At 42.6% G+C, this 135,278-nt stretch overlaps 13 protein-coding genes across 20 annotated transcripts; 5 read left to right on the forward strand and 8 right to left on the reverse strand.

Moving 5' to 3' along the window:
* Positions 1-8,408: 8,408 nt before the first annotated feature.
* Positions 8,409-32,727, reverse strand: rnf152 (ring finger protein 152). Its single transcript, XM_083675685.1, has 2 exons — positions 32,600-32,727; positions 8,409-12,107 (listed from the first exon to the last, which is right to left on the reverse strand). Exon 2 carries the CDS (start codon positions 11,861-11,863, stop codon positions 11,222-11,224), a length of 642 nt encoding a protein of 213 aa, XP_083531811.1. The 5' UTR covers positions 11,864-12,107; positions 32,600-32,727; the 3' UTR covers positions 8,409-11,221.
* A 16,319-nt stretch (positions 32,728-49,046) lies between these two features.
* On the reverse strand, positions 49,047-51,852 carry buc (bucky ball; the record flags this gene model as incomplete). The annotated part of the gene is made up of 6 exons (XM_083683798.1): positions 51,826-51,852; positions 51,441-51,602; positions 49,688-51,268; positions 49,453-49,554; positions 49,213-49,320; positions 49,047-49,078 (listed from the first exon to the last, which is right to left on the reverse strand). The coding sequence occupies exons 1-6, from the start codon at positions 51,830-51,832 to the stop codon at positions 49,047-49,049; spliced, it is 1,992 nt and encodes a 663-aa protein (XP_083539924.1). The 5' UTR covers positions 51,833-51,852.
* Positions 51,853-52,470: 618 nt separating this feature from the next.
* On the forward strand, positions 52,471-59,130 carry kbtbd2 (kelch repeat and BTB (POZ) domain containing 2). Its single transcript, XM_083677168.1, has 4 exons — positions 52,471-53,202; positions 54,651-55,284; positions 56,359-56,524; positions 56,704-59,130. The coding sequence occupies exons 2-4, from the start codon at positions 55,112-55,114 to the stop codon at positions 58,261-58,263; spliced, it is 1,899 nt and encodes a 632-aa protein (XP_083533294.1). The 5' UTR covers positions 52,471-53,202; positions 54,651-55,111; the 3' UTR covers positions 58,264-59,130.
* A 1,248-nt stretch (positions 59,131-60,378) lies between these two features.
* avl9 (AVL9 homolog (S. cerevisiase)) lies at positions 60,379-76,766 on the reverse strand. 2 transcript variants are annotated; one of them, XM_083681204.1, is made up of 16 exons: positions 76,605-76,766; positions 74,206-74,326; positions 72,923-73,005; positions 72,643-72,714; positions 72,215-72,304; positions 72,037-72,103; positions 71,659-71,699; positions 71,190-71,228; positions 71,020-71,089; positions 70,325-70,842; positions 69,267-69,401; positions 68,700-68,919; positions 68,391-68,508; positions 68,132-68,185; positions 62,570-62,658; positions 60,379-62,349 (listed from the first exon to the last, which is right to left on the reverse strand). In XM_083681204.1, the coding sequence occupies exons 1-16, from the start codon at positions 76,686-76,688 to the stop codon at positions 62,225-62,227; spliced, it is 1,926 nt and encodes a 641-aa protein (XP_083537330.1). In that variant the 5' UTR covers positions 76,689-76,766; the 3' UTR covers positions 60,379-62,224. The 2 variants fall into 2 exon arrangements, with proteins under 2 accessions (XP_083537330.1, XP_083537331.1); XM_083681205.1 differs by lacking the exon at positions 76,605-76,766 and adding an exon at positions 75,605-75,732.
* A 503-nt stretch (positions 76,767-77,269) lies between these two features.
* lsm5 (LSM5 homolog, U6 small nuclear RNA and mRNA degradation associated) lies at positions 77,270-79,483 on the forward strand (the record flags this gene model as incomplete). The annotated part of the gene is made up of 5 exons (XM_083672094.1): positions 77,270-77,315; positions 78,106-78,201; positions 78,383-78,410; positions 78,528-78,600; positions 78,912-79,483. The coding sequence occupies 5 exons, from the start codon at positions 77,270-77,272 to the stop codon at positions 78,942-78,944; spliced, it is 276 nt and encodes a 91-aa protein (XP_083528220.1). The 3' UTR covers positions 78,945-79,483.
* A 91-nt stretch (positions 79,484-79,574) lies between these two features.
* LOC310806095 (proteasome activator complex subunit 2-like) lies at positions 79,575-82,952 on the reverse strand. Its single transcript, XM_083672049.1, has 11 exons — positions 82,583-82,952; positions 82,186-82,218; positions 81,950-82,012; positions 81,732-81,818; positions 81,529-81,571; positions 81,339-81,436; positions 81,015-81,083; positions 80,378-80,445; positions 80,186-80,240; positions 80,001-80,087; positions 79,575-79,849 (listed from the first exon to the last, which is right to left on the reverse strand). The coding sequence occupies exons 1-11, from the start codon at positions 82,628-82,630 to the stop codon at positions 79,769-79,771; spliced, it is 732 nt and encodes a 243-aa protein (XP_083528175.1). The 5' UTR covers positions 82,631-82,952; the 3' UTR covers positions 79,575-79,768.
* Positions 82,953-83,124: 172 nt separating this feature from the next.
* LOC310806102 (E3 ubiquitin-protein ligase RNF31-like) lies at positions 83,125-86,324 on the forward strand. 3 transcript variants are annotated; one of them, XM_083672062.1, is made up of 6 exons: positions 83,125-83,329; positions 83,610-83,820; positions 84,083-84,234; positions 84,946-85,237; positions 85,345-85,417; positions 85,753-86,324. In XM_083672062.1, exons 2-4 carry the CDS (start codon positions 83,617-83,619, stop codon positions 84,995-84,997), a joined length of 408 nt encoding a protein of 135 aa, XP_083528188.1. In that variant the 5' UTR covers positions 83,125-83,329; positions 83,610-83,616; the 3' UTR covers positions 84,998-85,237; positions 85,345-85,417; positions 85,753-86,324. The 3 variants fall into 3 exon arrangements, with proteins under 3 accessions (XP_083528188.1, XP_083528190.1, XP_083528189.1); XM_083672063.1 differs by lacking the exon at positions 83,125-83,329 and adding an exon at positions 83,341-83,519; XM_083672064.1 differs by having other exon boundaries at positions 83,127-83,329; positions 84,083-85,237.
* A 76-nt stretch (positions 86,325-86,400) lies between these two features.
* LOC310806084 (proteasome activator complex subunit 2-like) lies at positions 86,401-89,685 on the reverse strand. Its single transcript, XM_083672040.1, has 11 exons — positions 89,403-89,685; positions 88,978-89,010; positions 88,753-88,815; positions 88,535-88,621; positions 88,332-88,374; positions 88,142-88,239; positions 87,846-87,914; positions 87,201-87,268; positions 87,009-87,063; positions 86,824-86,910; positions 86,401-86,675 (listed from the first exon to the last, which is right to left on the reverse strand). The coding sequence occupies exons 1-11, from the start codon at positions 89,448-89,450 to the stop codon at positions 86,595-86,597; spliced, it is 732 nt and encodes a 243-aa protein (XP_083528166.1). The 5' UTR covers positions 89,451-89,685; the 3' UTR covers positions 86,401-86,594.
* Positions 89,686-89,974: 289 nt separating this feature from the next.
* On the forward strand, positions 89,975-98,092 carry LOC310809030 (E3 ubiquitin-protein ligase RNF31-like). Its single transcript, XM_083676151.1, has 24 exons — positions 89,975-90,149; positions 90,393-90,603; positions 91,051-91,197; positions 91,490-91,645; positions 91,797-91,853; positions 91,992-92,139; positions 92,298-92,435; positions 92,593-92,749; positions 92,851-92,996; positions 93,163-93,314; positions 93,467-93,700; positions 93,977-94,306; positions 94,449-94,634; positions 94,970-95,176; positions 95,351-95,524; positions 95,701-95,799; positions 95,874-95,963; positions 96,076-96,190; positions 96,318-96,430; positions 96,579-96,692; positions 96,907-96,955; positions 97,145-97,241; positions 97,389-97,548; positions 97,698-98,092. Exons 2-24 carry the CDS (start codon positions 90,400-90,402, stop codon positions 97,743-97,745), a joined length of 3,321 nt encoding a protein of 1,106 aa, XP_083532277.1. The 5' UTR covers positions 89,975-90,149; positions 90,393-90,399; the 3' UTR covers positions 97,746-98,092.
* A 506-nt stretch (positions 98,093-98,598) lies between these two features.
* Positions 98,599-103,689, forward strand: irf9 (interferon regulatory factor 9). Of its 5 annotated transcripts, none has more exons than XM_083677744.1 (10): positions 98,599-98,647; positions 99,226-99,284; positions 99,495-99,617; positions 99,779-99,987; positions 100,601-100,737; positions 100,833-100,917; positions 101,190-101,240; positions 101,386-101,790; positions 101,956-102,071; positions 102,698-103,689. In XM_083677744.1, exons 3-10 carry the CDS (start codon positions 99,532-99,534, stop codon positions 102,851-102,853), a joined length of 1,245 nt encoding a protein of 414 aa, XP_083533870.1. In that variant the 5' UTR covers positions 98,599-98,647; positions 99,226-99,284; positions 99,495-99,531; the 3' UTR covers positions 102,854-103,689. The 5 variants fall into 5 exon arrangements, with proteins under 5 accessions (XP_083533870.1, XP_083533867.1, XP_083533869.1 ...); XM_083677741.1 differs by having other exon boundaries at positions 99,807-99,987; XM_083677743.1 differs by having other exon boundaries at positions 99,807-99,987; positions 100,842-100,917.
* emc9 (ER membrane protein complex subunit 9) lies at positions 103,401-106,078 on the reverse strand. The gene is made up of 6 exons (XM_083677791.1): positions 105,905-106,078; positions 105,398-105,594; positions 105,208-105,284; positions 104,930-104,999; positions 104,650-104,744; positions 103,401-103,947 (listed from the first exon to the last, which is right to left on the reverse strand). Exons 2-6 carry the CDS (start codon positions 105,590-105,592, stop codon positions 103,767-103,769), a joined length of 618 nt encoding a protein of 205 aa, XP_083533917.1. The 5' UTR covers positions 105,593-105,594; positions 105,905-106,078; the 3' UTR covers positions 103,401-103,766.
* Positions 106,079-106,911: 833 nt separating this feature from the next.
* Positions 106,912-118,471, reverse strand: LOC310822193 (alanine aminotransferase 2-like). The gene is made up of 11 exons (XM_083694544.1): positions 118,307-118,471; positions 110,094-110,183; positions 109,886-109,994; positions 109,662-109,795; positions 109,286-109,529; positions 108,842-108,921; positions 108,615-108,751; positions 108,284-108,458; positions 107,992-108,147; positions 107,597-107,709; positions 106,912-107,496 (listed from the first exon to the last, which is right to left on the reverse strand). Exons 1-11 carry the CDS (start codon positions 118,442-118,444, stop codon positions 107,406-107,408), a joined length of 1,467 nt encoding a protein of 488 aa, XP_083550670.1. The 5' UTR covers positions 118,445-118,471; the 3' UTR covers positions 106,912-107,405.
* A 3,680-nt stretch (positions 118,472-122,151) lies between these two features.
* Positions 122,152-129,287, reverse strand: ppp1r16a (protein phosphatase 1, regulatory subunit 16A). The gene is made up of 10 exons (XM_083675603.1): positions 128,393-129,287; positions 127,882-127,952; positions 127,174-127,319; positions 126,668-126,771; positions 126,267-126,391; positions 125,954-126,079; positions 125,790-125,865; positions 125,528-125,657; positions 125,249-125,411; positions 122,152-124,970 (listed from the first exon to the last, which is right to left on the reverse strand). Exons 1-10 carry the CDS (start codon positions 128,637-128,639, stop codon positions 124,461-124,463), a joined length of 1,698 nt encoding a protein of 565 aa, XP_083531729.1. The 5' UTR covers positions 128,640-129,287; the 3' UTR covers positions 122,152-124,460.
* Between the last annotated feature and the right edge of the window lie 5,991 nt (positions 129,288-135,278).

Raw genomic sequence — 135,278 nt, forward strand, 5'->3', positions numbered from 1 at the left:
AATCGAAGAGCTGGAAACCGGAATCTCTGGGTGAAAATGAGCTGAGTGTCAACCAGTGTGATTAAGTCTTTCAAGTGTAATTGCACAGGGGAAACAGGGTATTGTAAGAACCTGAGAAGGATATACAGACACAATGTAACCTCATGAATGTAACCTGCAAATAGCACATAAAGCAGACCCTAACCCTAACCCCCATACATCTGTATTCTGCAGGTTTGCTTTAACTGCACGTCCAAAGGTTTCAAAAAGCTGCTTTAAATCAGGTTTAATTAACCCCCTACCCCTGCTTGTTTGCTTAACCTGTACGACAGGTTTCAAAAATCTGCTTTAAAGCAGGTTTAATTTACCTGTACCTCTTGCAGGTTTAACTTACCTGCACCTTTGCAAGTTCATTTTCTTGTTTGTCACTGATCATGATGTCAGCAGTTTCTCCCAATTAACGCAAGTGTACACTTAACCATGACAAATTAACCCTTCACAGTGAAAATAGGGCCATAGCCCCATAGAGAACCATTGCCTGCATGTGGGTTGGATTGAGCTAGCAAACCGTCCTTTTACTCAGTCTATCGTGAATTTATAGGGATGCACTGTGTTGAATCTCAGCTTCCTATGTCCGCAGGAAGTGGCTTAGTGTGATGTAGGTAGGGGGAAGATAGAATAGGGTAGGACCCTAGTAGACACTACACTATTTAAGTCACACCTCAGCATTCACAGTGATGGCCAGTGGCCGGTTCTCCAGCATGGGCTGGCCAATGCAAGAGTATCGGGACTTACCTCCCCTGTGCCCCGGTAAGTGACCACATCTCCTCCGCAAGTACATCCACCTACAGAACACTATAAAGTTACACTCTCACAGGAAGAGTTGACAATCCCCTTTGTGTTGTTGAGATTGTGATTGTTGTCGTGTAGGGTTTGTGTGGTAGCTGAGTACGACATCAGTATATCAATATGGCATCTTTTAATGTGGGGCCTCAACGAATCGATGCGAGAAGGTATGTGGCAGCGTACGAAATCAGAAATACAGTACGGCAGGTAGAGGTAGACTTGCCGGCAACCGACTTAAGGAAATGATTGAGATATTGATGGGATAACTAAAAGAGAGGGTGACAGATCCTACCTTACAATGTCGGATGATGGAGATGGAACTGAGAAAAACCAGGTTGAACCGACAACGCAAACAGATGAGACAGCAGGAACAAGATTGATAAAGGACACAAGAGGTACTTTTTTATGTGGCAAATTGTTCACGATTAATGCCAAAATGTAACACACAGGAGAGGATATTTCCTTTTCCTCATTTGATAGGATAGCTAAAGGGATGAATTGGCCAGCACAGGATTGGACTTTGTTACTGCAGAGTGTGTTAGTGGGAAAAGCCACAGAAGCTTATGCAGCCTTGGATTCGACGGGCTCAGAGGATTATGAGATAGCCTTGTACGGTGGTAGCTATGTACGAACTGGTACTGGAGGTATACCGACAGAAATGTCATACCCTACGGATAGAACCAGGGGAGAACGCATAAACAGATGGTGTCGATCCAGTGGGGCATCCACTTTCGAGGAATTGTGGCAGTTGATTTTGGTGGAACAATTTAAAGATAGCTTACACACACAGCTGTAGGTACACATCCAGGAAACAGGTTGTAAGTCCAATGTGGTGAGTGGGTACGTTACAGTAGGAATGGTACCATCATTACCGATGGAGTAGGTAAAAAAACTGTTGATCTGGCAGGAGATCAGGTTTGTGTTACCCCAATGGTGAGTCATGTACCCTGTTAGGATCCTGAGACAGGATTTTGAGAGGCTTTGGAGAAAACACATCCGGGGTGTTTTCAGCTTGTGTGGTTACTAGCTCACAAACAGGGGCCAAGAAACAGACCCCCCCTAGTGAGTCAGTGGGTGAGCCTGAGTGCTACAGAGACGAGGTGCTGCATTTGACTCATGACACGCTGTTGGCTGGGCATCTAGGGGTTAAGAAAACACGAAAAAAAGTTCTACAGCATTTCTTTTGGCCTAGGCTGGGTGCTGATGTAGCTGATTTTTGCCAGACATGTCATGTGTGTCAGATGGTGGGGAAACCAAATCAGTCCATTCCGGTGGCCCCGCTGCTTCCCATTCCGGTGGTTTTCTCTGGTCCTGGTAGTGTGTGTGGGGCCGTTGGCCAAATCGAAGAAAGGGAATGAGTAAGTACTGACTATATTAGACGTGACTACTCGTTTTCTGGAAACAGTCCCTTTAAGGAATATTCAGGCTAGAACAGTGTTTTAGGTATATTACAGTTCTTTATGAGATTTTGCTTGCCCAGGGAAGTCCAATTTGATTGTGGTTCCAATTTCTTATCTGGGATGTTTCAAGAAGTTATGTATGAGCTGGGAATAAAACAGGTGATGTCTACACCCTATCACCCGCAGTCGTAGGGTGCATTGAAGCATCAGACATTAAAAACTATGATGAAAACCTATTGTATTGAGCAGCAGGGGGAGTGGAATGCAGCGAAACCTCAAACAAAGTTTAGGAGCAGCTACATACAGTGCCCCACGTAAGTAATGGGACAATGAAGCATTCCAAAAGATTGGGTTTTAAATAAAATAAATAAATAAAATTTAAAAATGTATATGAGGTTAAAGTAGAGATTCTCAGCTTTTATTTGATGCTATTTGTGTACATATTGGTTTCGCCATTGAGAAATTACAACACTTTTTATGCATAGTCCCCCTATTTTAGGGTACCCAAAAGTAATGTGACAATTGGCTTGACAGGTGTTTCCGGTAAGTCAGATCAGTTCCGTCAGATAATTTGTGCAGGCATAAGAGAGCCATCAATGTGTCGTATTGATTCTAGGCTTTGGATTTGCTTTTCAAGTTTGCTATTGGTCCTGTGATGAGGGCCAAAGAGGTGTCAATGAAAGTCAAGGAAGCCATTATTAGGCTCAAAATAAAATTTTAAAAAAAGATCAGAAATGTAGCCAAAACCTTAGACTTGACTAAATCAATCAGTTTGGAACATCATTTAAAAGAAACAAAAGCACTCGTGAGCTCAACTATCGCAAACGGGGTGGTAGTCCAAGGAGGACTTCCATGGTGGATGACTACACTCTCCAGGAGGTAGGCATGAAAATTGTCAGGTTACAGTTTGCTAAAAAGTACATGAAAATGGTCTGGAAAAGGGTATTGTGGACAGATATGATGAATGTTATCATGGATCAGAGTGATTGCAAGAGGAATGTTTACAGCATACCACCTCATCATTGAAACATGGTGCAGGGGGTGTTATGTGTGGGCATGTACTAGAACTTGCTAACTTGTCTTAATTGATTATTGTAACTGTGTAAGTGTACAGAAACATCTTGTTTGCTTGAGTGCAAGCAAATGCCTCCAAATTCATTGGATGGAGCTGCACCATACAGCAAAGCAATGACTCAAAACATACTGCCATAGCAACTAGGGAGCTTTTCGGGGCCAAAAAGTGGAAAGGTCTTGTCAATCTTCAGATTTAAATCCAATTGAACATGCATTTCATTTCCTGATGATTTTAGGCAAAAAAACCTCAAAACAAACAACTGGAGATAGATGCAGTACAGGCCTGGCAGAGCATCACTAGAGAAGATACCCGGTGTCTGGTAGGGTCAATGGGTTGCAGACTTCAGGCAGTTAGATTGTCCACCAAATACAAAACGTGAGTGCTTAATTTGGATATTTCATAAATCTGTCCCAGTACTCTTGGGTACCCTGAAATAGGGGGACTATGCATAAAAAGTTGTGTAATTTCTGAATGGTGAAACCAATATGTACACAAATACGATCAAATAAAATAATCTCTACTTTAACCTCATATTAATTGTTTGATTTAAAATCCAAACATTTGGTGTGTAGAGTCGAAAGAACAAAACATGTTTCACTGTCCCATTACTTACGCATGGCACTGTATTAGACAAACCTGTACATGCTTTTATTGTAATAGCAAATTACGTAGTTATGCAATAATATACAATGATTGGTTGTCACATATACTTTCTGGATTCCATTAGGATACCAGCAACCTTTTGTTCACAGCTAATATCACTCCACGGTCCATTGCCCGTCCAACCAAGATGCTGTGTGTCTATAAAGAGGAAATAGTTCCAGTTCTGAGCAAATCAATTCTGCAATTGTTTTACTTTCAATAGAAGCAATGTTATACATTCAATTCAAGTGTAACTTGCAACTAAACTTTGTTTGAATTTTCTCAAAGGAGATTTTGGCATGTAATTTCAATAATGCTAAACTAGTTACCATCGAACTGGAGTAGCTTTCACTAATGGCCTATGAGGACAACTCAAGGGAAGATGGTATTTCAACTAAACATGAAAATAGGCTGAACCATCCCTTTAATAAACCTGCTGTCTGCAGGTCTTATCAAAACCCTGCTGCTACCAGGTTTTATGTGTAAACCTGCTTGGGAACAGGTTGCAAAACAACCCATTAATAGCAGGTATAATTGCAACCTGCTGTATGCAGGTTCAAGGAGAACTGGCTGCTGGCAGGTATCATTTGAATTGTGGGGGCTTGTATGAACGTGCTACAGTATATGCAGGTATTTCCAAAGATAGCAGGTTGGCAGACAGAAGCAAATGGAATAGAGTAGTGGACGGACACACACAGTTCTGGTACACAGGGGGATTTGAGAGGAAGGAACCTGATATGGTCCAAGCCTCAAATGAACAATGCCCAGGAATGAGTAGAAGAGCTGCTTGGCATTAGACTAAAACAACGCCAGCTGTTGTTTATACATTGTGCATACTTTACAGTCACAATCAAAATAGCTGCAGATGGAGTAAACACATACTGTATTATTTATCTATCTGAAAAAGAAGGATTTACAATTTTACAACTCTCTTATATGTATTGGAATACTACTGTCATTTCTTTTTCAGTGAGGAATCACAAATGATGTTTCACATTTTTTGCATTTGTTGCAATAATATCCAACTTCCAGAAACGTGTTTTTCTAAAAGTAAACAACAAAAAATTGCAGGGTATGGGCATATGTCAGAACTTTCTAAGAAACTCTCCAAAGAGATAAAACCAGAATCCAATTCACCGTCTGCTCTCTCCATGGCAAAGGTCATATAGAGAATATGTCTGAGCATGAGAGATGCTGCTTCTGGAGACGTGCCATGCTTGAAATCAGACAGTGTGTTTATGTGGTGAGCTGTAGAGACAGATAAACTGGTAAAGGACAGAAGGAGGACTGCTGCAGGGGTACTGTGAGACCTTATGTGAGTCATTATGATCAAAACAGGTAAATATCACCGGATGTTATTGCTGATGTCTGCTCTCTGCTCTCTCTCTCTCGCTCTCTCTCTCACTCTCCTACACACACACACACACACACACACACACACACACACACACACACACACACACACACACACACACACACATACACCCACACACACGTGTTGGCAAGGCTGTAGCTATCATTGAGGACACCAAGGACACCCTGTGCTTTCACCACGAAGAGCGCAACATTGTTTGTATCAACTAGGTTGTGCTACAGTTGCCTACCATCACCAGCAAATGAGGTCACTATCACATATCTCCACTTCAAAACGTCTTTCTTATCTATAGGTGGTTTGAGAAAATAATTGTTATTGAGTTGTTGGGTGTCAGTGCTCCGTGTGGTGATCGGACAACATATTTAAATACACTCTTCAGTGGGCCTCCAGAAAATTAGTGGGTTCTGAATTTCATGAGAGAGAGAGGCATGATAAAAAAAAACTTCAATGCAGGATTGATTGGCAATCTTCTTTTGCAAGGCTGAGGCTGTCAAAATGTAAATGAAGTTTCCCCCTTGTACCCTAGCAACCAGACATCAGCCCGTTCTGTTCCTGGAAAAAGAAGGTTACCCTGCCCCAAGCTTTTTACCACATGCAGGCAAAACACACATGCACAAATTAAGCTGTAATCTGCCACTGCACTCTGAAAAGGGGTGATCAAAAGAATGTCAGACATTCATTTTTCCTTGATTAGGGTCAATTTGCTCAGAAGAAAAAGGGTCATTTTCAAAGATAGACATGTAATTCACTTTTGTCATATTTCACATCCTAGTGTGTAAGCCAAATTATGGTCTGTCTCTAAAGAAAGAACACGTTTGAATATTGTTATTCAAACAAAGGGACTTCGCATTTCATGGACAAGGACCAGAGCCATGTACAGTTTTAATGAGTTAAGCCCAATCTACAGTTTATCTTTAGAGGAAATAGAATACTGAACTTTAAACATCTTAAAAAGATGTGCCTAATCTGTTTCTACTCATTGAAATGTACAATGTCCCTGCCACAGGCAACCTGTTCTCCCAAACCTTGATGAATTGAGAATAAAACATAACTTTTTTCATAATCTCTTCAAATATTTAAATTTTTCAGCAACCTGACATACCATAAGAATAGTTCTTTGAAATATTGATATTGCTTTTATTCACCTCGATGCACAATGTCACCCAACAGTGCCTTCAACAAATGGATATCAAAACCTTTCCTTCTACATAGAAAATATGCATTCTGCCAACATATGCCAGGAAACATATTACATTTTATATAATTTTGTATTCATGGAACACGCATATAAAAGCTTCTTATAACACCAGGAATATAAGACCTTAAATATCTCTCTCTTTGATTGTTTGGCCACTGACCCCCGAACCACGGACATAAACCATTGTACAGACACAAAGACATAAAGGACCCCATGTCCCTCAGTGTTGTGACTGCTTTATGACTCCCTTATCAACTGTGTGAGTGCTGACACAGTGTACGCTGCTCTCCATGCATCCACTGCCATTGAGACAGCACAGGCCTGTGACAAGGCCTGACAAACTACCTCCATATATACACCCTCGGCCCCCCTCAGCCCTGATAAAGCCATAAATTATACCTGCCATGCACAAGGACCAGCTCGGCTAACAAACAAGTCAACGGAGCCCATTTTCCCTCCCTGTCACCATTCCTTTCGAGCCTTTCATTCCTTCCATTATTTTACCCTTACAAGCTTATAGCTTAATGTCGCTCCTTTATTGTTTTCACCGCACTCCAGTCTTTCACTCTTTCAAGCCTGTGGTTTAATGTCTGTGGAAAAAAAAAGCTAAACAGATGTAAACTAAGCGGGGTTGTTCTTGTGCGGTCGATGGGCTTCATATTGAAAGGCCCTCCAAGTAGAGCGTGTGGTCATCATTAGTGGCTCACTCTCGCTCTGAGGAGAGTCGGTGTTTTGCTGAAACAAAGGTAGCTGGAATTGGTCCTTGGAGAGAGTTAATTACTGCTCTGACAGAATATCAATAAACATTTGAGGAAAAAAGAACAAGAGGTACTGGAGGGGAAACAAACATAACTGCTTGCTTTCTGAACATTTAACCCACCACTAAATAGCATTTTTGGGTTTCTCAAACAAGTAAATATGGAATAGATGACCCTCTCATACTGTCGACATAGTAGGCTCTGTTAGACTACTGTTCTGTGTTAGAGAACCCCACCATCAAATCAGTTCACAAACAAATCGTCTTCAGAAAACATCATACAGTAGATATCTTACCTTTGTTTCTTCTACGTATATATTAGCTATACCATAACATTTCAGAAAACTGTGTCCAGAGCGTTCTTTAGTATAAAACAAAGACTGAAGGAGGCCATGTAGGTTAATTTCAGAGGGTTTCTTTAATAGTTCACTGAAACACCTGCTTGTGTAGACCCCTGACACAAACAGTCACTACTACAGGAACTGTACAGCACTGACAAACACAGGCACATATATGATGACCCTTGGTCTCCCTCTCTCATACAGTACACACACATACGGTATGGGTGTTCCAAGTAAAGAAGATCCAAGTGAAAAATGTATCTGTTTCTAAAGACTGGATGAATATCGAAGCATATTGTCATTCTCCCTACCAAGCCACATTTCAGGCACATACAGTATGATGTGTCTCTGAAGATATATAAGAGAGAAATTAAAAATTATCACAGAACCATAATTATTGCAAAAAAGGGGGTAGAGGGGGGTAAGTATTCATAAAATAACCACTAGAATGGAACAAGTAGTGTATCCAAACCAATGTATTCCTTGGCTTTATATACAGTGAGATAAACAAAAAATGTAACAGCAATGGAATTATAACTCATTTTAGATTCTTCAACTGACCAGGCTTATTAAGGAAACAAACAAATGTTAGATCTACTTAGGGATGCAGTCCAAAAAAATCCCCATTCTAACAATATTTCATGTTCCTCTTCATTTGCATGTACAACTGTGTCCCCTACTCCTTGCGTCTAACCACTTAATACGCTCTATTCTAAGAACAGATCCAAGCAACATCACATGCATCGCATCTTTAATAAGAGCACAACAAGGGTTGAAACAACTGTGGTTCAAAAACAATATCAGTAACAGGAACACATCAAATAACACTGACCTAAGGGAACCTTGGCCACCAGACCTGCAGGTAAGAGGTCAGCTACAGTGGTGCCAGTCACCAAGGCCTGGATGGGTGTGTGTTATTGCTGTTTGTTAACCTTGCTATCTAAGGATGTTATCACTAGTCTGTTTCTTTTGGCACTATATAGTGAGGGCATTTAACTCATCAGTGTATCATGTAACAATATAAAACAACATATTGTATGTCATTGGATCAATCTACCACTGACATAAAATCTACTGGTGTCTTTCCTGACTCATACAGACCACTCAGAATATTATTGTTACAGTTGGTGAAACGGGTAGCTTGTACTAGGAGCAGGTCACATCGGGGGCTGGGCGAACCATGACGCACACCTAGAATGATCCAATAATTTGGCTAGCCATTTTACCCACCACCCACCCCACCCATTCTTTAACCTATCCATGACAACTGAAAAGCATCTCTATAGCTCGAGGCATCATTGAGACAGTTCAGGGCCTTCTGGTGCTGTCTGACTACTGTGTTTGCACAGCAATTAGGTCATGTGTACCTCAGCGAGCTGAGCAGTCAGGCCGTTTCACACCGCATCTGCAAAAGAAACAGCCTGCAGTTCCTTTGTAGCATGGGAACACCGATGGCCATGATGGAATCTCTGACTGAACTCTCTTTTTCTAAACGTCAACAACAAACAGACTAGTGACGAGGGGTTAGGATTCCTCTTCAGATGCTAATGTAATTAGTCTTTAAGTCTTTAATTTCTACAGCCTCCTCTCTCTGTTTTGTGAATCATAACAGCCCACAGTTCCCCAAACAGAACTGGATGAGCTGCTACTGTACACCCACCAAACACTTTATTAGGAACACTATACTAATACTGGGTAGGGCCTCCCTTTGCTCTCAAAACAACCTCAATTCTTCGTGGCATTGATTCCACAAGATGTTGGAAACATTCCTTTGAGATTCTGGTCCATGATGACATGATTGTATCACGCAATTCCTGAAGATTTTTCAGGTGCACTTTCAACCTGTGAATCTCCCGTTCTACCACATCCCAAAGTGTGTTCTATTGGATTCAGATCTGGTGACTGAGAAGGCCACTGAAGAACACTGAACTCGTTGTCATGTTCATGAAACCAGTTTGGGACGACTTTTGCTTTGTGATATGGTGCATTATCATGCTGGACGTAGCCATTAGAAGATGGGTAAATTGTGGCCATGAAGGGATGCACATGGTCAGCAACAATAATCAAACAGGCTGTGGCATTCAAGCGGTGACTGATTGGTATTAACAGGCCCAAAGTGTGCCAAGAAAACATTCCCCACACCATTACACCACCTCCACCATGAGACAGTGTACAGGTGTTCCTAATAAAGTTCTCAGTGAGTGTATCTTGAACAAACACCCTCAATGATAAGCAGATTCCTATTACAAGGAGACTAAAACATGTAAACAGAAAAAAATTACAAGAAATACAATCATTCTGTACATGGCATTACAAAATATTTCACCCTGTTTGTGTGTACTGTACACTCAATTGCTTTAATACAGTAGAAATATTGATCATTTTCCACAACAAAGAAACTAAACAAAGAGCATCTCTGCAGATCAATATTCAAAAGCTCACAAATCATTGAGGTCCTGATTAACACTGGCGCCCTACACCGACACCAACCCACACCCAACCTTCATCGCACCCCTACACACCATCTCACAGTTGATCCTATAGCCCCCATATCAAGATCAAAGACAGCATGAAGATGAAGGGAATCAATGGAGTAGTGTGGGCGGCAGTGATAACCAAGTCAAAGTTGAAGTCTGTTATTAAAAGTAATGACCACCTGTGCTCAATGTAAGGGCAGACAGAATAACACATTATTTCAAGATGACTACTATACAGTCATTTCACCATTATTACTTTTATGTGGCTACTGAAGACCTGTGCTTTCTGTCAAAACATATGCTGGGATACATAACATAGAGAACATGATGTTCCCTGTTTTGTGTTACAAACATTACTAAATCCCAACCTACCTACCTGCATGATTGAAGCGAAAGTCAAGTTACAGTATTTCAGAGAGAGAGGTTATGAGAAAATTCAAATACAGTGAAACCAGTATTGATTCATCAGTCCCCCTGTGAACAACATTTGGCTAGAGGAGGACACTACATAGTTATGCACTGCAGCACCAAAGAACAGAAAGCAGCCAAAATCCAAACACTCCATATTGCAACTCCAGCTGGAGAAACTGTATATGTACTCAGTGCTGACACTTAGCTAAACAAGATGATTACTGATGTAACTCTACTGACCACAGGAAACAAGCAAACCAGCAATGGTGTTCTGTTGTGTTGTGTGTGTCACCAGTCCCCAGGCCACAGGCTGCCCCAAATCTCCACAAGGCATCCCTGAGGCCCTCTTTCTGAGAGAACAGTGGACTGAGGGGTTGGGAGAAGGAAAGTGTAATGAATGTAGGGGAGAGGGTATCACATAGATTGGGTTTCTGTAGGAGGTGTGTGTGTGTCCAGCATACTCCACATCAACAATAGGAGGCGATGAAAGTATAATTTCCCAGTTTGTGGTTCTCTTTGCTTCCTCCTCTTTTTACCTAACTGTGAGAGTCTCTCTCTCTCTCTCTCTCTCTCTCTCTCTCTCTATGTGTCTGTCTGTTGTTTCCTTGGATGCCCATGATAGGTGTAAAGTCCCTTAACCTCAACTTTGTCCAGGGCTGAGGAGGGGCAGGGCAGCGGGGGAGTTCTAGGGGGTCCATGGTGGTGGGGTGGTCTCTCCCTTCAGCCACAGGAGATGACAGTGAAGCGTTTGGAGATGCAAGACATGTTGTGCAGCACGATTCCCAGAAGGAAGAGCAGGACGCAGGCCACCAGGATTACCGTGCAGACCCCGGACCATGTAGAGCCCTTTCCTCCTCCGGCTCCCCCCACCCCCCTCCTCTCTGCCTCGCCACCCTCCACCACCACCCCCTCCAGGCCCATGCCCATGCTCAGGCCCACGGGCTGCTGCTCGGGCATGGTCATCACCGCCACGCCCTTCTGCTGCCCGCCGGGTAGGAAGTGGCAGCCTAGATCACCGGGCAAACCCAGTGCCCGCTCCTTGGCAACAGACAGGGGCAGCATGTAGCAGCCGTTGCTAGGCAGGCGGATGAAGACTGGCGTGTGCTCAGAAGCGTGGGGGATGGCGATGACGGTGATGATGTCCGGGTCGTCCGGCAGCTGGGACACGGAGAGGCCTGCGGGGAGTTTGGTGACGCCACGGCACCATGGACAGCGGATCTCCTTCTGGCTGCTTCTCATCTGGGTCAGGCACACAGAGCAGCATGTGTGCCGGCAGTCCAGCAGCTTGGGCCGCCTCCGTGGGCTGTAGTAGTTAAAACAGATCTGGCACTCCAGGATGGAGTCTTGAGACAGAGTCTCCATTTTGGCTCAACAGTCCTTTTATAGGTTCCTCACTGTTGTTTTGTGTCAAAACACAAACCAGAATGACAAAAGATGTCAGTTGATACTTGACAGGAGCAGACAGCCCTATATATCCCCTGTGAGGTGCTTGAATCCTAAGAGCAAAGTTGCAATGTTACTGTGTAGCTCCCGGACCCTGTTTTCTGCCACACGTCTTGGCGTCAATGGAATGTCACAAGTCAAGTGAGGTCATATGGTCTCTCATCTGTAAAAGAAGATGGAAAAAGACAGCATTAATAATATGAAGAGGGCAGGGGGCTTGGAAGTGGGCATCAACAACTGGCACTGGAGCAGCATGAACTGGCACTGGAGCAAACAGACGAGGATGCATAGGCACAGTGGTGAGCACACAGTCTCTTTGTCTTGTTCCCCTGAGGCTGGCTCATCACCCAGGATCTCTCCCATTCATCATCACACAGATTAGTCAGAACTGCCCTGCCCCTATCAGCTCTCTGCCACATCAGCAGGAATCACAGCCCTGCTCTCTCTCTCTCACACACACACACACACACACACACACACACACACACACACACTCACACACACACACACCTGACATACCATACAATACACACACACACGCACACGCACACGCACACACACACACACACACACACACACACACCAGACACACCATACAATACACACACACACACATGCACACGCACACGCACAAGCGCACACACAGACAGACAGAGAACTAAATTAAAACATTACACACACCACTAGCTCAAACAATCAACAGAGAGGGCTCACACGACCCACAGCACATGCAGACCAAAGAAAAGGGGAGTTGTCATAACACATGCCACAAACACACTTAATAGAAAGGGATATTATACATGACCATGACAAATCAATATCAGACAGAACACGGCACCTGAGGGCAGTGGAGGAGACCTAATGAGGAGTGCTCAGTGCTGTACCTTACATTGAGCTGTGCCTGAAGCAGTTTTTATGATGCTCACTCCTTTACCATGTTCATATGGCCACAGGCACTGATACATTTGTGTTTCTTTCTCCCTCTTGCATAATAATATCTGCAATGTTAATCCATGTATAATTGTGTGTGATACTTGACGATTACATTCTGTCAAAACATTATTGTTGATAGATAGAGGGGGGGGGGGGGTAGAGAAATGGTGAAACATAGATCTTGTCAAATGCTCAGTGCACTCTGTATATGTAGACCCACTAGTGGAACTGGATTGCAGCAAGAGTGGATGAGTCCATGTGATACACAGTAGCTTGTTCTAGTCTGCTAAGTCCGCAGTAAACTCAACCCATTTGCGGTGGTTAGCATCACCCGTCACACTTATCTGACACACTACCCCCACCATCCCCCATTCCCCAAAACCCCCGGGCAAAATGCCTCTTCCTCAGCCAGTCCTGAGGCAATACCGACTTCACTTTTCACTCTCTGGATGACCTAGTTTCTCCATACCAGTACCAAGTCAAAGTCAAGCTAAGTGCAGAAAAATCCCAGTAATTTCACGGGGAAAGACAGAGAGAGTCCTACCCTTGAGGGGGTAAAACAACCAAGGGTATTACTGAATCCCTTCCTAAGATAAGGATTAGCTTTGATCTGACATAAACGCTTTGTGGCTCAATATTCCCATACACTCACTCTCTTCCTCTCTCTCTCTCTCACTTTCTTTCATCCTCCACTATATCTCTCCCTCTTCCTTCCCAACTCTCTAAAAAGTTATACAGTCTTTCCCTAGATACTGTACTTTCTATCGTTCAATCTATATTTCTCCAAGTGACTCATTCTCAATCTCTCTCTCTCTCTCTCTCTCTCTCAGCTACAACAATGTACAGTGAGGCCATACTAGATTGTGTGTTCAAGCAGAAACCAAGAATGCAACTAAACAATATGATTTATTGGTTTAACAGACCCCTAACCAGGACAACCTGCCATGCCGACATTTCAGTTTGTGACCCATTTTCACATCAGAAGATACACTCCTCTCAGATCTAAAGCAACTATGGAACTATGGAAACCACCCCCCCCCCCCCCCCCAACCCTTCAGCCCCCCCCCCCCTTAAAAACACTACGGACTCTGGACAATCCACTATTCTATTGTTATAATCTACTATTGCACTATTATTTGTACATAGAATACACAGTATTTGGCTGCTATTTACTGTCTTTACTGACTGTTCTTTTTGCACTGTTTAAATTATTTTTATTGAATGTTTTACTTTTAGTATGTCTTATCTGTTGTGCCTGGGCACTTTATCTGTCTCACCGTGGGAGAGTGAGAAACGTCCTCTCGATTCCTTTGTATGTCTTGACATGTGAAGAATTGACAATAAAGCCACTTTGACTTTGACTTTGACTTTGAAAAACCCACCATACTTACAACAACAAAAAACATTTAGCCTGCAAATAAAGCCATATTGAAAGGTCCCCAAAAGAGGGGCAACTGGAGATGCATTGAGAAATCTCTTAATACAACCAAAGGGTTTGGTCTTCTGTACTTGTATGACTACAGACCCATCATATCATATGACTGTACAAGGGAGTATCATTTAGTAATGATGGTGGGAGTGCCCTAGCTCTGGCCACTACTATCCCGACCCTTCTCAAAAACCCTTGTGGCCTGCTGGGACCACCCAAAGGGACACACTCTGTGTTGAACAGCACACACACACACACACACGCACACACACACACACACAAACACACACACACACACACACTCACGTGCACACACACCCTGTTCCTTCAATCTCTCCAGCCCCGCTCCACAGCATTCAACAGAGGAGAAAGTGTACTAGTCCTCATAGACAGCAGCTAAAAATAATCCACAGAGGAAAGAAAATACACACACACACAGACACTAACACACACAGCCCAAAATATGATAAATTGGTTGGAACAACTCTGAGAAGGCAGTGAGGCAAATAGCTGCAGAGGGGGAAGAGAGAGGGAGAGGAGAGACAGGTTAACACAGGCCCATCACCTTCAAACGCTGAGGGCAAAGTAGACACACATCAAAAACAAATAGCTGTCTTCTCTGAGGCAGGCTGAGGGCCACATAAATACTATTTTCTGCTTGCATAAAAAGGCATTACTATGTACATGTCCGCATGAGCAGGCTTTAATATGTGAGATTCAAACTTTGGAACAATTGTTCTACCGTACATTTAGAAATCTAAAGTGGATTGACATTACTTGGCATCAGGCTAGTCAAACCCTTGACTGAGTGCTTTTACACTCCTTACACTACCTTGATGTAATCCTCCATTCAATAACTAAGCTAAATCAGACTGTTTTTCATATACATCACAAGTCATAGTAAATGCATAGGCAAACAGAGCGGAGCACATTTGCCCTTGAGAGAGTTGTGCAATGTTGCGAATGTGTGTGTGTGTGTGTGTGTGTGTGTGTGTTGGGGGGGTGAGGGGGGGGGGGGGACAGATGGAATCCCTGATAGAGGCCTGTGCAGCAGACCGCTACAGGACACATTATGGCAATTTCCAGCTTGAGGAGCCAGTCTCCATCAGCATTGCGAGAGCTGCCAGCGGTACTATATGGGCAAGGGCCCACAGGCCCACACGAGCATGACCACCACGCACACTCCACCACCACTGGGACTCGTCGCAACCAGAGGAGGTGGGGGTGACTGGGGGAGAAAGTTGTTCAGACCATACATCCCTTGTGGAGCTCGCATCTCATTCTCCAAAGCCAATATTTGACCATGTCTACATTTCCATTCTTGTCAACAAACCCCAGTCAGGAAACCTGGAGCTGCTACATACACCACCACCCTGATTGAATTGTCCTCTTCTGTGATTTGATCAAACACCTCTCATTATTTGTGTTGCTCATGGGTTATTTTAGCGGCTATCTACACTAAGATAAACATCATGCCTCTTCGACTTAGAATGAATGAAGACTAGCACACAGTCAGAGGAAGAGGATGCATCCAATCAAACCAATTCAAGGCCCTGTGTAGGCTTCAAAAAAGAAAGGAGGACCAAGGCACTCTTGATAAAAGTAAAATGCCTTTATTTCTTCTGGCATACTTAATATAACAAACACTATTAAAAAAAAAACTCCCTGTGTAGGCTGTTGACCATTCAGAAGGTTCTCAGCCTGATTTTAACTATATCTATAATTTACACCAGGCCTTTAGCAATCGTCAACTCAAAGAATATGCTATGTTTGAAGCCTGGAGAATCATGTGAAATAAGATGGATCTTATCCCCTACAAAACCAGGTTTGAAATCCTTTGCTTGTTCATTTTCATGGATTATGAATAATCCAAATTGACTTTTTTTTTTTCCATACCTTGGCTTTGATGCTGAGAAAAAACATTTTGTATTTATCTTGGCAGACGCAACAGATGATATCTGGTTTATATTCCACATTCAGAGGCAGGAACCCCATCTACATAATGACGAGATAACACCAGTAAAACATTCTAATTAGCCAGTCCCATTACAATCCTTTCCTTTGTTGATAAAAGGCACTGTGACAGAGCTGATGAGCTACTGTTGATAGGACTAGTATCTGATAAGACGCTGATAAAAAAACTGTTCAAAGGGGAGACAATGTGATTTCATCATCCTACAACTCAATCTACATCCATGGAGTTTTTGATTGACACAAGGGTGGGTGACACATCTTACAACACAACAGTTCAGACAGCTTCCAACTACAGGCAGATGAAGCACCTAAAAGATACCAATTGCCAATATCATCCCAAGCACAGGAGTATACAGCATAGAGAGAAACTACCTAGTCTCAAAGTTCTATGCTTGATTTTTCCATTCTAATAGATACCCCTATAAGGCATTAATCACACACTACCTCACTTGTTTACTTAACACATCTTCAGCGTTCAATGACATCACCACAGGGCACTGCTTTCTTCAGTCAAACTGATGATATCTAGAATCAGACCGGGGAGATCTAACTTATTGCTTAGAGACAAGAGCTGTCACATTACTTGAGAGTTGTCATAATGTTGCTGGAGGTTCTTGGAAACGACTGGAGATAGAGAGCATGGGATAGCGCATTTTTAGAGTTGCCCCATAACTGTTTCCTGTCACCTTGTCAACATAAGCACCAGCATTTAAAAAAATAAAGTAATTAATGATACAGTTAGATAACCTTATTAATGACTTTTTGGGGTAAATTAACCTTCAGGCATGAGTGGTGAGAGTAAAGGAAAAATAACCATCAGAACAAATACAGTACGTCTATTCCTCTTTGGGTCTCTAAGGCCTACCAGCTGTTGTAAGGCTATGGTAAAAAAAAAAAAATTGTAAAAAAACCTCAGAAGTGAGAGGTATAATCTCATATGAGTGCCTTACCTGAGCAGCTTACTGCCTCCCTAAGCCAAGCTGTCCGTACACTCTTCTGAGAACAGCATTACAGATACCATGACACTTTATAGTGCAGCGCTGTGAAATCGGTGCAGAGGCACTGGAGAGATACAATTAATTCTCTATGTACAGTGCCTCCTTTTATGTAAGAGGTACCACCCATAGGCATATTGACTTAATAATTAGCTAGTTTACTTTCTAATCAGCAGTCACCCTGATATTGAGTAGCAGGCGTTATCTTACGTCCTGAGGCAAACACAATGGTAGAGCAATACTCCCTACCCTTACAAAGGCAGGCCTTACCGGGGGTTTGAAAGGTTGCAATCAATGGGCTATCAATGAAATAGCTCCATTGATTGCACAGCACTTAATAATCAAAGGTAGTTCTCAGCAGTGAGTTTGTTATTGGAGGCTATTTCTCTGTATTCCTGAATTTCCCCTAGGGATAAATAAAGTTTCTATCTATCTATCTATCTATCTATCTATCTATCTATCTGTATGCTGACAGATAAATACATGTTAAAACAGTCCCCTTCTTTGTTGTCCTTTGCAACAGGCTTTTTTTTATTTTTTAAATCACTTCTAAGTCCAAACAGCTCCTAATCCAGTGAGTATAAACCAAGTCTACATTTTAATTCCTCCTCTTTAAAGAGGTTTTATGAATCTAAGAAAGTCATTGACTGGGCTCTCTTGACAAATATGTATATATAATATGTATATAAAATGTATAATATATATAAGAATTTAAAAAGAATTTAAAGGACAGCTCTGCCGCTTATTTGTTCACATACAGTACTTTTTACCTCTGCTACTGTATATAGAATTGCATTGATTACATTACATTAACTCCCCACTCTTAAAGTGTGAATGTATATATACGGTATGTTTGTATGAGTAGATTCATGTAAGTAGATTAAAGTTATGCTAAATACTAGATAGTAATATGGTAGTTGTTTTATCCAATGACTTCAAAGGACAGACTTTGGTGCCTGGCTTATCATGTGGATGTTCTGAGGATGCAGCAGAACAAAGGAGCCAGCCCAGCATCTCGTAGAGCCAGTGGGCTGCCACAACACCTGCTGCTCCGCTTCTGAGTTTGAGGAATGACTGCGTTGTCGTCTGTCTGCTATTTTCACACCCCCTCTCTCGTCTCATCTCGTTAAGCCAAAAAGAAACGGTTGGGGGTGAAGACGTGAAATATTTCATGGAGACTGATGTCAGCGTAGACACCTCTGGCTGGTGAAAACACAAACCAATCGATGTTGTGATTGGCACTGCACCCTAGCCATGGGCCAGACACTCACTGTCAGTGACTGAGACAAATCCATCAGTATGGACACACTCACATGCCCCTCTCAACCCTTCATCACAGTCACTCTTACACACATCAACAGGCCTCTGAACTCATACACACACTTAATCAGACCCAACATCCTCATAAATCCTTGGAGACACACCAACAGTTGCTATCCACCTACACATACAAAAATATTGCCATGTAAGCTACAAATCCACTTCTGTCTTGGGGTGAAGTGAATATATTGAGGACACTTCAAATAAATGGGTTAGGCTGATGTATGGCAACAATAAGTTATCTCTGCTAGCGCTTTAAATCCTTGCCCTCTGAGGCCTCATGCAATTAATTCCTTTTTAAGGACAGCTATCAACTGTTTTTCTTCCGACTGCCTGAAAATGTCCCAAGATGTAGCCAAATTAACAGCCTTTGATATTCATACATCCCCATGCCCTGTCTGGCAAACTCAAAATGCTGTAAAAGGAGTGCTGTTTTCCTGCTTCTGTCAGATGAGTGGGCGTCTGTGATGGTAGTGAGGCCTCTAACAACAAGGAAAACGACAACAGCATGTAACATCAAAGCATGTGTTTCTGCCAGATACCCAAGCAAATTCTGAACAAATTACGGGTAAGTGAAATCAGTCCTCAGTGAATAAGGCTGCTCTAAAACAACTCCTGTCCCTCATTTGTAAGAGGAATTGCCAGCTCACAACATGCATGTGAGATGTGGATCAGCATGGGTATAGATTCAACAGTTTGGGGAAAGTGGGAGTGGAAGAGGAAGGGTTTACACTACTCCTCTCGATAGGAATTGGTCAGGATTAAATTTGTGTGGAGTGTTGTTCATTATCCAGGGGTAGTCAGGGAGTCCTCCCTGTGAGCAAAGAGGCCGTCTGAGGCCAGGCTTTCATCTCCCACTCAGCACCATATGGGCCTGGCTGACAGCTCCATAGACAGGAGCAGGGAGCAGGGACAGGGAGAGAGGAGAGAGTAGAACACTCTGATACATCTCTCTATATCCAGCATGAGAATGACCCCCCGACCGAGACATGTATAACGCTCACACATGCTCACTGACAAGGTCTCATTATTGCTATCTCTCTGTCTCTCCCACCCTTTCCCTTTCTCTCTTTCTGCATGGGCTCTGCATCTCTCTTTGAACCTTTCTCGCTTGAAATCTCCACACATATGATGCCCTAGAGCCCGGGGGAGAAGGGGAAAAAAACTATCAAACGGTCAAACATAAAACATACAGTACAAACATTTATACACACACACACATGCACACACACACACACACACACACACACACACACACACACACACACACACACACACATACACACTGTTCAATATATAATAATAATATATGCCATTTAGCTGACGCTTTTATCCAAAGCCACTTACATTGCAGTGAGTGCATACATTTCAGTATATATATATATATATATATATATATATATATATATATATACATATCATATCATATCATATCATATATATCATATACTATATATATATCATATACACACGACACAAAGTGTAAAAGGCTAGAAATGCTACGAATGGGCGAGGTCAACTCAATATTTTTCATAACTTTAAGGGACCATAAAGGTAAATTCCAGGTTATATATCTGGTGGGCCACCACAGTATGAACGTTGATCTCCTGTGATCACACATCACAGCCTGGAGATGACCTTGTAGTTCCCTCTCCACATAAAGCCATATAAAGGTGGTATATAGATAGTAGTACATTACATTAGTACAGTACATTATTATCCATCTTTGTATGCAGTTAAGCTCTTCCTCCCAAACCCTTTGACACACAGACTTTTTGTTTGAAACCCTATCACAATCTCTACCGAAGCAATCTTGGTAAAGACCTCGGAAGAGCAGAAATCCACAACAGAGAAAAAAAAACTATGTATTCTGGGAATAAGAGGAGTGTGACATTTTTCAAGACCATCTGGTTTCGGAATACAATGCCAACATTTGTTGAAATATTGAAAGCGCAAATATAAACACATAGATAATGACAATATAGATATTGTATATTAGCAGCCAACAGGATTTAACAAATATTTCAACCGTTAGATATTTTGGATGAATGCAGAATTGATGCAGTATGAGCTGGCTTAGACCAGCACATACTGTACCGTGCAATCGCTTTATCACATCTATCCATAACACAGCCATTTTGTATTGTTCTTCACACAAGAGCTCTATTATTTGACAGTAGCACAGGTCTGAATGGACTCAAATGAAAGGAAAGTGCTAACACCTGGCAATTTGTTTTCACTGTATGTAAACCCCTTCAGCAGTATGAGACACAGTAACAAGCCAAAGAGAAGATCATGGTGCTAATTAATGACAATGGCATACAATGAGCTGGTCATTATGGACCAGGCAAACTGAGGACAGAGTCAATGAGACATGCATACACACACACAGTCAATGAAAGGCACATATACAATGCACACTCAGCAAGGCCAGTCAATGTGAACCACACACACACACAAACACACACACACACACACACACACACACACACACACACACACACACACACACACACACACACACATAATCACAGAGAAGAAAGTCACACTTGCTCAATAAGAGGTGTACAGGCGCACACACAAAAAGCCAGCTGGTACTGAATAGAGAAGGGAGGGAGAACATTTCACAGGCTAGTGTCTGTGTGCTCTGGAGCCATAAATCAGTTGTTTGGACGGTGTGTTCGGCACAGCCTGCCCTCGCTCTGGGAGTAGAGTCAGAGGCAGGGCACGTTTCAATCACTGGCCAACAGAGGAGCTGACAGCACTAAGACACAACCAGCAGCTCAAGGACTGTGGCCAGCACCAGTGAGATATGGGTCACCTGGGAGAAAACCATAGATCAGGCTTTATAGTGCGAGAAAGAGATAGATAGAGAGAGAGACAGTGAGAGAATGGGGAGAGATTGAGAGCTTTAAGAGGAATGGGAAAATGTGCATATGAGCTATTTCCTGCCCTTGAGGTAGCTGACTCTCACTCAAGGTTTCACGACAGGGGCTTGTAATAATGACAACCTAGGCTTAAATACACTGTTTCTCTCTCTCTCTCTCTCTCTCTCTCTCTCTCTCTCTCTCTCTTTCACACACACACACACACACACACACACACACACACACACACACACACAAACCCACATTTTCTCCCAGGCACTCCGTCCATCTCCCTGTCCCTCTCCCTTCTCTGTCTCATCATTTTCCTGTCATATAGCTGACTCTTTGGCCTCTCCTGCGTAGTTTGGAGAAACATCTCTCAGATTCCTCTGTCATGTCAACCCAACCACAGTGTTACACAGCTACTGACAAACCTCTGTCTCACAAAGGAGAACAGATCTAGCAGGGCTTTTATCACTCTACTTCTGTCTCCTCTGAGTGAGTGGATGAGATTAAGTAATGTATACTTTAATAATTATTTGGCTTCCAATAAGCAGAGAAAGTGAGTCCAGAGATGGTTTGTTTGAACAGGCTGACTGCTCCCTCTTGGTTCTGGCCACCCAGTGAGCTTGCAGATTATCATCGGCTGTCTCGGCAGAAGCAGAGCCGCAGGATCAGTCCCCAGCCCACACAGGTTATCCCTCTCTCCAGCAGATCAAGCTTTTTTTTCATAGCCCTCGCTCGCTAGGCTTTTTCATAAACCAATACACAACTCACAGTGAAAAGACATTGCAGGGTTGTAAGGTTTGTAGATAGGTAGCTAACAATAACATATATTTGATACTATATTTAGATTTCCTTGACAAGCAATAGCAGTGTTACTATGACAACATATCTTCCCAACTGAGTATTGTAGGTCATTCAGGGGACTCTACCCTGTGGTTCAGCTTTCAGATTCAACCATTGATCTAAAAATCCCTCTTGTGTTTAACAAGAGTGTTTAACAAGAGCCGTAACCATCTTTCCTATATTATACATTAGACAAAAAGCATCTGACTAGGTAGCGGCAGGTGCACTGAGACTAACTAACTATAGAATAACATTAATGTGGACACCTGTAGGCCACAGCGTTGCTATGACCACCAAGAGCATCCAAGTCTCCATTTGAGCTGTCACCGTCTCCCCAGCTACCAGGGGAAATCAGCAATTTCTAAACAAATTAGCCTCAGGAAAACTGCTGAGGCCTAAACCCTTAATTACATCAACTTAAAACTAAATTATAGGAAAACTCTGCTGTGTGTAATAACTAATACACATCAAACTGCCTTCCCTGCCACCTCCTCTCTCTCCTGCCCCTCTGTCCCCCTCCATCATCAGTTTGGATCGTTTAAACTGGGTATTCATCCCCGAGGGAGACAGAGAGAAATGTCAAGACAAGGCAGGCATGGCTTATCCTCCGTCGCTGGCCTTTACGCTGCTCATTCTCTCATTTCTCTATTCTTTGCTATATGCTCTCTTTCTCATTCATTCTATCTCACTCTCATCTCTTTCTCTTTTCTTCTTGTCATCTACATTGTCTGATATGTCTTCTGAGACAGAATGAATGTAGAAGGGCATTCATGCATGTGTGTTAGCACAGCGTTTCCCAACCGCTGTGCCGCGGCACACTAGTGTGCCGTGAGAGATCGTTGGGCGTGCCGTGAGAAATTATCCAATTTCACTTTTTTTTAACATTTATTAATTATTATCTGCAAATAATATGCCATTGTCGATTGTCTGTGCTGTAATATAGTGACTGGCAGAGTAATGTAATATTCGTCCGGGTGGCAGCAGGTAGCTAATTGGCTCGTTCCTTCTTAGAGACAAGAGAATTAGTGACGCATGCGACAGGTCGTGGTGACAGTGATGGAGAAGTTTTTAAAAAGGAAAAATGCAAACTCCGAACTGGGCCCTGGACAAGATTCTGACCCAGGTGAAGGCCCTAGTATGAGTGGTGGTAAAAAGAAAGCAAATACGGTGAGCTCGAGGCAATACAGCGAAAGCTATCTTTCGTTCGGATTTACTTTCACCGGGGATGAGACGACACCGACTCCATTATGCTTGGTGTGTGGCGAGAAGCTGTCCAACAGCGCCATGGTGCCAAGCAAGTTTAAACGCCATCTCCAAACGAAACACCCGTCGCTTCAAAACAAGCCGATGGACTATTTTGTTCGCCTGCGTGAAAACACAGAGAAACAGGCAACTTTTATGAGAAAAACCACAAAGGTAAATGAGAAAGCCCTCAAAGCTAGTTACCTAGTTGCTGAACTCGTAGCTAAATCAAAAAAGTCCCACTCTGTGGGAGAGACATTAATACTACCTGCCTGCAAAGCCATTGTCAACGAGATGCTCAGCCCTGACGCGGTTAAAGACATAGCTAAAGTCCCGCTCTCAGATAACACAATTGCCAGGCGTATTGATGACATGTCTACAGACATCGAAAGTCATGTTTTGGGAAAGATACGCATCAGTAGGAAATTTGCGTTGCAACTTGATGAGTCTACGGATATTAGTAGACATTCTCAGCTCTTGGCCAATGTGCGTTTTGTGGATGGAGATGCCATTAGACTAACTGTATAAATATAAATATATACTGTATCAGGCTACATAGTGTCATTTTGTAACATTTTTGGTTGGTGGTGTGCCGCAAGATTCTTCCAATGTAAAAAATGTGCCGTGGCTCAAAAAAGGTTGAAAAACACTGTGTTAGCAGGTACATTTCCATCCACTATCTATGATTTCACTGAAGCTTCTAGGGGGTTGAACTGCATTTCAGGGATTGCATTGCCCCTGAGCCACCTCCTATTGCTCACCTCTTTGGAGGTATGGAATGGTTAAGATGGGGACAACACCTTGTAAAGGCAAGTCTAATTGTTTATCTCCAAACCATTACAGCGCTGTCCAGGCACTAAAGCAATTAATTACTGAATTATACCATGCTGGTGCACAATGAATGCAATAGGCCCTGGGGGCTTTTTCTCATTACCAGGTACACACTGTCCTACACAGGGGAAGGAAGGGGGGCTTTTAATAACATTTAGTATTCAGATTAAACTGTTGTTTGCAGCCATAGCCTGGCAGCCTGGATTTGCTCTCCCTGGTAGGTATCAACTTACCATCAAATTAATTCAAATTGGTTATACACATGCTCAAGCACTGACAAACAACTGGCTATCTTGGAAAATGTTCAATCTGGGTCTGGAATGGATGGTATGGAGGAAAATCATTACATTTTCAGCCCCAGGCTCTGCCCCCAAATCACAGCACACACTCCTTTTTGTGCCATTAGTGCCAGACCTCTGCTTCAATCTCTTAACAACAGTACATTAATATCACCAGTGCTATGTTACCGCAGTGAGAGGAGGTTAGAGAGTTCAGACTGCACGACATGTGACCATCCACCTCCCCGCTGGCAAGGTACTGGCCATAACCGTAATCGCTACCATGGATACACGCTGGACACCTAATGAGCAGAATGAGAAATTGGGTGGCCTGTTTTGTAATTCTGTTTGTGTGCACTAGCTAACAGGTTGAGCAAATAAAAGGAAGCTCAGTCAATGAACCACTTTCGAAAGCAGTAAAGGCACATTAGAGGCCTCCCTATTTATATTAGAGTTTAAACTAAACTAAATTTGATGTTGCTGCTGAATCACTGTCGGATGATGACCTATGTGTGGACAATGCCAGGAATTAGAGCATTTTTCTTCACATGACCCATCCAAGGACCGAATTACATATATGAATGACTAAAGACTTACAGCAAATAAAGAATAATAACAGAGATTAATGCATAGGCCACAGCTAACATCTACTGCACATCTACAAATCCCTTCCTCTATGTGTATGAGAGAGGAATAGTGTGAACTACACTAAAGGCTCCTTACTACCCTGTCCTTCCCATCCCCCTCACCCTAAGATTTGTTTTACGCCCAGCAATGATCCATGCAGTACAGTAGCTAACTGCCAACCACATAAATATGAGTGTGAGGACAGGCTAATGGACGACACAGCACTGTAAGACTGTGTTAAAACTGCAGACACTACAGCATCTTTATTGTGGTCTGAGGAATGAATAAAGCCACGAGAGGGGGAGGCAGTAGTATGTCTTGTGATGATTCAAAGTACATTTTTCTTGTTGTCATCATCCTTTACAAAGAATCAATTTGAGCGTGGCCAATGTTTTTTTTCTCTTTTTTTTAGGGATAAGCCTGGCCAATGTTTGCATAATCCTTCAAAACAGGGTAAAGATGAAAGCAACTCCTTTTTACTTTTACGCCTCCTTGTCCTTGTGCCTCTTCCTCCCTCTCTCTTTGCTGAATCTCATTGCCAAGTTTTCACCAGGACTCCTCCTATGGGATATGTGTCCTTGTGTAACTGGGAAAAAAGCCCAATCTCAATCTCTGCAGGCATTTGTTTTGACTCCTCCACCCTGCAGACACAACACAGTGGGCGGGCATTTCAACATACTATCCCAAACAAGCTCCACAGGGGTCAAAAAAGGAGGTCACCCTGAAAAAAACCTGTCCCCTCCCGGGATAACAACCCTATTAACAACTCCCCCTATTTCCCGCCCCAGTCCTACCCCCCAAAAAACCTGCTTAACTGCAGCTCAACCAAGCCACCACAGCAAGGCAATTCTTGGGAGGGGAAATAGCTTTCAGATTCAATCCCAGAGTCAAATCTGAAAGTTAAATTAGATGCCCATGGCTAGGCAGTGAGGAAAATGAGGGGAAATATCTACCTGGCCAGCAAACATAGGGTAGGGGAAACAAAACCGTTGTTTTTGAACCAGAACCCTACTCACATACCAATTTAAAAAGTGATGCATCGTGCCTATCCTAAACACAACTATATGGTACCATATGCTACGTACAATCACATTACTGTGTTGTCATTCCTACTAATGTTTGCATAACGTTTTCATGAATAGGTATTGCTACTTGTGTCAATGTCCCCATTAAATAATGGAAGCGTGTGAGAGCCACTGAGGCAGACAGTCACAGATGTTGGAATAAAAGAAAGTGGGTCAGGTGTCTAACTGATGCTAACCACACTGTGAAAGGCCTACATGACACGCTTGGAGACAGCTATGATTAGCATTACAGGCTAATCAAACAGAAATATGCAGATTATGGCATAAGAGTGGAAAAGAGGTTCATTAAAATGAATCAATCTTCATTGATTAATTGTATTAAAAACAATTCTAATGGCATTCAGAGAGAATTTGTCACTGAATTTGTAAAGATAGTCAAACCTCTGGGAGATAAATTGTGAGCTAGATGAGTCTGTTGGCAGCAGTTCATCATTTGGGTAATCAAAGGTCAAGGGTAAGAAGTAGTGTCATTTTACCTCCAGTGCGTTGTAAATGACACTCTCTAAGGTCTTTAGTACATCATTCTTCATGTAGGTGTTATGTACGGTAGCTCAGGGAATTTCACAGCTCAGGGAAATTATACTGTAACATCCATCCTAAACGACAAACATTCATCATCTTCTCACTCTACCTTAAATATGTCTCCTCACATGCCATGTTCTCTCTCCTGCTGGCATCAAATCAAAAGTGACACATAAACACTCTTCAAATATGAAATATGAAAAGTCAACAGCTAGATGCTAGAACATTAGATTATCATGTGTAGTCCTCATTGACAGCTATTTACAAGGTCTATATTTTCAACCCATCGTTAATCGTTCGTATACTTCAGCCTCATTAATCAATCACCTTCGGATCATTTGACAAATAACACTGCCCACGCGACAAATTAAAGCTCATCATTCAAAGTAATGGCAATGATAATTACAGTAATGCAATCACCCCTCAAGTTCTACATTTGGAGTCTTTACCGTTGTTTTTCTCTACCTAACTGATGTTGGCCAACCATGATTCTCTCTGTCTGATCTTCATCTTCAGCTTTCAGTCTCTGATGCCTTCATTTTAAGTAAAACTAATTAAAAAAAGGGCTCAATCTAGAAGCATTTGTATGACCTCTGATGACACCCTGGAGATCTGCCCTTGGATGACATGTGACTGATGAGCCATGTCTTAGGCCACATTTCAGAATTCAGAGAACTCACCCCTGAAAGAGCCTCTGGACTCCAGGGAACCACACCGTTCACCACATATCTACCCCCTGCCATGCCTCAACTTGCCACAAACAGACTTGCCACAAACAGACTAACATTCTACCCATTTAAAGTGCACACAGAACATACACAATACACAATGGTCTAGATTTAGCAGATCAAAATATAATATATACTGTAACTAATAGAAACCAATAGAGACAATAGTGAACTATCTTTAACTATGTTGTTAAACAACTGCAGCATATAATGGTATATTTCTGCTATCAATGTGGTAATGGCTAACAGTGAAATAACAACCACTGCAGATGCTACTTTTCTACCTCTCACTGTCTTAATGGATTGTGTGGCAGAGAAAATGATTTTCATCTGACAACAATGGATGCATTAGCCAATGCCATTAGTCACCCTTTACAATCTATCCAGGAACCTGAAATAACAGCATTTATCAAAGGAAAAGACGTCAAAAAACCAAGAACACCCTGGAGATGATGATTGATCTAAATTGGAGACATTTCAGCAGCCTAGGTGAGTAAAATAAAAACAGCATTTAAATGCTCAGATTCCAGAAAGGTCCCAAAAATGCATTCAATTATGTAATTAAGGAGACCCTAATTTTAGATGGCTAAACAAATTGAATGTCAGGCACCAGCTCAAAGAATTACACAACAACATACAAACACAACAACATACAACAAACACACAACATCAGCATACAAGCAGGTTGTAGACACTCACCAAATGGAGGCTATGATCAGCTAAAGAAAAATAAAATGTCATGACATCAAGTGACACATAATTAATTTGTGCCACAATTCATTAACCTTGGTGGTCTAACAATGAAAGTTCACCATCTATTCCAATTCTGATCTTTCCTTCTCTTCTCTTCTTTTTTTGCTAAGAAATGATATTCAGCAGACCCAAACATTCCACCCATTCACCCTACCTCTGCAAAATAAGTCTCACTCATTTTTCAGCGGTAGATACAGAGACGTTACCTCATTACAGAAGGTCACTTTTGGCACCCCATCAATTGTCAGAAATCCTTTCAAAAAGTGCCTGAAATGCATTTGTTACGAACAGCTCTCTCACAGAGGGGAGCAAATGAGAAGCATGACAAATCACAAAGTCACAGGTATAGAGAGAGGGGTGGTAAAGGACAAAGTTAAGGAGTCATATTGACATGTAGAAGTTGGAGTGACAAGGTTTCTGTGTGTCAAGAATAAAATGATTTTCATGGTCCAGATGCCAATCCACTTCTGCATGAACCAGCTCTTGCTAACCAATACAGAAAGCAAACAATGGAGCTGTCAAGTGCAGTAACCAACTAATAAGGTACACTTTCAAACAGGCTGTGTTTGTAATAATAATCAAACACTAGTCATGTTGTGCAATTGATACCACCGTAATAATATTTGAAAACTAAACACAGAATGTGGTACTGAATGTTCAAGAGGTGTCGTGCTAAGTGCTGCACGGTAGCCAAGATCCAATTGACTGCCTCTGAGTGACCTGCCAATAGCATAGCTGCCTGTAGTACAAACGTGATTCCTTCTGTCTACCTCAGGTGGTAACAGCTTGAAGAGATTGGCTTCTTTATTGTATGCCCTTCTGAACAGGCATCTTAGTGTTGTTGTTGGTTCCTCTAACTTCCTGTTTTAAAATGGCTCTTGCAGCACTGAGCACTTCCTCTATACTGTGGGTTTCTGCGTCCTGCTACTCAGGCATGATACTCTGCAACATCACAGACAGTGAAAAGAGAATGATGACTGAGATATATTCATGGCCATATAAGGAAGAATACAACTTCGCAACACAAGGTGGACTGTGAGCATCTGCCTGCACTGCAGTCTAATGTCGCACAATTGTGTCCTTACTTACTTAACATTACTTACTAAATGTTACAGTGTGGCAATGGAGATAGGGCCTATTATACACAGTTTCTTACTGTATCTACCTGACAACCTAAACATTTTAATGAAATAATCCCACAGTAGGTAAGTAGAAACCATTGAGAAAGTGGAACAATAATAATGTAGTCACCTAGCATCTGGATACCATCTAGTTACAACATGCACAAAAACACAAATCTCAATCATATCCCAATAATTTCATGTCCTTTCTTTTTGGATACAGTATATTTGAGGATAACTGAAAGCAGTACAACTAACAATACAAGAACAGCTATAGTAACAAAAAACGCTGCAACTATGAGCTTGGTGCCTGAGCAGAACTGAATCAATATGGTAAAACTCCTGACACAAATTACCCAAGATTCGGCACAGGCCGTTTTCTCCCAACAGATGGGAACCAATTAGCCACCTGACTCCAGGAAAACACTTGGGCAGCCGCGTGGAGCCACGATGCAAATGAAGCGAGGGAAGAGGAGGAAGTGGACCTGCCGTCTTGGGAAGGGAAAAATTAATGAGCGAGACAGCGGAGAAGCAGTTTTAGAAATGGAAGAGAAAGAGAAGGTGAAAAGTGTTAAAGCAGGACACTGGCAAAGAGAACGAGAGGATCCCAAGAGATGTTACACAAACATCCACCTGAAGGGTATGATGTCGAAAATAATAGGCTAATAGTTCCCAGCACTATCTTCCTCGATTTATTCAGAAAGTCAGTCAGTAATATTCTACTGTAAAATCAACATAGGCATAAGCACATTCACACTAAATCTAATCAGTTATCTCCTTGTATTGCATAAATAAATGTTGAGGACTGTTGTTCATATTCATATATATATCAACTACATCAGTATGTGATGTAACAGGTGATGTCAATTACAGAGATAAATGTGTGAACACCATTAAGAGCTATCCATATGTTTACTCAATTCTATATTGGATTCTAAAGTGGAACTAACACCTGCCACAAAAATGCAGCTTCCCCAGTCTGATCTGGAAGAAAGCTCTAACCTTTTCTGATGCCACAATCAAAGTTTTCAGACATCTGATTTCAAACATCTCACTTTCCTCAAAGTCAGGTAGAAAAAAATCTTAAAGAAACTGCCAGGAAGCATTGAAGTCCAATGGACATATCAAAGCCTCAGATCTGTCAAAGGCTTCCTCTCTCAACTTCAAGGCAATGTTTACTTCTATCTCCCCTAACAACTCTCAAAAAGCAGCACAGGACCTTCAGATGGAACATTGATAAATCAGATGTAAACACAATCAGATACATAGTTTCCTGGATTTGGCCAACCTACAGGAAGAGAATCCATAGCTTCAATATGGCTTGATTAACTTGGAGAAAGCCACACCTAAAATTGCTCATCTTCAGCTACTGTAAATTGCATGAAAACCATGGTAAAACAAGTTATTTAACATGTACATACCAGAGTCGAATCATTTTCTCTGAATAATTTGGAATTGATATTCCTTATATTGTATATTGTAGGAGAGAGGACTAAAAGGCTGAAGAATGTGTCTGAGTGTGGTGTGCCTTGATGAACATGACCCAGGTGTCAAGTCCTGACAATCCCTCTGTTAGGTCACAGGAGTTTGTAAGGAGTTTCATGACGTGGGGAAGATCTCACTGGTAACATCACAAGCCAATGTCACTTGTTGGTATGGTGTACAACTTGAAAGGAATTCATCCTTGACTAACAGAGATGTGTAATATATGTGTAATAAAGCATGCATGCAGTGCTATGATAAATATGTATTTCAAAATACGCCATTTTCTAGGGTAGGCCTATTAAGAATCACATTCTCAGTGAAACAATTGTCAGAGCATTATATTCAAAATATTGTACTGTTGCTCCTTGGTTGTCAAAAACAAAAAAGCACATTGGTCACAATGTGGCCTTTACCATGCTAAGGTGAAACATCCTGGAAAAAACACCTCTTGTTTTGATGTGCTTCTCACATCTGATTATTCTAGCAAGTCAATGTCATCCTTAGCTCATATATGTATCCCTTATTGCACAACAGGTGTTCAATGATTCAGTTATAAATCTTATCAGAGGGGTAATTCCGACTGAAAGCCATGCTCAAGGCAGGGTGCCTAAATAGTGAATAAGACATGGCATTCAGCCTAGTCCATACAGCCCAAACCACAAAATCCCTATTGGCAATGTTATACCATGCAACATTTCTTCCCTTTGAATGTACCACACAGATGTCCACAATTTGCAGATGTCAAGCACTTTGCAAACCAAGTGTTGATAGAGGTCAAATAAAGTAACAAATAAAGTTTGCAGGTCAACATTGGTCAATAACGACCACGTTACTTGTTTTCATTTGTTTAGTAGACATTTCTGCTGAATTTCACGGTTGAACGCAGGGCGATGAAATGGCTGTGTTCAACGATAGGAAAAATAAATGAAGACAAAAGAAATACCTTCACTATTGCATGATGTACATGGCATATTATGTCATCGTCTGGCTGCACCTTATAATGTCTGTGAAACGGGGAATTTGGAGTGGCCAGCGGATGCCTTCTATTCCGTCCTTATTCGGGGATGTTCTACACCCATGAAGTAATTGATAAGCTATAATAAAACGCATTTGAAGCGTTCCGCAACTAAGTGCGTTGATGGTGCCACACAAAACATTTATTACATCAATGTATCCTAAGTCGTTATGGAAGCCTACCTCCTCCAAAAATACAAAACTAGCCATAAATAGTTGTACATACATCTCACCTCATAGATTCATTGTTTTATTTTAACAGAAGTTTATTTTTCTCATAAACTTATTCATAAAATAAATAGCCAGACTTGATCTGTTGATGATCAAATATTAACGTTAGTTATGCTACTGTGCTAAAGAGGGCAATTTCTTATTTCCTGCCTCTCACAATCTGTCTGATAACGCATGCTTAACATTTCCTCTAACACTATTACACTATTAACAGAGAGAACAAAGACAAAGCCTGCGGAGCGCTGTAATGTCTCACCTATGCTGCTACGCATCGCAACACAGCCGACAGTTGCCTATCTCTAAATAAAATAAGTTTCTGTTTCCTCAGCCAATAAACCAGACATTATAATTTACGATTACTATAAGCTCACCTTTCAGGTTCTTGAATGTAATTTCTGCAGAAAAAGCAGCAATCCACATTCAGATTCTCTGTCTGATGCTGTTGTTTGTACCTGGGCGAAAGCATTTAACTGGGCAGTGATGGGAAATTGTTCTTCCGCGCTTTGCCTCAATGTACTTGAGGAGGCTCGTGTTTCTGTTTTCTTCCTATTTTAAACCAGCAAAATGAAGACCCTCCCACCGCGACACTCGCATCCTTGATAGATCAGCCTCCCCACAGATGGATACGCCCTCTGATATCAGACGACTGTAAAATGAAGACCACTTACAGATGGGCAGTATTTCTGTTACATGTATTTGAAGTACGTATTTCTGCTATTTGTGAGTATTCTGTAATTTGTACTGTAATATTTGTTCAGGACTCGCCTGAACAAATATTCAGTATATTTTGTTATTTGATACTTCAGAGAACTGTATTTTTGTATTTTCAAAATACTCAAAATACTTTTCTACAGGGATCTGAGTTTGACAGTTTTGATAGAAAATAATATAGGGATTGATAACTCCTTCCCCTAAATGAAAACAGGGTATCCATTGAAGTCTTAAAAAGGTCTTTAAAAGTCTTGAAAAATGTGAAGAACGCAAGCTAAGTCTATGTGCGTCTTCCTGAAAAAATGTGCTCCCTCTACATGTATGCTCGGCTGCATGTCTTGCAAATGCATACATTTTTTGCCACCAGTATTTTGTAGTTTCTTTTAATACATTGGTCTTGGGTATTGGGTATGTTGTGTTTTGTAACATGATACATTATGATGTATATTTGCCCATCTCTGACTACATTGTCTGTTTTATTTCTCCCTAGATATTTGGAAATGATAGCATTTTAATTCACAACATCTGATGCTTAGAAAGCCAACACGGTAGGCTCTGCCAGAATTAAACTTTAATGTTATGATGGAATTGGTGGCTGATGAGTTTGCCATGTTGATGATATGCAGTAAGTGGTCTTTGAGACAAGTCAAATTAGGACAGATTTGAGTTTTATGATTTTGACATCCAAACAACCTTACACTGAAAGGTAAAATAATGTAATAATGACAGACAGGCATACAGTACAGATGGATCAATCTGATTCAAACAGCACATCCATGACTCATTATCATAGGTAAGTCACACTTCAATCATTTTATGAAAACTGGAGGTCAGGATATAGGAGGACTCAGCCAGGAAGACTCAGAGCCTCTCGGACAGATAAGCAGAAAGAGGAAAACACAAGATGAGAGGCTGTGGATGAAAATCTGATACATTAAACAGTAGGAGAGATTCAGCATAAAAGCAGGTGGCCTGAGGCCCCCGGCACATCTAAGAGACATCTAAAGGACATGCCCAGTGCCCGCTTACACCAGGTCCACTCCGTCACATGCCGGCCCACCAGAGGGACACCAGGTGGGTGGGGGGGGCAGCAGCAATAGCCCGTAATTACCCAGAGCAAACACCACGACCATCCCAGCGCGTATGTCGCTGGGCCGCACATCTGCAATGGGAGGGCCTACAGCAGTGGCCCCAGCCAACCCAAATCCCCGCACCACGAGAGCCCACACACCACTGACATGGAAGAAGGACCTGAAATGGGCCTCTGCAGTGGTCGCTGTCCCCCCAACCCGTACCAACTCAGTGGCCCAGCTGCAGCCAGACTGCAGCCAACCCGGATAACTCCCGGAGCAACCACCACCGCCCCCAATCCGCCTAACCCAGGCCACACGCCTGCTTGGGCGTGGCTAGCAGTAGCTACCTGAACAATGCCAAACCTGTGTCATTCCTGCAATGGATAGGGAGGTGCAGCTGTTTAGGCCGACTCAGCCCTGGCCCACACCACCATAAGGCACCCCAGTAACCACCCAGCAAGTCATCCCCCGCATTACAGTGTTGAAGTCGCAAGGATACAAACGCATGAATCAACTTTTCTGCATCACTAAATGATAAAGAAATTACGGAGATGAAAGAAGGCAATTCTCAAAACGGTTTTGATATGCATATCAAATGAGATCAGAGTCAATAGTCACACCAAGATTTCTTACTGCCTGATTAGGAGTCATTGTGCAGCCATCAAGGCTGAGCGTTAGATCAGATAGTTAGTTGTGTCCGACTTGAGGAGTAGAAATAAATATAGTGCCTGCATTGGGAAACATCTTGCAGCAGTGGTTCATTGGTTAACTGAGTTGGTGTGTGTGTGTGTGTGTGTGTGTGCGTGTATCACTCGGCGGAGCTGTCTTCTCTGAAGTGCCTTTGACTGGAGCAGACGTCTGTCAGTGTACATTCCGTCAGTCAGACGAGGGCAAAGGCCGTCCACAGACAAGCCATAGTATTGAGGCGTACTTGGAAGTGACAGATGTGGTTGGCTTTTTCCCCCTGCTCGTCCTTCTAGCCCGGATGAATGAAGAACACAGACTTGATGGGACGAACCAAAGACTTTCAGTTCAGACAAATTATATTTAAAGATACACACTTTATTTCTAGAGACATATGGCAATATTTTACCAAAACCATTCTTTGTTATTTTCTAATCACAGGATCAACCAGATTCCAAAGGATCTATCTATCTATCTATCTATCTATCTATCTATCTGTCTATCTGTCTATCTGTCTGTCTGTCTATCTATCCATCCATCCATCCATCTATCCATCCATCCATCCAACCAACCATTCACCCATCCATCCATCCATCCAGCCAACCATTCATCCTCCATCTATCCATCCAACCAACCAACCACTTTCACTTTCAACTACCCTAACTAACTCTATCTATCTATCATTCAAACCTACCAAAATAAGACTTTGCAAACACACAAAGTTCCTTCTGGAACTTCTTTTTCTAGTTGCCTATTGTTCTGTACTGTTTGGATGATGTGTAGTGACAACCCACATCCTCAAAAAGTGTGCACTTCAGAGATTCCACAGGGAGCTCTGCAGTCCAACAATTACAATGTTTCCCTTTCTTGCTCTCTCTCTCTCTCTCTCTCTCTCTCTCTCTCTCTCTCATGAAGAGCTCTCTCAACAGCCATGTGTCTGCTACAGTATACTGTAAGTTACAAGACTAGCATGCGAGGAAAAAATTAAGACACAGGGTAACAATAGGCACTAACCGATTTGTCCCACCTCTGCTGTGTTTGTCTGTGTTTGTCCTCTCAAACGAATTTGTCGGGATCTAGGCTCCTATTTTGCTCGTGCTGCTGCATGAGCCAGTGAAGGAGTATAGGACAACTACCGCTTCCCCCTGGTTCTGAACCCACTAAATTAGTCTAATCAGTGAACCTCTCAGAGCACTGCTTCTGAAAGATCTGTCACGTCCCTGTCTGCTCTCTGCCAGTCCCTAGTCCCCACAACATTTGCCACCGCCAGCTCACAGTGATCCTGTCCAACACCGGGTTCAACCACACTGATGGTATGTGTGTATGTGTATGTTGTATAAGATCAGTCAAGTGGGCACTCTGCTTGAGTACTAATTACTGTAATGCCACAGCGCCATGTCAGGAGAAGCTGTCCCACCAATGTCACTATAAGTGGCAAGTGGTTTGGTGCCAGTCGCTTAATGATTTATATTAGATTTTACACACACACACACACACACACACACACACACACACACACACACACACACACACACGCACACACACACACACATACACACACTAAAGCTGGAATGATAATAGATCTGCTGACTCACACCACTGACCATCTTCTTCTCACCTGAATCACCTCCCCTGCTTTTTACCAGCATTTCATTGAAAAAAAAAAAAGAGTTGATGAAAAGGAAAGTGAGATCCCCCCCAACCCCCAATCAAATTCCGCTCCAATCTCCTATAGATGAGAAAGAGATAAGAGCTAAGGTGACCCTGCTCTAAATGAGGCTGGCCTGGGTTTATAATTGGTTACATTGAGACATAAAATTGGTGCAGGTAGAAAGCCTCAGCTGACCCTGTGTGGGAGACTCATGCTATGAAATGGATGTTTGTGAATATGAGTAATCATGTTACAGAGAGTGGGAGGGGGTGCTTCCACCAGCTACAGGAAGCACAATCAGGTTGAACTACCATCTCTGTGGACAAAACTCACGTACTTACTCTGGACCTGATCCTTGGTCAAGGATCAAGGTCAAGTTCTGTGTCTTACATAGGAGATGTAGGGTCATGTGTTTAGTCCACCATACCTAGCCTAGACACCTGTCTGGTGTTCCATTAAAGGAATGTTTATTAAATACAGTTTGGCACAGTATGCATAATCCAAATTCTATATCATGACAGCATTCAATATGTCTTTACATGCACACATAATGTTCGCTGTAATATAATTCAAAACTCTTGTACATGTATGCAGTTTTATGAAATGTTCAAAGAGAGAGATAAAGTATTAGCAGAGATGTGGACGTGTCTCTGCTGAGGCTCCTAAAATAGTGCTTGTTACAAAGGTAAGATACCTTGGGATGTTATTGGGTCTCGGACAGACAGGGAGAGGATGGAGGGGCTGTCTTTAAGAGCTACAGACAACATGAGAGGTTACATTATTAAGCGTTCCCCTGCAGGAGTCTCTTATAGAGCTGTAAATCCACAAGCTTCTGTTTCCTTCCGCTTGCCTAAACAGTAACTCATTCTCCAGATCCCCCCTCCTTCTCTCTCTCTCTCTCTCTCTCTCTCTCTCTCTCTCTCTCTCTCTCTCTCTTTCTCTCTCTATGGGTGTAACCAACCTAATTAATTTCCCCTGCTCCGGCTGGAGGTGATCAACGGTCTCCGTAATTTAGTTGGCAAAGCTTACAGTATAAGTTGGAAGGTATGACAAGTACCACATGTCAACTGGTACACATATGCAGTCTGAAAATGAGGACCCTCCTTGCATTTTATAATTATTTATTTGATATGAATACCATACATGCTTGAAATGAGGCAGATTGGATTTTGGAATGGATTTTGAAGTGAGCTTCTCTCAGGCCAACTGCTCTGAGGATTTCTGATAGCTGACCTTTAATGTGTATTATACTGTATCCAGAAACTCACTACTGCCTCTGTGTGCTGCAGCCCTCCCAGTGCCTCCTATTGATCTACATACTGTACTATATCTACAACTGCAAAGGTCTCTGAGGAGTCTCTATCATGCCACAGCTCAAGGGTCTTATGCCAGACTATGAAAACATCCGACAATGATGAATTTCATGCATTTTGAAATCAGCCAAACTTTTTGCACTTTCACATGACATTGGCTCCCGTCTGCTACATCTCTATTCCAACTCTGACTTCAATTCACCTTCACTAATCCCAGATAGAGCCGCAGGGTCTCCAGAAATCACAGGTTTGCTCAGACATTAGTGATTCAACACGGATTATATAGGTCTCCCTGAAATAACACAGAACATCTCTATCTTGTGTTAACAGGCACAAAATGCAGGCTTAGACTAATACTTGTCTCTGCTACTGAGGTTTATTCAGGGTAGTAAAAAAGGATGAGCTAATTTTACAGGAAAATGTTTAATTATGCAAGGTAACCTTGACGATCTGTCTCTTCAAGCTTCACATCCTCTCCTATCAAGACCAGCAAGCATTCGTCACAAGAAGCATTGAAAGATAAATCTAAATAAATCTACGTATGGTAGCTTTAATTAGATAGTGAAGTGTACAATCTTGAATCAAAGTATGCATCGCTCTGCAAATAAACAAGTTTGTTTTGTGTGTTTGTTGTGTGTGATCATTAAGATTCAAGTGTGTGGATTATGCGTGGAAAGGCAATACCTGGGTGAATTTGTTTAAATTCATCTGAAGAGATGCATTGAGAGAAGCGCCTCATTCTAGTGCCATCTGTGCTCTTGTTTTATCTTGTTTTATCGGACACAGAGGAGTTACCACGAGTAACACATACAAGTTCTTAAAAGTAGATAAAGTTTAATTTTTTTCCAACCCAGTCTCCAAATTAATACATTCTGGGGGATCGTTTCTGCAGACCAAAGAATATGTTCTTATCTAGCTATAATGGCAGGTAAATATGACAAACCTTTTCATAACTGTCCTTGAAAAAGATGTACTACTTTGGAATTTCGGTAGCTCTTTACATTACAGCTCAGAATAAGTGGGTAATAGCATGGTAATAACCACGGTAATTCCCAGTAATTACTGAAAGTTACCAGTAACAAGAAATGTTATTACATGGTAAGGTGGACTGTAGTTTCCACCTAATTATTCTGCATGAAAAATGCTTGTTTCCATAATTGAACAGATTATTTTTTTTAAGTATCCATTTGGTAAGGAAGTTCATGTTACATCAATAGAAGAATTTTAACATTGTATTTACATAAATAGGCAACATTTTCAAAACTATTATTTTCAACTGTGAGATGGTCTGATGCTGACCGTCATCTGCCAATGTTAATGTTTTCAACTCATGTAGCAACGTTAGATGATGAGCATCAAATGACAACCTTAAGTCAACATTGAATATTTAAGCACCACATAACAACATCTAATAAACTGTTAATTCCAACCACCACCATGTATTTGTTGTTACTGGTATTTACAGGTAATTACTGAAAGTACCATGTGTATTACCATGTTATTACCCACGTATTCCGAGCTGTAATATGAAGTGCTGCTGAAATGGTATTATGTGACTTTCAAAAGGTTTTGAACCAGATTTGTGGTCTAATTGTTCACCTTAGCTGATCTGGGATGGACAGTATGTTCATTCCAAACAGCAACACAGGGATGCTATCTAATGTACAACACAAGGCTACGTTAATCGCGATGCATTTACACTTTCAAATAACACACACAGCTCTGGCCTAGTGGGCAGGGCACTCTTAAGACAAGTAAGCTAATGAAGTCATTAGTCATCAACATGTAACCAAATGGAAGATAACGTTACTGAACTAACTTGTCACAGCATGTCTTTTGTTTTTCTCTGCCCCATCTATTTCTACCACATTGTTACATAACAAGTGAGATTACATCTTTTCTCTAATATACTAAATACTAATCTATTACTGTTTGCCAATGTAATGAGTGTGTCATACTTTTGTGCAAATGAAATAACATTCTGATGCATCTGGTTCATATTTCTAGCAATTATGGAGAGAATGGCATTTATTTGTACATTTGAAGTCCAAGTTACATGTGTTTTTAATCTCCCTCTTCCTGACTTTAGGCGTCATTGACATTCCTCCCACTGTGTTTGTTTGGGTAAAAAGCTTTGTGCTCCAGCCTGGCCCTCCTCTGAGCTCAGTCGGAAAAACCTCAACGCTGCTGATTACCTCTGGGTGGGGTAAGCTGATCCGCCAGCTCTGGACAGAGCAGAAAAACAATGCACATCACTGAAGTTTGCTTGTTTTTCAATTGATTTGAGCTTTCTAACAGGAAAACATTGCAAGTTTGCAACTTCACTTTTTGGGCTAGTATTGCCAACAGTGAAATCTAGTAGCCTGTGGAAAGTAATGCATTGCAAATAATTCACTTTTATCTGCCGAGTGGTTCCTCCACATGAAGTACTGTGCCCTTCTCTGAATGGCTTCTTTAACGTTTTTCTAAAACCCAGAACCTTTCTCTCTGCTGACCAATCATGTCAGCTCTATAAGTCTAAAGGCCTGAGAGGGACACTTCATATAAACACGGGTCATTTGTCAAACAAAATAAAGTGTAAAAGCCCCAGGTATTAAGACCGCAGAGAAAGTACAGATCTATCTGGTATCACCTAAGGTCTAGAAATATGCTGAGCCTGCAGCTACTGTACAGAACCCCCACCCCTTCCCCCAGTAGAGGATTTTACAGCCCTGGTTCTCTACACAGTGAGAAAGTGGACATGCTGAACTTCATGTCATCTGGTTCCCACAGGGGTACTTTGCCATTACAGTACATTTTGGTCAGAGACCTTACATGATATTCTCCTTCACAGTCCACTGACTCAGGCTCAGATTTTCAGCCAGGGCCTGTTTTTGTTTGTCTCAAGCTACTGTTGGAGAACTGCATGGATGTCCATTTGAACATGATGTTGTTATTCTGAACATCAGGCTCTTCGGAACATTGGTGTGGGGTTGTGGGTCGAGGCTCTTTAGCTAAGCGTATCTCTGATAGCATGAATCATCCCACTGAAAACACTTACACCCTTGACATTTAAGAGCAGGACTCAGAGGGGGGCACGCATTGGTGGGTTTTAAATTTGACCTTCTCAATGAGTGCTTGTGTGAATGTTTTGATAATAGAAAATTGTTGAAAATGAGATTAGGCATATGACTCAAAGACCTTGGTGTGGTCCAGGGGGTAATTATTCTTTCAAATCAAAGTACAGTATGTAGCCTGAGGCTACAGAACATGTTTAGCAGTTATATTCCAAAATTCACCCTCCAGAATCCATACTTTAGCACCTTAACATACTCTACAACAACACACACACACACACACACACACACACACACACACACACACACACACACACACCCAAACTTATTATTTGTGGATCTGCCCTAACTACTAATCAGTGGAGGCTGGTGGAGATAGAAATCGGAGGACGGGCTGATTGTAATGCATGGGATGGAATGAGGAATGGTAACCGATTTCTGCTTCCACCAGCCTCCCCTGCTACTGATGCCCTCCTTCTTCTCCCTTTCCTCATCCGGCAAGGCACCATAGCCAGCCTAATTGGGCATCTAGAGGACAGAGTCGATCCTTCAAGGATGCATCCATCATGTCCTTCACGAGCCATGGAGTGCCACTGAGGCGGACAGGGCTGTCGGGACACTGGGTGTTTTCTTGGACTCAGAGAGAGATAAGGCTCTGACAAGAGAGAAAGGAAGACAGACACACAGACACACAGACACACATACACACACTAAGGAGTGGCCATGAAAATACAATTTGGCCATAGCAATACCGACATAGACTGAATAACTCAGCTTCCTAGCAGCTCTGTGGCATTTGGATCTTTTATTCAAAGCACAATATTTGACGCTCATCTGCTCTCATAATCTCCTTGGTCAGGTGGGCAATGACCTTTATGATAGTATAGAACAACACATAACAACAAAAAAGGTAATTTCAGGAAATTAATTAGCCATATCTGTCTTAGTATCATTTAATACATCCAAGTGACATTGAAACCAAGCAACAATTCAAACATCTATTTGATTTATGATTTTGTTAATCTGTAGTGCTTTCTATAGCACTGTAAATTGGACGGGAAAAAGAGCTCTTGAGGATACAATCCTGAATGTATCCCTCTATTCTGATACCACTTCGTCATCTCCAAGAAGGCAGTTGATGATGAGCGTCTCAAAACACTTGAACCGTATGACACCCGCTCCAGCACTCTCCTGGGAAACGGCCTCGACAGCTTGACAGAATCACTCTAAATATTTAAGGAGCAGAGATAGATGCTCTTAACCTCCTGTGGCTTTATACGCACCACCACTCACCAAACGCATCAACACAGACTGCACACAGACAAAGTACAATCTTGAGTGAAATTATGCCCAGCTAGACACCTCACCAAAGTCTTCCAATCAGGCTGGGCTCTATATGTTTTGGTGCCCTATGTGAAATAATTTGTGCCTCGCCCACATTAGGCTGCCTCTTGTATGCCATAGGGTCTTCAGACATCCCAGTCATTTCTGGCCTACTTGCTTATGTAAATTCTCTTGGGAACTAATCATATTGAAGCCTTTCAAATTCACCTATAATGCAAAGCATCATGAAGATGGAGAGGTGGTCCGAGAAGGTGTCTGCGAGATACGAGCTTTGAGGCCATCAAGGAAAACTGTCTGTCTACTCTCAAACGTCCAAGTCTGAAGGGAAATCATGTGTTGCACTGAAGCACCAAAACTTCTGACAGCTGCTCCTCCAGTTCTCTGGATTTTCTGCCTGTGTTGTTAGAGTTTCAAAGAACAACCACTCCCCATTACCCAGAAATAATTTTGATGGTTGTTAAAAAGACCAAAAGCCTTTGTCTCTGACTTGATTTCAAACAATGCACAAAAGCAGCACTTTCTTGTCTTTGAAGATTGTGTGGGCCTGTTCTGCAGGGATGTATCCACGAGGACCAATGAGGAGAAGAGGCATTTGTGAGACTTGCGAGGCAAAAATGAGCAGTTGTTCTTTTGCAAATTTGATTCTCTAGCTCTCTCTACACATACACAAAAACACACGCCACCCCCTTATCTGAAACTCATATTCCCTCTCACATACGGTGACACAAACACACTTTACCCTAGTCTTTGAATTCCCCTCTAGCCAAGAAACCCATTATTATTGTTGCACATGGCATTACAAGATTCACTTACAGCAGAACCATAAAAACATTGTTTCATTACCCTTTCACAAGGCTTGCTGCACATTGCTTAAACTATCCTGGTGTGGTCTGACAACTTGTCCCTGTGCAATCCATTTATACAAGCAAGCATCAGGACCCTGGATCTGTAGCAATCAGGCATTAGTTGGAGAGATAAGTAGCTGGTTGACACTGGAGACAAGATACACAGAGGAGGACAACATATTTGAATTGCTATGTATAAATCCTCACTACTACTCCATAGTAGGCTGATGTGCATGCAGTCACAGTACCTCTAACATGTTAAATTCAATGGAAGGACCAGGATGCAGTATTTCAAAATGTATGTGATCGGATTTCAGCAATCAGATTACATTAAATCATAGAATTGGGTATTTGAAAACTGAAAAATGTGACTGTGATCATTCGACTAGAGATTTGGATTTGGTAATCCAATCTGACCATTAATGAAGATTGAATGCAGTTTTTGCATATTTCAAAACTCAAAGGTAGTGATTAAGATAGTTTTGATGCCAAAAATCTGGATAATCTTGATCCCACTGGAAGGGTGGATTCATGGTGGATGTTGAAGGTGAAAGTCGCTATAACCAATAAAATAAGGTGGAGATGTTAGAGAAAAAAAAAAATACACTTCTTAAATACAGGTTAGCAATATAAATGTGTCAATGTGTTATATTATGAGTTATGCAGATAAGGGAATACATTTACTTACAAGTGACATGCAAGCTGTCTTTTCTTTTTCATTTTTTTCTTTGCTACCTTTCTTCCTGTAGTTCACTCATGTTTTTCTGGCTAAACAAAATGTTGTGTAACATTACCTCACCCAGTAAATGGCCTATACACTGAAAATCCAGGTTCTGTGATCTTGATCTTGTGTTATCTGATGTTTTGATACCAGCTCAAAATCAGACAAATTGATCTAATCCTGGATAGCAAAAAATGGGATGACAGAACACAGATCATTCCGATCCAGATTACAAGTTTTGAAATACTGGGCAAAGGAGATTGGATAGGACATACAGCATGAAATATATACTACAATTATAATAATTTATCAATTGCTTAATGTGTAGGGTGTCTGAAGGGTACGCATACATATAGTATGTTTTTGTGTGCAAGTCTACAGACCAGTAAGACCTATTGTGATAACATGTTTCCATGTGAAAATAGTTCCATCTACTGTTTGTTTTCTGCTATTGTACAGAATATCTCCAACTGTAAGAAAAAGCACATTGCAAATTCACTGCTGACAATACTGACAATCTCTTGCTCTGAGGATCAGGTCACATTGTCTGCCCAGAAGAGTCAGGAAAGGAAATACTATAATTTCAAAATTCCAAAAGCCTGACAATGCAGTGTGAATTCAATAGATTGCAGGGTGCAGACACTTATCCAGCTTAATCCTTACTTAATCTCAGCTCAACCTTGAGTTTCCATTTTGACAGGCAAAAAAATAAACTCAGCACCAAGTATTGTAGTAGTGTTTATTTAATGTAAATATTCATATTTAATAAAAACGTGAGTATTGTGAGTTTTAAGAGTTGATTATTGAACGTGTAGATAAGTGCATTCCCTCAGTCAGATGTGCTCGTGACAATCAGCATCTTGTGTCTTTTCTGTGAGTTCCTAAAGGGAAAACAAAGGAGGAAAGTTTAATCAATTCAATCAGTCTAAACCAGCCAAACTGTGGAATCACACATTTGACATTGTAAAACAGATTAATGTTTAGGAGAAATGCATACAAAATCTCCTTTTATTGTGCATTTCCAGCCAGCATTAACTGTCGTGTTGATTCTACCCCTCTCCGTCACCAGATGAAATGACATTTTTAATGCTGTGAATACCTTTTCCTACAGTACAACATAATTTAGTTTGACAGAAGACAAACATAACTATACCTTGTGACTGTGCCTGTGGTTTCTTCAGTTTATGAAAGTTGTGTGATCTGGCTCCATTCTTACTATTTTCAGTACCAGGGTTGGGCATGACTGCTTTACATGACTCTGTGGGACAAGAAATTGTCACGTGTATTACTGAGACACTGCAACTGTCAAATGTTCTTCACTTAAGCAACAAACAGGATAAACTATTATAACTCACATCAGTATCAAAATTCAATTGCAAAAAGCTTTGGTCAAGGGCTTACCAGTTTGCCATTTTTGCACCGTGTAGGGTTGGTTCTGGTTTCTCCATTTGTCCTGAAGTGGGATCGACATGGAGTGGTTCTCCTCATCCCTGATGGTGTTGCCTTGGTGACGGTGTTGCCGGGGACTCTCCCATGCAGGCATGCGTTGGGGCTTTTCGCAGGAACAGTTCTTCTCTCTCAGCTTGGCGTGAGGAGCCACATCACACTTCTCAGGCTGTCTCTTGGAGGACAAAGGCCTCCAAGAAACTGGGACCCTTCTCGGGTCATCGAGGCCCCTCCTATTTGGCACTGCCTGGCAAGAACTGTTCTCAGAAGTGTCTCCCTCGGTCTCATCTTCATTATGTGGGCAAGGAACATCAGAACCAGAACCTTTCCCACCAACCTTCCTCCTAGGGAGGTATTTGCATGCTGCACAGGTCTGCAATACAACCTCATCCCATGGTGAGACAGGGAAGCCTTGCTTTCTCAAGATCAAAGTATCCGGCCCCAGGCTGCCAGGGACATGTACTCTGCGGTTTGTCAAACATCTGGCACAAATGCGCTTTCCCTTGGAGCCCCCAGGGATCAGTGCATTCTTGTTGAGAGTTTGGCTAGCGTAGCACTCGTGGTCAGAGAGGCTTCTCCTGTCCACCTTCCCTCTGTGCCTGCACCTCTCTCCCTTTAGCCTGAGTGTAACAAGTTGATCTTTAGGATCTTGGTTAACCTTTCGCTTGTGGTTTGACAGTTCAGGTGGATGACAGCTGAGGATTTTGTGCTGCTCCTGCACACTCTGAGGCAGTTTGCTGTAATAGTATACATTCCCAAAGTCAGCTAGCCAGCTGGTTGAGGGAAGATATGCAGGCAACGACTCCAGAGAGTTGTCCAGCTGATCCTGGTCATCTACAGAACCTCTCTGCTGGCTCGTGTCTGGAGATGTGGAGGGAGCATCTATTAAGGAAGGACTGGATGTCACAGTTACCTCTGCTGTGGGGACCACCTCTGCCACAGGGACCATCTCTGCCATAGGGATCTCTGCTATGGGGACCACTTGAGCCACAGGGATCACCTCTTCCATGGGGACCTCTCTCATAATCAATTCCTCTGCCATGGGAACCTCCACCAATGGGCTCAGCAATTCCTCCCTGTGGGGCCCCATCAGTCCATGCTGCATCATCCACTCAGAGGGAACATGAGGTACCATGGACTCCATTGACCACACTGATGACTCCATCTTCCTTAGCTCTTCTAGATACTGCATGTCAAATGGCATGTGGAGGATTTTAAAGTGTACACTCTTTGAGCTATTCACACTCATCCCTCCATCGTCCCTTGCCAACTTAGAACCGCCATGGACCACCATTCTGCAGCCCATGTCTGATGTCACATTCGTCAGTTCCATCCGTGTTTTTGAGTCACAGTCTTCAAGAGCTGGAAACTTCTCTGTGGTGCCACTGGTGGGTGACGTGCCCACCATCAGGATATCTGGGCATGTCTGGAGACACTGTTCTGCTTGCTCCCCGACCAGACACAAGCCCTCCTCCTGTAGCACACTGCCCTCATGGATGGAGGCGCTACACTGCACCAAGTCCTTAGACCCACAGTGGGCAACCTCAGCAGTCTCGCGAGAGCGCAGGATCTTCAGCCCCTTGGGGATACTGCGGCATTCAATCCTCACCTCCTCCGCCTGGAACACAAAGCTGCTCTTCTGAGCCGTTCTGGTGGACCCTAGGTCCTGGTACTCAGGTGATCTCTCGTCCTGCGCAGCTGAGGTTGGGGACAGGGACTGAGTGCCTGTGCAGCTGGTGGAGGTGGAATTTCCAGTGTCAGAGTTGCTACAGGCATTCCCCCTAGATGATACACCTTCACTGGAAAGTGGGGAGTCAGAGCTGTGGGCTGTTGACAGGGGCTCGGTCTGTACCTCAGCGCTAATCATGTCCCTGGCGGGGGGGCCATGCTGGTAGCGGAACCTGCGGGCGTGGTAAGCCATGGTCTGATGGTAGTGGGGGTTGATCATGCGCCTGTAGTCCGCTAGGTGGTGCTGGGTGTGAGGTATGATGTAACCCGGTGCTTCCATATATGGACTCTGCTGATAGGGTGGCATAACCATGCCGAAACCTAAAGAACAGAGAAGACAATGACTAAGTTCACAACAGAGTAAACCTAGAGTGGGATTTTACTTCAAGGGAAATAATATTCAATGAAGGTGCATGCCATATACGGTACTTGAAATCTGTTCAAAAGTTTATCAACATAAGCTTAAAATTGTTGGTTTCCTTTCAATGTCAAGGAGCACCTAACAAATTCTGCTCTATATTCTAATATATAATAATTGTACACTCCAAAGATAGGTAGGGCTTTGTAATAAGAACAACTCGGAGACAACGATAATTTATGGTGCACCTTTCATATCAAAATGTTAAATACCATTTCTCACAACTGGTTGTCACTAGCGGCATTTCTTTCTTTCTTTTTTTGAAATGTCCATATACATCAACAACATCAGTATTTAATTGCTAAACCAGCAAATACAAGTAGAAAAAGTAAAGTGTAAAAATGTAAAGGTTATTGAGGAGGTCAACAATGCAACAACTTACCCATACCAGGGTAGCCACAGTAGGGGTTGTAGGGCATGGGCATAGGCATGGGCCATTGAAAGGGTGGGTATGGCTGGGAAGGCTGAACATAGAAGAAGGGTCGGCTGTGGGGCTGGGGCTGGTGCGGGTGCTGATCCTCAGGGCGTGGAGGTCCATAGGGCCCACGAGAAGGGTGGTGTGGTCCCTGGGCCGGCTGAGGTCCATGGAGTGGATTTGGGCCATGAGGGCCCAATCCAAAAGCATGTTGCGTTGTAGGTGCTGCTTCCATATCTGAAATAAAATAAGGTGAGAAAGGGGTGAGTGAAAGGATTTTCCCTCCATCTCATTATCAATAACGGTTTGGCAAACATTTTAAACAGCTTTTTGTGTGCCATCACACACACAAACTAGAGGCTGAACTATGTAATCAGAATGCAATGCTAAAATTAGCTATGTAAGCATTAATTTCAACAGCTTTAACATACATGCAAACAGACAATTACTTCCAACAAACCAAAATGGCTGTCCTAGTAGGATTTAAATAGACAATTGAAAAGGGTTGGCCTTCAAAACATGATGTGAGAAGGCACTCTGATATTGGCCGCATTTCGTTTTTAGATAATAGATAACCAATAATAGGGGCCCTTGATTTAGCTCACCCATTGGGTAAAATTTGCACTTTAAGACAAATGGGACAGATGTAATGTGCAAAGCCTGACCACACGGGTTAACTAAATCAAAAACACTTGTTAGCTACTTTGCTCCAAATCTCTCCACAACACTCTTTTTCTTGGCTTGGTACTTCATTTTACAGTAGTGCAAATACATGTCCATTTAATCAAACCTTATCAGAAACATCACATTGTGTGATGTTTTTTCACATGCATTATGAAAATTATATTAATTGCATGTCAGTCATTTAAAGTGCAGGTAATTTGCAATCATACACAAGCCTGTTAATAACTTTATAGCTGACAAACAGCTTCAGTAGTATACACAAGGGATTATTGTATGAAAATCAGAACAGCATGTCCTCATTCCAAGTATTATGATATGCTGCAATTAAACTAAACATTATCAGTATGGAAACACAAAGTGAGATTATGAGGAATCAATACGATTAAGTCATATACATAAGCAAATTCACCTATTCACATTCTAAAAGAGCCAAACTAATAAAATAAAATTGTCCCAGGTTGGAGTGCAAGAAAAATCTCTTTATTAATGATGCTCTGGTCATAAAACAGTTTGGCAAACCAACCCTTACAGAACATGCACACCACATGCCACCAACCCCTTGCTGGTGAGTAGGTTTATCAACATAGTGTAAGTCATAAGGAACTGTCCTCCGGGAGAAACTTGGGTCATGACTCCTTGGTTTACAAAAAACAAAAAACGGTGTCTATTAGTGTGCAGTGTATTGTGTGTATTGTGCATGCGCAACATTTTCTTCAATGCTGTGTGACATCAACACCTCATTCCTCCTCTCTTGGTGGACCCTGGTGGAAGCAGAGAAAGAACATTGATTAATTTATATTAATAAGTATTATTACATTACATTTAGTTACTAAACACAAAGTTGCAGTATTGAAAATGTATGAGATTTATCAAAGACAGACGTAAAAAACACTACCTCTTCCCCAGTGAAATCGTGGTGACTCCTCGTCATCATCATTTTCCTCATCTCTTGCTCTCTGGTTCACAAACAGCTTACAGAGAGCTTTCCTCTGTGCCATTCTCTCTGCAAACAATCAATTCATAGCCAAAGCCTTTAATCCACTCCATATGTTTATCTTTTAACTACAGAACATCTATTGAAATGGATGGATCTAGGCTAGGAATAGAAGCATGCATCAGTATTGTAAAATGTTACCTTGCCTTTGCAGTGAGGTTTGTAGTTTTCTTCTGGGCATAACATCTTCACTCTCCCACCTGCCCTGGTCTGAAGGAGTACTACCCTCTCTGCAGAGTCGATCTAGGGGAGAGATCACGCATTAAGCATTGAATCCAGAGATAAAGAATGCCAGCAATGCAAAGTCCCAAATAAAACACATTCATAAAACCATGTTAAATGACATGACATGTTCTCACATGAAAGAAATACATACCCTGGCATGTTCTGTGTTGCAGATCGCTTGTCTCTTGTCCTCTCTCCCCCTCTGCCATGTGCCCCTCAAAGAGGTCTTGCTCTTCTTGCTGGTCCACTGTAGGCTTTATGCAGTGGTCCCTCTTACAGGTGTGTTTGGAAGGATGATGATAACCGAGAGGATGGGTCTTTTTGGGGACAGAATGCTTCTTCCTGACCACCCTTGCGGGGTGCTCACACACTCTTCCACATCTGCGTTCCTCATCAGAAGCTTCTGCGTCATCATCAGCCCTAGGACTCTGAACTTTACCTCTATTTGCCCCTTTTGACAAACTTGACCCACACCAGACACACATAAACCTCTTTGGACACATCTGCCACACCTCCCCAACTTCATTGGTGGGTTGTGGTGACCCTCCAACAAGCCTCCTGCTTGCGTATACATGCTTCGGAAACAAGTCCATGTCCTCCAAGTCAGTAGAGAACATCTCATCCCTAGAAGAGAGCTCGTCTAGTGAGGGGCTGAGGACACTCATCCGCTCATGGGTCGTCTGTGAGGGGCAATAGCTGTAAGTGTATGGGTGAGTGGGAGGAGACACACAGCCAGATGAGAGGGTGGCCTGTGTCCCTCCACAGAGCAAAGAGCTGTCATTCTGCAGAGCTCCTGCCGTCAACACTTTCTCAAAGGGCAGCTTGAGGATTTGGTATGGCAGACCAACATCTACTTTAAGGAAACCCTTCCCATCTGGAGCATCAGTCTGAGACTGCATCTTTGAGATTTCTTCCCCACATTTGGTGTGGTCTAATGCTTGCCAGTTAGAGGGTAGGTGAGATGACAACTGAGGGGATGGCAAATTGGCTGCTCTGCTCTGCTCAAGTGGTACCTCAGTGTTACTGCCACCTGGATTGACCTCTGGCTGGTTGTCTGGGTCTTTGGGTCTCGGACTGTCTGACTGTGCAGAAGATAGGCACAGCTTCTCAGGGGAGCAGTGGTGGAGAGACAAATCATTATCTGCATGCTTCTTTGGATTGAGGCTCTCCTCATGTACAGATGAGCTGTCTAAGGGCAACTCTTCATCTGAAACTACAGACCAGTCCTCCTGACACACCAGGTCTTCTAGACGACTCCTGCTTGACTCACCATCGTAGACTGCTGCGGTTGAGTCACTGAACAAAGTGGTGGGAGTCTGCAAATGGCTGCTGTCCAACTTAACACATCTGGGTCTATGCATATCACCCAACTCTTCACATTTCATTTCATGCCCAGGTGAGAAGATCCCAGAGGTTTGGGAGGCCACACCAGAATCAAGCTCTTTTGCTGAGGCCATCTCATTAGTCTGGAGTTTTTCCAGACATTCAATTAGTTTATTCAGGGCATCACTGGGGTCAGTCTGGGCTTCTGAACAGGCCATCTCTCGCTGCATATGAGCTGGATGATGGTGGTGGCGGAACATGACATCATGTCCCATAGGTTGGTGAAAACGAGGTTCGTACATTCGTCTGTAATCAACTGGATGCATTGGGGCTTGTGGATGTGGGAAAACATATCCAGGATACTGCATGTATGGGTATGGGGACATGTATGGGCGTCCAAGCGGATAACCTATGGCAAATAAAGTCAGAATATGGCCATGAGAAATTCTCTGTCTTCATAATTCATATTGTATTTACAGCAACAAATTCTACTATAACCATTGCAAAGTATATATTTGTAAAAGTCACTTTAAACTCATTCCAGATCAAGTCATAGTATTCGAGGTGGAAGGATAATGTACCTGATCCAGGCAAGCCATAGTGGTTATATGGGTTGTTCATTTGCCACTGATACATGTAGTGATGTTGAGAAGGTGGTTGAACATAGAAAAAGGGCCTAGGGTGATGAATTGCACGCTGGTGCGGTTGCCCACTGCCCATGGTATGTGGGGGTTTGCTTCCATCTAACGAAGAAACAACAATTGCATATCAAGACGTTTTCCAAAAACTAAATCGAGATTGGAATAGTATCAAGTATGTCTATAGATGCAGACAGTACATGTACAGTAAGGAGAGGATGCACATTTGACAGTAGGCAATATGGCTTTGAGCACCAGGTGCAAAGGAGCTATAAATTCACTCAGTTATCATAGAATACAGAAAAAAAAAAAAACTGGGGTTTATTACCTTCCATTTTTTGACACGATTGTCCAAAGACTTCCACAAAACTCTATAGAAGTGATAAGAGCAGATAAAGGTATATTATAATGTTGCCATTTAAATAGAAAATACTTTCTTCTCTCACATACCTCATCAAAATAGCACCCGCAGGCTATTTCACATGGAAACTCCTATTGCTCAAGCTACAATTTTAAATCAGTATGAAAACCATAGGCTAGCTAACAGAAAGTGCCCATATAACTAGCTAAATAGACTACACCTGTGCCCTCTAATTAGACTACACTTATGATTGGTGCTCAAGTGAGTAATGAGAGCGCACCCACTACACCTTTTTTAAAGGCACATGAGACATACATTCCTAGATTGGCCATGGTCGTAACGGAGACATACACAATAAAACAGGCATATATGTTTCGCCTATTTCCAAGCATGTACAACAAAGTACATGTACTTGATTTGACATTGCAGCTCATGAATGTGCCCTACCCGCATATTTTTTACATTTTCACACTTCACAGGGAACATTTTCACCAGCAGAGGTCGACCTTTCCCTTGTAGAGGACAAGACAGTTTTGGGCGCATAACCACTATCCTCATTTGGCCTCTTGTCCTGTCTTACAGAACGCCTGCGTTGTGCACAGGTTTCTTGCTGGTCGCTCATTCGGCTTCCGGAGCTTGCTAGCTTATTTTCTGTGACAGAAAGAGGACAAACGATTTAAAATTCGGGATATCACTTAGATTAGTGTAATAATATGAAGCAGGGATTATGCTCATTTAAAATATGTACAGAAATACTTCAATGTAACGGTAACTTGCCAGTCATCTCAGTCAACGTACGTTATCGTCGATACGAGCTAGCAAAAAGTGAGGCAACGAGCATAGCTTGCTAGTTAGCCGGCTAATGCTAACGCACCGTCTCGTCTCGTTGGTTGCTGCGTGCTTGTCAACGTTAGCTCATTCGCCTGCACGGTAGCTAGATATACGAGCCACTGCTGCAAATCAGTGCAAATATGGACCTAAATGTCGTATTTATGATAATGAGATGATTTTTGTGTATAATCACATTCGAAAGTGGCAGTTCGCTGGTTAACCTGGTTATATTACATAGTGTGTCTACAGAAACAGTCTATTTAGTGTGTGGGTGTGCAGCTAGCTAACGTTTAGATCTGCACGAAGTACCCGGAAGGGAAGACCAGCTGCCGCTTTTGCTGATGTATGATCTAGCTAGCTAGCAAGTAGTAGCTAGCTAAGTCGGTAGATAGATACGATAGCAAGGGAAGCTCCCTGTAACGAAACTAAATGTACTAAGTTGGACTTAAACCTGAAAGGGTTCGAAGTCGAACTGGGATATCTATTTGAGACAATAGATCCAAAGGCAAAGCGGTAAGTTGTCCAGCATCATATCTAGATAGCAAGCCACTAAATAAAGGCCTGTCTCTTGCCATGTTTTGGGAGGGGGGTTGTTTTGGGAAGTGGATGAAAAGTGGGCAGTAAACCCGCGTTAGCTTGCTAGCTAATGCCATACAGATCTGAGAACATGGCTAGTTAACTAGCCACTGATTTGACGTTACTATATTTATATGTTACGTTATAACTTCAAAAAATTAGCTTGCATGCTTAGCTGAATTTTCTAGCTACCAATCCTATTTTTGCATAGCAAGCTAGCTGCATAGTTGGCCAGCTAGCCGCACAGTGACCGTAAATTTGGCCTAGCAGTAAGGATGTGTCGATGTAATATTGTTGTAGTTAGCGTAGTTGGCTTAACTAACTAGCCACCTAGCAAAGACACTTAATTAATGAGGTAATTCAACTTTATGAGGTCATTTTGGAAGTAACCACGAACTGTCAAAACGTGTTTAACATTAACGTTAGTTTGCCAGCTAAACATAGTTGACTAGATAGCAAGAGAGAACATGATTTCTCTAGTCAGTCGATGAACTTATTTGGCTAGTCAGTTATCTAAGTGAGGTTTGTTTACAGTGTGCCAAGGGGAAGGTTGGTCTTATTTCTAGTTCACTGCCCTAAGTCGTCATGCTTCCACATGGTTCGACTAGTACATAATGATGTACTTGGGGGAGTGCGGCATTTCTATCACCGACACCATTTGTCCTTATACTACACTGGGCGGTACTTTATATCAGAGTGGACCACTAAGCCTATAGATAATTGAAGTGCCTTGATAGTTCAGAAAGATTGCAGCCTGCCATAGAGACTGAAGTTATTCAGTTTATGAGTGGTGCACACAGTCAAAAGCATGTTCCTTGTGTTTTGATCGAAAACATGTTTGGGTGGGAACAGTGATCATTAACCACAGATAAATGTATTGGAGGGTTTTATCATTTGTGTCTCTGCCTGCTCATTGCCAGACATGCACGCGTAGCATGCTGTCTGGCTGTCAGTTCAGTCTCTCCCCAGCTAGTGATGGGGAGGGGGGAGGGGGGCAGGTGACCTGCCAGGGGAGACCAGATTGTTGACAGCGCACTTTTCTCATGCGGAAGGGATTCAGGATGTGTGCTGATCTGACAGGGAGAGAGGGAGGGGAGTAAGAGGGATGGAGACATTTTGCACTCTGCCTCAGAAGCCAATTTTTGTGTTATATAATGTAGCCCAGTTATAAACTATTTGAGGTATATCTAGGAAAATTAATAAAAATGCAGGAGACATAAGTGATAGAATGAATGTACAGTTAAAAATAAGCATTTATTTAGATTCTGAATGCCCGAACTGTTTTGTTTCTGTCCAGAGTCTGTCCCCTGGTCTGTGTTATTGGTTTTCTGTGTCATGGTCTGTGCGTACTGGTTTGATCTAATCTGTGTGGCATCTCGTTTCAGACGGACACCGATGTAGCAGAGTCACCACATTCGGTCTGCCTCTCCCACTACCTTTGGTCCCCTGTGCCTCTGAGAGATACCTCAGACTTCTGGTCCATACAAAGCAACAAGGGGAAACACCATTAAGACCTCTCCACCTGTGCTGAGTCTAGGCTCTATACTTCTCTCATACTGAGAGGACTAAAAGACTCCTTGACCTGCATCTACGCTCTTCATCAGGAGACACCTAGACACATTCTCAGTGTGGGAGTGTGAGGAGGGGTTGCTCCTTTTTTTGCTGCAGACCTATTCCAAACTGGGAAAGGAATCTCAATCAAGTACACCCCTGCTAACATCCTTGGGGGTGGGTCTTATAGTATTCCTTTTTTATTTATTCTCTCGCATTTTTCCGGTTGGTTTTGATCCCGGTTTTGCCGGCTGCTTGAATCTTGAAACTGGGGCGAGATTCATGGGATGCAACCATGTCGGATCTCAGTGAGCGCAGGCCGGTTAACACGGACTACGCTGTCTCCCTGCTGGAGCAGCTCAAGTTCTTCTATGAACAGAAATTACTGACTGACATCGTGCTGCTGGTGGAGGACACAGAGTTCCCCTGTCACAAGATGGTCCTAGCCACATGTAGCTCCTATTTCAGGTGAGAGCGCTGGACCATTACCAATACAGTACTACAGCAGCTAATGTGACATCCCCCCTGTGAAGCCATGAAGTAACTCCTGTTTTTACTATAGGTTGTGTCAGTGTATATGTGCTCTGCATGCATGCATGTGTGTGGTCCTGTGTTTTAAATGGTCAACACTTGTTTGGTGATAGTTGGATGTAGGAAAATGCATATAAAGAACAGATTAATTTAATTGTCTTTCATAGGAGTAAAATCCATTTATTAGGATTTTAAGTATTGTCTGCTAACTGAAGTTATAGTGTTTACAAACTAAGAAGTAAGCTGAACATGACTTGGAGTCAGGTCTTCTGTTCCCCACTGCATCAGTTATTATATATAGAAACAAATGATGCAATGTTAACCTGTGGTTCAAGAGAAGTATCCCCAAAAGCCCTCAGGGCCTCGTCCATAAGCACAACATTACATAAGGAAGTAAGTGCGCTGCAGTGGAGATGACAGCAGAGCAGCAGCCCCAGCTCTCAGAAGAGTCCATCTGTACATGACAGCAGCACACGTTCTATCTCTCCACACAGTCCAAGTAAAGATCCCAGCCTCTTCCCATCTTCCCCACTGTTTCCCACGCACTCGTTATCCGGTGAGAACATGCAAAGCATTTCCCCTTCAGGGTTCAGAGAGGTGTCCCCTCTCTTCCTCTTGGCTCCCTCTCCCTTTGCTTCGAGGAAGGGGGGTTGGGGGGGGGGTATGCCTGCAGGGTTGCATAACAGGGCCCTGGCAGGTCTATCTCCTGCTGTGAGCAGTACATAGACCAACACCCCCCTAGCCCCTCCACACTCACAACTGAACACTCAGACCAAGGACAGGAAGGTTAGACTAATTATTTTGAAAGAGCAAAGCATAGTATGAGGTACACAGGGATGGAGAGTTCAGGAGATCTAGTAGCCTTACAAATTGATGGATTGAGGGAGAAGCACATGGAACTCTTCTACTGAATGTAGTTTTATACATTTATACATTTTATACAATAATGTTTTTTGCTCAATGACTTTGTTGAAGAGATGCCTGATGATGTCCCCAACTCGTCTCCCACAGGGCCATGTTTATGAGTGGTCTGAGTGAGAGTAAACAGACTCACGTCCACTTGCGGAATGTGGACCCAGCCACCCTACAGATCATCATTACTTACGCCTACACAGGTAACCTGGCCATCAACGATAGCACTGTGGAGCCCCTATACGAGACCGCCTGCTTCCTACAGGTCAGTTACTCCTCTAGTTCAGAACACTACCGTTTCCCCAGTCCCCTCCAAACCCTCTGCCAATTTACTGAGTGTCTAAAGGACCATGGTGATTTCTTTGTATGGTAACCATCCATGCCTTGCGGTTTTTAATACAGTTGATCTCTGATGCTACTCTTATTGTGCTTTCTCACTCCCAGGTGGAGGATGTGCTGCTGCAGTGCAGGGACTACCTGGTGTCCAAGATCAACGCGGAGAACTGCGTTCGCATGCTGAGCATCGGGGACCTGTTCAGCTGCACTGAGCTTAAGCAGTGCGCCAAGCGCATGGTGGAGCACAAGTTCCCGGTGGTTTATCGGCAGGAGTCCTTCCTGCAGCTGTCCCACGAGCTTCTGGTGGACGTTCTGAGCAGCGACAACCTCAACGTGGAGAAGGAGGAGACTGTGCGCGAGGCGGCCATGCTGTGGCTGGAGTACAACATGGAGGCACGTTCACAGCACCTCTCCTCGGTGCTCAGCCAGATCCGCATTGACGCGCTGTCAGAGGTGACGCAGCGTGCCTGGTTCCAAGGCCTGCCCCCCAATGACAAGTCTGTGGTGGTGCAGGGCCTCTACAAGTCCATGCCCAAGTTCTTCAAGCCCCGGCTGGGCATGACCAAGGAGGAGATGCTCATCTTCATGGAGGCCACGTCGGAGACACCGGGTGACGGGGGCCATGTGGTGGCAGGCTCCTCACACACAGTGGTGTGTTACAGCCCGCAGGCCGAGAAAGTGTACAAGCTGAGCAACCCGCCTGGGGACCTGCAGAAGGTGGGCACCCTGGTCACCCCGGACAATGACCTGTTCATCGCTGGCGGGCAGATCCCGCTGAAGAACTCCATCGCCAACCACAGCAAGAGTGGCAAGCTACAGGCCGTCTTCCGCTCGGTGGACAGCTTTTTCTGGTTCGACGCCCAACAGAACGCCTGGGTGCCCAAGACCCCCATGCTTTGTGCCCGCATCAAGCCCTCCCTGGTTTATTGCGAGGGATACATCTATGCAATCGGAGGGGACAACGTGGGCGGGGAGCTGAACAAACGTACGGTTGAGCGCTACGACTGTGAGAAGGACGAGTGGAACATGATGAGCCCCCTGCCCTGTGCCTGGAACTGGAGCACGTCAGTAGCAGCACACGACTGTATCTACGTGATGACCCATGACCTGATGTACTGTTACTTCCCCCGCGCTGACACCTGGGTGGAGATGGCCATGCGCAAGACCAGCCGCTGCTTTGCCTCGGCCGCTGCCTTCGGAGATCTCATCTTCTACATCGGCGGTCTGCACGTGGTCAGTAACTCAGGAATCCGCCTGCCCACGAGCACCATCGATGGCTCCTCAGTCACCGTGGAGATCTATGACGTCAACAAGAACGAGTGGCGTCTGGCAGCCAACATCCCTGCCAAGCGTTATTCTGACCCATGCGTGAGAGCGGTGGTGCTGCTCAACTCACTGTGCATTTTCATGCGCGAGACCCATATGAACGAGCGGGCCAAGTACGCCATTTACCAGTATGATCTGGAGCTGGACCGGTGGTACCTGCGGCAGCCCGTGTCAGAGCGTGTGCTCTGGGACCTGGGCAAGGACTTCCGCTGCGCTGTGGGCAAGCTGTACCCATCCTGCCTTGAGGAATCCCCCTGGAAGCCCCCCACCTATCTCTTCTCCCCTGACGGAGCTGAGGAGTTTGAGGTGGACGGAGAGATGGTGTCCCTCCCCCATGTATAGCTCCTAATCTTCCCCCCTTCTAAACTGAACTCTGGATCTGCAATGTAGCTGGGTGAACATAAAGGGGGGTGTATCAGTACTACCATGAACTAAAAGGGTTTGATGCATCTGTGTTCCAGAGGGATCTGGGGTCTAATGGATTGCATTTAAGGCTCAGGCTGTTGCTGACAAACGATAAGCCTCAGACTAGTGTGTAGCGAGAATCGATGCCCCTCAAAATACTAGTAATCAGAAATGTTTTGGTTGTTTTTTTGTTTGTTTCTTATTTTGTCTGTTGCATTTTCTGTTAAGTATTATTTCAAGTCTGTTATACTGTTTCTACAATGTGATAATCGAAAGTCAACTGATTTGTGATGATGATGAAGCACTTACTGGTAAACCTCCTTGGAATGACGATGGCAACTGTACCAAAATCCCCTAGCCCCTCTTTCCTTGGTTTCCCTCTCTCCCCTCCTCCTCTCACCACTGTTTTTAACCAGATCCATCTCTTGTATGGACACCTCATAGAGGAACAGGGGCCATGCGTATGGGTGGGGGTGGCATATGGGGAGGTATAGGAGGGGAGATGGCTTAGGTGGTAACTGCAGGTCCGGTCACTAGCCTTCCCTTCTCCCCTCCTCTCTGCCCCCCTCCACCTTCCCCTGACTACACTACCACCCGCCTAGCCTGTCCGTCAGTCTCCTTAGACACAGGTCTTCCAAACAGCCGGCAGTTTACAGTGCTCACCCACCATCTCAGAATAGTGATAGGATTTTGCCGGCTCTTTTGTATTTGTTTTGTTTTCGCAAGCGTGGGTCTCTGCAACAACACACATGCCTCCACTCAATACAACCATAAATTTGGGCTCATGCATTTGATTTCCAAGCTGCTGAAATATATATATATATATATATATATATATATATATATATATATATATATATATATATATATATATATATATATATATATATATATATATATATATAAAAAAAATTTCTTCATATGTTTAAAGACAACTGTTTTAGTGTGGGGAAAATAACCATGTCTATTTTGTATTAGTACCTTTTTTTATTTAATAACAGACATTACTGTAGTGTGATTGTGTATAGGTATCCATTTTTTTTCCTATCAGATTTAATTTTCTTGTGAGTGAATATTGAGGGATCTTGCTGCTGAATGGGCCTGAGAGGAGAGGGCTGGCCCAGGGCTGTTGCTATGGAAATTGTCCCGGCAACCACTAGCAGTAGTGGAGAGTGGGTGGGGCGGGGTGGGTTCTTCCTCCTACCTGAAAACATGAGCACAGGTGCTTCATGACAAACCTTACTAGCATGTTTGGCTGCATCATGTTCCTTTGGCACTGTATTTTGAATGAACATTAATTTATTAAAAAACATACCAAAACAATCTTGAAAATAACTTAATTATTTCCATGTTGTTTTATGTGTTCAGGTTGATGAGGCAAAAGTATTGTCACCTGTTCTGCCAGATTATTCTTACTCTTGTGAGACCACAACACCACTTAGATTATTGATGATTTTGATGTTAGTGTTATCTCTTGTACAGTTGGATCTAGTAGGACACCCGGGGGAGTTATCCATGCCTTGGGGGCACGTCACAAAGCAGGACCAGTGGGTAAGCCATCTAGCTAGCTTGTATATTCCTCTGAAATAACTGCTGATTTATTTACTATTTCAAGCTGTTTTATTTTATGAAATCTAGAGCTACAGTGCCCTTTGCTCACATCCAAAAAAAAATCCCAAGACATCATCTACCGATCAACCTCTATTTGGCAAGACATGACCCAAAATATCAACAACATCAACAGTTCATAGCATTGCAGGCTTAATGTTTATGTAGTGTGAAAGGGATATGCAACCAAATACTAATCATAATATTTAATCATGTTTTTTCCAAATCTGGACTAAATACATAACATGCTTTTATTTATGCATATATATAGTTGTTACATGTGACATTTTGTACTTTGGCATGATATTTATTATTTGATCTAAAATCAAAATTGTTTAGTATGGAGCTAAAAATCTGTCATGGCCACTGTATATGAACCAAAATTAACTGTCTGACTTGGTGATCGTGCTTTGTGATATAAGATGTACTTTATTGTGCCCAGAGGGAAATGTGTCTTGGACATTTAAAGCCCTCTGTCATCTTTTTGTGTTGCATGTCATGTGACATGAATGTGTTGACAGCCAGCATCCACAGAGCCAGGCACTCCCCACAGACGCAGCTTTTTTCATCCCTGAGGTCTCTGGGTTCATCTGTCCCCATGATGTTGTCGTATTGTTATTGGGCGGCACGTGGCTGTGTTTTTGTCCGGTCGTGCGCCACGGCATGCGTGCCCCCCTACCCCCACCGGTCCTTTGTTTGGCTGACCTACATTTGAACACAGACCAGACCAGTCATCTCTCTTAACACAAGCTCAGATAAAAAGGATGACTTCTATCTTAGTGGTATTATTTTTCAGGAAAAGAGGAGTCAGTATTTCAGTTCCTCATTTAATGCAGCAATACAGTGTATATATATATATACATATTACAGTTTTTTGTCTCCAAATACTTCAAAAGCATCTGTCAGGAAAATATTTTGTGAATTTCAATTTACAATTCAGGGTACATTTTTAAATACATGTTGCAAATATAATGTCAGATATAAAAAGAAAAACAGCACTGACAACCGAAATCATATCATCCTTTTTTTTCAGAATTCAACAGCAACAAAATACAGCATATATACAGTGAAATCACAAGCTATGTAAATGTACTCAGAATTGAGTTTAAAAGCCATGACAGTAAATTAAGGAATGAAAGTACAATGTTCAGACAACTGACAAAAAGATGATTCTCATTACAGTTTAAAATCTTGACCTGATCTGAAAGGGCATGCTTACCTTACTTGTTACAAATCAGTTTCAAGTGATATGAAATACAGAGCAGAGATTTGTTCCAGTGTTGATATAGCAAAATAAAAGGAAATTACTTAGAATGATAATGTAAGAGTCAAACTATATACAACAAATAAATTAGTTATCCCACCCCAGCCTTCATCTTTAGATTCCAGTATTTAATTGTCTGACGCTACCCTTCACAAAATATATTATGCACTTAACAAAACATATAAAAGGCCTGCACTCTCCTTGAGGAATGACAAACGTGTGTAACCTGGCCAACATTAGGGTAATACCCAGTTAAAAACACAGATACTACATTGGATCTTGGGCTTCCATAACACCCATTATTTCAAAGGGTAGGGCTTTTCCCACCACCGGGCACTCTCTACACAATAGGTTTGGAAAGATCAATTAGAAAACCTGATCTTATATAAATCACTGGACTGGTCTTCTATTCCCTAGCAAGTGTTCAAAGACTCCCCAGCCATGTCCATCTTCTTACATCCCTTCCTTTCACTTTGTGTGAGTAAACAAACATCCAGAGATACACAGCAAACAAAGAACTCATCCTGATCAGCAGCCTCCAGCAATGGTTGAGTGATTTGTTTTGTTTCTTTACATTGAAAGTATTGCACCAGTATCAAGACAGACACACAGCGATTATATGCCCTGCTTACTGAAATACAGTTAAAGCAAAACACTTGTCAATGATAAAAATACAGCTGATAACCATCTTACACGACACGGCTACACAGTTGGAAGTATGTCGGAGCATGGATATGTATGTATTAACGACAGAACCGTCTTCTCCTCTGCCCTTTCCTCCATGCTGGAGCAGCTAGACCCTGGGCAGGGTGGAGGAGTAGGTGCAGACCTGGATCCCACTGTTAACACATCAGCAACATCAGGAGGCCTCTAAATCCTTACCCCCCTCCGGTCCAAACAAACAACCTGTATTTCCAACCCCAATTCTTCCTTTTGAATTAGCTGGTATTGAAAGGAGGGGGAGAGAAGAGGAGAGTGTAAGGAATAAGAGAGGGGTTGTTGGGTGGGGATTAGGGAGACAGGCAGTCAGGGGTTGACAGCAGGTGTCTCAGGACAGGCTGGACTAACTACGGCTGCAGGCTGGGCCAGTGTGGAGAACCAAGATGACATTGCAGACTTGGCACTGGTCAGCGCTCCCCCTACCGACTGACCTGAACATGGAAACAGGATAGAGTGGATCAATTACATGGATCAAAAAACTGATGGTCAAATAACTGTACTGTAATTTGATTTGAATGCAGTAAGTTACAGTTTTATTTTGTCTATCCAGGAGACAGTGTTTCTTAGGAGTCCTCTGTACTAATTTGAATAATTAGTATTCTAAGAGTTGGTTTACAAGACAACCAATTTAGTTTGGATGGGCAGACTCACCTACTGCCTTCCCAGTTTGGACAACGCTCCGACTTGTGGTGATCACAGCGTTTCCAATCTTCTTCCCCCGTTCGCTGTTCTGCACCGAGCTGCAATTCACAGGAAACAGTTTGAAGTTTCACAACCCATGTACCCAGAAATACACTCACCGTGTGACACACATTTGTCCTTTGTTTCGAAAGAAATAGCTCTCTCACTAAATGTTACCAAAGTTGTTATAGGATTACATAACTCAAGAAAGGTTGAGTAACTTGCCCCTATACCTGCGTAACAATGTAATTATTCTAGTTACAACATTGTATTAAAATGTTGTTTGATAATAATCAGGTAATTGTATGTTACAAAGCAATTTCTATTATACTATATAACAGCATATAAATACAATTGGTACTACACAGGTATAGAGGCAACTTGAAGACCTCATGAACTACTCAAGAAGACCTTCATTAGTAGAATCAGGGATCTTAAGTTTTGGATTAGATCAAAAGCCTGCATACCATGTAACTCTCTAGAACCAGGGTTGGTGACCACTGGCCCATCCCTGTAGTGTCCTGCCTCAGTGGCCTCTCTGACCCAGCGCCCCTCCCTAACTGCAGTGATTAGCCATAGTCCTCCAAGGCCTGTACATTACACAGCTGCAGAACAGGGACATGCACTAATCTTAGAGGACTTTCTAGCTGTCATTCACTGGCCCCTGACCTTTTCATTATGGCTTTCCAATTTCCACCCATGGAACTCTGTCCTGGTGGCCTGATCATTAAATCAGAAATATAAATCACCATTACGCTCCCCAACACACTTTATCTGCCTACAATAGCCTGGCAGTTTACAGAGAACATTTAATTGAATTACTATACGTCCCCGTCCCCCCCGACTCTGACTGCTGTTCCTGGTCCTCAGTGCTAAGCCCAGGCCGAGGGTACACCGAGTGCTCTCTGGTACAGTATCTTACACCAATACTGCCCGTCGGGCCAGGAGAGTGGAGGGGGAGAGGTGGAAATTATGGTGGGGCATACTCATAATTAGGATGCTGGCTTGTCCCTTGCACACATCCAACACTGATACCCTACTGTACAGTAGATACAAGACTTGGTCTCTCTCTTCACTCTCATGGTGACTCTCAATGTTTATAATAACTGATCTCTCACTGAAAGGCTGGTGTGTGCCAATCTGACACCCCTCTCTGAAAAAGAACCGAGCAAAAGCTGGCACTGTGCGGTTGGCATCAACACAAGGTGCCAGTGTGGTGTCTCTGCGACACAGACAGTGACATCACACAGCACTGTTGCTCACGGGACACCAGATTCATCACACAACCTCCGGTTGCTAGGAGCCTGGGCGACCAAGCGACACCAACGCAGTGCCTCGGCCCACACAGGCCCAACCCTCACTGCCTGACCCAAATAAACAGCCTCTAGTCAAGCACAGTACAACACAGCCCAACCTGCTCACAATAAAAACAGATCCTTTGTCAGCACAGTGACAGCAGACCCCTGCTGTATGGCCACAAAGTCAGTCACATGGCTTTATAATAAATTATTATAATTATTATAGTACGCCATGAGAGATAAGTCAAGATGAATAGGGCCAGCTATGTTAGAATAATACAGATCTCACACAGCACAATTACAAGGAAGTCAAGAGTTCCATTTTTTTTATCTTTTTTCAGACTAGTATAAATAGAAGGGGTGAAAGTGGCCAGCCAGGGCCCAGTTGGACAAAGAGTATTCATCAACGTGTGAGGTGAGACTGACAGGCTGAGTGGAAAAATTCTCAGATTCTCCTTCTCTCTCTTTACCACCCCACTGTAGACCTAAATACAACAAACTCTTTGCCCCCTTACCAGCCCCTCCTCCCCTGTCCCCCCTCTGGTCCCAGCTGGTTGCAGAAAAGGGCTCCATGTTTATTGATGCAGGGAGAGAGGGAGAGAGCTTTCCACTGTCACTGACTGATGAGGGAAACAAGGAAACACTTCAGCTCCAGGAAGCTGGGCTGACTGGGGGGCCTGCTTTGGGGCTGTGATGACTGATGGCTACACTGACCAATTAGACACCAAAAAGTGCCCACATTGTAAACATTTGTCCAATCTGGGTTCAGGCCCTGTAGGAGGTGGTGGTGTGGAGCAAGCCCTCCTGGTCTGATATACAGTGGCGTTTTCTACATCTGTCACAGTGACGGGAGGGAAGCATCAGACAATGTCAATAAACACATGATGATGATGCGTCTAAGAGGGTCATGGTGGTGTAGGGCCTAATAGGATATTATAAGGTTTGGAAATTTGGCTATATATTGTTAATAGCAAAGCATAACTTAATATTAATAATCTGACTCCAAGTAATTTAATGAACACTATGTGCAAAGAAATGTTGAGTTTTTGCTGAATTAGTGCAAGAATGGTGACATTAGAATGAATCAAATGAGGCTTTAATAATACTGTAAACTTATACAGTCTATCAATGGTAAATGATAGATTGGGAGAGAGTAGAGAGAGAGAAGGACAGGCCACATGATTTTTTTACTGTACTCACAATCAACAATTATCCCCGCATTCTGCTTTTATATCCCACTTCAACCACAGTATTTCAATTAGGAGCTGTTTGCAACGAGAACCAATGATTCCGCATCCTATCTGTTCTATTCAGCAGTGATGCAAACTAGTCACCTTTCGGCGAAATTCGCCGTTTTGAATTTAAAATAGGTCACCTACATGACTTGTGTAGATCCGATGATAAAAGTATTTTGGGGGGGGGTCAAACGGAGCCTGCCTGCCTTGTCCATTATGCGCGTTTGGATCACTACTGGCTGTCAGCGAACGAGTGAAGCGTGTTTGGAGCAATACTGGTTGTATCCAAGGCTTAACAACAAACAGACGGAAGGTGAGATGGTGATGAAGCATACTTCATGAGCTGTAACCGAAAAACAGGAAAGTTTTGGAAAGTTTGAGGTGAGAGCTAGTGTGGGGGAACAAGAATATTAACATTGTTAAGTATCTTGTTAGCTGGATCGAATCCTATTAGCTAACATTAGTAACATTATCTAATATAGCTGATCAAATAATTGAGTTTGTGGTGTGAAAATTACCTGGCTAACAAACTCAGACAGCTAGCTAGCTACAACATCGGAGGAGCTAACGTTAGTACCTTGAGGAACCAATTAGCTATAGTATAGTAGATAGTATTAACTGGTATACGATTCCTTGCTGTTCCTCAAGCTATAACGTTAGTTGCTCCCTGAACCCTGACGATTTGTGTGAAATGTGAACTAGTTAGCTAGCTAACTAACTACTATCTATGAACTAATGTTTTCCCTCTATGTGGTTGATTTTCAGAATGAGAGAATAAGGTGAAAGTGAGGCGTTGCTTGTTAAACAAGTGGATTCAAGGATCAAGTGCCTGAATCCACCAGTGCCTCCAGTCCTCTCTCTTTGTCAAATAAATCCCAGATTGTTCCTGTAATTTAAATGATACCGCACTTGATTAAATTAATGTTTTGTACCTTATGTTGCTCAGTCTTTGAATTGTTTTAGTTAGGGTTACGGTTAGTTGTTTGTGAATTGGACCAGAGTAATTGCCCCTCTGCAAAGTCCTCTTTAGTTTTGCAGCTAATTTGCCATCATTCTAGTGTAAGAACTTTCTATACCCTAATCCTAAAGTCACCAGAAATTAGCATTTAAAAGCTTATTTAAAAAAAAATAATAATAATAATCTTTCCAGGGGGGCATGCCCCCGGACCCCCCTAGCAGATCTGTGTTTCTCCTGCTCACGCATTCTACTCACCTTTTCCACCCCTAACCAGTTTGCATCCCTGATTTAGATGATACCACTACATTACCCATTACCACATTCTTGAGAGCTTGTAAAACTTCACTGAGAGATCACAGCCATTTGTCCCATATGGGGGCAGAATTGATGTTTTCCCCCTTCAGTGGAAGTGGTGAGATTGAGCCCCCCACCACACACACACCCTTGAAAATGCTGAATAACTCACTGTTCTTGCATAGAAAAGAACCCCTGCTCTGATACAAAGCTGGAGAAGGAAATGAGACACATTTATTCCTTAGAAGCTTAGATGGCCAACTGCCAAAGTTCCTGCTTGACTCTTCATACAGGCCATATACAGAGTTTATAGTGCACTCACTCTGTGTAACACACACCCCTACCGTTCCAGCACCTCATATTCCACAGACAACCATGCAGAAATCACTTCTGTCACATTGCCAACAACATTGACACAATTTACTCTAATCTTAAGTCTTAGAGAAGAAAGGGTATGAACTTTATTTGAAATGTGAGTCTTAATGAGCATGAAAATGTGCGCCACATTATCAACACACATTAGATTAAATTGAAAGTAATTTATGTAAAAAATCTCAATAAAAAAATAAGATATACATGATCTCTTATTTGTTGTAAGTCGCTTTGGATAAAGGCGTCTGCTAAATGCCATAAATGTAAATCTCTGCAATTCTTTCAGTTCAGTTAGTCTAAAATAATTTCTGGCTTTCTGTATGCCATTTTCCACCCTAAACACGTAGTGTAAGAGAGGGGGATTTTGAACAGGGCCGAGTCTGTTTGTTTGTTTGTTTACCAAGGCATTACGACAAAGTTCATGGGGGCCATGTCAAAGAATAGCAGAGGGAAAGCGAGAACCCCATATATCACCACCAAGCAGATCTGCCCATGTTCTCACCATAAAGCTATCAATAGATAAGTTAGGGATGAAGACACACATGGGGGGGGGGGGGGGGGGGTGCAAATATCTGATGCGTGACCCTAGAGGCTGTGCTTTGGATGGGGACACTCAACACGGCGGGATCGCTTTCCACCAAACTTCCTGGGATGAAACTGGAGCCCCCACACACACACACACCGAAGACGGCAGCTCTGTTTTTGAGAATGAAACTCTTTTATAATTAATGGACTCAGCTAATATGAGACCCCCTGACTGGTGTATTTCTAAAAGCACCATCACAAGCAGTCCAAAGTTATTAGTAGATTAGTACTCTATGAAATAGTGTGATTGCAGTCAAACAGGGCCCCTGCATAATTATAGACGGGGTATATTAAGTACAAAGCATAAGTGACACCATACTCCAAATTTGTTTGAATGGTCTAAATAGTACTTAGATGCAAAATAACATTTCATAAAGCGCAAACAATGAGCAATCTTACCACATAACGTCAGTCTAGACAGTGATTTCTCTCCTCCAAGACAAGTATCAAAATGGATCTAACAAAGCTCCATAGAATGTACATTTGTAAGCCAAGTATTCCACCAATGAAATTACACTGTCTATGATCAGAAACTATATAAGACATCATGCTGAAGTTTGACTGCTTCCGCTTCTCTGATAAATCTTCCATTGCACAGTCATAGAGAAACCTCCATATGTCACCACAGGGTGGCAGCAATCAGCAAGTTTTTATCATGTCAACTCCTGTCATTTCGCTGATGCAGGACACAGGCAATTTATAATTCAAGCTTTGCTGTAAAAAAAAATTTACATTGTGAGATATATTATAAAACATATGTTCAATAGATTTCAATTGAAGTGGTACTCACTGTGAGAATCTTAATTTCACATCCCCGACATTGTACTGTCCTTGGAAGGGGTGGCTGAAATAAACAAAATATAGCACAGGTCACTCATTATTAGCATACAAAAAATAGAGTCAATGTAGACAATAGACAACATAATATATTCAAAACTTTTCTCAGAGAGTAGTGAACATCATTTGCAAGTTGCCAGGATTGGAGCAGTGAAAGACCCAGCTACCCATTGCCAAGCCCAGGCACATCCCCCACGTGGGTCACTACCTACCCTGGAGTGATCTCAGCCATGGCTGGGTGCTTGTTGCTGAACCACACTCTGTAGTTGTGAGTGATCTTCCAGGCTGAGATGAAGGGAATGCCGTAATCAGCCAGCAGCTTCTCATTATCTGGAGAAGAAGGATCATCAGAGACACTCAGTACACTTAATCAACAGTCATTTTCAGGATTGGCAGCATGGATCCAGTATATCAGATATGTATGATATTTTCCACTGCAAGCATCATGTGATTATTAAATGTACTTATGAAGCGTGGTGACCATGGCTGTCATAGAGGACTGACTGACATGTGGAGCCTACCTTCCTGTAGTGTGGAGGAGAGCAGGGAGTGGACATAGAGGCCAAACTGGGCACGGATCCACTCGTCTCCTCCCTCCCAGCCTGTTCCATCCAGGAAGACGTCCTCACGGTTCTCTGTTACATGTTTGACCAGGTAGTCTGCGAAGCGTAGGTCAGCTGTGGTCAGGCCCAGCAGCTTCCGCAGCTCAGGGTCCTGAATCTGGATACGGGCTTCGTCCACCTGCCAGGGTGCACACGTGCCACACACACACACAGGGTTTGGACTAATGGAGGACAAGGAAAAAAGTATAACTATGTGCTGTGGGACACACAGTAATTCAAGATGGGGATATGGGGTCAAATCAGATAGGTAGGCCTTCACAAGTTCAACACTCGCTATGAACACAGAGCATAGGTCTGTACAAGAAGGATAAGGACTTGATATCTGTAACCCAGAAACATGACAAACATACAACATACAAACATTTGATATGTTATGACAAGCTCCAACTAGTACACCCAGTTGTGAAGAGTGTGAGACTGGGTGCATGTCGGACCACAGGACCCTGGGGAGAGAGCAGGACTCACATCAACAACGGCGTCACTCAGGTGCCTCTGCTGGCGGAAGAGAATGTTGGTTGCCCCAGCAACAAAGCCACGAACCGTCACATCAGACAGGAGGTGGTGCTGTTGCAGGGCCATGTACGGCAGGCACAGGTAACCCTGGTAACAAAAGCCAAGTCAACAGGGCAAAGATCACTTACTAATGAATATCAACTATCAAGGGGGGGGGGGGGGGGGGCAGGTGTCTTCTTTTTTTTCTACATTTAATTCAGATCTCGTGTTCTTGTGATGGTCTGTGTGACAGTATGTGAAAGTCTGTGCGTCATCTAGGCTACTGGTTAAATTGTGTGACTGCTGTTGGATTCTATGCTTTTCACTTGCACTAACCACTATGTTATTCTCCCGTCAAAAGTCACCAGAATTGCTTGTTTAACAGGTGATAGGCAACATTTACATAGGGTCGGGACATCTTCTGTCATTGTCAGAATCGGGACAAATAGCCAAAATGCAAGGTATTCAATTTACTCCATCTCCATCTTGCATTACGTTGCTCTCTCTCACTAAATGCGATCACTGTGTTTGGTGATGCACAGCTATTTATCGGGTCCGGGCCTAGTGTCATTTACCTGAGACCTGATCATTTCATGCTTTTCACTCACACTAACCACTATGTTATTCTACCATAAAAATACACCAGAATTTGCTTGTTTAACAGGCGAAGGAGGAGGGACACAGCCCCCCCTTCACAACATTTTAGGCAGCACCCCCTCGTGAAATACACTTCGTACGTCCCTGTCAAGCATGTGGTTAACTACAGTGTGCCTTCTAGATAAGGGCTACTGTGTCAGAGAAGGGGCATACCCAACATAATACAATGTTTGCAATGGGATATGGTTGTCAAGACAAAGTCAATGTCCTAGCGATAAACCAGACCTTGCCTGTTACCACAAGTCAACAATCAAATTTGATATGTGGGTGGGGTGAAATGCAAATAGTTAGTATGTAAATAATGTATAAAGTGAGCTGGTGTCCATCCCTGTGGCTCAGACCAGCTGGATGGTGGATGATGCGAGGTACTGTACCTTGGTAAAGATGGCGAGGGGCAGGCCATACTGATCTTCTTCCAGTCCAGACACCAGCCCCTGTGTGACCGCCCCCTGCCCCCCTGCTGACTGGGGCTGCACCGTAATGGGGATGCCTGGCTCCGAGTCAAAGGTCTCTGGGTGTTCCAGACCTGACTCCCTCTCCTCAGCAGGGTCTTTGGGGACACCCTCCTCCAGCACGCTGGGGTCCAGAGTCTCCCAGTCGCTCTCAGAGGAGTCTGGTGAGGTGCGGGACGGGGGCTTCAGGTGGTGGTTGTCCCCTGCCGTGGCGGTCTCAGAGGCTGTTGCTGTTCTCTGGAGAGCATCGGAGGGGGTCTCTTCTCCAAAGCCCTCGATCGATTCTCCTACTAGCTCCAAGGTAGCGTTAGCAATGTCAGTGACAGAGACTGAGACAAACTCCTCGGCCCCCGACACACACTCTACCAGACTGATGTCCTCAGACACGCTGCTCTTGGGTCTATAGTGGGAGGAGTCTGCCAGGCCATGCTCTATCATACCTTCGGGAACACACATAAGCATTGACTTCAGTATGATATATAATCAAACACCACTTAATCACTGATTTCATCAAGAGACTTCACTTATTACAGAGGCAAGACAAATTACATCAACATTTGGTGCACTAGAAAAACACCCATGATAAATGAAGTAAAACATCAAAAATATTTACTTACCTGGAAAAAGTGACAGTACGGTCATCAGAGCTCCTACTAGTCTGTTGACAGGAGACACATAAAACAGGACCTAGGGAGAAGACACACACACACATAAACACATTAAGACACACACAAACACAATAAGGTCATAGAGGGGGCACATATCACATCTTAATTAAAACTCTCACCTTCTTCTCCAGCAGAATCAGCTTGAAGAGAATAAGAACCTGAGGGGGAATGTGAGGGGAAAGTTAATGAAGCACATTAATTCCCCTCATACTAACTGCGATCTTGGAAAAGTGGCTTAGATGAGACTTCCATTTGCATGTGAATCAACTACTTTGCGGTATAAACACTATTTTATAGCCCTGTTTAAGCTGGTATTTACTAAGCAACTATTTGGTAACTATGTGGCAACAAGGGGTACTTTTTGGCACTGAAACTACCCCTGAACGAAATAGAGACCATTAGTAACTATCTGTTACTAAATGGCACAGAATTGTGCTTCAGTCAGTTAATCTCAATGAAACAGTAAGCATAATTAATATGCAATAACAGTATTACCCAGTACTTTCTAAGTAAGAAGCTGCTAAATACCAGGCTGTAAAATGGGTTACAAAGGGTTACCCAGATTGCTTGCCTAATACACAATTTTACCTTGTGTCGAAAGTGCAATATCAAATCTCTTGGTGACAACCCTGTAGGGAAAATTGGTAGAAGGTTATGAAAGTGGAATTTGCTTTAAATAAAACATTTCAATAAAACAGAAACAACATTTTCAGGTCTCTTTGAAAATAAACTAGTGATCAGCTGATGTGTTATGTATTGAGGTTATTACTCAAAGTCACAAGTCACAAAAAACAAGAGCAAGACAGCTTAAGAAATGTAGCCTGTTTTCTCTAAACCTTAAATTGGCTAATTGATGAGCATGCGGGGGCCATGGGGTCTAGCTTGATTGGGCATCAATGATACTGTGGGGGGTCTCTCACACACAAACCCCCCCACAGTATCTTTGTTTTATTTTAATTATTTTACCCAGGTAGACTTGTGAGCCCTCCAGAGTCGTCCCTCTTAGAGACCCATTCATGTGTTCATACAGTTCCTACAGAAACACACAGGGAGATGGGAAGTAAGATGAGGTCCCAACTCACAGGAGAAAGTACAGCCGGGTTTGACATCTGAAGGGTTTGACATCTGACCCTGATACACTCACCTTTAAAATGGATATCTGGGAGAAGTCTTTCTCCTCAAAGTAGGCGTGTGTGATGAGCTGTAATTTTGCTTGGAGTAGACCATATAGAGGCTGAAAAATAGGACAAAAACACCAGTCAGTAGAGGGCCCATATGCAACACCATCTCCTATTACCCAGCGTGCCACTCCCAGCCCTGTCAGCTGTTCTGTCACTGTGAATTAAGGGAGCTTTTTGCTGACCCAGGGGTCACACAGTGCTTGAGGAGGAGACCTTTTTTCTGATATTCCACTCCCCACCCACCCCCAGCATTGGACCGTTAACAGACGTCATCGGACAGGAGTATCCTTAGGGAAACAGTTTGACCTTTAACCTCCTCCCCCTCATATAGTTATAGTCACAGCTCTCCCTCGCTCTATCCACAGCCTGGTCACATGACAAGTTGACTCACCACTCGACTGAGTACACAGACACTCTTCTGGACCGTCTCCCTGGTGACGTCTGCCTGTCGGACCTTCAGGGCCTGAAAAAAAGGAAAGCTCTGAGAACACTGTGTGACCATTTCCTGACCGCTTCCCGACAGTACACTTAATGGTATCTCTGCTGCAGTCATCAAAGATAACAGAGAGAAGAGACATTCTTCTGAAAATGTTCTGAAATTGCTGAATTAATGCTTGCTGTGTATATTAAACAAATGCATCTGTAAAACATATTAAAGTTCAGAAACAAACCTTAGCTTCTATTTGGCGATAACAGGATACTCCATACACACATTTCATGTCGCCAAGAGGGGGGAGGTGAAAATAAACGGTGTCTGCAAAAACAAGGAGATCAATCACATACACATTCAACATCTCTCATGAACCCTCTCTGCTCTGAGAACTGCAACAACAGGACCATTTCTGCATGAGAGCATACAAATGATCATTGCCGTGGCTCATTATATGACTTCCTCAATAAACTGATCAGCACATGATTCCAAGCACTGAAGAATCACAGTAATAAACCTAATGAGGTTATGCTACTAATAACAGGCATAGTAGGCCTTGCAACTGCCTACATGTTGGATTAGGATATAAACAAAGCCCAGAGCATTGAAAATGTATTCAATTTTAACAAAGAAGGGAAGGGGAGGAGAGGGAGCCCAGAGGCGATCAAGATGATGAGATTTCTAATGTTGTTAAGGAATCCTCTCTAGCGCCACACCAACACAACAACCAAGGCTACGTCTCATCCAAGGCCTTGGGGTGATTATCCAGAGGTCTAGCATGCTGGCAGTGGCACAGGGACATTTGAAGAGCAATAACTGCACTGTGTTTTCCAGCAGGCAGCAGCCCTCAGCTCTTATGATCTCGCATGACTCTTTCTCATGTTGTTGTTTTCTGCTCTGCTTGTTGTGAACTGCTTTGAAGAAGCTGCATCTATTTTTTATTGTTTTACAACTGTCAAGAACCTGTGACCAAACACATTGGGCCTACAGTGTGTAGATATATATATATATATATATATATATATAGACTGATAGCAAGTACTCACTGAAATTGCTTTGAATGTTAACAAAGACTGAAAAACACTTTATTTACTGGTCAGTCTTATCTTTTAACACAAACTTTATCTATAATATGATGTGTCCCTCTCATTTAACGAATACATACAGACCCACCACAAGGGCGTGTGTTTCTAGTCAACATTGTGAACTGAGTGCACTCTCCCAGCTCAAAAACACAGCCAGCAGATCAAATGAGAGATCACATGAGTGCTGAAGGCCTCAGTGAAGGCCTCAGTGACAGGAACAACACAGGGTGCTGCTTGCCAAGAAGGGCCTCAATGGCCCAGCAGCTCTCAATCTGAATACAGCCTCAGCCTTCTCATTGTGCATTTATCACACTGTTAGGCAAACATAACCCATGTGATAGCTCATGGGGAGACTTTTATGGAACCCAATTGCAATGGGTCAAACAATAGTACACAGGGTGAAAAGGATGAGAAAGGAGGCAAATGTCTGTCTATCTACCTTCTTGGTAATTGTGGGCACCATCAGGGAGGGCCAGGAAGGGTAGGTACTTCCACTCCTCTGGCAGGGAGCTGCTGTCGTGACCCTCTTCAGGAATGAGTGGAGGGTAGGAGAACTCCACCTGAGGATGAGGAGAGAGAAAACAGGTAAAGGTAAGACCTATTATGGTCACCACTTGTTGTTGTAAGGCAGAAAAACCTAATACTCCACAAAAGGACATTGCCGTAAACTTCGATGTTATATAGGTTGTGGATTTGATTCCTGCTGGGACCATATATATTGAAATGTATGCACTCACTGCAATGTAAGTCGCTTTGGACAAAAGCATCAGCTAAATGGCATATTATTATATTATATATTATATTGACCAGGCATTTTGCACCAGTGAAATGTTTGTTCAAAATATGGAAATGAAATACAGTACTAAGCAAAATACATGAAACTGTCTTGGTAAAATCTGTCCTGAGGACTGATGTAGGGAAAATAAGAGAACAGTGTACAGTGAAGATCACAGTAATCCAGATGAAGAGGGCTATTCACACTTATCATGTGACTCTGACTATGAGTCACAGCCTCAGGAAACATTTCCATTTCCAAGGTCTTCCACTGTAGTCAGCTGGTCATATAAACTAGTTAAACTGGAAATCTGCCTCTGCGGTACAAAAGGCCAAATAACCACAACCTTGTCAAACCAGCTGTGTACAAAGCATTTTAATAGCTCGTTACTCCACCCTGAGTAATTATACAACAAAAGACTAACATGTTTTTGTTTTTTTTATGCAGAGAGTTCCTTGATATAAATACAATATGAACTAATAGGGCTCACTCAAGATCCATTGAAGACTAATTGTGAAGTAAAGCAATTTAATAAAGGACATCACAGAGCATGGTCCCTCTGAATACTATCATGTGACAACAGAAGCAGTTCACTGACATCCACCCTCACTCTCCTTATACACCATATACATTTTCCCTCACTGCCGCTTTCACCGGTCCAACCCCCTGCATGCATGTGACAGACAGGTGTTATTTGGAGCCATGAAAACACAGGTCCCCAGACTGCAGCCTCCGAAGGTGAGTGAGGTGCCACCCTAACCCCTCACCCACTCTGAGAAACATGTGCTGCACCACTACATTGTCATATCCCTCCATTATGCCTCCCGCCAGCCAAACAGATGGAGAGCAGGAGCCAGAGAGAGAGAACCCAATCTTCTGATACCCTGCAGGAGGTCAGGCCCCTATCAGATAACAGTTAATACCTCTCTGTCTCGTGAAGACATAGGCTATTACCTGAAACAAAGTGCACCTCCTGTCTGGTTTTACAGGCTTATAACAGTTTTTGGTGGTTTTCGGGAAAGGGGGGGGGGGCTTTGGCCTATTTCTCATACACAAACCTCACTTGTATCATTGGAGAACAATAGCTGTGTCTCTCAGCTCTCAGACATGAGCAACTGGAACCTATGCCCTTCTCTTTTCTTGTGACAAAAAACAGGTGGAAAGCAGCATTCAACAAAGAACAATAAACACAAAAAGTGATTGTTGTCTGGACTGCTTGCAGGTTGCAGTGGACTTGCCCTGAACATAGCAGCGGCTAAAATGTAATTATTAGGGAAAAGAAACAGAACAAAACTAAGAAATTAAGCATTAGGTTATTGAGCAGAAGTTTGTGTGATATAGCCATACTGTATCATCTAATTACATAAAGGTGTAAAAAGCTCTTGGGACTTTTGGGGAACTTTCAAACCCATTGTGTACGTCAAGCTCTACTTCATTGCAAATGACTGGCTACTGGCTGTGTTAAACTTTAGCCTAATCCCTGAAACTAAGATCACTGTGACAACAAAACTGCAAGCTGTGTGCTGTAAACTTTCTTAGGACTGCCCATTTATAAAAATTTTAAAAAAAGAATAATTAAAAAAATAACAACTGTTGGCCGTGTATAGAGTATATAGTACAAAGATAAAATAGATTTTGGGTGGGCACCTTGACATGAAACCTCAAGGAGCTAGTAATGAGGAGGGAAACTGAAGACCTCTGGTGAAAGGCCACATCAATGAACAGTGCATGCAAACACATAGACCAGTCCTAATCATTCTTGCATTTAGGCTTCCATTGATCATTTACATGCACTAGAGTAAAAAAAAACTACAAAAACATGCTTGTTTGTTGACAGCTGTCATGGCATGCTGTGTCGAACAACATTCTCTCTACCCTGTGCAATTTCCAAATAAATAGTCTGTTATCTCATCTGCCAGCCAGCTCAATCACTAAACCCTTCGTACGTGAAATTATATGTGCCGATGCGTGTGTTGTTCTGCTGACCCGTCCATCAGATGCTTAGCAGCTCCTGTGGCGCTAACATATCAAGCTAGTTAGCATGCCGCATGAGCTTCACAAACCTGACAGCCTTTCTTGTGGTGAAATCCAACCACCACTATATGCAATACGGGTCCCTTCAGTTCATCTTTGCCATGCGACTCCATGGCCCCAGGTATTTGGGTAGTGTGTTTTTCAATTGCGGGTCCAATGTAAACAGGGTACTGACGCTGGTTTTCCTTGCATCGACGTCCGCAACCAGTCACACAAATTTCTCTTCCGCTTCGTCTGTGTTCAGTAGTAAGGTGACGTCACCTAATAGACTTGTAGCGCCACCGCTTGGCAATCACGATTCCTACGGTCTCCCATCACTCATTTTGTCAAAATATTGCAAAAAACTACCCATAAAATAGTCGAATCTGTGTATGGAGCTATCCATAAAATGAGTTTGACTGGTATCAATAAAAATCATAACTGTCTTATTGCAATAGACAACATCGTCATTCAATTTAAAAAAACACAAATAACAACAACACCTCACTACATTGCAATTAAGTCATCAAATAATTACATTTACATATTATATAATTAATGTTACATCAAAGATAATTAATCTGGTTACATCAAATACCTGTATACCATCTCTGGTTACGTTGTTGTTTGAACGATAGTTCTTTAATCGATTGTTTTGGTCTGCTTATCATCTTTCATTTTTCCTATTGATTACATTAGTCTTATTCAACTAAACATGGCGGCTACACCAGCTACAAACCCATCGCAGTTGCTCCCTCTTGGTTCGTATGTTTTTTAACGATATCTTTATTTTACAGTTACAAGCATCCTGTTGATCCCATAGGTAGTCGTTTTGTATATATGTTGGCAGATGTGTGCAATGCAAGGCTGATATTTAGTTAGACCGTAGTGTCAGCATGAGTAGCATGACCGCATTGCTTTGACAGCAAGCTAGTAGAGCAAAGTAAAATCGACGGTAAAAGTAACACCAAAGGCATACTAGCTGACGTTATCTAACCACGTGATTGCCACAATGTTGCAAAATACGAATCGAATAGGTAGTAACTGTCTTGTTATTTGGTGTGTAGCTTGGTATTGAACTAACGAACAACGTTAAAAAATCTCGCGGGAAAGATGATGCTCCGACTCCCAGTTTGAATGAATCCCTAATCAACCCGTCATAGAACTGACAGACTGATGACTCCCTATTCTTCATGACAGTCATACCTGTTATACATATAACAATACAATTATGTAACGTTGCCCCAGCCAATTGGGTAGGCTACATCTCATAGGTTGGGATAGATGTTAGCAAGATGGTGAACAGAGGGCAAGATGCATTACCATCTTGTTTAAACCTATCCAATTCTTTAAGATCCAAATAAGTGCCCAGACAGGGGTAGGAGTTGAGCTAGGCACTTATTTGGATCTTAAAGAACTTATTTGGATCTTAATGACTGATCAAAGAAGTCATGTGAAGAGTTGAATGATACAAGCGGCAGGCAGTGCTGCCTCAGAAGTGTAGTGCTATTCTAATTCCTGTCATTTCCCACATCTTTTTCTTTCTTTTAGAGCTCGTGGACAAATGTATTGGTTCTCGTATTCACATAGTCATGAAGAATGACAAAGAAATTGTTGGCACCTTGTTGGGTTTCGATGATTTTGTCAGTATCCTTTCCAGAAATATTTCCAACATCTCATTGTGCACAATTGTTGTAGTATATACTTGCTATTATATTTAGTTTAACCCATTAGGCATTGCAGGCTATCATTAACAATGTTTCATACCGTACACAGGCTATTCATATTGTCAACACTGTGTATGGAATCTTCCTTTACCATATTACAGACATGGTGCTTGAGGATGTGACAGAATTGTAAGTATCATTTAAGGATTGATATCACAGGGCTACATTAAAGTAGCCTATAAAGTAGAATATGATTGCTCAGATTGTTCTCTTGGTGTAATCAAGTCTTTGATGACTGTGTTTTAGTGAAATAACACCAGAGGGAAGAAGGATAACTAAACTGGACCAGATCCTACTCAATGGTAACAACATTACAATGGTAAGCAAATATCAATCATTAGATGGTCAAATGCTGTAGTATTTTGCAACCAAATGTTACTTCAAAAGGAAAGTACACACATACAACTTGTTTCCAGGTGTAAGGTGCATAAATTGTCAAAGGAATGGAAGAAAACACCTGCACACTGCCGTATGCTCCCATGCGGCTTATATGTTTCAACTAAGTAGGTTTTCGTCAAGCCTGATCAGACCTACTCTGTTGAAACGTTGTATGAACAGCATGGGAGCAGGCAGTTCCTGTTGTACTGACTTGTCACTACTACTACTATTCCTTTCTCAATTATTTTCCAGCTCATACCTGGAGGCGAAGGGCCTGAAGTATGAAAAGAGAAGCAGTGTAACGCTGACACCTTTTTATGTTGTGGGTGTATTGTATACTTGCCTTCCCTTTCCTAAGTTGGTGATTATTTTCATTTTTGGTATTTTTATTTTGAGGAAATATTTTTTGTAACAAAAGCTTTCCTAATGGAGCGTTGATAAACCTGTGTACAGTGCAGCGATTGATTTGAACTTAAACATGTGTAAAATGACTCATATGTGGTATGAAACCAGTTTTTGTTATGAATAAATCACAAAATGATTTGTAATTGAAATGAACCACCTCAGTTGTATTCCTTTTTAACCCCTAAATCTGCATGTAGTGAGCCATGTTAGGGAAATTAAATGTCTATTGTGTTTACATTAATATTACTCTACAATGGTTCAGTCATGAAATGACTTCTGAAACATAGGTTACTGTATGCAGCCTCGGCAGTGCTGTGTAAGAGATTGTTAGACGTTACACATGGCACTAAATTGAGCAGTCATACTCATGACTGATTTTTTTTTTCTTTCCGCAAACAAATAAAAACTCATGAGCAGAAGGGTTGCTTGGACAATAGAATCTCTTGGAAAATAGAATAACTGTTAATCAATGGCTCAAAAGTTGCAATCTTGAGTTTCTCAGTCCATGGCTCAGAATTAAATATCAAAGATATGTTTATTGACATCTGAAAAGAAGGTTCTGGGATTGATTCATTAGTAGTACTGCTGACATACAAACAAGACTAATTGGTATTGTATACCCCTGAAAATTAGAAGTCTCAAAGACAAAGTTTTCAACTAGGAATGCCACCCCATTATCCCCTCTCCCCTCATTCATGTATATCTCAATACATTGAGGGCTTCTCCTCTCCTTTTGGATTGGTGACTTTTTCCAGGTTCTTGCTGATGATGTCATACAATTCCGCCTATAATGAACACAGATGGAAGTTGTTTATGGGATTAATTTGTATCCATCATACATATATAGCCAGCTGACAAGCTGCCAGTTAAATCTTAGCTCTAAAGTAGACTTATTATTGATGATTGTTTGACACTCCAACATCTATAGTCACTTACGTAGAAGCCACGCATATCCAGGACAATTACTCTTATCTCAGAGTAGATAGCCTCGTCCTTTTCATGGACAAGAGAGCGATAGTCCATCTGAAAACAAAAAGGAAAAGGTCAATCCAATGGCGGAAAGGGTGTCTATGTAGACTACACCAATCCAAAAAGCAATTCTCAGAGAACCATGATCTCACCACATGAGTGTCTTTGGAGGCTTTAGCCACTGCATCACCCCTCTCTGAAAAATACCTACAATGTAAAGGAGACATTATACTTGTTACATTGTACTACTGAAATCTTCAGGCAACATCAATTATTATAAGACTATGGTTATTATATAAATACCCGAGCACCAAATTAATGATGAGCATGAAAATCTGGCCTACTTGTTAATGTTGGTTTGAAAGCCGTCCACTTTTGTCTTCACTGCGGCTAGTCTCTCCAAGATCTTCTCCTGTAATACATTTCAGAGAAATTATTATTATAACCTTTATTTAACCAGGGAAAGTCTAATTGAGATTAAAAATCTCTTTTACAAGTACATCCTGGCCAATACAGGCAGCAGCACAATTAACACGGTTGCAGACGTTAAAAAAACAAACATAACAATGAAAACACAGAATCAAAAATATTCATCAATATTTGTCACAAGTCATTAACATCAGGGATCAAACAAGGGGCAATATGAATCAGCCAAAACATCTACAGCCAGATGTGCCTGCCTCCAAGTCATTTAGAATTACTTTAAATGCATCCAGTGAGACCAGCTCCCAAAGATTCAGGTAATTTTGCAACTGATTCCAAGCTGAGGGAGCAGCATACTTAAATGCCCTTTTCCCAGATCAGAAATACCAGTAGCATTGATATAGTTCTGTTAACTGTATGATGTGTGACTGCAAGTTTTTGGTTGGTATATCTTCATGAATGAGTACTTCTGAATTTGAATATAACTGAACAGATGATCTGGAGAGGGGCAGTCCCAATGTTTGATAACATACAATTACATATTTGTTGACAATGTACCTGGATAGCAACCCCAAAGTCGTTTCCATCCTCTATTTTCGGGATAAGATGCTGAATCCAGCAGGACACCTAGAAAAACACATGATATGTGTGAATGTCATGATAATTGCATTCTTGGTTGATTATCGTATCCAGTATCCAAGCCATGCACCACTTTTATATAACCAAAAGATGTCACTGTTGCCATATTCTACCTCACATGCAGCAGACCTTTCCTGATCTCAACTGTACATTTCTGCTTTGTTGTTAATGATAAAACCTCAAATTAATGTGAAGTTTAAAGTACCAATTAATGTGAAATGTAATGTAAGTTTGAATACTTACTGTAATGTAGGTCTCTCTCAGTGCCAGGATCTCTGGTTTCACCCTGTCGAGCAATATCACTATCTTCTCATTCCCTTTGATATAGCCGCATTTTGGAGCTGAGATAGGAAGAGGGAAATTAATATTTCAACAACATTACAGCCGCTGTGTCTCCACACCCTGGCCATTGAGAGGGGGCTTAGTCTTTTACCTTTCTTCTTTTTCTTTTCATCATCATTGTCCGTATCCATTTTCTATGAAATAAATGAATGTATTTAGTAATATAGTGTGCAATTCAACATTTTATAACTTTCTACTTCTTGTTGGACTCATTCTTATTATCAATGTTTTGCCTTGTGAGGTGCAGCATGCAGCATTACGATTTCCAGCTGTTAATATTACTATGGTAGTCACCTCATCCTCTGGGGTAGGAGGGTCTGGTATAGGGATGTCAAGGGGAGCTTGGAGTGTGGAGAGGTCTGTGATACTCAGAGAATCCTCCTGAAAGATATAGGAGGAGAGGAGAAAAAGGATGAAGATTGAAAGGAGGTTTATTTTACAATACGCCAATGTGCATACAGCCATGTTGTGTAAACCAACCAGTCTGGGGGTAATGTTGCTGGGTGCCCTACCTTGAGCAGTTTGTCCAATTGTACAATCTTCAAGGGGATATAGTTTGAGAACAGATTATCTGCCTGTAAAACAAACATTGATTATAAATGTAGTCAACAACAATCCCCCTTCTTTCAACTTTAAAAGGTTTTTAAAGCAGTGATCTTTATCCACACAGTTTGCACAATTACTACCTGAACTGTATGAAATGTTTTTGTAAGGACACAAGAATAACACGCAATACACATGGACAAACCTCTTGATACAGGGACTGGCGAAAGGTTTCAACCTAAAGGAAAAGAAGAGTATTCACAGGTTATACTACACAGCCATGCGCGTACGTGTGAAACCTACGTTATTTGTTGGGACTTGCTTTCGTTTTACGAAGCAATGGTTTCATGCCATGATGACTAGGGACTGTCCTTCTTTCAAACTTGGTTGCATGCAGTGTGCCTGTAGCACTTAAAATGAAAGGGAACAATGCCCAGATAATACAATTGTTTGAAGTTTATATTGCCTTATGCTGTGTGGCCATCTCTCTCTTTTTTTACTTTACTTCACCACTTCAAAGTGGTCATGTCTCAGATTGTGCGTAATGATGGTTTATGACAAGATGAAAACATTGTGGCCATTTAGGATATCTAATAGCTTACCTTGCCTGCGCTCGCGTTGTTTATTTTCAGTTCAGATCTTTTCGACATGTTGCAATGTTGAGAGTATGCAGACAGTTTAAAAACAAAAGGGCCAGTAACTCGTCGTACCCGTTGTCTATTTCCTCCAAGTAGATTGCTTTCGATTTCACATTAAGGCACCTGATCTATTCGCAACTCCCACTGAATTAATTTCCTCAACAATTGAAGTTTCACATAGGGCGAAATTCAAGTCTATTTTTCTTAATTAGCAACTGTTTGTTCTGTCATGCAAGTAATTATGAATTGAATTACTCATCACCAAAGAGGATCGAGTATGACTTTGGTAATCCACTGCATCCTTTCCATTTTGGATCTGTAAAGGGACTATGAGTGAACCAAAATGGCATACATAAGATCCAGTTTCTAACAGTGCAGTGTCGTTTGATTTCTGCTCAAAATTACTGATTAATAAATGTTGATAGAGGCTAATTCACATGAAAATAATGTGTATGTGTTTACATTGTGCATACCAAAAAGTGTTATTTGCGTTTAATAGAGTCCGCCCACTCTGCGCGTGACGTCATCTCTTGCTCTATCGAAACTGTGGTAACTTCCGCGTCAACTAAAATAGTACTACTGTAGGTTTGATTTTCATGCTGCAGACTCATATTAAGACTTTGAAAATGTATATGTTGCCTTAATATTTTCTCACAATCGATAAGATTGAAAGGAAACCGATCACAGGATACTTCTGAAAGCACATATGAGGCAAGTCGCTGGCTGGCTAGTACTGCATTGGCTGTCATCAAACCTTTGCTTGTGTTGACTTTGTCATGTAGCAATATGTAACAAGAAGCAATATTTGAGAAATAACACTATCCTTGTGAAAACCTAATTTGAATCTTCAGCAGAAAGAGTAATTCCCTGAACTTGGCAACAACATTATCTGTGAACTGGTGTAAGAGCATAATTAATTATACATTCTGTTCCTCACCTCTATCTCTGTCTCAGTTTATATGTATTGTCACCATGGTTCTCTGTCCCTCAGAATCTGAATGATGAACTCCCAGTCAGCCCAACTTGAGGAGGTGAGGAAGAGAGCGGAGTCCCATCTGTCCTTGTCAGGATCTGCTCAGGAAGTGACGGCAGATGTCCATGTCATGGCACATATCCCCCTGTCCCTATCAGAGAAGTATCGTCACATCACAGCCGAGACCATGGTGAGAGACAATGCTGCAGAAGGGCACAGCAGACATGAGGTGAGCAGTTCTCTCCATCCCAGTGGTACGTTTCATGTGACCCTGTACCATGTCATATAATTCCTCACATCCTGTGGCTGCCGGCTGCCCCTGACATACATTATTTTCTCATGTATAAGTGTAGTAGAAGTAATGGTGTTTCATATCGCACACAACAGGGCATTATATTACTGTATATTTTGAAACAGTGGACTTGGTCAACAAAGTCTCTTAACCCCCCACTCAACCCCCCTCTCCCCTACCTCTGCTCTCTCCCTGCCAGATACGAGAGCAACTGGGTAGGCTATTCAAAGCCTTGAGCATCCTGGAGAAGTATGGCTGCAACCTTACCAGCCCCAGCAGGCCCAAGTACTGGCGCAGTGTCAAGCACAACAACCCAGTCTTCAGGGCCACTGTGGACGCCATCAACATACAGTTACAAGCACACTGTTGATCCCATACATAGTCGTTTTGTATATATGTTGGCAGATGTGTGCAATGCAAGGCTGATATTTAGCTAGATCGTAGTGTCAGCATGAGTAGCATGACCGCATTGCTTTGACAGCAAGCTAGTAGAACAAAGTAAAATCGACGGTAAAAGTAGCAGGAAAGGCATACTAGCTGACGTTAGCTAACCACGTCATTGCCACAATGTTGCAAAATATAAATCGAAATTGGTAGTAACTGTCTTGTTATTTGGTGTGTAGCTTGGTATTGAACTCACGAACAACGTTAAAAATGTCGCGGGAAAGATGATGCTCCGACTCCCAGTTTGAATGAATCCCAAATCAACCCGTCATAGAACTGACAGACTGATGACTCCCTATTCTTCATGACAGTCATACCTGTTATAGATATAACAATACAATTATGTAACGTTGCCCCAGCCAATTGGGTAGGCTACATCTCATAGGTTGGGATAGATGTCAGCAAGATGGTGAACAGAGGGCAAGATGCATTACCATCTTGTTTAAACCTATCCATTGTCTCCAGGGGTAGGAGTTGAGCTGGGATTTAGAGTCAGGGTTACTTCCATCAAAGAAGTCATCTGAAGAGTTGAATGATATAAGCGGCAGGCAGTGCTGCCTCAGAAGTGTAGTGCTATTCTAATTCCTGTCATTTCCCACATCTTTTTCTTTCTTTTAGAGCTCGTGGACAAATGTATTGGTTCTCGTATTCACATGATCATGAAGAATGACAAAGAAATTGTTGGCACCTTGTTGGGTTTCGATGGTTTGGCCTAACCCAACGAAACACCTCATTGTGCACAATTGTTGTAGTATATACTTGCTATTATATTTAGTTTAACCCATTAGGCATTGCAGGCTATCATTAACAATGTTTCATACCATACACAGGCTATTCATATTGTCAACACTGTGTATGGAATCTTCCTTTACCATATTACAGACATGGTGCTTGAGGATGTGACAGAATTGTAAGTATCATTTAAGGATTGATATCACAGGGCTACTTTAAAGTAGACTATATGATTGCTCAGATTGTTCTCTTGGTGTAATCAAGTCTTTGATGACTGTGTTTTAGTGAAATAACACCAGAGGGAAGAAGGATAACTAAACTGGATCAGATCCTACTCAATGGTAACAACATTACAATGGTAAGCAAATATCACTTGCAATAAACAATTGTCAATCATTAGATGGTCAAATGCTGTTGTATTATGCAACCGAATGTTACTTCAAAAGGAAAGTACACACATACAACTTGTTTCCAGGTGTAAGGTGCATAAATTGTCAAAGGAATGGAAGAAAACACCTGCACACTGCCGTATGCTCCCATGCAGCTTATTGCAATGTTTCAACTAAGTAGGTTTTCGTCAAGCCTGATCAGACCTACTCTGTTGAAACGTTGTATGAACAGCATGGGAGCAGGCAGTTCCTGTTGTACTGACTTGTCACTACTACTACTATTCCTTTCTCAATTATTTTCCAGCTCATACTTGGAGGCGAAGGGCCTGAAGTATGAAAAGAGAAGCAGTGTAACGCTGACACCTTTATGTTGTGGGTGTATTGTATACTTGCCTTCCCTTTCCTAAGTTGGTGATTATTTTCATTTTTGGTATTTCTATTTTGAGAAAATATTTTTTGTAACAAAAGCTTTCCTAATGGAGCCTTGATAAACCTGTGTACAGTGCAGCGATTGATTTGAACTTAAACATGTGTAAAATGACTCACAAATATGAGGTATGAAACCAGTTTTTGTTATGAATAAATCACAAAATGATTTGTAATTGAAATGAACCACCTCAGTTGTATTCCTTTTTAACCCCTAAATCTGCATGTAGTGAGCCATGTTAGGGAAATTAAATGTCTATTGTGTTTACATTAATATTACTCTACAATGGTTCAGTCATGAAATGACTTCTGAAACATAGGTTACTGTATGCAGCCTCGGCAGTGCTGTGTAAGAGATTGTTAGACGTTACACATGGCACTAAATTGAGCAGTCATACTCATGACTGATCTTTTTTTTCTTTCCGCAAACAAATAAAAACTCATGAGCAGAAGGGTTGCTTGGACAATAGAATAACTGTTAATCAATGGCTCAAAAGTTGCAATCTTGAGTTTCTCAGTCCTTGGCTCAGAATTAAATATCAAAGATATGTTTATTGACATCTGAAAAGAAGGTTCTGGGATTGATTCATTAGTAGTACTGCTGACATACAAACAAGACTAATTGGTATTGTATACCCCTGAAAATTAGAAGTCTCAAAGACAAAGTTTTCAACTAGGAATGCCACCCCATTATCCCCTCTCCCCTCATTCATGTATATCTCAATACATTGAGGGCTTCTCCTCTCCTTTTGGATTGGTGACTTTTTCCAGGTTCTTGCTGATGATGTCATACAATTCCGCCTACAATGAACACAGATGGAAGTTGTTTATGGGATTAATTTGTATCCATCATACATATATAGCCAGCTGACAAGCTGCCAGTTAAATCTTAGCTCTAAAGTAGACTTATTATTGATTGTTTGACACTCCCACATCTATAGTCACTTACGTAGAAGCCACGCATATCCAGGACAATTACTCTTATCTCAGAGTAGATAGCCTCGTCCTTTTCATGGACAAGAGAGCGATAGTCCATCTGAAAACAAAAAGGAAAAGGTCAATCCAATGGCGGAAAGGGTGTCTATGTAGACTACACCAATCCAAAAAGCAATTCTCAGAGAACCATGATCTCACCACATGAGTGTCTTTGGAGGCTTTAGCCACTGCATCACCCCTCTCTGAAAAATACCTACAATGTAAAGGAGACATTATACCTGTTACATTGTACTACTGAAATCTTCAGGCAACATCAATTATTATAAGACTATGGTTATTATATAAATACCAGAGCATCAAATTAATGATGAGCATGAAAATCTGGCCTACTTGTTAATGTTGGTTTGAAAGCCGTCCACTTTTGTCTTCACTGCGGCTAGTCTCTCCAAGATCTTCTCCTGTAATACATTTCAGAGAAATTATTATTATAACCTTTATTTAACCAGGGAAAGTCTAATTGAGATTAAAAATCTCTTTTACAAGAACATCCTGGCCAATACAGGCAGCAGCACAATTAACACGGTTGCAGACATTAAAAAAGAAACATAACAATGAAAACACAGAATCAAAAATATCAAAAATATTCATCAATATTTGTCACAAGTCAATAACATCAGGGATCAAACAAGGGGCAATATGAATCAGCCAAAACATCTACAGCCAGATGTGCCTGCCTCCAAGTCATTTAGAATGACTTTAAATGCATCCAGTGAGACCAGCTCCCAAAGATTCAGGTAATTTTGCAACTGATTCCAAGCTAAGGGAGCAGCATACTTAAATGCTCTTTTCCCAGATCAGAAATACTAGTAGCATTGATATAGTTCTGTTAACTGTATGATGTGTAACTGCAAGTTTTTGGTTGGTATATCTTCACGAATGAGTACTTCTGAATTTGAATATAACTGAACAGATGATCTGGAGAGGGGCAGTCCCAATGTTTGATAACATACAATTACATATTTGTTGACAATGTACCTGGATAGCAACCCCAAAGTCGTTTCCATCCTCTATTTTCGGGATAAGATGCTGAATCCAGCAGGACACCTAGAAGAACACATGATATGTGTGAATGTCATGATAATTGCATCCTTGGTTGATTATAGTATCCAGTATCCAAGCCATGCACCACTTTTATATAACCAAAATATGCAGCAGACCTTTCCTGATCTCAACTGTACATTTCTGCTTTGTTGTTAATGATAAAACCTCAAATTAATGTGAAGTTTAAAGTACCAATTAATGTGAAATGTAATGTAAGTTTGAATACTTACTGTAATGTAGGTCTCTCTCAGTGCCAGGATCTCTGGTTTCACCCTGTCGAGCAATATCACTATCTTCTCATTCCCTTTGATATAGCCGCATTTTGGAGCTGAGATAGGAAGAGGGAAATTAATATTTCAACAACATTACAGCCGCTGTGTCTCCACACCCTGGCCATTGAGAGGGGGCTTAGTCTTTTACCTTTCTTCTTTTTCTTTTCATCATCATTGTCCGTATCCATTTTCTATGAAATAAATGAATGTATTTAGTAATATAGTGTGCAATTCAACATTTTATAACTTTCTACTTCTTGTTGGACTCATTCTTATTATCAATGTTTTGCCTTGTGAGGTGCAGCATGCAGCATTACGATTTCCAGCTGTTAATATTACTATGGTAGTCACCTCATCCTCTGGGGTAGGAGGGTCTGGTATAGGGATGTCAAGGGGAGCTTGGAGTGTGGAGAGGTCTGTGATACTCAGAGAATCCTCCTGAAAGATATAGGAGGAGAGGAGAAAAAGGATGAAGATTGAAAGGAGGTTTATTTTACAATACGCCAATGTGCATACAGCCATGTTGTGTAAACCAACCAGTCTGGGGGTAATGTTGCTGGGTGCCCTACCTTGAGCAGTTTGTCCAATTGTACAATCTTCAAGGGGATATAGTTTGAGAACAGATTATCTGCCTGTAAAACAAACATTGATTATAAATGTAGTCAACAACAATCCCCCTTCTTTCAACTTTAAAAGGTTTTTAAAGCAGTGATCTTTATCCACACAGTTTGCACAATTACTACCTGAACTGTATGAAATGTTTTTGTAAGGACACGCAATACACATGGACAAACCTGTTGATACAGGGACTGGCGAAAGGTTTCAACCTAAAGGAAAAGAAGAGAAAGTGTAACAAAGCATTAAAGTGACATGGTGTATTCACAGGTTATACTACACAGCCATGCGCGTACGTGTGAAACCTACGTTATTTGTTGGGACTTGCTTTCGTTTTACGAAGCAATGGTTTCATGCCATGATGACTAGGGACTGTCCTTCTTTTAAACTTGGTTGCATGCAGTGTGCCTGTAGCACTTAAAATGAAAGGGAACAATGCCCAGATAATACAATTGTTTAAAGTTTATCTTGCCTTATGCTGTGTGGCCATCTCTCTTTTTTTACTTTATGGACACTTCAAAGTGGTCATGTCTCAGATTGTGCGTAATGATGGTTTATGACAAGATGAAAACATTGTGGCCATTTAGGATATCTAATAGCTTACCTTGCCTGCGCTCGCGTTGTTTATTTTCAGTTCAGATCTTTTCGACATGTTGCAATGTTGAGAGTATGCAGACAGTTTAAAAATAAAAGGGCCAATAACTCGTCGTACCCGTTGTCTATTTCCTCAAAGAAGATTGCTTTCGATTTCACATTAAGGCACCTGATCTATTCGCACCTCCCACTGAATTAATTTCCTCAAAAATTGAAGTTTTCCAGAGGACGAAATTCTAGTCTACTTTTCTTAATTAGCAACTGTTTGTTCTGTCATGCAAGTAATTATGAATTGAATTACTCATAACCAAAGAGGATCGAGTATGACTTTTGTAATCCACTGCATCCTTTCCATTTTGGATCTGTAAAGGGACTATGAGTGAACCAAAATGGCATACATAAGATCCAGTTTCTAACAGTGCAGTGTCGTTTGATTTCTGCTCAAAATTACTGATTAATAAGTGTTGATAGAGGCTAATTCACATGAAAATAATGTGTATGTGTTTACATTGTGCATACCAAAAAGTGTTATTTGCGTTTAATAGAGTCCGCCCACTCTGCGCGTGACGTCATCTCTTGCTCTATCGAAACTGTGGTAACTTCCGCGTCAACTAAAATAGTACTACTGTAGGTTTGATTTTCATGCTGCAGACTCATATTAAGACTTTGAAAATGTATATGTTGCCTTAATATTTTCTCACAATCGATAAGATTGAAAGGAAACCGATCACAGGATACTTCTGAAAGCACATATGAGGCAAGTCGCTGGCTGGCTAGTACTGCATTGGCTGTCATCAAACCTTTGCTTGTGTTGACTTTGTCATGTAGCAATATGTAACTAGAAGCAATATTTGAGAAATAACACTATCCTTGTGAAAACCTAATTTGAATCTTCAGCTGTGAAATTGATGTAAGAGCATAATTAATTATACATTCTGTTCCTCACCTCTATCTCTGTCTCAGTTTATATGTATTGTCACCATGGTTCTCTGTCCCTCAGAATCTGAATGATGAGCTCCCAGTCAGCCCAACTTGAGGAGGTGAGGAAGAGAGCGGAGTCCCATCTGTCCTTGTCAGGATCTGCTCAGGAAGTGACGGCAGATGTCCATGTCATGGCACATATCCCCCTGTCCCTATCAGAGAAGTATCGTCACATCACAGCCGAGACCATGGTGAGAGACAATGCTGCAGAAGGGCACAGCAGACATGAGGTGAGCAGTTCTCTCCATCCCAGTGGTACGTTTCATGTGACCCTGTACCATGTCATATAATTCCTCACATCCTGTGGCTGCCGGCTGCCCCTGACATACATTATTTTCTCATGTATAAGTGTAGTAGAAGTAATGGTGTTTCATATCGCACACAACAGGGCATTATATTACTGTATATTTTGAAACAGTGGACTTGGTCAACAAAGTCTCTTAACCCCCCACTCAACCCCCCTCTCTGCTTATACTGTTCATACTGTTCATACTGTTCATACTGTTCATACTGTTGATATTTTTTTTAGTACTTCTATTTTATTTTATTTTATTCTATTTTAAAACTTATTGTTGCACTACTCTGTGGCACTGTCACTTTTGCATTTCACTGTATACTTGTATGCATGTGACAAATAAAGAATCTTGAATCTTGAATCTCCCCTACCTCCCTGCCAGATACGAGAGCAACTGGGTAGGCTATTCAAAGCCTTGAGCATCCTGGAGAAGTATGGCTGCAACCTTACCAGCCCCAGCAGGCCCAAGTACTGGCGCAGTGTCAAGCACAACAACCCAGTCTTCAGGGCCACTGTGGACGCCATCAAGGTGAGGAGGTAGGGAGAGAGGCCTCTACTAACCCTGCAAGGCATTCTCAGCCCGATTTTTGTTATTATATGTAATGGTTTACTTTCTGGTGCATATTGCAGATTAAAGAGTCTAAAGGTCACATCATAAATTGATTTCATTACACATTCTAAGATGGTTAAAAGGAGAGGGAGTAGTTTACATAAGGAAGGTTGACAGTGCCACCCAGTGATGTTAAAGGGGAGAGTTTTATTTGGGCTCATTTTAAGAGTAAAGGTTTCAACTGTTGTCTGCTCTGTTTACCTGCCCACAGGGTGGAAGGGCAGTCCTGTCTCTCTATGGTTATTCCAATCAGCAGCCGGATGGTCTCAGCTTCCCTGATGATGTCACTGATCCAGATATTGGGAAGGTTGCTGCAGTGACCATTGAGATCATGACCCTGCGCTCTGAGCTGGACATGCTCATTAAGGTGAATGTTCAGTGGAGAAATTGAAGAGCTACTACGGTAGATTTATAATTTAAAAAAAACAAACATTTATTTGAGTAATTCTCATCTTGATTCTTTTGCCAGGATGTTTCCATGTTAGGTCTCTCACTAACTCCTTTTTATTGTTTGTTAGGACATACATCCTCACCCAGAAATCTTCAAAGATATTATCCCATGCCTCGGCCTACAGGTCTGTGCAGCAGTTCAATCAAATTCAATGGTGGTGGTGGATTCTCTCTCCACTGCAATCTTCTCTCACTATCTCTATTTTTGTCCTCCTCTACTTCCTCATGTGATTCGTGTTGTCATGCTGTTGTGCTGGTTTCAGCAGGATGACCTGGAGCTGGTGACAGATGCTGTGGTTATCCCTCCTGGAGAGGAGAGTGGGGAGAGGGTGAAAGACTCCCAGCCCCTACCTCCCACACCCAAACCTAGCAACAGTCCTGCACATGGAACCCCCCCTAAAACTCCCACAGGTGAGACAGCCACTCCCTTAACAGGTATACCCAATACCTGGGAACTCCCTACCCGGTTGGCTGTGCTATCTGACAACCTGCTTGACACTGTTTTTGGATGTTAATCAAACCAACCCCAACAAGCATTCTCTTGCCCTTTGTCTCTCTACCCTTTTCAGCTTGGTCATGTCATATGTGCGGTGGCCCTCCCTCTCTCCTTTGCCCCTCCTGTGGTACTCTATGGTTCTGTGAGTCATGTGACCTTCTCTTTCACCACAACCCATCCAGAGCCAATCACAAGAGAGAAAAAATACAGGGTAAGCTTTGGGTCATCATCACAGCTTATGCAATAGTGTGTAAATTTTGTTGAAATGACCAATCCTGATAAAAATAGCAGTTTTAATAATCCACAATTTATTTTGATATTTTAAGAATATGTGAAGTGACATTTAACATTTTTAACACCCCCTGCAGAGACCTGTTGCATCTGTGGCGTGTCCCCTGTCTCCGCCTACTGCATCACCTGTGTGAAGAAGCTTTGCTTGGAATGTGACAGACTCTACCATTCTCACCCTGACTGCGGGGGTCACAACATAACAGTCATTACTCCAGCCAAACCAAGAGCCTTAAGGTTAGAAATGGGGAATTGTCATAACTGACTCAATACACACACAATCAGGATCACACATAATCACCTCTTTCTCACATGTTTCTTCTGTGTGTTTGTCTTAGCCACTCTCTGTCCTCATGGGTGTGTGCTCAATGCACTACAGTCAACGAGGTCCAGGTAGTGCTGTGTGTGACCTGTGAACGTCCCCGCCTGGCCACTGCTGCCTCTGTTGGACAGGAGGATCCAGAGCAGTCACCATCCAACATAGGTCAGACTACTTGGCTTGGCATGATATACATTCAGACAACATATCAATCACCTTGCCTTGACTGACAGTTAGAGGTGGTTCATGTGAAGCTTGAAGCCGCTACAGTAACAGTCATGAAGAGTCAGTAGCTGAGAGAAGTCAGTAAATAGCTGTATTTTTCTTTTAGAGTGGCAGTGTAGGAGCTGCACAGTTTTGAACCCAGGCAGCGGTGTCCTGTGTGAGGTTTGTGAGCGCCCCCGCCTGGCCACTCCTGCCCCTGTCACACCTGTACTATCAGCCCCATCGACACCAGGCCCCCCGGCGGACACAGAAACAGAGGTTTGCTTTTCAATGGATTTCTGGCACTCTCTGCTGCTGTTGATGTTTAATTCAGTTTGGAAATACCCACTGACATCCAATCAGTCCAGCACCTTCAGTTTATCTCCTCTCTCTCTATCTATCTATCTATCTATCTATCTATCTCTGTGTAGTGGATGTGTCAGTTCTGCACCTATGTGAACTCCAAGCCTGCTGTGGTGTGTGAGGTGTGCAGTTTGCCAGGCAAAGATCCAGCTGTCACAAGCCCAAAGTCCCTCCTCCTGATTGCCAGTCAAGACCAAACTCCCCCTCCTGTGAGACCCCAACCCCAACCCAGGGTGAACATGGACATAAAGAGACAGCAGTTGATGAGGGACGAGGGGCTAAAGCTTGTCTGTCAAATACGGGTAGGTTTAGTTCCCAAGGGAAACTATTAGTGCCTCAATAATCTAATTTGACTCCCTGTACCTCATCTGCACTGATGTGATCATTGGGTGTGGTAGAACAAGGCAGGTGAGAGCAAATTCCCAGTAGGCATACACCCTTTTTCTTTAACCTGTGTTTTTAAATCAGTGCAAATGTTAGACCGGAGACAAGAACAGCAAGCCACTGTAGACTGTTGAAATGAAACAGGATCAGGTAGTTATTCATCAAGATCAATTACACTTTAATCTCTTCCTTAGGAGGCAGAGAAGACGGGAGTCAGCCCTGAGGAGGTGTACGCAGCCCTCTGTGTTTCTGAGGGCAGTAACATAAATGCCTGCGATTGGCTGACATCAGAGTTGCCCCACCTACTTGATGAAATCTGTGCCATGGCAGCTTCGGTTCAGCAAAACTCTAGGATGCTGCATAACACAGAGAGGGATGGGGTGTCGCCTGAGCAGCCTAGTCCCAAGGTGCTTCTGGGTGAAGGGATCCAGCTGTCCAGGGCTGAGGCCAAGCTGGCCTGGTTGGCAGCAGGGGGTGACTCTGAGAGAGCAGTACAACAGCTGCTTAGAGACAGACAGGCTAAGGTAAGAAGGAGCCATTTGACCACAAGGGTTGATTATCCAAACATTTTACCCAGAGCTTACAGTTGACTGCCGTACACTGTCTCATGGTCAACCCTGTGAAGTAAATGTATAGCAATTGATATGTGTATGGGCATGTCTGTAGATGAGAGAACTGCATTCGTTGGGCTTCCGGGAGGCGGCCCAGTGTGAGCAGGCTCTGCGGCTGAGTGGAGGAGAGGTGCGGGGGGCTCTGTCCCTGCTCCAGCGCCCTCTACTGGAGCCCTTCCACCAGCGACTCTGGAGTGACCAGCCAGAGGCCCCCATTGATGCCAAAGATCCCGACAAGCAGGTACTAAAGGTCCTAAATCCCACACCTATCTTGAACTTATACTGTAACTCCAAACATTATCCCTAGCCCCCCATACCTACAGTAGGCTATTTGCTATTTCTAATCCAAACAATAAGAATAGTGTGTGAGAAGATGTACTTCTCTGACTGTGTGTGTGTGTGTGTGTGTGTGTGTGTGTGTGTGTGTGTGTGTGTGTGTGTGTGTGTGTGTGTGTGTGTGTGTGTGTGTGTGTGTGTGTGTCAGTCATCAATGCCACATATTACACAAACAATGCATTATCGTTTAAGACCAAGCGTGGGACAATAACGTTTTATTAAACATCACTGCTCTCTCAGCGGATGTGCAGGCGCCTGCTTGCACTGTACGATCTGCCCAGTTGGGGGCGATGTGAGCTTGCCCTGTCCCTGCTCCAGGAGCCCGAGGCCCAGTACTCCCTGGAGGACGTGATCCAGGCTGTCCGAGAGTCTCAGGACCGGGAATTCATCCGCCGGCTGCTCAACAACGAATGCCCCTGCTGTCTCAGCATCTACCCTCAGAGCAAGGTGGGGTACTGGGCATCTGTTTGTATCTTTGTGTACTATGGACTTTCAGTGTAATCTAGATATGGTTTTCTCTCAATCAAGAACCTCCCCTATCTCCGATGATACCTGACCAGGAAAAACTGGCCCCAAGCTTATTATACAGTATAAGTATGATTCCCTCTCCACCTCTCTCAGATGCAGTCCTTGACCTCATGCCAGTGCTCAGTGTGCCATGAGTGTTTTAAGCAGCACTTCACCATCGCTGTGCGAGACAAGCACATCAGAGACATGGTGTGTCCGGTCTGTGCAGGTCCCGACATCAACGACCCAGAGCACCTGGACAGCTACTTCTCCAACCTGATTATTCAGGTACAGAGAGGGAAGGAGGGAAGGATGTGGGGAGAAGGGAGTCGGTCAGTCATGTGTGCTGATGAATTCAAGATTTGTGTGTGTGTGAATTTTTTTTTTTTTTTATTATTTCTTTATTTTTAAACTGAATCATTTAGAATGTTTCATGTTGATTTTATATTTGTTATTTTGTTTAGCTGAGGGACTGTCTGGAGCAGGATGTGTATGACCTCTTCCACAAGAAGCTTATGGAGCATGCACTGATGAAGGACCCCATGTTCCGGTGGTGCTGTCACGTGAGCGGATTTTTAACTCAATCACATTTCATTCTTGCTAAACCCTTTTCAACCACCTACTCTTTCTTTTCCAGTGCACCTTTGGGTTCATCTATGATGGGGACCAGCTCAAAGTCACCTGTCCAGACTGCATTAAAAGCTTTTGCGCTCAATGCAAGAAGCCTGTGAGTATACTGTACAAGGAAATCTTTGCTGCTGCATATCAATTCTGTGTGAAGTTTGATAGCTACTGTACAGGAGACCTCATAAATTCCGTCTTTCATCCCTCTCTCTCAGTGGGAACCTCAGCACCAGAATCTGTCATGTGAGCAGTTCCAATTGTGGAAGAGGGAGAATGACCCAGACTACCAGAGACAGGGTCTGGCTGGATACCTGCGTGACAACGGCATCAGTGAGTTCACTTATACACCTCAGTCACCCTGTTAAAACACACTATGGCAACTTGTCATCATTATCATCATCATTTGTAACCTCGTGTCATTGTTGATCTCTGTTGGCCCCTGCCTCTCTCTCTCCAGCCTGTCCTAATTGTAAGTTCCAGTATGCCCTGAACAAAGGGGGCTGCATGCACTTCAACTGCTCCCAGTGCAGATACCAGTTCTGTAGCGGCTGCAACAATCCCTTCCACACAGTGAGTCGCCCCTCACAGTATTTTTAAACTGGTATTTTACTGGAGTTTTGAACTGTCTTCCCGTCACTCTCTCTCTCTCTCATCCCTCTCTGTTTATGTTTTGTCTATCTCTCACCTGTCTATCTCTCTCTCTCCCTCATTCCCTTAGACGGCATGTAAGACAGCCCAGTGTAAGATCACAGGTCTGCATGCTCATCACCCACGTGACTGCCTCTTCTACCTCAGGGATTGGGAGCCTGCCAGACTACAGGCCCTGTTGCAGGTAAAGTAGTCTCTCGACGACAGACTCAGAGCGCTCTGCACACTCCACACTCTAAAGTCTGTCAAACATAGCTTGTTCAATGATAACTGAGCAGTCAGAAGTGGGTGGGCTGTTGATGTTCAAAATGAAATTACTCGAGCACTGGATGTTCCTTTTCTGTGTTTCAGAGCTGAAGTGTTTCATTGTTGTTCATTCTTTGGGGATTTTTCCACAGAGGAATGCTGTCGAGTTCGACACTGACCCCCCTAATGGAACATTGACTGGTAGGACAACATTCTGTTTGTCCTCTCTTGTTAGTATCCAACTGTTGCTTATCTCATATACTCCCTTTTCATCATATCTCCTCTTATGTACACCCATCTATGATCCGCTCCCTTTCTCTCATATACCTTTCTCTATCCCAAATGTTTAGCTTATTTGATTCTCTTCTCCCCCTCCCCCCCCCGTCCTAGACTCATGTGGAGTGATGGAGCAGAAGGACGAGGGGGGTCAGCAGACCGACTCTCCCTGTGGGGTCCAAACTCAGCCAGGGCAAGCTGGACTATGCGAGTGAGTGTTGACACAATATATAAGATACTTTATTGCCACCCAACCATGGTTGGTGGTATTTGTACTGCCACTGTGGTGACATACAGTAGATAATTAATTTCAATTAATTTATTGTACATTCATGGGGGTCCTATCTGTGTATTTTAGCAAACATTACAGAGAGTATCTGGTTAGTCTCATCAATGGACACACTTTGGACCCCGCCCTGCTCTACGAAGACAACGAAGTGATTGTTGCCTGCAGGAGATACCAGGTGGACCTGCAAGAGGGGGAGGCTGAGGAAGAGTACCATGCTCGATTGTTGAAGGTCAGTTATCCTTATCACTAATGTGAGCATACCAGAAATTTCCTTTACATCGTTTGAATGTTGGGTGCTTCCCTATGTAGGGTCTGTATGTTGCAATTCAGTCCACGTCAAAGTATTTTTATTTATTTATTTGTTACTATTTTTCACAGAAACTGATGGAAGTTCCACTTGGAGAAAAGGTTCCTCGGGGGAAATGAAGATTACGTTTCATGATTTTGTTGATGTTTTGCCTTTGCAATCAGCATCAAGACAAGTCATGTTTAAAACCTACATTTCTCAAACATATATCATATCTCATTCAAGCCAGACATATATCATATCTCATTCAAGCCATTTTGTTGATTTTTTTATGGCTGTTGAACTTGGTTTGTACTCAGTTACTCATTAACTGGTGACAGTGTCTCCCACTTCTGTATATGGATAAGCTGCATTGACATGATCCCCTTTTATAGCAATTACTGTCTTTTTGATGTATTTATACTTTTAATCTGAAGATATCTCTGTGGTATACTGCATTAAACTGCTGCTTAATGTATTTAGCTCACATTTTGTCATGTAAAGTTTCTCTGTCTCTGATGTCTTCTGCAAAATAGCACACATAAAAGTAGGCTACTGGCCACTACTCAAGTTCAAGTTTATTTGTCATTACATCATATACAAGTATACAATGCAACGAAATACTTAAGGCAGAGCAACTCTACAACATCAATCAACATCAACAATACAGTGTAATAAGTATAAAATGTAAACATCGTTGTGTGTGTGGGGGGGGGAGAAGGAGAAGAAGAACCTCCGGGTCTGAATGCTTCGGTAAAAAATATGGTTTATTTGATTGGACATTACTTACTCGTCTTAAATGCTGTTGTTTGTTGTTGTTTTCCTGTTTGTTGGTATTGTTTTGTGTTTCTCCTTCAGCTGTTTAATTTAACCGGTGTAATGTCGCCCCCTAGTGCCACACTAGTAGTCTTATCATAAGTCACGTGATTTCTGGGAAAAGGTGCAACTCAGAGCGAGGCAGGCTTCTGGGTTTGTCAGGAAAGAGATTTTCCGTTCTAAGTGAAGTGCGCCTCTCAGCTGTACTGACGAAACGCAACCTAAGGTAAGTGAAACTTAAGTGCTTTCTGTCATCGGAATTTACATGGATATCACCTCTGGAAAAGTGTGAACTCTATGAATTAGCAATTGTGGTTTTACGAAAGGTATTTTGACAGCTGCTTGTTTCTTTATTTTATTTCATTACATTACCTAGGAAACCGATACAGCTTAATTAATTGGTTTTAAACCACTAGTAACAAGTCACGAATCAGAATATTCTTCTAATTCTATCTATTCTACTAGATAATGAATGTTCTTAGCAGTAGCAAAACGAGAACAATAGACATTAATTGTGTGTGTGTGTGTGCGCGCGCGCGCGTGCTGGCCGTTATACTGTTTATATTTTTTACTACTTCTATTTTATTTTATTTTATTCTATTTTAAAACTTATTGTTGCACTACTCTGTGGCACTGTCACTTTTGCATTTCACTGTATACTTGTATGCACGTGACAAATAAAGAATCTTGTGAAAGCAGAAAGAGATTTCCTCATTCTATCATGGATACATATACTACTAGCTACCATAATGTGTCTGAATTGCAGTTTAACTTTAGACTGAAATTAAGTGACTGTCTTCACAGCCATGGCACCTAGAAGAACTCGCTCTACACGCAAACTACGCTCATGGATGGTAGAACAGGTTAGTGTGAGGTGGCAGGAGGGATGTGGACTATGAGCTCAGTATATGCAAATATACTGTTCATGTACACTTAGAATAGCCTACTGTAATAGTTGATGTGGGTGTTTGAGTGTATTAGTTGGTCTGGGGGTGGTTAGAGGTGCAGGGAACGTGGGCATGGGTGAGTGTTTCTCTCTCACTTTTTGTGTCCTGTTGAATGTTGGGCTGCAGGTCAACAGTAGGAAGTACCCCGGGCTTGAATGGGATAATGGTGCCAAAACCATGTTCCGGATCCCCTGGAAACACGCTGGAAAACAAGACTTCCGCAGCGAAGAGGACGCTGCCATCTTCAAGGTACTAACACAATGAGCATTTCACTAGTTCAGTGACTAATTTTATTGTTGTGACAGCTTTTCATCATGTAAAATTAAATGTGTTTCCAGCACAGAAAACTGAAATTTTGAATTGAAGGTCCGAAATCAGCAAAACAATACATATTTTAATTGTTTCATAAGAATAAAGATACCCCACCCTACCTCACAGGCTTGGGCGGCCTTTAAGGGGAAGCTGTCAGATGGGGATCGTGCTGACCCGGCTTCATGGAAGACCCGGCTGCGCTGCGCCCTCAACAAGAGCACAGAGTTCAGAGAAGTTGGCGATAGGTCACAGCTTGACATTTCAGAGCCATACAAAGTGTACCTCCTTGTGCCCATCAATGAACAGGGTGAGATACAAAACACACACTCACAGGCACTCCTTTATACTAATTGCAATGGAAACACTCACCACTCACTTGCAACATGATTTGTTTTGTTTTTTCCTTTGTTACTAACCCAATAGAGGAACTTCTTAGAGGAACATGTGTCCCCATGCACAAATCCATAACCACATCAACCTCATCATAGGTCATTGCATCTGCATTCTTGAGTTGATAAGTAGTCCAAGGTGACAGTGTCCATGACATAAGTGGTCCACACACACCCACACTGGTGGTTGACAACAAGGTTGAATACTGATTAGAACATTTCTACAATGCTATGTGTTGTACACCAGAGGTCTAGGGACCCTTATACCCTAATATCTTAATATCTTATCGAATGTATAACAGTATACGAATGTATGCTAGTTTGTATCCATGGGGATGATGTTAAAGTGCAGTCCTGACAAATTCTGACCTAATAGTCCCTACTTACACTCATACTCTGTAATTGTATTTGCCATATATTGTGTGAATTGTGCTGTTCTGTATTTATTATTGTACTGTCTAATCCAACCTCCACACCTGAAATTCTTGTGAGAAAATCAATGTTATTTGACTGTTGTATAACTCTTGACAGGATTAGTGTGCAGAGACATGAAGGGCCAAGGCAGAACAAGGAGGAGGAAAAGAAGGAGCAGCGAATCAGACAGTGAGGAGGAGATCCAAGCAAAGCAGATGAAAGAGGAGGTTGTCACCTCTATACCAATCAGCATGGTATGTCATTCAGAAGGAGAAAATGATGATGGCTCAAGAATGTTTTTCTCAATATTATTAATATATATGTGTGTGTTGTATCTGTGTTTTTTCAGTCTGTCCAGGAGATGGAGGAGGAAAACTGTGTTACAGTCCAGCTAGATGAGGTCGGCCAGTCGACAGTCATCCTGAAAAGCGATGGTAGTAAATCAAACTGATTTTGTCTTTGTTCTTGAAGGGCTGGTTTACCAGACACATTTTAAAACTAATCCTAAACAAAAACTAATTGAGAACTTCCATTACAAGTGTGATTTATACCAGAAACTGGGAAACCGGCCCATAATGTCTCTCAAAACCCCATCTTCAGTATGTTTGTTAAAGCTGACATTCTCAGCCTTACCTTTGCACTCCCGAGTTGCAATGACATGTTGGTTAATTGACATGCTTTTGAAATGCTCTCGTCTTGTCTGTAGCGGTTGATGAGATCCAGGTGAACTTCACGATCGAGACTGTCCCGCTTGGAGGTAATAACACAGATGCATGAGCCCTCATGGCTTAACAGAGTATGTCAGATCTGCTTTGGATTCACATACTGTCTACTCCATGCATGTTGTGTTAACTACTCCCTACTCTGTCTCTCTCTCTCTCTCTCCCTCTCTCTCTTCTCAGCCCAGGACTCTTTCCTTGTCTTGGTGAAGTACATTGGACAGGAAGTGCTCAGACGTGAGATCATTGGAAGTGATATCAGAATCACGTTCCTGCCCTCTGCCCCTGTTCCCCCCACCTCTTCCTCCATGATGGTTGGGGCGTTCCCACGCATTCCCCTCCCAGAGCCCCCGTCCACCCTGACCTCCATGCCTGGCCTCGGCCCACGGCTCCAGGCCCTGTCCACCCTGCTTCCCTTCATGGAGAAAGGCATGATGCTGACCACCACGGGGGGAGGGATCTACGGCAAGCGCTTTTGCCAGGGCCGGGTGTTCTGGACTGGGCCCCACACCCCCACACAAAAGCCCAACAAGATGGACCGTGCTGTGGATCCTGTAATGCTCTTCAACAGAGAGGTGTTCAGACAGAGTGAGTGACATGGGGCTGGTCACTGGCTGTTGCCGAGGATCTCTCAATAGGCTTTATAACTAGGGCCCTGTGTTTTCCTGTCCCTATTTAGCAGACTTTGATTTGATATTAATACTGTATGTCGGTTTGATTGTCTGATGTGTGTGTCCGTGTCCGTGTCCGTAGAGCTGGACATGTTCCGCAGTTATGGAGGCGACCCCCCTCAGTGTGGCATCACCCTGTGTTTTGGAGAGGAATTCAGTGACAAAGAGGATCCGTCCAGCAAACTCATCATCACAGAGGTACAGTGGCCCCAACAGTTCCCCACTAACTCCTACTGAGTTACAAATGGTTCATTCTTCACCACTCCTCTCTGCACAGTGTAAGAAAGTGTTAGCAATTAATCGAATCAAACACGTCTGTCTAGTCACCATATGGGAAGAATGAATAAGGGGCCTCAGTGACACCTCTGAAACTACTATCTGCCACTTGAATAGTATTGTATAAAATGTGTGTCTCAAACATGTAGTTGTATTTGGACTGCCTTTAATTTACCTGGTATACTCGGTGTACCATACAATACTATTTTGCTTGAACAATAAACAGTTGACTAAATGCTTTTTGGAACTGAAAGACATCTTATTTCACAAGGGTGAAATTTCTACAACAGCATACTTTTTGTTGATCATCTCTACAATCTGACTATTAGTGATGTCCTATTGATGTTATATAAGTAGTATAACTTATATTACTTGATGTGCATTTCTTAGCATTCAATATTGTTGTTGTGTTGATTTGAAAATGTGCATGTGAAATTACATGTTGGAACATCTCTATGGGAAGTTAACACATTTGACTTACAAGATATATGTATACACAGGACAACTGAAAAATAGAGTGACATTTCGTCCCTCCCTTCCTTTCTCAGATTTCCTTTCCCTGGGCTAAACAGCAAGTCAAAGAAGCACAGGCCTTTAGGGAGTCCATGACCCTCCTCCAGCAGCTGGCCAGCCGATCACCACTGGGAGAAGTCACCCTCAGCCTAGTGCCAGTGCCCAGTGAACATTCAATCACAGGCACCTGAATGGACTTCTCATATAATTATCCAAAGAGTCCTTTAGAAAAGCCATCATGTACATGGAAGCCATCACATTGGTTCAGTCTTCTGCTGTCTTTACTGTTAATGAACCTCAACATGTGATGACACATTATTGTTCTGAATTCAAGCTGGCACTCTTTGATGGAATCAACTTAGTTCATTTGTTATTAATGCTTACTGTCATGTCATGACTCCATTTGAAAATCCATACATTTTTACTTGCCTCACATTGTTTATGATAACACAGTTGTTGACTATTTACTTTATTCCAAGTTTTGTAAGCATTATATGAAGAAACACCATAACAACCATGATGGGCTATTAAGCTGCAGTCTGGTTTCATCAAACCAATCACTAGTTGCAGGACAAACTTGTCTGTGGTATTGGTTTATAACAGTAGTGATGAGCACAACCTTTCTAGAATGGGGGGGGCAGGGAACATATTATCACTTTTTTTATTAAAAAGGGATTAAATCAGAAAAGATACTCCTTTCTTATGAATCAATGTTTACATATACACAAATACTCTAAATGTTTGTAGATGTAGTTTAATTAATACAAAGTTACACTCTGAAAGCAGTGGGACAGCATGTTGCACATATCTGTTGTAAATTCATTGGCACACAGTGAACTACTCAGATTGTGGTTGTAAGCAGGTTAACGTGACTGTTGGGTTTATAACACAAGGCACTCTGGACTGACACACCGATGGAAGGTGGAAGACTGCACAGATTTTTCTAGATGTAAATATGTTATTCATCTATGTCCTATATTACATGTCATTGTCCTGTGTTACTGCATTAAACGATGCTTGAAAACAATATTTCGGACAAAATATGTTTACTTTCAGTAGGTGAATACATAAATATTCCAATATTCTGAACACCATGACCATATTTTAGATATTGCCATTGGCAGGTGAGGCAAGCTCTGCTATCTTGGCATTGAGTTTCTGATTCGTCCAGTCCTTTGTTATGTCATCCAAATGGCTGTCAAAATCCACTAACAACGTGTGATCTCCAGAATCCAGTATCTGACTCGCTATAGACCGAGTCTCCTCCCACTGCCGTAGCATTATCCTGGAAGAAAAACAACAGCAGCATAAACATTACTCCTTTAGTTCACTCCAAAAATCTAAATTTGACATACGTTTTTCAGATTTTAAGAGGTCCAATGTAGAGATGTCCATGTCCCATGCCATTGGATGTGTTGATGCAGCTAAATGCCTCAATAACCAAATTAATGGGAAAGATAAGCACCAAATAAAACCAGGGAACTAAGTGGTGTTGGTATTTTCCATTCATTTGAAATTGTGGCATATAGTTGGATCTACACAACAAATGGCATGGGGTGTAACCGAGCTGAGATGGTAAACTCGTGCCATCGAATTGCTAGCTTTTCGGTAGTGTAGCTGGTTTCCATTGGGTATTTCGGTGATGATCACGTGTTGGCAATACAGAGGACGCAGGTCCGAGACTCGTGTGAGCTTGGGAGTGCGAGGAAGCAATACTGTTTGCAGTAGCGTGATGCCTGCTACAGGGGCATGGACCCAACTTGACATTAGATCACTAAGTCTGACAAAGCATTTGACAAACTTTTAATGTCTCTTAAAAGGTACTGACTCAGAGCATTAGAATTTGAGTGCCAACCTCAACCCGATGGACTCTAAAAGCACTATGGAGGTGTACCAACAGAAAAGCAAACAGTGGTTATAAATCTTGATTCTAGACAGAAGGGTATACAGCATGCAGAGATGGAAGACCAGTCAGGTCAGCTCTTACGTGTGTTTGTCTTTGAGGGTCCATCTAGTGTCTTTACGCTCATACATTACAATGGGGGGAACCCTGTAGTCAGGAGACATCTTCCCACCGTCAATCTGAAAAGGCACCCAGACACAGGAAACAGACAGTTGGAGTGGAGCTGACAACATACAAAATAAAATGAACAAAAAATGTCCTGCGTCCATGCAGGCACTACAGCCGTACAGACATACATATACCCACACACCAACACACCCACCCACCCACCCACCCACATCCACCACAAGAACGAAGTCCATACCATTAACAATACTGCGTTGTTACATTGCTCAGCAATCTTGTCTGCTATCTTCAGCGCACATGGTGTAGGGCTAACCGGTGGGAAAGAGAACGAGAGAGTGGATAGGGTTAAAAACATAGTTGAGAGGATACTAAACATAAAAGAAACCCAGAATAAACCAGATTCAGCTGTGCCAGAAAAACATGATAGGAAATGTCAATGCACAAGAGAGAGAGAGAGAGAGAGAGAGACAAAGACATCTTGAAGATGCTGCTGGACCACTACTACAGGGGACCCACCTGCTGTCTGACACACAGGCATTGGCTTGGTAGTATCCTACAATCCTCTGCTGGGTCTGTGCACACCACACATCCACCTGAAGCGAAGTACATTGTAGTGAATAACAACAATTTGAACCACAACTCACAGGCACATGTATTTGACCATCTCAGAGACATTATGCTGGGCTGAAAAGACAATACCTAGTACCTGTGTGAGGGCCAGCTGAGTGATGGGGGCTAGAGGCAGGTGAGAGTGGAGCAAGGGGACACAGTCTGTTACGCACACTGCCCCACCTGCCGGGCTGGACGACAACAGCAGCCCATTGACACTGCACCGTGGAAACAGACAGGCGTGCAGATACATCTTCACATAGGCGAGACAGGACAGCTCAACCTCCCCCATCGCTGTGAACGACACATATTGTTGGGAATCTCTGGGATTCAACATAAAAGCGGTCACCCCACCACTTTTCTTTGGAAGCAGATTGCGGTCCGTCTACAGTAATTCGTCTCATCACTATCTAGGTAGTTACATTTTATGTTTGAATTCCATTGATTTGAGTTTGATGGTGATATACAAACATATGAAGGAGACGAGACCATCAGTGACAGTGACATGGTAAGGAATGTTTTGTGGTTAACAAAAGCAAAACATGAATGGATTAGCTAGCTAGCTAGCGAAGCACGTCGGGCACCTACTCCAATGATAACTTACCGTTGAAGGAGTATTTGCTGGGATTAGATGTCAGAAGTGAAAGTCCTGTAAAATAAACGTTAATGTTATAGTACTGAAATATCTAATAGTGCATATTCACGATATAATTATCTACTGAGCTAAACGTTGAATCTGACATGCGACTTGCGCTGCAAAAAATTGCTACAAGCTAGATGTAGTGCATACTTCCTGTTCATGCCCAATCTGTATTTGGATTGGTTACAATACAGAGCTTCTAAAAGTCAATTGGTGTCTCATTATGTCAATCACTTGAGTCTCTTATTTTCTTCTGTGGTCTGCTGGTCGCGTTCTGCAGAACACATAACCCGTTTCTGACGCCAGTGGATGGAGTTTGCACTTGCCTGTTTTACTGTACATGCAGTATGCACGCGACATGCTTTTTCAAGATTTTCTTTGGGAAAAAATGTTTGTAGTAGGAAAGCATTATTTATAGACAATAGGCTGCTATTGTCTACATGTGCAGCTATTTGTAATTTTGCATTGCAGCCAAAAACTAGATGAAGATGCGGGACCCAGTCCAAACGTAATGTTTTTTCATTCATTTCTTCTTCTCAGGGAACCTTGAAGAGGAAGGCTTATAGAATTTGAAAATAGAGAACATACAATGCGTTATACTCAACATTTTCAGCTGTTTATTTCACAGATGGATATGTTATTATTTGTCAGACCCCTTTTTATTGTAGTGTGTGGGTATTGAGCCTTGTTGGTAAGGTTTAACTGCTCCTAAAAATGTGTTACTTTATTAACAAGGACGTTTCGACCCCAACTAGGTCTTCATCAGGATAACATCAACATCAATGCCACTTGTACACGTGATAAACTCTAGATTAGTGGTCTGTGACTTTCAGCTTCTAACTTGGCACAAGACTTAATGTAGAAATTGAACTTTTATTTATATTTTCACAGACAATAAAATCAACATTAATTATTACAAATGTCTACATTCTGAGTGTTCATCACACACATTACAAACACCTGTTCTCCCAAACAGTACCCTTTTTCAATGTGACATCAATTGTACGCCCTCTGCTGGTCTACATCTACGCAAACTATTTACTCCCCATTTTGGACCATAGAGTTGATGTATGAACTGCAAAAATATTAGGGCTATTCAAACATTTGAAACATTGTCAGAACAGTAGCTAAACCCTGAACTGGTATGATCATGACTTGAAGATTACACAGATGCTTACAGACAACTACAAATTTGGCTAAAAACATTACTGCAATCCAGGTACCAAGGTAAAAAAAGTGCATTTTGTTTTACCCCTCGAAATGTGAACTCTGGGACACTGAGAAAGTCATACAGGAGGTGTGTTGTTGTGGGGGCTGTACCAGTCACACAAAGGCACTTCATGAGATACTGGCACACAGTCAGTTAGAGTGGATAATATAGATTTTCACAGGTTCTAAGGGCAGCTAGGGTCCTGTGTACAAACAGACCAGGTAAACTAGGAAGGGGAGGATCAAGGAGAGGGGGTTAGGAGTACTGCTCTGTAAAACGCTGATGGAACTCCCTGACTTTGTCCAATACCACCTTCAGCTTTTCAGTAGGGGGCAAGATGGTCATCCTAGAGGAAGAGCGAGAGAGAGAGAGGAGTTATCTAAGCATGCACCATATCTTGGGAATAATGGTTCTGACATTGTATGGTAGCAGCAGGCAGGGCTAACCTGAAGTGATAGGTTCCATCCCTCTGTCCGAATCCACTCCCTGGGACCAAGCAGATGCCGGTCTCCTCCAGCAGCTGCATACAGTAGAACATGTCTGGGGCCTGGCCCTTCTCCTACACAAGCACAGAAAGAGTAGGGCCATGGGACAAACCACATCATGGTGCTGCATTGGACCAAGTCGCATCATGCTATTTTGATTGGAAAGGCCCTGTCTTTTATCTGACCATATTTTCTAAATCAAGAAAGTAACTAGGGCAATGGAGATATATATATTGTATGTTAGGGCACATAGTTTTACAAATAGACAGAAACAGGCTACCGAAAAAAACACCAGCAACAAGAAAAGGAGAGATACAAAAAGAGAAAGAGCGAAACACAGTGGGGTATAGTGAGACCTTGGCCTCTTTTATGGCGTGCTCTGGCAGTATGATGCGGGGGAAAGTGTACATGGCTCCCTGTACCGGGTTACAGCTGATCCCGGGGACTGTGTTGAGGATCTGCTCTGTAAGCTTGGCCTTCTCAGCCAGATCAGCCAGGACGGCTGTACGCTCCTGTAGAAGGGTTGTAGAAGGAGGTCAGGTTGATCCAGCTGTATGCCTTAATCCAGAAAGATTGGGATCTTTGATTTTGAAGTAAACTGTCACTCTGTCTATCACACTCAGTGACAGTGTGTGACAGTGTTCTGACCTTGATGAAGGTTGCGTAGGACGGCTCATCAGGCTGAGGGGGGTTGACCACCAGGTCTAGGAGAGCCTGGCCAGGGACTGGGGGGCACAGGCGCACTGACACCAGCTTAGTGAGCTGGACCTTCACATCAGGATCCAGATTGATCACCTCCATGTAGCCCCCCCTGAAGCCACACCTGCCAGGCAGTTATCAGGAAATAAACTGTTAAGTACAATCAGTATGATCATACTTTAAGGGTTAGGGTTATGGTGTGTTTGTATGGCTTCAGTCATCTTTTGTGAGAATGTATGTATGTGTGTGTGTGCAATTGTGCATGTAGCCACAGACTTACTCTCCCATGTAACATTTAGAGGTGGAGTGAAAGGAGGCCAGCTCCACAGTGCTGGAGTACTTTGGTCCCATCTCAAAAAGCACCTTCTTAAAGGAGTGGAACTTGCAGCCGTCTGCATACACGTTATCCTGATACACCTGACAGACACAGAGGGAGGGATGAATACACATTACAATACAGAGTGAGGAAAACATGAGAATAAAAGAGGGACTGTATTGAAGAGTTACCTCATCAGCCATGAGGAAAAGGTGCTCCTCAGCAGCAAATCGGATCACATCTTCAATGCACTGCCTGTTCTGGACCTGACCTATTAAAGGATAGAGAGTACAAGAGTCTGCTCAATAGGATAGGCATTGGCAAAAAAGACTCACCACCAATCTGGTGTTTCAGGAATGAAAATTCCCCCCTGGGCATTTTCAGTTGTTCTATGGTTGCAAGGTTGACAATGTTTTCTAGACATCAGCTAGAGTAAGTATGTTGTGGTACTACTAAAACTCTACAATGTTGCAAAAGTGTTGTCCCATCTTGACTTCATTGATGGTCATTATAAATACATAAAATAGTTGATTCAGAGTCTAAATTCTAACATTGTGGCATATTAGTCATGCATGGTGGATGGTTAAACAATCAAAAGGCAGATCTGAAATGATGCCCACTGTGTTAGTGAGTACCGGTGGGGTTTCCAGGGTTGATGATGCAGAGGGCACGGGGGATGCAGTGCTCCCTGGCTGCCTTCACAGCGCGCCGCAGCTCACTGACATCAAGGCTCCAGCACTTGTCCTCGTCCAGGTAGTAGCTGATCTGCACAGCTGCCAACTCAGCCAGAGCAGCAGAGTAGAGAGGATACTGAGGAATGGATATCATTACCCCTGTACGCGTTCTCCCCTCACCAGACACCAACAACTTCAGCATTGTCTACAGGAGAGAGGAGGGGAGAGGAGGGGAGAGTAGGGGATGAGAGGAGGAAGGAAGATCCAATTTGGCATTGGGAGGATAGAAGCAGATAGGAATAGGTTCTCAGCTGTTCTATATCAACATCCTTCTTACCACAATGGCATCGCTCGCCCCGGTGGAGAGGTAGATGTTGTCAGGATTAGAAGGGATTCCACCATCCCGCTTCTCAATGTAACGAGCCACATCCTGCCGTATGCACTCGATGCCCTGACTTGCACTGTATGCCCCTGGAAATATCAAAAATAAATAATGAGTTCTATGGATTATCACATTTGAAAGATGAACACACGCACATGGTGAGCAGAGAGTTCTTTCACCTAAGCTGCCCCCTCCGCAGGCCTGAAGGATCCGTTGTGCTCTGTTCTTAGCGTCCTCTGGAAACTTGTTGTCATCTAGGAGTTCTGGGTAGGAGCACAGCGCTAAAACCTGACAGGAGGACACACATAGAAAGGTTTTAGCCATGTGTAATAATGGAACACTTAAAACTCACAAAACACCACAGCTTTGAGAGATGAAAAAACCCACCTGTCTGAGAAATGTGATTGGTCGCTGGCCCATGGCATGGGCGTCGCCAATGTTGGCCTTTATGACCTCTGTGAAAGGCTTCTTAACTCCCTGCAGATGGAGAAAAAGAAAGAGAGAGAGAGAGTTTATTTACACAGGTATGAATGACATTTGGAAATTCCAGTTGGTTTCAACAACTTCAAAGTTCTACATAATAAAAAAAAAAACATATTACACTTCTACAGTGCACCTTATTGGTTAAGAATGTATGCTCATTCAAATATTGGACAGCATAACAAGGAGGGTACTCATCCCTGACACCAACAGGATGTCAGAGAGAGGGAGAGCCAGGACACAGCTGTTATCCTCCACTATGCGGAATGGAAGGACAGATGAACAACAATGCAGCTCTTGTGCCAATTCAGCTATTTTTTTGCCTTTCTCCCTCTCTTGCTGTCTGTCTTGTTCAAGACAGTCACCATTTTCCCTCTCTGGTGGTTATCTCATAACCATCATTTCATTCTAACCGGTGACACTGGAGAAGTATCAGAAAACAGCTTAGAAAAGGAAACAATTTGCTTCAGTGGCTCACTAAAGAACATTTTGCCTTGTACATAAAGGGACAAAACTTGGACATAGCACAGTGCAGTAGCACATAGTTGACAGCATATGTTTTTATTCTCTAGTAGCTGTGAAGCAAGTGTAATCTACATACAGTCACCAATAAAAAGATAAGGTAGATGGTGCATATGGCAGGATGCTGTGAGAAGCTCTGATAATGCCTTGTGCAGAGCCCTAGGCTGCGTGACAACTCTCCTCTCCAAGGCTAGACACGCCATCAGTTTTTTTCTTTTCCAACTGAAAACTTAACTGACAGGAGACCTTCCTGCTCGTCTCCCATTGGTCAACATCAGGGGGCGTCTCTAGTATCCGCCAATCAAAATGGAAGAGGTAGAGGGTGACCCTGGCTTGTGTGTTTGTACTGGGACAGCAGTGTGCTCAGGCAGGGACAGAGAGGATTTCATTCTACAAACACAGAGCAAGAGAACAGCGCTGGTCTACCACAACAACCTCAATCCAGAGACCCCAAAACCATTTACCGGTAATAACCATAGAATAACATGAGTTCAACATAACCCAAAACACTTAGCTAGGACTCACAGAGACAGATGACACATACATATGACTAAAGGTTGGCTCTCTCTCCTCTCTTGATGTATACTATTCTCAAATTGTATGAGATGTGTTTGTTCATTCATCATCACACACAGCAAATATCCCCCAGGCCTCCCCTCTCATTAGCAGCCTTGTGCCCTGTGGTCCAGTGGACCTGTAAAGACCGAGCCTGGCATAGAGTCAGCCTGGCACAGGGGATATGGGGGGGAGAGAACACACTGGTGGGGTAGGGCTATTCGGGCCGGGGCAAAGGACAGGAAAGGGACAGACACTTCACTGTTTTGGCGATGGCGAGGGGGTATACTCAGAATTAATGGTGCAGTGTGAAGTTGTCCACTGTTATGCTAATGGTGGCATATAAAAGGTTGAGTTCCTTTAGTACTTTTGTTAAGTTGTGTAACATCAGAAACAGTTTTTTTCTACAGCCTATTATATAGATTTTCCAGAGCATATCTGTTTAGTGAGTCACCCTTTACCTCTCGTGTTTGCGCTTCATTTAATCTTCATGGTAGGTCTTGTCTGGTCTGGTGCCTCTGGATGTGTTGGTAATATGCTTCACCTGTTACTGCTACAATTAAATCAGCCGACATGACATTTGTGCTCCATACTTCATTCAGCCCCAGTCATCTGGGATAAGGGTCCTGATTCAGCCACTGTGACTTTCATCCCCAGGTCCCCAGGGGGACACTTTATGAGTGTTATTAAATGTCACTTATCAGCCTGACCTTTCTGTTTGAGCTACAATTTAATTTTTTCAGTCAAGAAGAAGAATGCCGTCTTGGAACAGGTCTTTCTTAAGATCTCAATGACACTAGCCTTTAACAGGGATAAAGGTTCAAATAAAGAATCAAATAGTTGCCAAATCCCTTATTCAAGTGTCCTTTCCTAGCTTACAGGGTCACACTGCTATGGAGAGAAACGCAGCCCAGATATTTTCCAAGTAATAAACCATGACAAAAAGGCCATTGAAGCTTTTCTGATTGGATTATATAATATAGAATGAAATACACAGTAAAATATCAGGACAACCAGCTCTTAGTTGAGCATACATTACATATGCATCTATCATGTCAATATGTGCATTTGTTGTGGGTGTTCATATGTAGGCTATGTCTGTGAGTTTCTGAAGTCTGGGGAAGGGTGCACAGCTCTCACTTTCTTGTTCTAGGCCCTCGTTTGGGTCCAACAAAGAGTCTGCTGTTCACTGTGTGAGAACTGCCTATCCTCGTCCTTGGTCAGCCCAGTGTTCTTCTCTTCAGCACCAGGCATTGATGACACTGATCTGGACGAGAGAGACCAGCATCACTTTTTAAGGGGTTTCATGTGACTTGTTTTTATGATGAGTCGGTCAGCCTCGTGATGCAAGCACTTACTACAAGTAATTCTGCATAAGAGTGTTTACTTAATGTAGACTGAGATGTGTGTCAGCCTCACATTCCTAAATTATAGAAAATCTGTGTAAACCACTGATAACAATATACAGTGCACTGAACATGTGAAATTCTTATTTGGCTGCTCTATTTACCAATGGACATAATTTCAGGTCATTATTGATATGGATTTTCACCTAATCAGCATTAAGAGCATCTTTTTGCCATTTTTTTTCTTATGAAAACTGTGCTAAAAAGGAATTATGTCCCAAAGAAAATAAATAAATAAATAAATAAATAAATAAATAAATAAATAAATAAATAAATAAATAAATAAATAAATAAATAAATAAATAAATAAATAAATAAATATATATATATATATATATATATATATATATATATATATATATATATATATATATATATATATATATATATATATATATATATATATATATATATATATATATACACACACACACACACACACACACACACACACACACACACACACACACACACACACATTTTCTACAGTGTCGGACCAAAACTCCAGTTTCTGTCAGGCTCTAGTCGCAGACTTCAGGCAGTTATTGCATGCAAATGATTGCCGAAATGTATTTACTTAATTTCCCCAAAATATATACTTTTAGCTTTCATTTAACACCCAATTTTATATGTTCTGATGAATTTCACATTTTGGTTCACATGGGTCCCTTTACACGGAACTACACAACACTCACTCATTGCTTATGAAAAGACCCTCAGGGTGCCAACCATGCCAAATAAACAGAGCTCTCTCCTAAAATAATTGGCCAATAATATCACTGAGTTTCTTTTTAAATAGCTACAATAGAAAAATAAATTAAAAAAATAAGCATCACCCAGTCTTAGCAAGCTAATCCCAGTGGTGACGACAATAAAAGACTAGTCTGAGGTGTGGGTGTGTCAGCCAACAATAATCGAGTCTGACCTGTATCCTATCTATTCTGCTGAGTTGTAAGTGTCTGACCTGTCATGCAGGTCTCTCAGCTGACCTGTCATGAGCACCTCCCACACCCTTCACTACAGCCTTTGATCTCTAGATTGCTGTTGCATAAGATGTATACAGTGCTGCTTGAAAGTATGTGAACCCCTTGTGCAATTATAGATTTCTTTTTAGTTTTTACCATGAAATCTTTATTTAATCAGAACCAGTCTTTTTTTATCTGACATAGCAGGTTTATATTTACCAATTCCATATGTTGGTTTAGAGGAAATCATACGTGTAGTAGAACAACTAAATTATAAAGAAATTAGTGCAGGTGCAAAAATAAGTGACCCCAAGTTGCATTGGTTAAATCAAGTAGGTAAGTAGAATCAGGTGGGTAAATAATTGGGTACCAAATGAACCAATCAAAGGAGAGATGCGCTTACCACGTAATCGCAAGGTTCCTGGTTCGATTCCGACCCTCGACCTATCTTGCATGTCATCCCTCCTCTCTTTCCCATCCTTCCTGTCAATCTCTACTGTCTCTATCCCAATAAAGCAGAAATGCCCTAAAAAACATATATAAAAAAAAAAAAAGGAGAGATCTTTAGGAAAGAGTTTGGGTGGGACCAATGAGACTTATGAGATAAGAAACCTGGTCAGTTTTGCGTTACCCATACAGTTGAATGCAAAACACACCATGCCGAGAGGAAAGGAGATGTCAGAGGACATCAGGAAGAGGGTAGTGAGAGGACATCAGTCTGGGGTAGGCTATAAAATCATCTCAACAAGATTTGAGCTCCATCAGTCCACTGTGAGGCAAATAATTTACAAATGGAGAGCATTTAACATGACAACAACTCGGCCTAGAAGTGGACACCCTTCCAAAATATCCCCAAGAGCCACAACAAAAATAATAAATCAGGTAAACCCCAACCCAAACATAACATCTAGAAATTTGCATACCTCCCTTGCTGCATCTCAGGTAACTGTGCATGCTTCAACAATAAGAACACTGAATCGAAATGGCATTCATGGGAGGGTTGCTAGGAAGAAGCCTCTGCTGTCAAAAAAGAACCAAACTGCCCATCTTAACTTTGCCAGAGACCACCTGGACAAGCCTGAAGGTTTCTGGAAGTCCGTTCTCTGGACAGATGAGTCCAAAATTTACCTTTTTGGTCACAATCAAAACCACTATGTTTGGCGAAAACCCAACACTGCCTAATACCAAAAGAACCTTATCCCAACAGTCAAGCATAGTGGTGGGAATGTCAAGATCTGGGGCTGCTTTTCTTCCTCTGGACTTGGACGACTCTACATCATTAAGGGAACCATAAATTCTGAGGTACACTCACTATACAAATACTATACAAATACTGGGTAGGGCCTCCCTTTGCTCTCAAAACAGCCTCAATTGTTCGTGGCATTGATTCCACAAGATGTTGGAAACATTCCTTTGAGATTCTGGTCCATGATGACATGTTGCATCACGCAATTCCTGCAGATTTTTCAGGTGCACTTTCAAGTCATGTTCATGAAACCAGTTTGAGACGACTTTTGCTTTGTGACATGGTGCATTATCATGCTGGAAGTAGCCATTAGAAGATGGGTAAATTGTGGCCATGAAGGGATGCACATGGTCAGCAACAATACTGAAATAGGCTGTGGCATTCAAGCAATGATTTATTGGTATTAATGGAAATAGAAAACATTCCCCACACCATTACACCACATCCACCATGTGAAGGTGTACAGGTGTTCCTAATAAAGTGTTTGGTGAGTGTATACCAGGAGATTCTTAAACAGAACGTCAAGCCATCAGTCATGATGCTAAAGCTGGGCTGAAAATGGGTTTTCCAACAAGACGACACAAAGCATTCAAGCACACCTACCAAAGAATGGAGAAAGAAGATTTGTGTTTTGGATTGGCCAAGTCAAAAAATCCAATCGAGATGCTGTGGCAGGACCTGAAGCGGGCAATTCATGCCAGACACCCCTCAAACCTCACTCAATTGGCTGAGATCTGTAAGGACGAGTGGGCAAAAATCCCTCAAAACAGATGTCAGAGACTGATTAGTGGCTATACAAGACGTTTACTCCAAGTTATCGCTGCACACACACATGAGGCCCATTGGACCTCCTGCAGTTTGCCTACCAGGCAGACATTGGTGTGGATGATGTCATCATCTACCTGCTATGCAGAGCTCACTCCCATTTAGATAAGGCTGGCAGCACTGTGAGGGTCATGTTCTTTGACTTCTCCAGTGCATTTAACACCATACAGCCCTTACTACTTGCGGATAAGCTTCTGAGGATGCAGGTGGACTCCCCCATTGTTTCCTGGATAACAAACTACCTGGCCAACAGGCCACAGTTTGTACGGCTGCAGGGATGTGTGCCAGACTGGGTGGTAAGCAGCACTGGCGCCCCCCAGGGGACAGTTCTGTCTCCCTTCCTCTTCACCCTCTACAACACAGATACTTGCCATCTGCAGAAGTTCTCGGACGATTCTGTGATTGTGGGATGTGTCAGTGGAGGCCAGGAAACCGAGTACAGAGGACTGGTGGACAGTTTTGTTGAGTGGTGTGAGCAGAACCACCAGCTACTCAACATCAGCAAGACAAAGGAGATGGCGGTGGACTTTAGGAAGACTAGGGTTCCCCCTGTCTCCTGTTTGTATCCAGGGAGAGGACGTGGAGGTGGTCCAGAGCTACAAGTAGCTGGGGGTGCACCTGGACAATAAACTGGACTGGTAACACAGATGTCCTGTACAAGAGGGGCCAGAGCCAGCTTTATTTCCTGAGGAGGCTCAGGTCCTTTGGCATATGCAGGACTCTGCTGAACATGTTCTACCAGTCAGTGGTGGCCAGTGCAGTGCTATACGCGGTGGTATGCTGGGACAGCATCAAGGAAGGTAACACCAAGAGGCTGAACAAGCTTATTAGGAAAGCTGGTTCTGTCCTCTGTGTCACCCTGGACACTGTGGAGGAGGTGGCCAATAGGAAGATGAGGACCAAACTCCTGGCCATCATGGACAATCCCTCCCATCCCCTACATGACACTGTGGCAGAGCAGAGAAGCTCCTTTAGCAACAGATTATTACAACCATGTTGCACTAAGGAGCGCTATAGGAGATCTTTTCTGCCTGCGTCAGAAAAGATCAGGCTGGGGGATGTTAAATTAAACTGGACTGTTCTTACTGTTTATAATGTTTCAGATGTCTATTTTATTTTTATTCTATTATTCTATTGTCACTTTATTTTGTTGTTGTTGTTTGTGATGTGAGCTGCTGTAACGCCTTAATTTCCCCTCAGGGATCAATAAAGTACCTATCTATCTATCTAATGGAGGTCCAAGAGCTATTGACTGAAGAGGTTCACATATTTTTGCACACATGAAATCAGTTTTTGTTAAATAAACCACTTTTGTTAAATAAACAATGAAAATATATAACGTATATATATATATATATATATATATATATATATATATAACGAATTGGAGTTCAGATAAAAGATTTTATAAGTTCATTTTAATATTTTATACAAAAATAATGACCATCTCTGTAGGATTCACAAAATTTCAAGCAGCACTGTATATAATATCTATATATCTAGAGCAATATCACTACACATTATTTGAACTTTCTTTGTGCCATCATTGTCCATTCTTTGAACCCTCTAAAAACATAAACATTGTCTTAAATTGCACATGATTTATTGTTAGAGAGAGAGAGAGACTGGAATACTCTGGTGGAATCTGGGAAGCCATGGGGTGGATATGTCACAAAGGGGCACCCGCTCTGCAGGGTTCAGTTGTTTACTGGCACAGGGTCCACTGCACAGACTGGTACACATGGTAGGGCGGGAGGGAAGGAGGGAGGGACGGACTGTGTGTAGGCTATTAAATGTCTACGCTGAATCTATCCACTCTAGTCCGGTTCCTACTGCCACCTCAGGCAATAGGAGTGGGTGACATGGCGCCACTCCTTTCAGTTGATTACACTGTATTGGTATGTGACTCCATTAGTGCAAATCCCTTAGGCAAGCAGTGCCTTCAGAGACACTGCTTCTATAGTGGGGGTCTGTTTCTTTACAGACTGGGCATTAGTTTCAGCACAGCCAAGGATGACATCACAACCTCCACAATGGTCACTGCTTTGTTCACTCTTTTGTGGTCTCCTTTCCAAAGGAAATTCTGACACTAATCAGCATCACTAATACCAACAGTTTACCTCCATGGTAAAGCTCTCTCTGTCTTGTTTGTATGTGCACACATTTCGCATGGAAAGTGTCAGCCAATGGACTGATCTATAGTCTGTGTCCCCACTCAGGGTTGTGTAATTAAGGAACTCTGCTAAAGATTCTGGGGAATCGAGTGGTGTGTATCATCTCTTCTACTCCAATCTAACTCTCCAGTGCCCATACATTAAGGCTACACATGGGCAATTTACATCCAGTAAACCATACACTGACCCTCTTTTTCATCTATCTAATAATGGTTATCTACAATAGACTGTGAGACTGTCGACTAAATACCTATGTAGTGGCATGCAACTGTAATGCAAACGTGAATCCAAATTGGGCATTTGAGCTGGAAGGTGTGGGAATCTAATGAGTATTTTAGAGAAAAGGTAAAACTGACAGTGTACCACTGTTTGCGCAAATGACAGTAATTGTATATGTGCAATAACTGAAACATTGTTATGCACTTACCTCTTTGAGCTCTTTTTCAATTTGCAACGCCCGTTGCACAATTGGACCGCGGACTGCATATTCAACCCGCTTTACATTCGGGTTCATAGTGTCTGTATTCAGCACCTTCTCCCGGTGCGCGACTCCGTTCTCCGTCATTTTCAGTTTCTGAGCCTCAGAACGTCCTAATAATTGTCCACAAAATAATCTGTGAAACCTATGAGAAAGCAGAAGGGGAACGATTAATGGAAGTAATGAGAGATTGACAGTGGTGAGCGCATTATATCTAGTTACATAAACACTGGTGATCACACCAATCTTAGGTCGCCTGTATTGCTTGAAGAAAAATACGTGCGGTGTTTGAATTTCAGTCACCATCGTAAGAAAATCTGTGCACATGTAAGCAAGCATCCAGCATGGTCAATTTTGTTTCCTCTGTTCGGTCGCGCTGACTACTACACACTATGTAACACATCAGTTATAATAATGATAATCTATTTAAGCAAGAAACACAACAGTTCTTACCACCAAACCGTCGTGTGATAGATAGTGCCCTTCAGTCCAGCTGCGTGAGCTTTCTGGTCTCCCTTGCTTTCTTACCAGAAGCAAGCCAACTTTCAAACTCCCCCCACAGTCCAGTGTCATATGTCATAATATGGGCTTTGCTATTACTGACTATGGGTGTCACGCCTCCTGCATGAAGTGTAAAGCATCACTAGCTTGGTTGGTTTAAAACTGAACCTAAGACTTCTTTGATTTAAACCCCAACCATTCAATTTGTGTGCGTCTGGAAAGCAAGCATTTAGAGACAAATTGACATCCAACTAACATGCATGTATTGTAGGCCTTGTTGTTATGACTGAGAACTTCAATGACTAGCTAGTTATCTTTAGCTTGCTAGGTAATTGGAAGATGTACGTTATAAGTAAGATGTACGTTATAAGTAAGTAAGTTATCTGCCAAGCTTACCTTTCCGCGAATCGCACGTTTATCTTCATCCTCAACTGAAGTAACACACATTTGTCATATGTCTAATATATACAAGCTTAGAAATACTACAGCAAATATATACTTTCTTTTAACTTGGACTGAAAAACGCAAGAAGTTTTTTGGCAGACATTCTATTTTTATCTAAGCTCTTGCTGCAATTTCTGAACACCCAAAAAAATCTCTGTGGTACTGAACGTTGTGTACCGTCCCAACCAAGGGTGTTGTGTTACTACCAGGCAACATAAGCTGCACCCCTATCCAGAGGTCATGGCCCCGTTCCAGAGGGTGCTACCCACTGATCTACAGTGCCCTCCGTAAGTAATGGGACAGTGAAGCATTTTTTCTTCTTTTGGCTAACGATATAAATCAAACAATAGTTCAAGTTCAAGTTTATCATTTGTTATTCAATAACTATGAGGTACAGAATCTCAGCTTTTATTTGATGGTATTTGTGTACATATTGGTTTCACCATTCAGAAATTACAACACTTTTTATGCATAGTCCCCCTATTTCCCCTAGGTGTTCCTGTGTTCATTAGGTGTGTTCCGTCACATCATTTGTGCAGTCATGAGAGAGCTCTCAATGTCTAGTATTGATTTTAGGCTTTGCGTTTGCCTTTGTGGTCTGCTATTGGTGTCAACATGACGACCAAAGAGACGTCAGTGAAAGTCGGGGAAGCCATTATGAGGTTGAAATATCAGAAACAAATCAATAAGAAACCTTAAACCTACCAAAATCAACAGATTGGAACATTATTAAAAGGAAAGAAAGCACTGGTGAGCTCAGAAATCACAAACAACTTCACCAGCAGAACTACAGAGGATACACTGAAAGCTGCAAACCACTAGTTAGCTGCAAAAAACAGGATGGCCAGGTTACAGTTTGCTAAAAAAGTAACTAAAAGAGCCTGCAGATTTCTGGAAAAAGGTATTTTAGACAGATGAGTCAAATATGTACCAGAGTGATGGCAAGAGTAAAGTGTGGAGGAAAGAAGGAACTGACCTATATCCACAGCATACTACCTCATCTGTGAAATATGGTGGAGGGGGTGTTACGGCTTGGGCATGTATGGCTTTTATTGGTGGTTTTGTGAGCGCAACACAACTAAAAAGAAAATACTATTTACTATAAACCTTTAACCAACCACTTATGTGATTAATATAGTGGGACATTTTATGATGCAATCAAAGTTATGTGAAGAGCCCCAGTTGCCTACAGAATACTACAGAAATGTGAACATAATCGTAGTAAGCACTCCATAACTGTAGTAGTTATTAGCCTACAGAGTAATAACGATTATTGTACTGGTACTGTAGTTACTTTGATGTAAGGCCAATCAACATGGAGGTACTCCACATTCACAGTAAACACATTTTAAGGTCTACGGTATGTCTAAGTTTGGGACAGATTGTGGGTGATATGCACCCAATACAAGATACTGACAATCAAGTCAGGCCAATTGGGAATTTTCATATGACTATTATATGATAGCTTGCACCATTTATTAACTTTATCAAGACAAATTGTTGTATTACAAATGACATGTTACTATAAGAGAGAGAGAGGTTTTAAAACAAAGTAATGTAAGGAAGGGATACAGTTAATGTTATTAGCATAACAGGAAAGTTTGAGATAGTGACAGAATTTGAGTTTTCAACACTCAAATACTCAAATAACAAACCATCCAGTTTGGCAAGTCGATACAGAGTCCTCTGTTGCCTAGGTGAAACCAGATAACATTTTCAACATACCTAAAAGTGCTATTGTCCTATAAAACAGTACACAGCAGAATATAAGAGGGTACAGCCATTGCACAGAGGTTTGTCTTTAACTCCATGTTTGCATTCACACTTTGATACCCTTTATGCTTTCCAATGAGATTAATCACTCCTACAGGTAAATCACAGGGAGACGTACCCTCTGTGGTCAGTGATCAGCAGCAGCACACGGCTTCTGAGTATATCCCTGTAAGTCTTTCTTTGGCAGTTGTCTTCACTTTACCCTGACAGCCAGGACACAGCATGGGATAGCATTAGTCACTGATGATGCCACACCTTTCTCCCTGCCCTTATGATATTGTTCTTTTCAAGGAGTGTCTCTTAAGGAGTGAAATAAGAACTACTCTGCCTGCCCTTTGCCTTGGAGGGGCAACCTGTCACTCAAGCATGCAAAGAGTGAGAATGGGTGAGCTGGGAAACTTTGTTTCTTTTTATTTATTTTTTTTACCTTACTAGGGGTCTCACCCAAGCTTGAAGTGTTGTCAAGGCCACAGTGAGCATGTCATGGAACATCAGGGAAGTCACATTTATAATAAGCATCCTGTAATAAAAGAAAAACATCAAAATGAACCCTTAAACAGTCTGATTATTTCAGAACATACATATTCAATCAATTTGGGCTTCTTCTATAGTTACCGAAAAGGAAAAAAGGTTATGGTGTGCAAGGGACTGGCGATGTGTCTATTACTAGAGGTCCCCAGGGTACATCGTTGTCTTTCACCATGTGGTCGTATATCATTATTAACTCCTCCCCGTGTCAACAGTCTTGGGTCTGGGGGAACAGGTGGGTCTGGGGGAAAGCCTTGCCCTTGATCTGTGGGGGGTTGGGGGCATGTGCTGGGCACTTGGGCCCATCATTACAGGAATGCACCGTGGCGGTCAGCTCTGTGTGTGTGTGTGTGTGTGTGTGTGTGTGTGTGTGTGGCATAGAGCAACGCTGCTGTGCTAGGTAACTGCACATTTTCTCCACAGGGGGGTGACATTTTCAGCTTGAACTTCAGATAACCACACATACTGTATAAATACATGAACAAAAAAACACCCAATGCAGTTTGACATTATATAATATATTTATTCTAAAATATTTACAAGGGTTCTAGATTTGTTGTAAGGTGATCCAAAATAAAAAGGAGCAAAGAAAAAAGGTACAAAAATAGTGACAGGTACTGCAGGTCCTTGATTCGTCAGAGTTGCCTGGAGTCCCTCCCCCTCTCCCTCCCCTCCTATGGAATGAAGGGAGTAACCCCTTTACAGTACAGCACTCACATCAGCTGGACACTAGTCTCTCTCGACAAACTCAGGGCGCTCCGCACACACACAGCAGCTGTGAGAAGAGGCTAGCTGGACTGAAAAGCCATTTCACTCTCTGCACCCTCAATACTTCAACCATAACTTGAGTCAGTGCAGCTACCTACTTTATGTACGATAGAAAGGAGTCTAAACAGGTTCACTGTTGAGCAGCATGGTTAACTTTCTCTGTGGATTAAAGGCAACTTTGTTGGTTTGAAAGATGTGGCAGTTGGGGGGCACACTGACCAACACCATAACCATATTCTAACTTGAGATCTGTGCGCGTAACTCGATTAATCAAGTCCATCTATCGCGACTACTAAACTAGTAAAACATGCAATACCAGAGAGAAATGTTGCGCAAAAAAGTTACCTATATGAGCACTTATATAAAAGTGACTTATGAGTTAAGAGTCTGTCCTTAGAGAGCAAACATTTTTGTCAGCTTGACTCCCTCTCCAACACAAGTGCTCAAAGCCCATGTAGCATTACAAAAAACAAATCAATACAAAAATCTGTGAAAACATGACAAACTTTTTGAACAGACAGTACAACAGTACAAATCATGGACTACGACAAACAAAAACTGAAACGTGTAACTAAGGACTGAGATCCATCGGAGGATGGAAACAGTCACTGGTAGAGGCTTTCTGTTCCATACTTCACTTCATACAGACTGCAACCCAATCAAAGTTCCACCTGACCTGGGTTGAAGTAGTATATGATTTTTGGAACTTTGTGCAAGCATCGCAAACCATGTTTCATTTGCCAACCCTACAGAAGGCACTTATCTTAAACAAACCATTACATTGAGAACACCTTGCTTAAGACATTGACAAATTGATATTTTTTTTTTTTTCAATTGATCTGATGACACCTTCATTTCATTAAGACAGTTATATAGATCCTGGGTTTCAAGGTAGGAATGATTTTATGTAGGGGAATTGTGGAGGCCATACTCGATACCTTGAGTGAGACAAGCAAAGAGATAAGAAAATACTGTCCTGTCCAGAGCATAGAAAAATGTTCAATAGAAATGCCTTGAGGCCCTTATCCTGTGGGGGAACATTTAACAAACACCTTCATTACATTAATTTACATATAAATCTCTTACAATCATTTAAACAAAAAAAATCTTTGTTTACAAATTGCACCATCAAAGTATCAAAATGTAGCCGTTTCTTAGTGCACTGGAACAGTAGATTGGTTTATATTTTAAGAACAGTGCTGATGATCAGGAGTAAAGGCAGGGAAATTGCACTAGTTTACAATCATGTGTAAATGTGATGCAAATTCAAACCAACAGGAAACAGAAACCATCATCTACAAACACACTCACTACTGTGCTTTGTCAATAAACTGGTGTGTCTGGATGGAACACAATAAATAAGATAAATAAATGCAGATTATGATGTATCATTAATATTAATCATTTAGAAAAAAGCAACTCCTCCTCTCAATCACAACCTGTCCATCTCTAAAAATCAACTAATTCAGTTACAGTGCACATATTCGATCAAACTCAGTCAATCATGAGTGCGAAATTAGCATTCACTTGGTCTGATTATCATTTTAACAATAGAATAATAATCAGCTTTGGTTCATTAACATTCACTCTGCTCTAGACCCTATTTGCTTTATGTATAAGCAATCATATTCATTTGGGTCATGTAGTATTTTCATATATTGTGCATGTAAATGTAGTTGGTGAAACCGTAGAATGAAACAGTGAAGTACTCTTAAAAGCCACCAGGTTGCCATCTCAGGTCCAATGAGATCCATGCCCTCCGTTAAAGAGAGGCAATGAGGAATATCAGGAGCTTTGATGTTAAGTACTCTTATTATATAGGGTACATTCTCTCCACAATATACAGTATATACTGTACTGTTCTAAAGCTGAAGAAGGGAGAGTTGATGGCTAAATCGTGCAGGAGGAATGTACTTATAGTTGAGAAATGCAGCGTAGACCAAATATTAAATGGCATGTCATTGATGGAGGTTGGACAGAATTTCAAATAGCTAACAATTTGATAAATCAACCTGAAAACAATCCTCTGAAAGTTATGCCACATAGGAGTGTTATACATCCCTCACTTTAATTTCTAGTCAGGCAGTCTCTACATGAGTCCACAGCAGGGCTCCTTGGTGTTGGAGGTGTCCTCCTCTGGGGCTCGGAGTTTGAGGAGGGGTGGGTCCCCGCTGGCTGGGGTGAAGTAAATGGCGCTGGGGTCAGCTACCTCCTCTGTGCTGGGGGGCTCCTGGGGGGCTGGGGAGGACACCTCAGGAGGAGGTGTGGGGGTCTCCTCTTCTGAGGTAGGGAGTAGAGGTGGGGGGGGCGCAGGGTGCTTGTGGAGCTTGGCTGCAGCCCGCTGGCGCTTCAGGTCCGCTAGAGTCTGATGGGATTTCTCCCGGGTCATGTTGTCCCCGCCCTCTCCCTCCCCAGACCCTGAGGCAGGGTTCAGCTGGTAGGAGGCACTGCGCTCCATCAGACCCCCACCGCCCCACTGCTCCCCTGGGACAGACGAGGACAGGGTCAGGGGCGGCCCCCCATTCCCCAGGCTGGACTCCCTCTTCCTCGCCACTCCCTCCTCATCCTCAGCCCTTGGCATGGCACCTGCAGCTGCAGCCTGGGTCGGAGAGTGACCAGAACTAATTCAACACCAGCTTATTCTAAATCATAACCTCTACTCTTAGTAGTTCAATTTCAAAACAAACCCTAGCCCCAAGCCAAAAGCAATATGTGTACAGATAAACAAAAAAAAGAATGAATTTCCACCATATCCAGTATATTACCCATATTTTCTAACCACGTGCTTCATGGGTAAGGGTTGATTTGGGCAATGATCCTTGACTATCCTTGTTGTCAAGGTGTTGATGCTATCATCAGCAGAACAGGGCCACTTACCATAGCAGCCTGCTGGTGAAGCTCATTGTCCGTCTGTCTGTCCTCGTCTTCGTCCTGCGGCTCAGCCTGCCGGCCGCGCTCCTGCCACACGATTGCTTCCTTGTGGTGCTCCCGTCGGTACAAACTAGAACGCTCGTTAACGCTCACCCGCCGCACCACCTTACTGCATAGACAGAGGGCCAAAAGACACAGATACAGTGAATAAAATAACAAAAAGCTGGACAAAAAACACCATTCACGTGTCAAAAGAAAACGTCTTCCACTTCGACTTGAACTCACCCCCTGCTGCCGGTGCTGGACGCTCGTCTCTGCAGGGTGCCCTTGTGTCGGTCCTGACTCTTCATGATGGCGTCGTGTTTGTGCTTCAGCTCCATCAGCTTAGCTCTCACCTCCTCGTCAGCGCACACATCTGCCATGGACACAGCACACACACAAAAAAACAATCATCTCACATTTGTTATCGTCAACTTCTTGGTCTCTGTCACACAGGTACCCTTTAGCACACAGTTTGGGCATTGACTGTCAGGTCTCTTGGTCTTACCCAGTGGCGTCTCCTCCAGAACAGACTTGGTGTTGAGACTGGCCCCATGAGCCACCAGAAGCTCCACCATCTGGATCTGGAAGAAAATAAGACCAATGACATTGTCATGTTAAATCATGATAGCTGATTAAAGGGGTCCTTGATTAATTCTGTGCAGTACTGACCTGTCCCCAGCAGGAGGCAGCATGGAGTGGCGTCCAGCCATCAGAGTCCTTCTCCTCCACCTCAGCCCTGTGCTCCAGCAACAGCTCCCCCACTGACAGGTAGCCGTTAGCAGCAGCAATGTGAAGCTGGAAGGTAGAGACAGGGGACAGACAAGCTGTTCAATACACAACCATTTGGCCCAATGCAGAGTTACGAGTGAGTTTAAAATATTGATCATAGTGGTTACCTTCAGCTGCAGATCAAACCCCATTGCCATTGTAAAGTGATATAGTCTAAAAGTTCTGATGTGTTCAGAGTTCTAATGTATCTCACCAGGGTGGCTCCATGGTCATCCTGAGCGTTCAGTTCTGCCCCACTCTGGACCAGCGCTCGGATGTCAGTCAGCATCTCCATCTCCTTAGCCCCGCGACACTGATCTATACGGTCCTGAGTTATACCTGCACACGCACGCACACAGTCTAATAAGTACATCTTCTCACAGACTATTCTTATTGTTTAGATTAGAAATAGCAAATAGCCTACTGTAGGTATGGCATTGAATATGGTTAGGGTTAGGGCTGGGACAGGGACAGCTTGGGGCTAGGGATAATGGCCGGAGTTACAGCATAAATTCAAGATAGGTGTGGGATTTTTTGGGATTTGATTAGAAGATAACGTTGGAAGGAGAATGGGGTAAAGTTCAGTTTGGGTTAGGTGTTGGTCTCTCTACTGACCTTGTTCTGCCATGACCATCTCCAGAAGCTCCAGTGTGGCGTCATCCTCACAAAGGTCATAGGGCATGTTCCCATCAGCGTTGACAGCCAGCAGGTCTGCTCCACTGGACACACACACAAGGAGAATGTTACATCAGTGACACACACTCATCGCTATCACACCACAGCTACATTTCGTTGTCCCAGTACTTGTACTAGTGTATGACAATAAAGTTAGGGTTAGATATAAATCTAATCTAATCACAGCTGCACTGCACTGCTGAAGGACGTTCACACACCCAAAGTACTTATTTACCTCAGTGCAGCAGCCTGATTTGAATTGTTTATGCATGTAAACAAGGTGCTTAGCTTTCAAGAAGGGTTGGCTACAGTTTTAGTGAACAAGACTCAATCACCCATCAGTGTGTGCTATACACTATGCTGTAATTCAGCAGATGTGCATATCATAATTTCTGCACTGAGAGCAGTATAGTCAGTGTGTTCTGTTGAAAAAAAAGCAGACTCACGACTGCACCAGAAGCTGTACTAGGCCTGTGTGTCCACAGGTGGCAGCAGCATGGAGAGGCGTCCACAGCTCACTGTCGCAGGCGTTCACACTTGCACCCGCGTCCAGCAGGCACTGCACCACCTCCACAAAGTCATCAATGCAACACTGCCGTGAGGGAAGACACAAATTCACACATGTAAGCGCAGGGGGGCGCATGCACACACACACACACAACCACACAACCACTCTGCCAACTGCAATGTAAACAGAATTTGCATAGGCTACATGTTCCAGCCCTCTGCTAAGTAAACATATGACTTTTTCCAAGAAGAATTCTGATGCTTACTGTATAAAGAGAGCACTGTGTCGTTCTAACAGTGTATTTTTTTGGTGGTGTGCTTGCAAACCTTCCCAAACACAACACAGCAGCACCATGTACTGTAGGGGGATCACTAAATCAGTCCTCGATTGTCTAGGAATGTAAGCAAGAGAACTGGTCCAGACCAGCAGTAACAACATCTGGAACAATGTGAAGACACTCTAACATGTTTATACAAACTGTGACTTTAGACAGTAGACTCAGACACAACACAGACAAACAGTACTTTCGCCGTGACCACGCAAAACATAAACACAGTCACACACACACTGATCTCTGTTGGTGAGGGCTATTAGAACGGTAGCAGTGTGTGTGTGTGTGTGTGTGTGTGTGTGTGTGTGTGTGTACCTGGTGCAGGGCAGTGAGCCCGTCCTCATTGAATAGGTCTGGGCTGACTCCACTGTTCAGCAGCTCCCTCACTGTAGGGAAATCCATTCACAACATGAATGTTATTCACAATGACTCATTATTATATGGGCTGTATCCTAACTTGAGATACACACTGGCAATCTATGGTTTACGTGAAGGTCTAAATTACAAGTGACCTCTATAATTAGCCGTAATCCCCAGAGCTAACAATAACACTATTGAAAACAAATGCCTGGTCTGATAAGCTAGAGTGTGACGTGTCCAACATAAAATATGTATGAATCATTTCCTCTGTAACTTGTGCTTATAAAGCACTAGTCCTAAGCAGCTGCCTTGACAGAGTTGAGTGATACTCTTAAAAATACTCTTTTCAACATTTTAAATGAGTGACTTTTCCTTGATTAGCAATACACGTCCCCAAGGGTGACTCCAACGATGATGTATCTGCTCTCATAGTGTATAAGAGTCTGTGTTTGTGGGACTGACTCACCCTCCTCCAGGTCGTTGCGAGCTGCAGCCTCCAGCAGGGTGATGTTGTTGGGAAAGACTACCCTGCGCGTGCGCCCCTTCTTCTTGTCATCCTTGTGAGCAGTCTTGCCACGGGCCGTGTCTTTCTCCATCTGGGCCCAGCCTTTCAGCTGCTGGGTGCGTCGCTTCTGAGCATGCTTCAGACGCTCTGTGGCGCTCAGCCGGCCCACGGTGGCCATCTCGCCAAGCAGCTCAGCGTGATCCGCCATTCCACGCCACTGCCACCCTCCTTGAACCTCCGACCCCTCCCTCTCTTTCTCTTTCTTCAGTCGATAATCTCTCTGATCTGATTTTGTTTCGATTCCTGGTTTAAGCCTTGAATCACTCAAACATGCCCTCCTGTCCCCAAAATGGATTCCTCTAGGTCAGGATCCACCTTTGAGGAAAAGAAAAAAGGTCTAACAGAGGCAGTGAAATGGAGGCTCTAGCGCGGCAAAAGTCACGTTACAGAGGGGTTTAAACAGTGGAAAGTCAGCACAAAAAAGAATCAAAGCTGCTTTGAGCTGCAGGACAATCCAAGTGTCAAACAGACCCAGGTATGTCAATAGATGGTTGGGTGGTGGATACATCCATGGCCAAAAGGTCCAAGCAGATAATGTTTGGATGGGAAGCAGAGCATAAACGTCTCTTTCCCATCATCCATGGGTCTTTGCTTATATATGGGCTAAACAATGAGGAACAATGGTGGAAAACAAATCGCCAGGTATCATACAGTTTATTATTTCTGATTTCTATGGAACATCTCGCTTAGGAGACACTGCCAATACTGAACCATCCAAATCATGACTTTGACCCGTTTCTCAGTCCTTACATCCATCTCAGCTCTGTATTCTTCTGGGACTAAGAAAAAGTCACTAGTTCTCTCCTGTCCAAGTCAGATGCAGTATCTCCAGCCCCTGGTGATGGACCCAACAGAGAAATTCCTAGATGGGAGTCCATAGTGAGAAGATTTCAGAGGTAAACGTCATAGCTCTGCAAGACTTGAGGTGAAGAGGATGTGGGTTGAAAGAGTACAAACTCAGCAGCCAAGAGGAACCAGGTCACAGTTGCACTCACGCACTTGATATACTGTCATGCAATAAGGACAAAAGTAGTAATTCAATAGTGCACTGAGCTTGTTTCAGAGTGCCATGGTGGGACAGTATTCAAGAAGGACCAGCCTTAGGTGGAGGTGAGGGCTATACTGAGGCAGTTTTCAGGCACTTCTAATGCAGGGACTTCAGGAGATCAAGACTCACCAGGAGCTAGGCATTGAGGTTTCTTACAGATCCATTGTGCTGAAGGCACAACATTATCCTCCCCTGGCACCTGCAGATAGAGAAATAGAGAGAGTGTAAGAGAGGGAAAGAGACAGACAGGCAGAGAGAGAAAGAGACAGACAGGCAGAGAGAGAAAGAGACAGACAGGCAGAGAGAGAGTGCACGGTTACAGTAATGTACACAACCCGCTCTCCTAATCCTGTTATCTTTAACCCCTGAGCTCCTTCCCCTGCTCCCTCCACTCCCACTCCTCTCCCTGAGGAAACCGGAGATGGGACGGCTTTCATTAATGATTGACACCCCCTGCACAGCTCCTCGGCTGCAGCAGACCAGACCAGACTGTATGGTTAGTGTATTAGGCAGGAATGGGGTTGATGTTGTATGGTAGTGGTTAGTTAAGTTGTAGACACTTGTTTTTGTGCTTAGTGCTAAGCGTGGCATCTCAGTCACCAAGCCCTCTCTCCCTCCACTCTTCTCCTGGTAGGCTATATCTCATACCAGCCTCTCTTTCCAGGCACCTCATCCATTATTTAGCCCCAGGCCTGTGAGCGCTGAGAGGAAGGTCAACTAGACGCACTCAGAGAGATAGGGAGAGTGAGCCCAGTACAGGTAGGCCCAGCGCAAAAACAGACTACTCCACACAATGGCCTAACTTGAGTGGGAGGCTAGGACTGGGACATCAACTATTTGGCAATATGGTGGCAAACCAGAGTAGAGGAAAAGTCAAGAACACTTTTAGACTTTTAGCTATGCCCATGTGCAGACACTACACAGTGCTTTGACCTTCTGACAGCACAACCTCTTCCTAGAGCTTTTGTTCCAAACTTTTAATTGAGCCTGCTTTATGAAAAGACACTTGTGTCACCATGGCTTCGGACTATATTTAGGATGACCTTTCTTTTGTCAGTGCCCACAATGTAAGGATTTCCTTACATTCAGTCAAAAAGTTTACAAACCTGCACTAACTCCTAAAGTGTTAAGCTACTCCCACACAAACAGAGAAAGGGCATGTACCAACTCACAGCATAGGTTATTCACATGACAACATAACGCCACACCAGAGACATTTATAAATATGACTGGGCCATGACACACCTTAATCACCCACCAAACGGAACTGAACTTCCTTAAACAAGAGATGGAGATGCAAATCCTGTTCACCCTATAGAGAGTCAATTTAATGTTCACATGTCAACAAACTAGTTCTCCACTGAGCAACAGAACACAACAGCTGGCTAATAATCACAGTGGAGGATAAATGTCACATGCACAGTAATGGTAGCCTACCTCTCTCTAGGCCTGCTTTTCCACAGTGAACAAGCAAGAGGAGAAACATGATTTAAGCCAAAAAGATTTGGAGGGGGAGTGGAGGGGGGGCTATCCTCACAATCCCTTTAGGAACTTTACTGCTGGAACAAGTGATATAACTCCCACAATGGATCCAAACGATAATGGCTCAATATAAAACACAATCAGACACATAAGGACATAGCTTACAACTGTGAGTAGCCTACCATAAAACAAGTATGAGGCTTTTATCACTATGGCCACAATATATTGAGGTTGTAGGCTAGTAGGCCTAGATAACCTATAGTCTATCGTATGGTCCTCTCTGGTCTGTGTTTGTTTGCCATCTCTGAGTCACAAATCAGTGGTTATAAAACAGGTTTACTATGTTTGCATTCTTCTCTTGGAACAGGTACTCCATGTGACTAACAGGGGCCTAATCGCTGTGTTTCTAGCTGTGGGCCTAATGGACATATTTGACCTGTTTCAGCAGGTTTAGGTCATCCTCTGTGATAACCAATGTGGTGTGTGTGAATGATGCATCTCTATAGTGTGGAAGTAATAAACCAACTAGGCCTATAGTGACTGGTCTCATACCACACCTAACCTCTCCAATCTACCCATGCATTACAGTTTGTAGTTCACAAATGCATTCCCCATTGAGACAATCATCACCTCCCATCCATCATGCCTCATCAACACTATAAGGGGGACACAGACACAGACACAGACTCTAGCTGGAGGCAGAGGAGCTTGTATTCCAATAGTCACACAGCCATTGAGTGAGACCAAGTGCACTTATCATTGCCTGTCTGTCGTGATTTGGCAAACCAAGTAGCAGTAAGGCCACAGCCAGCAAAGGACTGTGTGAAAGTGTTCTTTAGCCTAGTATTGGCTCATACATACAATAACAGGCACTGTGCCCCAACCCAGAGCACACAAAGAGCACACACACTCCTCAGCTGTGCAATACCTTACTCCATCCAGCACCTGAACCCCCACCCTTTAAATTGACACTTCAGGGTTGAGCTTTGCCTAACACTATCCATGAGTCATCCCACCCCCAAAGCTGCACCTCTCAATAATTACATCTTCAGAACAGAGAGGAATGTCAGGGCTGGGTGGATGATGCCTATAAATAGAATGACTAATGGGAAGACATTTATATTTACATTTATGGCATTTAGCAGACACCTTTATCCAAGGCGACTTACAACAAATACATTTGTTTAAGTAAATGAATTATCTATCCATCAGTCATCATAAGATAAAGTAATCAATGCTCGGACCAGGGGCCATTTATTAACAGGAGAGAAACTTGTACAGGGGGGTAGTGGGGGTGAAGAGAAGATGAAAGAAATGCGATAATTCACCATGACAATTCTCTTAAGATTCTCAGTTCATGTAGGCTCTTTCCAGATTACAAAAAAACATTGCAAATGTCATAATTAAGCAGAAAACAATTACAATATTTTCAATAGGTGACACAAGGTGCTTTACTTTTCACACATCTCCCCTAAGCCCCAACCCAACCAAACATAAAGCTGGATAAGAATGTTATGGTTAATCACCTTAATGAAAGCACCACTGGCAACATGGCAAAGTTCACTAGGTTTGGTATACTGCTGTTATAGGTGCTACTGTACCGTTTGCCCCATTTGGTCAACATCAGCAGTCTTGACTCATCAACAGTGTACTTTGAGTTTGGTCTTGAAAACTTGGAACTGTTAACAAGAGCGACCTGTGTCAATGAGTCATTGACTCAGCAGGAAGGGCTGTTCGTGCAGTGGAACATATCATTCAACTGCCAGGCTAGCCTTTTTCATGAATACTCACATACATTCAGCATTTGTATGGTCTGGTATAGTCCCCAGGTAAAAAAGAAAATGACTAAATAAAATTTAAAAAAATAGGTTGCTTAATGAATTGGCCTAAACCAATGTTATATATTATTATATGCAAAAGGTTATGATAATGATTTATGCAATAAAATGCTGGTACAGTATCCTATATTCTGCTATGTTTGACTATATACATTTCCTATTCATTCCTGGTCAGGACTAATTTTTGAAAATCAGCATGGTGACCTTATCCCTTCAGAGGACGAAGCCAATTCTCAATGTGACCACTGCTTTTATGTAGGCTAACAATGCTGAGTACATTCTGATTCAATGCTGTTATGTAGCAGTGCTGTTCTGGAATTATCCTGCCACTTGAACCACTGCCCAGTAGTCTAATCTACTGTTGAATATTCCCCCAGTTTAAAAAGGTTTTAGTGGGCAATTAAAACACAAATCCCTGGGGGGAGAGGGAGAGAAAGCGATCTGGTGGAGGAGGTGTGAGCTTCATAAGTCCCGTCATGTGAGCTTTAGCCTTAACAACTCAGCAATGTCTGCGACTACAGAGAGAGAAGTTAGAGAGGTGGAATAGAGGTGGAATAGAGGGGAGAGAAATCAGAAGGCAAAAGGGGAGGAAAGAGAGTGATTGAGATAAACGCAGATATGGGAGGAGGGGGGGTGGGGAGGAGACAGACTGTGATAACCCAGGAAGCCAGGTCGAGTTCAGTCACAAAACAGGAGGAAATGATGTGAAACTGAGAGGGTAGGCTTTTTTGGGGGGTTTCTGAATGTTTCCTACAATCTACTATTTGCTCTTGCTTAACACAATGCAGCTATGATCAAAATCTGTGCATTGCAGTTAAATCAAGGAGCAGAAGAAGGGCCAATAAACATCTTGTACTCAAAAGTTGAGTTGAGCAGCAAATAAGCAGTCTCATCATGTAGCAAACCCTTATCAATAAACGCTTTGTCTATATAACATCAGAGAGGGTTACATGGTTCACACTACAAAGTGTGTGCCATGTCGCAATGTAGCCTAGGCTGTTGTGGTAATCTCCTGAATCTTAGATAACCTATCTCTTCTGTTTGATCGAATTGTGTAGACCTACATTACAAAATGTGACCTGTTCCCTTTTTTCAATATATTGCAACTTATTGATATTAAATAAAATACTAGTTGAAAACCATTTTGTTCTGTGAAAGTGTCTTTAAAAAAGTTTGTTGTGCTGTAAGGACTGCATGCACACCATGGACCCTTATGTAGGAGCTGTCAGAGTGTGTTCTCATTTAGATTGTGTCTATGGGTCCTGTTGGTTGGCAAACATAATATTACATTACAACACACAACCTATTAATACAACAACAGACACCATTTCTTTTGGTCATAATAAGTAGCCCTTACAAACTAGCGGCACTGACTGATTGTTAGAGCAATGTGCTCATAGGTAGGCTCACCTGTTGCATGCATGCCATGCAATCGTATCGCACTGGTTAACAAAATAGTTAACATGTTAACAATTGACGATCAACCCATGAATGACTTTGAGTTTTAATAACAAGTAAGCTGGATAATGTATAACCTGCTGCATCTGTATGTTAGTTGGTAGGAGAGATTAGCTAGAGCACTACTACTATCTTGATGCAGGTTTCACCTCCAGCCAGGGGCAAGTATGCATACATTCAGAGCTCTGTTGCTAGCTGTATGGTATGATACTATAGGCACCTATAACTTGTCTGCACCTTGCCTATATTTCGAATCATAACCTATTTGTTGCTGACATCCAACATGCCCGATCTCCAGTCCTGAAATCTGTCATCTATTCATTCAGTATTTTCTAATGCGTAGTTAGCTAGCTAGCATGTTCATTAATTCGCAAGCTAAGCAGAGGTAGCCTACACAAACAGCCCGCCGAGTACGGTAGCTACCTGTCCCCATTCAGCCCGGTAAAGTTGTTCTTTATGTGGCTTAAATGTCGCCATTCAAATATTCGCTGAAGTTGAAGGACAATTAAGGCATAATGTAAGTGGCTCGTGTCTTACCTGTGGAGTGGTTTAGTGAGTGACAGCAGCCTCTGAGTCTGACACTCTTCACGGCTCGTCTGAAACTGATCAGCTGCAGCTTTCTGGTGTCCCCAACGCCAGCCCTCAGGGGAAATGCTTCTCCATAACAACCGCTTCGCCATGACCAGACAATTCCCCACTAGAGGGCGATATTGTGTAGGAAATTGCAGAGCCAAAGACAGATCAAAGATAGCATAATGAGAAGCTCCTAGCACGAATAATGATGACGATCGTAGTAGGCTATGGTTCTGGGTGAGTGAAAAAAATACAAATGATTTTTATGTGTTTATTTTGTGCACATTCAAAATCATGTGTGAGCTGTTTTAGCAACAATAAACACATATTGCCTAACACAAAAGTCATTCTAAAGAATGTATTGTACTATTGTGACGGTAATACCCAT

This window comes from Argentina silus (assembly GCF_951799395.1).
Source record: "Argentina silus genome assembly, chromosome: 1".
In the NCBI taxonomy this organism is placed as follows: Eukaryota; Metazoa; Chordata; class Actinopteri; order Argentiniformes; family Argentinidae; genus Argentina; species Argentina silus.

Coding starts and splice junctions, on each gene's coding strand:
- rnf152 (XM_083675685.1), bottom strand. CDS start 11,863: ATGGAGACTCTGTCTCAAGACTCCATCCTGGAGTGCCAGATCTGTTTT.
- kbtbd2 (XM_083677168.1), top strand. CDS start 55,112: ATGTCGGATCTCAGTGAGCGCAGGCCGGTTAACACGGACTACGCTGTC. Junction 55,285..56,358: donor ACATGTAGCTCCTATTTCAG/GTGAGAGCGCTG, acceptor CGTCTCCCACAG/GGCCATGTTTATGAGTGGTC. Junction 56,525..56,703: donor AGACCGCCTGCTTCCTACAG/GTCAGTTACTCC, acceptor TCTCACTCCCAG/GTGGAGGATGTGCTGCTGCA.
- avl9 (XM_083681204.1), bottom strand. CDS start 76,688: ATGGAGTCGCATGGCAAAGATGAACTGAAGGGACCCGTATTGCATATA. Junction 72,104..72,214: donor CCCAGATATCCATTTTAAAG/GTGAGTGTATCA, acceptor GTGTTTCTGTAG/GAACTGTATGAACACATGAA. Junction 71,229..71,658: donor TATTGCACTTTCGACACAAG/GTAAAATTGTGT, acceptor ATTCCCCCTCAG/GTTCTTATTCTCTTCAAGCT.
- LOC310806095 (XM_083672049.1), bottom strand. CDS start 82,630: ATGTCGAAAAGATCTGAACTGAAAATAAACAACGCGAGCGCAGGCAAG. Junction 81,437..81,528: donor TGAAAAGAAAAAGAAGAAAG/GTAAAAGACTAA, acceptor TTCCTATCTCAG/CTCCAAAATGCGGCTATATC. Junction 80,088..80,185: donor CCTCCAAAGACACTCATGTG/GTGAGATCATGG, acceptor TTTTGTTTTCAG/ATGGACTATCGCTCTCTTGT.
- LOC310806102 (XM_083672062.1), top strand. CDS start 83,617: ATGATGAACTCCCAGTCAGCCCAACTTGAGGAGGTGAGGAAGAGAGCG. Junction 83,821..84,082: donor AAGGGCACAGCAGACATGAG/GTGAGCAGTTCT, acceptor TCTCCCTGCCAG/ATACGAGAGCAACTGGGTAG. Junction 84,235..84,945: donor GTGGACGCCATCAACATACA/GTTACAAGCACA, acceptor TCTTTCTTTTAG/AGCTCGTGGACAAATGTATT.
- LOC310806084 (XM_083672040.1), bottom strand. CDS start 89,450: ATGTCGAAAAGATCTGAACTGAAAATAAACAACGCGAGCGCAGGCAAG. Junction 88,816..88,977: donor GCCAGTCCCTGTATCAACAG/GTTTGTCCATGT, acceptor TTTGTTTTACAG/GCAGATAATCTGTTCTCAAA. Junction 87,269..87,845: donor ACTTTGGGGTTGCTATCCAG/GTACATTGTCAA, acceptor AATGTATTACAG/GAGAAGATCTTGGAGAGACT.
- LOC310809030 (XM_083676151.1), top strand. CDS start 90,400: ATGATGAGCTCCCAGTCAGCCCAACTTGAGGAGGTGAGGAAGAGAGCG. Junction 92,750..92,850: donor GCCAAACCAAGAGCCTTAAG/GTTAGAAATGGG, acceptor TGTTTGTCTTAG/CCACTCTCTGTCCTCATGGG. Junction 96,693..96,906: donor GACTACAGGCCCTGTTGCAG/GTAAAGTAGTCT, acceptor ATTTTTCCACAG/AGGAATGCTGTCGAGTTCGA.
- irf9 (XM_083677741.1), top strand. CDS start 99,228: ATGGCACCTAGAAGAACTCGCTCTACACGCAAACTACGCTCATGGATG. Junction 100,918..101,189: donor AGTCATCCTGAAAAGCGATG/GTAGTAAATCAA, acceptor TCTTGTCTGTAG/CGGTTGATGAGATCCAGGTG. Junction 101,241..101,385: donor CGAGACTGTCCCGCTTGGAG/GTAATAACACAG, acceptor CTCTCTTCTCAG/CCCAGGACTCTTTCCTTGTC.
- emc9 (XM_083677791.1), bottom strand. CDS start 105,592: ATGGGGGAGGTTGAGCTGTCCTGTCTCGCCTATGTGAAGATGTATCTG. Junction 105,285..105,397: donor CTCAGCTGGCCCTCACACAG/GTACTAGGTATT, acceptor ACTTCGCTTCAG/GTGGATGTGTGGTGTGCACA. Junction 104,745..104,929: donor ACAACGCAGTATTGTTAATG/GTATGGACTTCG, acceptor GTGCCTTTTCAG/ATTGACGGTGGGAAGATGTC.
- LOC310822193 (XM_083694544.1), bottom strand. CDS start 118,444: ATGACGGAGAACGGAGTCGCGCACCGGGAGAAGGTGCTGAATACAGAC. Junction 110,184..118,306: donor TTGAAAAAGAGCTCAAAGAG/GTAAGTGCATAA, acceptor CTCCATCTGCAG/GGAGTTAAGAAGCCTTTCAC. Junction 108,459..108,614: donor TCTAAATGTTACATGGGAGA/GTAAGTCTGTGG, acceptor ACTGCCTGGCAG/GTGTGGCTTCAGGGGGGGCT.
- ppp1r16a (XM_083675603.1), bottom strand. CDS start 128,639: ATGGCGGATCACGCTGAGCTGCTTGGCGAGATGGCCACCGTGGGCCGG. Junction 126,080..126,266: donor ATGACCATGGAGCCACCCTG/GTGAGATACATT, acceptor TCTACCTTCCAG/CTTCACATTGCTGCTGCTAA. Junction 124,971..125,248: donor TTCACCAGCAGGCTGCTATG/GTAAGTGGCCCT, acceptor TCTCCGACCCAG/GCTGCAGCTGCAGGTGCCAT.